General features: G+C 36.1%; 2 protein-coding genes, 1 long non-coding RNA gene and 1 pseudogene across 4 annotated transcripts; 3 read left to right on the forward strand and 1 right to left on the reverse strand.

Annotated features, from left to right (window-relative positions):
- The first annotated feature begins 1803 nt into the window (after positions 1 to 1803).
- On the forward strand, positions 1804 to 33626 carry LOC129283202 (uncharacterized). 2 transcript variants are annotated; one of them, XM_064114028.1, is made up of 21 exons: positions 1807 to 1888; positions 10516 to 10653; positions 11823 to 11914; positions 13200 to 13368; positions 14433 to 14563; positions 15260 to 15398; positions 16354 to 16485; positions 17876 to 18028; positions 18666 to 18768; positions 19267 to 19393; positions 20258 to 20378; positions 21426 to 21611; positions 22683 to 22863; positions 23550 to 23698; positions 24036 to 24115; positions 24436 to 24524; positions 25388 to 25417; positions 27099 to 27256; positions 28433 to 28592; positions 29199 to 29353; positions 30212 to 33626. In XM_064114028.1, the coding sequence occupies exons 2-21, from the start codon at positions 10540 to 10542 to the stop codon at positions 30398 to 30400; spliced, it is 2658 nt and encodes an 885-aa protein (XP_063970098.1). In that variant the 5' UTR covers positions 1807 to 1888; positions 10516 to 10539; the 3' UTR covers positions 30401 to 33626. The 2 variants fall into 2 exon arrangements, with proteins under 2 accessions (XP_063970099.1, XP_063970098.1); XM_064114029.1 differs by lacking the exon at positions 25388 to 25417 and having other exon boundaries at positions 1804 to 1888.
- Positions 33627 to 33773: 147 nt separating this feature from the next.
- On the reverse strand, positions 33774 to 62819 carry LOC129283135 (RNA-binding protein 28-like). The gene is made up of 16 exons (XM_054918976.2): positions 62659 to 62819; positions 57148 to 57196; positions 55778 to 55911; positions 53776 to 53957; positions 52187 to 52352; positions 50932 to 51015; positions 49888 to 49961; positions 49252 to 49520; positions 47233 to 47342; positions 46040 to 46095; positions 42966 to 43113; positions 41471 to 41691; positions 39669 to 39818; positions 38088 to 38162; positions 36787 to 37158; positions 33774 to 35703 (listed from the first exon to the last, which is right to left on the reverse strand). Exons 1-16 carry the CDS (start codon positions 62792 to 62794, stop codon positions 35566 to 35568), a joined length of 2364 nt encoding a protein of 787 aa, XP_054774951.2. The 5' UTR covers positions 62795 to 62819; the 3' UTR covers positions 33774 to 35565.
- A 12466-nt stretch (positions 62820 to 75285) lies between these two features.
- Positions 75286 to 92715, forward strand: LOC135157582 (aqualysin-1-like; annotated as a pseudogene).
- Positions 92716 to 100715: 8000 nt separating this feature from the next.
- On the forward strand, positions 100716 to 104208 carry LOC135157641 (uncharacterized). The gene is made up of 3 exons (XR_010296627.1): positions 100716 to 101011; positions 103349 to 103488; positions 104056 to 104208. It is a non-coding gene; the product is annotated as an uncharacterized LOC135157641 (long non-coding RNA).
- Positions 104209 to 116513: the final 12305 nt, after the last annotated feature.

The following is a 116513-nucleotide window of genomic DNA, read 5'->3' on the forward strand; positions in this document are numbered from 1 at the left end:
AAACCTAATTTTATATAATAAAATACCAAAGAACAAGTGGGGATGTGACATCATCAGCCCACCTAATGAATATTAATGACGACTGTTTTCACAAAATATTGCTAAACTTTAAAATTCAATAACTTTGTTATTTGTTATCCGATTTTTTGAAAATTTTCGGCATTTTGCTCAGTGAATTCTACTCTATTTATTAAGTTATAAATACTTTCAGCCCGGACTATCCCTTTAAGTCATTGATATTTTATCCTTATCATCCTCTGTTAATGCATTATATTTAAACAACTGAAGCAACTTTTTCAATGCATTTTTTCAATAATTACCGACCCCTTGAAAGAAAATGTTGGTCATCGTTCTGTTTTTCAACTATGGAAATTTTGCTCACTCGTTTCACTCGCTTTCATATTGATATTTTCTGTAATTAATTACTTTATATCCCTACAAATCATTTATCCATTGCAAAAAATCTTGATAAGACTTTTATGGTATTATTATGTACATATTTACAGCATATACCTATCCTGTCTTCCAACTTTCTAACTACTTAAATTATTTTTTTTAATTGATATCATCTTTAATTCATCATTTTTTATGTCACAACAAATCCATTGCAAATACAGCAAATAAACGATATCCATACTTTACAATCTGCCATTTTTATGTATAAATTCTCAACCAATGCTATACCTACATCCTATCAAAACATTTTTACTTACAATAGGGACATTCATTCATATCCTACACGTCACTCATCAGACTTTCATTTGACAAACCCGAAAATAATTTTAGCACAGAAAACAATTAGACACCATGGCCCAGATATATGGAACAACATACCCAATCATATTAAACTCACTGCATCTGTCTTTTCTTTTAAAGCTTCATAAAAAAAATACCTTTTATCCAGATATTCATAAATCTCTCACCTGCACTTGCACCCACAAGCACTCACTAGCACACACTTCATTTGTCAATTTCTACTTTTTCCCCCGTTATTTGATGATTCGTGACATTAATTTTTTTTTCTTACAGACACAATTAATTTCTTGGGTTTCCATGTAGCCCTTCCCTTTTTTGGCTGCTATGCTTTCAGCATATATTTGCTTATATAGTTTGCCTCTGCATTTTACTTATTATATATATTTTTTTATATATTGTATTTATGTCTTTCTCCAGTCACTACATATAAGATTGTCACTTGGTTATGTACTTTTTGCTATATTATGATTATGTCTCAAGCATTGTAAATTTGTTTTGTATATATTCCAATAAATGCAGAAAATCCTTCCAAAAAAAAAAAAAAAAAAAAAAAAAAAAAAAAAAAAAACGTTATAGACCTTTATTACGGACACTGTGATGTACCCCTGTTTCCCGTCAATATAATTTCTATCTACCCCCCCCCCCACTGCTCGGACCAGAATTACGCCAGTGACACACAGGGCCCCTTATTTCGCAAATGAGAATATATATCTTACGCTTGAAATATTTATTTGATTGTATTGTATTTATTTTCCGTCAATTAAAAATAATATGTATTTACAATAAAAAGACGGAGCGATTGCCTAGCTACTTGGCGTTGATAACCGTGATCAACGCTGTTTTACGGAGGGGTCCCTAGTTTTAGATAAAGTTCAGCATAGGCACAGCTTCACTTTCTAAAACAATATAAAACATAGGCTTATACTTCTATTTTGAAGTTGAAAATTTAATTATAAACAAATATTTACAAAGAAATATTATTGGTCTTATGGTTGTCGGAGTGGACAACTGCTGCCGAAACTAACTCTGGCCGAAAACAGAAAAGTTAGAGCGCCATCATCGATGGGTTGCTTGGAAACGTAACGCTGGCCCAATCAATTATCTCACTGGCAAACATTTTCCTGAACTGAAGGTAAGCTTTTACTTATGTTTTATCGAAATTATCTTTAGGTTTATTATGATGATGGTAAATAATACTCTATAATTTTATATTAATTGAATATTTTCTTATATTTATACTTGATATACTACCTTAAATAGGTTATAAATGTTACGTGTAGACTGCTGTAGATCTATATCTTGTCCCACGTGTTGACAATTATGTTAGCTAAGTTGTACTGTACTGTATGTAGCGTAATGTTTTATTTTTTTGAGAGAGTTGAATTGGGTTTGTTTGGTAAGCAATCACAATTTCATTATTTTCTACACACTGTACCTAAATTTACAGTGCTGCCAACTGTCATACACTGAGAGTGAGACTCACTCATTGTCATTTTGCCTTTTTTGGGACAACAAAATTCAGAATAAAGAAAGCTCTTGACTTCTTGTCTCTTGCACTCTAGGCGACACCGCAATACTTACCCGTGTTAATAAAGTGGGACTCCGCTCACGCGCGTTTGGGCCTCCCTAGCTTAGAACTAAGCACTAATATCACCTTAAAAACTAAATCTACAAGGTATGTATAATCTATTTAGTAATTTGATAATGTTTAAACGGTACTCACCAGTTCTTTTGATGTATTTTCTCCAGAATTCCCACGGATTTGTCCCAAATCTTGCGACAAACCACGTCGCGGTAGACAGCTGTACATTTTTTTTATTTATAAATAAAGCGCCCCTTACGATAGTTGTTAACAACGCGGCCAAATCGTTAGGTTTTTTGCACTGTGTCCAAGGCTTTTATATTTTGTTTTATTTTTTATTTTTTAATAAATATTTTGTTCAATAGCGATTTTTACGTCAAATATTAAATTTATATCACAAAATATTTTTTAATTGTAGAAATATACATAATATTATGCAATAATGTATTCTATATATATTTTATAATAAAATTTATAATTGTTGCGGTCTTTAAATAAGGATAGTCGATTGATCAGGTGATGACCACACGTATCACGTGATCTGAAAATCAGCTTCATACCGCTTTGATCGCACTCGACGGTGACCGGACTGACTGCCAAAAAAAGATCGAAAAATGACTCAAATGTAAGTTTCCCTTTATTTTATTAAATTCAAATTAGGAATAGGAATATATTTAATGGGCAATCTTTTAATAAATGATAAACAAACGAGGACAAAACTCATATTTTGGGAGTAATATCATACTCACTCTGGGGCTACACCGCTATTCCAACGCGTGTTGGAAAAGTCGACGCCAGACGGGTACGTTTTGGCCTTGAATTTCCAGCAAATTAATCAAAATTACGGCCTAAATTTAGGTCTATGTTATCAATTATATACTAATTTCATAATTATAATGTAAAACGGGTACTCACGGGTTCTTTTCTTTCCAAATTTTGTGTTTTCATCGCCTCTTCTGGCCAACTCTTGCGATGGATTTTGTCGCCATAGGATCCTGTACGTGCAAATCCAGGGCGAGTTGTCACATGACGCTCGCGAGTCTCTAGGGGTAATGGCCTTTAATCAAGGCGTTCTTTTTGCTATAATTTTATAATGACGCTTAAATATCGAAATCAATGTAGACGAGTCTGTGCAAAGGCATAACAGGGGTATATAAGAGGGGGCATAGTACATGTCGCATGTGGAAGATACAAGTTACGTAATGTAAGTCCCGAGCACTAGCGTACCTAGGGGGGGGGGGCAGTCTGCCCCCCCCCCGATGAGTCACAAACCCATGCAAATTACATATCTCTGCCCCCCGGCCCCCCTGACGAGCTTGAAAACCTATTTTGCCCCCCTCCCCCGACGAGCTTGAATACCTATTTTGCCCCCCCTGGCGAGCTTGAAGACTTTTTTTTTGCTTGTCAAATTTTTTCTGGTACGATTGAAGACCTTTTTCATTGAAGAGCCTTTTTTTCCTTTTTTTTTGGCGGCCGATTTTGCCCCCCTGTGGAAAATCCTAGGTACGCCATGCACTGCCCGCGCTACATGTATGTTGGTAGCCCTGGGACCTCTGGATATTAACTAATCCAATTTAATTACAGATGGCAGATTTTTTTATTATCTGAGTAGCCCCCCCCCCCCGGATTATTTGTTCTCACATTACTTTCCTTTTTAAATTTCCTTTCGTTCTTTCTTTCATTTTTCTTTCTTTCTTCCTTCCGTTGCTCCTATGTTTTTTTTTCAGGTGAAATCCACTCGGGGGATGGCCAGCCATGCCCCCATCTGTTTATGCCTCTGAGATGTAGGCTATACTCATGATCTTAATCTTCGATTTTCCAAAGTAGGGGGGGTGCAATTTCTCAAGTAAAATTTGACAACCCCCCCAAAAAGGTTATCACAGAAAAATTGTCATTTTGTCTCGCGTAAGATTTGACAAGTAAAAAGAAAAGATGGTTACTAAAAATAAAAGACTCATTTTGTCCGTGTAATATTTGGCAAGCCTCCCCCCCCCAAGTTTAACATATCGGAGGCGCGATGGCTCAGTCGGTAGAGCAGGGGTTTCGGATTCCGGTGACCCGGGTTCGATTCCCAAGTGGTGCGCTAGTGCCCTTAAGGCTTATCCTCATTACCAGGTCCCTCGGAGAGGACCTTAAGCCGTTGGTCCCCTGGTTGCTTGCTCACAGGCATTCGTGCTTTTTTAGCAGTCAGGTAAAAAATCTCGATATAACATAACATTAAAAAAAAGTGAAGGTCATTTTGTCCTGCGTGAAATTTTAAAAGTAATAAAAAGATGGTCACTAAAATTGAAGTTCATTTTGTTTGTGAAATATTTGGCAAGCCCCCCTCCCAAAAAAAGGTTTTAACTAAAAATGATTGAAGGCCATTTTGTTCCTCTTAAAATTTGTCAAGTATAAAAAAAAAAATCACTAAAAAATGAAGGTCATTTGTCCCACGTAAAATTTGACAAGCCCCCCCCCCTAAAAAAAAATGAAAGGTAGCTGATAATGATTGAAGATCATTTTTTCTTGCATAACATTTTACAAAAAAAAGTGTGTCACTATTTGGCGAGCCCCCTACCCTCCAAAAAAAAGGTTTAATTAATAATGATCGAAGGTCATTTTGTCTCTCGTAAAATTTGACAAATAAAAAAAAAGTTGTCACTAAAAAAAGAAGGTCATCTTGTCGCGCGTTATATTTGGCAAGCCCCCACCCCCCTAAAAAAGTTTGTCATTAAATATAGAAAGTCATATGTTCAAAATAAAATAAATTTGGGAAGCAAAAAAGAAAAGGACAAAAAAGAGCAAAGAATATGAACAAAATATCCCCATTACAAATATTGCTGTGATTCTCATAAGGAGGTGGGGGGGGGGGGGAATTAACTTTGTACGAACGACATTTTTTTTTTACATCCAAAATATTGACTATGAATCTCAAAAGGTGGAACGGGCCAGAAATGCTCAACCCCCCCCCCCCCCCCCCCCCGATCTGCCATTGATTCCAATCGATAATGACTTTTCCCTGCAATACTGATGCTTGAAATCAAGATACTGAAGATTGATATATTGTAATATAAATTATGAACGTCTGACAAAAAGATAACCAACCGATCACCTGACCGATCAGCTGACCAGTACGTGAATCACATCGTAGTTGATCAGTCCCCACAGCGTTTGGAACGCTCACCAAGAATTCAAGAAAAAAGACTGAAAATGTAAGTTTAACCTCAATCCATTAAATTTCAAATGTCGTAGAAGTTTCCTTATCGTGTTTAAAACTAATTAATACCTAAATTGTTACCATCCACTATGTATTAAGGCGTACATTTGCCAAAGTTCTTGGGTGCAAATAGAAACGGCAATGTCTAACCGGTTTTATCACTGATGTCGCCTATGAGGTCCATACATGTAATGTTTGGACCTCATTGGTACTAGGAGTGATCATACTTGGGTGCAGGAAACAGTACGGTTAGAAGTTCTAACCTGTTTTTAACGCATTGTCGCCTATGAGGTCCATACATGCTAATGTTTGGACCTCATTGGTACTAGGAGTGGTCTCTTGCACTCTAACTTAGCCTCTAGGCACCATGCCTATCAATTCCTGTGTTAAAAAAGTGAGTGCACGCAAATCAGAAGTTGGACTTAAGTTACTAGATATTACCATGGAGCTCCATGACGAAATCTATTTTTAAATTAGACCCTAGATACTACTTATGGAAAATAATGTATAAATAGTACTCGCCTGGTCTTTTCTTGGGGTACTGAAAGCCTTTTTGTCCAGAACTTGCTCAACTTTTGCGGCTAACCTTGTCGCCATAGGGTTGTGTACATTCTCGTTTAATACTAGTTGTCACGTGACACAGCAATGTCGTTAGGCTGTTTGGTCTGTATTCAAGGCGTTCTTTCCGTTATGATTTTATATTGAAGCAAATTACATCAGGTATAGGCAGGCCCCTATCAAGTCAAAATCGAAAGCAGGGATCGAGAGGGGGGGGGGGGGGGTGGAGCCAAAAATTTCCCAGTCACATGGTATGAAAATGATATCTTTTATGATTGTCCACGATCATTAGGGCAAAACCCCTGTGTGGCAGTATAGCGTGATGAGTAAAAGAAAGAAAGAGGGCCAATGTAGGCCTACATGGCGGGTGGGAATAAAGTTGCTTTATATGTTCCAAGCGAGTGAAGCAAGCGAGAAAAAACATTTTCGTGCAAATCTAAATTTGAGATAGATATCTTACCTTACACTTTTCCTTTTCTTTCCATTAATTCCCTTCATTTATCTTTTATCTTGGTTGGAGAACATTCGGGGGCCATCACTGGGCCTAACCCTTCCATCGTGTACCCCCAGTGCAATATCAGCAGGTGGGTCTCGATACCTCTGGATATTTAGCAATTAGACCTAATTATAGAAAAACATTTTGTTAAGGTTAATTGTTTTGACCCCCCCCCCAAAAAAAAAAGGAAAAGCACATCATAGTTATACACCCCCCTTTTCTCATTTCACTTTTTCTTTTATCTTTTCCCTCCTTCTTCTTTTTTTTGGGGGATGGACCTTTTCGGGGGGCACCGCCCCTAGCTACGCGCCTACCAGATAAAGAGGCGAGCGAGCAAAGCTTTTGTCACTTTTATTACAAATATCAATTTTGCGATCATAGATTTTAACATAAAATTCTTGCATGCATTTTTCTTTCCTTTTGCTTTTTATGACCTTTTATTTCTCTTCCCTTTCCCTTTTTCTCTCTATTTCTTTCTTTCTGTCTTTCTTTCTTTCTGTCTGTCTTTCTTTCTTTTCCTTCCTTCATTCCTTTACTCTTATCCCGTTTTTTTTCTGGTGAAATCCACTGGGGATCAAGGGCCAGCCTGCATGCCCCCGGCGGCTTACGCCTCTATCTGCCGTGGATGTAGGCCTAAGCTATACGCATGATCTTAATCTTCATTATGATTCAAACTAGAGGCGCATCCAAGATTTTCCAAAGTGGGGGGGGGGGGGGGGGGGGGCTCGGGGTGAATTTTCTCAAGTAAAATTTGACAATTCTAAAAAAAGGTTCTTACCAAAAAAACCCGGTCATTTTGTCTCGCGTAAAGTTTGACAAGTTAAAAAAAAAATGGTCACTCAAAATGAAAGTCATTTTGTCCGCGTGATATTTGGCACCCCCCGCCCCCCCCCAAAAAAAAGGTTTTAACTATTGTACCGGGCTAAAGTAATGATCGAAGGTAATTTTGTCTCGTGTAGAATTTGACAAATGAAAAAAAGGTTGTCACTAAAAAAATGAATTTCATTTTGTCCCGCGTAAAATTTGGCAAGCCCCCCAAAATTAAAAAAAAAAAGTTTCTATTATAAGGCTCGCAGGTCATTTTGTCTAGCATAAAATTTGGCAAATAAAAAAAGGTTGTCACTGAAAAATAATAATAATAATAACAAATAGAGGTATATTTATTACCCAGAGTAACCACTTCAGTTCCGAAAACTGTTCTCCCAGCGGGCCCTGCTATTATTACCCGAGCTTTAGCTGGGCTAAAAATGAAGGTCATTTTGTCCCACGTAGAATTTGGCAAGCCCCCCCCCAAAAAAAAAAAAAAAAAAAAAATGGAAAATGGTTTTTAACTAATAGTGATCGAAGGTCATTTTGTCTCGCGTAAAATTTGACAATTTTTTTAAAAAGTTGTCACTAAAAAAGAAGGTCACTTTTTCCACCGTTATATTTTGCAAGCCCCCACCCCCATAAAAAGTTTGTCCCTAAAAGTGATGTATAGAAAGTCATATTGTTAATTTGTTCCCAGTAAAATTTGACAAGCAAAAAAAAGGCAAAAAAGAGAAAAGAATATGAACGAAATATCCCCATTACAAATAATGCTGTGATTCTCATAAGGGAGGGGGGGGGGGCACATAAGTAGTATTAACAAAATATTTAATTCCAAAATGTTTACTATAAATCTCAAAAGGGGAACGGGCAGAAATGCTCACCCCCAACCCCTCCCCCCCCCGATCCGCCACTGATTCCAATCAATAATGACTTTTCTCTGCAATACTGATGCTTTGAAATCAAGATACTGAAGATTGATACGCTTAACATAAATTATGAACGTCTGACAAAAAGATAACCAACTGATCACCTGACCGATCAGCTGACCAGTACGCGTATCACTTCGGAGTTGATCACTCGTCGCAGCTGTGTGGAACGCTCACCATAAATCAACAAAAAGGGCCTAAAATGTAAGTTTAACAATAATCGATTTTAATTTCAACTATTTTTACAACTAAATAAATGTTTACCGACCGAATGAAAGGTATATCGGATAACTCTAACTTGTATTAAGGTGTACATTTACCAAAGTCTTGGGTTGGAAATCAGAACAGCATTGTCCAACCCATAATTTGGGTAATGTCGCCTATGAGGTCCATACATGTTAATGTTTGGACCTCATTGGTACTAGGAGTGGTCTCTTGAGCCTTACTCCTTAGCCCTTATTTATTATCAATCTTATTTTAATTTTTTTTAATTTGTAATTTAGAAATAGAGTCTAACTTTACATTAAAAGACCAAAAAAAGCTTCGGTCTCTGTTATATTGGTTGTTTCGCTGAACTCCGTTGGCTCTACTCACCAATTACAGAGACCGAAGTTGTAACTTGATTAGACAGCTGGCAGCCGTCTGCTTCAAGTTCAAATTTTTAAACATTTAATTTCAACTATTTTTACAACTAAATAAATGTTTACCGACCGAATGAAAGGTATATCGGATAACTCTAACAGACGGCTCGCGATCATGCAGCCGCCATTAGAGGGTTAAAAATCCAAAATCCCCCCGATGAGGCTCATTGATTTTTGTCTTTATTTCATAAAAATATATGAAAAGAACTGGACCAAAATAAAGATTATTATTCCGTTTTGGCCTAAAAAGCACCACAATGGGAAAAAATTAACTTATAAAGGAAAAAAAACAGTGACTTACTTCGGCTGTTGCGCAACTTCACTTCCCTGGTCTATCCGAACTTAATACATAAACATATGGCCATTGAGTCCATGTACAGATTGAGTGAGAACTTTGGTCTCTGTAATTATTGAATGGAGCCAACGGAGTTCAGCAGAACAACCATAAAACAGAGTCTGAAGCTTTTGATCTATGATTTGATCTGTACAGGGACTCAATGGCCGTTACGTTAGTTCCGAATAAACCAGGGAAGTGGGAGTTGCGGAACAGCCAAAGTCACTGTTTTTGTCCTTTTAAGTTTGTTTTTCCCCGTTTTGGTGCATTTCATGTAAATGTAAAATGAGCTATCGGATTCTATGAATCATCAATAGATTGGAGCTTATTTTGAGTGGAGTACGTTGGATTTCAAAGCTAAATTTGCTATCAAAATCAAGCTTAAATCCAGCCCATTATAATGTCGCCGTTCAGGGGTACAATCACAGAGGGGGAAATGGAGTAGCTACTTTTCTGCCCTGCCATAGGCAGTTTAGCGATACGCTGCTTTCGCAGCACTAACGCATTGACAAACGAACTAACGCAACTTTACAAATTTTGTGCACATCCGCGAGAGCATGCTAGTGCGCTTTGGCTGTGCCTAATTGAGAGTGAGACTCATTCATTTTGTTTAGATCTAATTCTAAATCTAAAAAGTTAAAACTCTGTTTCGTTTGCATGCACTATCTCACTCATTTTGACCCATATCATTGGCGTGTGGGAGTCTTGCTCTCAACTAGTTTTCCAATTTTGGAAGCCTGTATTTAGGGAAGAGTTATTGCACCTTTCACTTAAGTATGGCTGCAGCCTGTCAAGCACTCAAGAAATCCAGTAAGCTGTGCAAAAAAAAAGAAAGTTTGCAAACTTGGAACCAAATCATAGCTTTATTCAATGGACTATGTTGAATGATGGGCGGGGGACGTCAAATCACAGACGTTACATGTAGATATGGTGATACATTTAAAGATTTTAATATTCAGATTTAAGTTTAAAGATGGCCTGAGCATTGCAATTCAAAATAGGCAAATGTAGATATATAACATTAAATCTATTTGAACCATTATCGGTGCATATTTCATTTTGTGAAAAGGTTAGAACAAAGAATATGACAGAAAAGTTCGAGATATAAATGACAAATTATTTTGTGAAATGAGATGCTGTGTAATCTTGGTTTCTGTAGAGCTATCTCAACGTTCTTCCAATTTGTGTTTTTATTTTATTCCCCGCTACTCAGTTATTCAATAGATGTGGGTAAAAAATGGATGAGGAAGTGGATATCAAGACAGCCCCGCAGCAGGATAGTAACAAGTTTGACATGCTCTGTGATGGCGTCCTCAACTCTATAGCATTAGTACAGGCAACTCTTGCTGAGGTAAAAACAAACACAAATTGCAACCTGGGGGGTGTTTCACAAAGATTTAAGTATGACTTAGAGTCGCACTGAAATGCGTAGTTGCGTGCGTCATAAAAGGCATAAACCGCATTGGTCAGTTTATGCACTACTGCGTACTGATCAATTAGATTGTGCATTGTATTTCAGATACGCATCAACATTTAAGTGCGATTTAAGTCATATTTAAATCTTTGTGAAACCCCCCCTCATTTTATTTATTTCTTCAAGTGTCTACTAAGGAGACTACTAGTTCGTAAAACAAGCCCAAAACGAACAACAACAACAACACATCTTCAATGATATAAAACTTTGTTTAATTGCTCATGAATGGAAAATGTTAAGACATTATTCAGATTATTTTGAATCAATGAAAATAATCTTTATCACCAAAGCTGTGGAAGTCAGCCATTTGATATTTAAGTTTCACTGTTTACTTAATTAATTTAATTTTCTTTCTTTCTTGTAACTTATGTACCTTATGTTGCATAATTTCGGTACCGCAAACCCAAGCATCACCAATTGGATCTGAAAGGTTGCACAAGACTTGAAAGAAATATTCCCTGAAACAATGCACCACAAATCTTTTACAATGAAGATGGCTGGAGAAAAATGTGAAGGGGAGGGGTTCCCCAGTTTTTTTAAGATAAATGCTCCTATCGCTGGCCTTGAATATCTCTTGAGTCCTTGCAATATTTTATTGCATTTGTACTGTTAAATAGGTGAGCCCTATAGAAAAGTGGCCTTTCCCTAGAAATAATGATATATAAGGCTGGAATTTCTTCACGTTGTGCTACACTCAACCCAGGTGAGGTGAATACATGTAGGTACACCTAGCAAGATTAATTCATTGAATGCACTGAGCACTGCTGAAGAAGTGGCAGCACAAACTTAAGCTGGGGTACTGACAGTTACACTTTGTATTCTCTGAAAACTTTAATAGATTGTATATAAGTGAAATTTCAATTGACTTCTCCGTGGAACCTCGCACTGCTACACAAATGTTTTCATCTCGGGAATAGCTCTGGGACTGCTGAAAAGGATTATTCTGCAAAATTCTAGGTTGAAAAAATGTAAGCCCAATTTATTTCATTCTTTATCAGTATTAAGAAAACAACCTCATGTTCTGGATCTTTAAATTCTCTTGTCAGTTCCTGTCATTAAAAGATGAACTCCTGATCCATGCTCTACCTCCGACTCTGATGGCCAGACTTATCATGGTCTCCGGTAGGATATTCAGAAGGTAAGAATTCAATGATAAAGACTTGCAACTAAATACTGATTGCTACAATAGTGTGAACCTCATCTGCACATTTTTTTTGTCCACTGAAACTTCATTCAGCAAGTACGCCAGCCTGAAAATAATTATATCTAAAATACAAGAATTCAAAGGTAAAGGCTACATCTAAATACTGGTACTGATCGCTGCATTGGTGAGAACCTCATCTGTACATTTTAACTGAAACCTCATTCATGGGTAATCCAGACTGAAAATAATTATATCTAAAATACAAGAACTCAAAGATAAAGGTTACATTTAAATACGGGTACTGATCGCTGCAATGGTGTGAATCTCATCTGTACATATTTTTTCCACTAAATCCTCATTCATGGGTACTCCAGCCTGAAAATAATGATATCTCAAATAGGGGAGATCGGGGTTAGTTGGAACGCGGGGTAAGTTGAAACATTGTCTAATTTTCTTTAATGCCTGTAAAATAAATTGATGCAATACTGCCCTCAATTTATTGCTATTAATAATACAACATTATTGTATTATTAATAGCAATAAATTGAGAGCAGTATTGCATAAGTTTATTTTACAGGCGTTAAAGAAAATTACATTGTTTCAACTTACCCTGTGTAACAACTAACCCCGATCTCCCCTAAATGGTACAATGTTAGTAAAATGCTGAAAATTTCATCAATATTTGATAACAAATAACAAAGTTTATTGAATGTTAAAGTTCTGCTATATTGTGTGAAAACACACCCTAATGAATAGCTGTGCTGATGATGTCATGTCTGCAATTTCTGCTTTCTTATGTCATTACAAGAAATTATAATTATATGATATGTTTCCCTTGTAACAGAAAAGTTGCAGAAATGAATATCTTATGTATTATATCAGTTGTCAATCTGTTTCGTTTTTTTCATTCTTTGTGGACAAAATTGAATATATATAATTTCAGATAATAAATTACAAAAGAACAAAAGTGGTATGGCATCATCAGCTTGCTAATTTCATACTCATAAAAGCATGCATAGAACTGTTTGAAATAATGGAAAATCTAAAAATGTCACAACTTTTTTTTTCCTTGTCCAATTTTGATGAAATTTTGAGTGTTTTGTGTGTTTGAATTAACCTTTTCTGTTCAAATCATATAATTTTCAGCCTCGAGTACCCCTTGAAATAAACTATTAATAACATTACTGAATAAAATCTGAAAGATCCATGCTTCAAGCATAATTTCAGATTGTCATATAGTCCTGACTTTGACTTAATCGATGCCTATCTCTAATTTCAGCACGAATGATCTTGAGACCCCAGTCAATGAGTTGGTTAGACTGGTCCGAGTTTTCTCTGTATCCTGGGAAGAGAAGAGTGCTGCTCTGAAAAAACTTCACAATGATTACGAGAGCAAACACAAGCAGCTCAATATTGCTGTGAGAAGACTGCAACTTCTTGATTCACAGGTAAAGATATTACTACTATCATTTTCATATTATCATTATTAAGCCTTGGCCCCGTCTTAAAAAGAGTTTTATGCGATCGATCCAATCAAAGTAAACTATATGGAAATCCATCAATGTTATAATTTCTTAATCATATATTTTGCACAATGTACTATGTGGATAAAGAGAAGCATACTGAATTGTCAAGGAAATGAATGCTTTAATAAACATATCTAGAAAATAATTTGAATAAACATGCATTTTTGATGCTGATTTTGCTTGCTTTCCAAAATTGTGGTTAATCGGATCAATCGTAACTCTTTGTAAGACGGGGCCTAGACAGTACATATCCAACAATTGATGCATTTTTTATCAGTTTTACCAACAATTGGCAACTGAATACGTTTTAAACTAATCAAATGTTCGCTGAATTTTTATTACCGATTTGAGACATTCTATTATCAAAAGTACATGTCTATGAGCTTTGATATTTGAAAAAAAGTGCAAGATAAACAAATGAAATTGCTGAAATTTAACGAATTCCAAACACTGCAACTCTTTCAATACACGGCAATGATGGCTGCTCCGTCGACCATGCATCATTCAGCTTTGTTGAGGTGCATGTTGTATGTGCTGTACTGGGACACTTGACAGGGTCAGCTCGCTCGTTATGTCAGACCTCTCGTAGGTCATTATCATATTATTATTCTAAGGTAAAGTTCAGAGATTTGGTTGAAAATTATCTGAGGGATTTTCAGTTATTCCCAGATATGAAATGATTTTTTTAAAAGTTGAATGAAGGGGATAGGAATTGTACACTAAATTGTGTTCTTATACAATTAAGCAAAATATTTGAGTTGGTTAAAGCAAGCTTTACAAGATTTAGAGTTTTGAATCAGCATATTTACTTTGCAACACATTGAATGAACTACAATGTGATCAGTAAGAATGCAATTCTGATTGAATTGATATTCAAGAAGTACTTTTGAATGTGTATGGCTTCATGCATATATGCATGCAAGTATTTCTAGAGTGCCCTTTGTAAATTGTAGATATCTCAATATTTTTATATGTTTTTTTCACAGGCTAAGAGAATGGCGAAGGAGAAACGCATTATGATGTGGGAGAAACTCTTCTCAAAGGTCACTAGTTGTAGAGGACATGGAAGAAGATGGAAATTCCTCATTGATAACTTCAAGCAGAAGTCTAAGTTGGGGTTGGTTCCATGAGAAATCATCATAACTAAGATCAAGCGCAAGTCTAGTTAGGATTGATTTTGTGAAAAATCCCCTTTGTTTCAGACAGTAGTCTATACTTCAAAACATGAAAGCAAGATATATGTTTAATAATAGTGATATCTTAGTGTACCGAGACCAAGATACATTGTAGTAGCATCCGTCTAGAGACTGGCAAAGTACTGTACAACTTTGATTGCTATAAACGAACCAACCCAAGTAAAACCTGCCGACTTTATTTTTTTTCAAACTTGACCCAACCCCAAATGCACCAACCGACCCTACTTTTAATTAATTTTCTACATTATTTGAAAAAATGAAATAATCCATATTGTGAGCACAGGACACTTATGCCTGACTGACCCTCGATCTCTAGTAAAAATAGATCTGACAACTTTCATATCATACAGTGTATGGTAACTTCAGTTAAAAAAAAAACTGACTGACCGACTGTCCATAATATTTTTCCTCTTACAAAAAACAAACATTTTTGTGTCGGCCTTAATGGATTATTTTTATTTTTAGAAAATACCCACAAAAGCAGATTTGTTTGTTAATGATTGTGATGATAGTACAGAATAGTTTTGGATATATATATATATATTTTTGAGTTTATGGTTGTAATGATAATCAAGGAAACTATGGGATAAATGCATACTTTTCATTTACATCAATAGGATGGAACATCTGCAAGCATACATTGAGTCACTGGATAAAGAACCTGATTCTGACGGAGAAGGTGGTGATAAGGACGAAAGCAATGAATTTGATGGGCGGAGCCAGTCATCAGTGAATGAACTACAATTACTCAGCTCAGTATGTATTACATCTGATTGTAATAATATAAATATTTGTACCTGTCATATGTCCTATGTAACACCCTGTTCTCATATACATCCATAAACTAGTTTAATGTAAACCAATTAAGTAGAAACCAGTTTTAGTGGAAAAGAGACGCTCGAAGCAGTCTCGATCTCAGGTGGTCTTGCAAACCAGTTTGGAAAACCACCTCGCGAAGTGGTTTTCAAGACAACTCAAACTAGTTTAAGCGTATGTGAGGACACAACCGTTTTTCGGGAAACCATCTTAGCACATGTTTTGCATGCTTCTCTGTACACACACAAATTTTGCTCAAAACATGGGACTCCAGCTCCCTTAGCAACAAGAACACTCCAAATGAAGTGGTTCTGGAAACAAGTTCAGGAGATGGTGATGAGGATGCTAGCAAAGCAATCTTATTAATTTGTTTCCTAAACCGGTTTAAGGAAAACCAGTTCAAGAAAGTAGATGAAAATAGGGTCTCAGTAAGTTAGTACAAGAAATAAATGATGATCTATTCGATGTTTTCTACATAATATTGTTTACATGACTTTATATCTAACCATCATCGCAATTGACGTATTGCGTTGTCAACAAGACTGTATGATTCTTGTATACATGACTTTATCTTGTCTACATTGCTGTTTATCTGACCCTTGTGTATATATGGATTGTATCTTGTTGTGTGGCTGGATATCTTACTATTGTCTACATTATGATGTCTGTATAAAGTACAGACTCAAATTTGACACTTTAACCAAAACCATGTCTAGAGTGAAGACTAGACGCCAAACGCTGTCATGTGTCAAATCCCCAGCCACAGTACATAGTGAATGTAGTCTCACTACTTCAGACTCTGCATTATGCACTATGGGAATTGCGGAAATCAAGGGTCTGTGCCTGCAGACTATCATTATGATGCATTGTTTACTCTATTGCTTTTGTCTTGTAGTCTGATGAACTTGATTTCACCGAGGAGTCTGATGAAGATGATGAGGTCAAAGGTCACGAGAGTACAGCTAGGGCGACCGTACAGACGCAGAGAGATGAATTAGATAGTGATATAGTCACTCCAGCGAGCAAGGTAGGAAACTTTCATTTTTGTCTCACCTGCATAGCAGAGTGAGACTATAGGCGCCGCTTTTCCGACGGCGACGGCGGCGGCGACGGCGGCGGCGGCGTCAACACCAAATCTTAACCTGAGGTTAAGTTTTTGAAATGACAGCATAACTTAGAAAGTATATGGACCTAGTTCATGAAACTTGGCCATAAGGTTAATCAAGTATTACTGAACATCCTGCCTGAGTTTCATGTCACATGACCAAGGTCAAAGGTCATTTAGGGTCAATGAACTTAGACCATGTTGGGGGAATCAACATCAAAATCTTAACCTAAGGTTAAGTTTTAGAAATGTCATCATAACTTAGAAAATATATGGACCTAGTTCATGAAACTTATACATAAGGTTAATCAAGTATCACTGAACATCCTGCATGAGTTTCACATCACATGACCAAGGTCAAAGGTCATTTAGGGTCAATGAACTTTGGCCGAATTGGGGGTATCTGTTGAATTACCATCATAACTTTGAAAGTTTATGGATCTGATTCATGAAACTTGGACATAATAGTAATCAAGTATTACTAAACATCCTGTGCAAGTTTCAGGTCACATGATCAAGGTCAAAGGTCATTTAGGGTCAATGAACTTTGGCCAAATTGGGGTATTTGTTGAATTACAGCCATAAATTTGAAAGTGTGTTGGTCTAGTTCATAAAACTTGGACATAATAGTAATCAAGTATCACTGAACATCCTGTGCGAGTTTCAGGTCACATGATCAAGGTCAAAGGTCGTGTAAGGTCAAAGAACTTTGGCCACGTTGGGGGTATTTGTTGAATTGCCATCATATCTCTATAAGTGTATTGGTCTAGTTCATAAAACGTGGAAATAAGAGTAACCAAGTATCACTGAACATCTTGTGCGAGTTATAGTAGTTTTCAAAATCAGCACTGCTGCTATATTGAATCGCGTGATGCAGGTGAGACGGCCAGAGGCATTCCGCTTGTTTGTGATTTAGTTTCATATAATTGTAAGAGAAATTGCATCAAAACTCATGCCAAAATAAAAAATAATGAAGTATTTTGCACAGAGAGATGCATGAGATGGTGATATAGTCACTCCAGCTAGCAAGGTTTATGATTTGATTTCTTAGGATTGTTATGTTAATGCTGAAATAACAAAAAATTATGAAGACAAAAATTGGAAAACAGTATTCAATTGAAAAACCTAAATAGGTACATGTTTGTGATTTAACAATCAATATCAATATGAAGGTGAAAGGGAAACATCAATAAAGTTTGCAAGAATACCAACTTACAACTATTGATTTGATTTAATTTGATGGTAATATAATTTTTATCAAATTGTTATTGTAATTTGTTAATCATTATTATGAATATAATTTTTTCCATAGCGAGTGACCTTCATTGACCCTAAGAAAGGCTTAGGAGGTCCAGAGGTCATCCCAGAGACTGTCATTGTTGAGGTCCCTGCTCCAAAGCCCCCTTCAGCTGATAAGACTGTATGGACGCATGAACCGGAATATGACTGGTTCTTTAATATCAAGGTAAGCACATGGTTCCTAGGAAAGTAAGTTTAGATGTAGGTCCTCTTGTCGCCTCTTAGCAATCAGGGGCTGTATTGTGAACATTGTCTTTTTAAAATATTTAATAATTTCTCAGAGATATGACAGAATCGGTATAATGGTGGATGTCATAACTTATTCCAATACCATGGCGACTCTTATGTCAAGCATACAGTGGTATTTAAATTAGATTGTTGTATTGATTTCACTCATCATCCGTGACTATTTTCACTATTTTTCCATGCTACAAGTACATATCAATTCCTTTTTTCCCTTGTTTTTCCTTTTTTCAATCTCTCTTCTAAAAATCCTTCTCAGCTCCCTGTCTCTTTCAGTAATTAAGAGCATCAATAAGTACGCGCATTTCTTCCTGATAATCAGTTGGTTTTAATGAAAGTAGAAAAAATAGAGAATATTGGTGAAGGTTTGATGAAAATCTGTCAAAGAATGACTAGTTATGAACTAATAAACATTGATATTGTGACGTTACAGACAAGCAGCTTCTCTGTATATCATGTCATGCCATATAAAGTCCCCCAAAATGCTATTTTCTCAGAAACTTGAAAGTGATTTTAGTTTAGTATTCTTCATTTATCTCCCTCTTCTAATCTGATCTTAGGTCTTCCATCCGGTTGGTATTACAGGACCAGACATCAAATGCAGTATTAACTTCAAGAAAGATTTCAAGAAGACTGAGTTTTATGCCAGACCCTTGTCTAGGGGTAACAAAATTTCCTTTAATTTATTATGAAGCCTTACAACATTGCTTGTAGTAATTGATGTGAATCGGGGGGGGGGGGGGGGGGAGGGATACAAATGCTTATTAATGGGAAAATTCCCATTCACTATCATATTTATATATGGCCTTGAGGGGAACATCAAATATTTTGCCAGCAAAAGAATCATATTGGCCCAAGTCTTTAGACGAGGGCAATATGGGTCTTTTAAGGGCAATATATTTGATGTTCCCTGAAAGAAGGGCCAGTCAATATTTTTTTTATCATCTAAACCAGATATCTAGAGCAAAAATAATGATAATGGTGATATTTCTTTTAAGAATAGAGTTCTATCGTGTCATGTGAAAGGATTCATCAAATATAACAATAACATTATAAACCAAAATATAACAAAAATCCATTGAAATAATGATGTGAAGAATGTTTGCCCATGGAATCCACATCCTTGTCAACTGACATCACATGATTGATTGAACCTCTCAGGTCTGAGTGGAAGACGTTCGCAGGTGCGATCCGGGCGAGGCATGATCGGATCCAAGATAGGAAAGAACAACCAACCGTCAAAGTCGGTCACTCTTAAGTTACCAGATGAGAGAAATATTGATGATAGGTGAGATGTTGTGACTTACGTACCCATTGGCCGGAATTCACAAAGGTGGTTTTGAAAACCCACGGTTGAATCCATGGTTTATGCGGATTTCCTGTAAAAATTACGCTTAATTCAGCGCATATCAGGCGCGTGTATAAACAATTTTCAATGCTGATGCACGGTTTGTCACAGTGCGCCAAATTGACGCTATTTTATTCATGAGTCCACTGTTTTAAGAGTGGACTCATTCATTAAAAACAGTGGACTCGTGAATAAAATAGCGAGGATAACCATGGCAACAGGCGTCAATTTGGTGCATTGTGACAAAAGCTCACATCAGCATTGGACATTTAATAATATACGGGGTAAAATAAGCATAATTTTTACAGGAAATCTGCATAAACCATAGATTCAACCGTGGGTTTTCAAAACCACCTTTGTGAATTCGGGCCTATGATTCTCAAACATAAGACGTTTACATCGCTTACATTTGTAAGAGCACAGGGTTTAAACTGATTCAAGACCACCAAGGCCGTGGCGGTGGATGCCCTGTTAACTTGCCTCGATGCCCCTTTCATCGGCCTTGTAGATTTGTTCTACGCTTTGTGTAGAAATGTAGAAATATGGCCTCTAGACAAGTGGCCTTTAGAAATGTTGCCTTGCCCTAGAATATCTAATTATGTACATTGTATAAAATAGATAGAAAAAAAAAATTGGGGAAAAATAGGAAATGATACTATATTTATGTTTTATCTGATTGCTCTGCTTTTATTAAAACGGTCTTATTATCATCCTGTTTAACAACAACCAAAGCAAATGTTCCTCCCAAGATCGGTCTACTTTTTGCTCTACATGTATAATTCATTTGTCTTTTGCATGTACCAGGTGGCAGAACCTTGTCTTCCCTATTGGTGATAGTCCTCTCTTCAACATGGAAGATGAGCTCACAAAGAAAGATGAGGAAGCAGATCAAGCGAAAGAAGGAGAGAAAGACAAAAAGAAAGAGGTAAGTTTAATAATACATATAAGTGGTGATATATCAAGGCCCGGATGGGTGTTTCATAAAGCTGTCTGTAAGTAACGAGTGACTTTTCGAACAACTTGTGATCCTTTCTCAGGAACTAAATCCACACTAATGAAAATTTGGTGCGCATAATTTTTCCCAAGAAAGGATCACCAGTCATTCATGAAGTCCCTTGTAACTTACGAACAGCTTTATGAAACACCCACCTGGTTGGTTGGTTTTTATTCAGGATTAAAAATGCATAAATATAAACAAAATAAACATAACATGATCAAATAATTAAAAAAATATAACAATGTAACAATAATCAAACTTAACAATGCATGTAATACAAAATCGCAGGGATAGACCCGTTTCAGATTGGCTATTAATAGCCAACATGTTCTTCCCCGGGGTCCCTAACCTGGACTCCTGAAACACAGAGCTTAACTTCTGATCATATGGCTGATCTTTACAATTGGTTTGCAGTGGTCATTTCGTATGGTCCTTCTCTAAGCTTTATGGTGCCACAACCATATGGAAATCCATCTTTGTCATAATTTTTCCTACAGGAAATTTGCCCATTGTCCTTTGTAAACAAAGTGGAAATGTTAAGAGAATGATGAATATACATCATATTTGGAAAACATTTTGAACAAACCTGCATTTTAGATGTTGGCGTTGCTGGCTCTCCATAGCAGCGGTTTATCAGATCAATCGCAACTCTTTATAAGACGGGGCCCAGTTGTTGTGTTTCCATTGAATAACGTTCCCTTTGTGAAACATGTATTACATGGATCTCTCCTGGGTCCTGTAACCCAAAGGTTAGCGATTAATCATACGCTTGATTTTCACGATTGATTGTGTATTGAAGTCAATGCAATCAATCGTAGAAAATTTTCTATGATCATTGCTAAGCTTTGTGTTTCTGGCCCCAGAAACACCACAGGATCATAAAGACCCCTTTCTGTGACATTCTTGGGTGATCGTCATAATTATGCAGGTTCTCTGTATTAGAAAAATAATATCCTTCTTTAAATTTTTCTGAAGCCTGAGGAGGAAGATGCGGAGGAAGATGGAGGGGATGATGGGAAGGATCCGTCTAGGGTCCAGTCCGGTCATTCTACGGTATCATCACTAGGAGGAGAGATGCCTCTTAAACTAGGTGTCCACCAAGGGCACCTGGATGAACTCATCGCGATGGGGAACATAGACCTTGCTGACTTACGCGGAGAGGTAAGGATAGTATTGTTGGTAGTGATGATGACGATGATGTTTGTCCTGGGGTGACCTGACTTCACAAATTCTTGTGGGTTCGAAATGCTGAATAGACCAATCTTCACCTGAAAATATCTGTTGCAGTGTGGACAAGCAAAAGCCGGCAGTGGGGCAGGCACAGTGATGGCATTTGCTCTGTCTTTTCGACGCTGGCGTTTTTGTTCTTGCTTGTCCACACGTCTTGACTTGTAGCCTGACACACCAGCCCTAACCATGGTGCGCCAGGCAGAACGGTCCTCAGCTGCATTATTGCATAACACAACCTCATCGTAGTCAAAGTTTTTTTTTTAGATCGGGATATGAAAAACATGATTATTATTTGCATTTTTTAAGTTGAACACATTTCTTTGGTCTCCAGAGATTTGACTGAGGGAGACTTATCATACGGGGTTCAAGCCTTATTCACCCCCCCCAATATACCCCCAAGATCCCTTGAACACCACAGGTGCCAAGTTCATACAAAGAGCAGCTACATGTATGCGTGAGATTTTGTGTGACTTGGCAAGAGATTGCAGGCATTGTGTATAATATGTATGGGGATAGGCTGTGATACATGTAGGCATGAGAAGGATATTTTGGGGGATAAGCTAGAGTCCTAAAGGCGGGGTCTGACGCCTAAGGTGTGAGACTCCTGTATTCTTGAAAGAGATTCAATTGTGCCATGGTACAAAACTATGGACTGTGCAGATTTTGTACATAATTACTCTTATTTCATCACATACATTAAGAAAAATCCAGTTAAATGTGCACTCTTCGCAAAGGTCGCAAAAAATGAAGTGCAATGACACAAGAAATCTGCATGAACCATGGCACAATTGAAACCTCTTTTGAGAATACGGGCCAGTATGTCTAGAACACTAAAGACGAGGCCCTGCAAAGTTCATAAGGCTCAATGTAACCTGTGGTACAATGTAGCATATTTTGGATGGTGAGCTTAAAAACTAACCTTATAATGTTTTTTGTAATTTTTTTAAACTGAAGCAGTGCAATAACTACCTTTGTGCTTTGTATTTTTTTTTCCCCCTCCAGGACATCCCTATATTTGAGAGTGCAGAAGAGACAGGCGAGACCCTCCCTCACACATTCCCTATCTATCCCATCAAGCCTAGCAGGAAGCTCAAAGCTAGCCCAGAGGCTCCGGTCGGATCTCTTCCTATCATTTTCTTCTACACCAGAATTCACAAGCCCTTCACGTTTGAGAAAGAATCAGGTATGGTGTATGAATGATGCAAGTATGGATACTATCTTTAGGGTGCCAGCTAACATGGTAGCTGAGACAACTCGGCCCCGCTGAAAGATTAGGTGCCGAGTTGTCCAAAATAGGGATGTATTACAACTCTTTGTATTGAATTCAAATTAATTGCAATGTCTTTTACCATGATTTAATTGATTTGTGTATTTTAGTTTCAATCTTACCTTAGGGTTATGGTTAGGTTTAGGGTTAAAGTTATGGTTAAGGTAGTTAAGATTGATGATGGACAACTTGTCACCTAGCTTTTCAGCACGGCCGAGTTTTCTCAAGGTCTGAGTTGAACTGGAACTTAGCTCTATTAGCAGATCATTGTTTTGGCGTAGTTAAGAATTTATTGGATTACTGTAACTGCCTTTTAACATCTATTCCCAAGTGTATTTGAAGTCACTACGAAGCTTCCAAAACTCGTAACCCACATTATCTTGCACAAGTAGACTTACATCATGATTTTGGTCTTTTACTAAAAGACCAAAATCTAAACCACATAAACCACTTAACCTCTTTTACTTAAAAAAACAAAAATAAAGACTTGGCTGGAGGCTGGAACCCCCAACACGCCCCTCTCAGCCTAGTTGTGGTAAATGGAAGTTAATGAAATCAAGTGCTTGTGGCTATAACCCCTAATACTTTGTTCACATTTACAGAGACTGCTAGTATTACTGAGATTGTAGAAGATTTGACTGGAGTTGATCTCAACAAGATGAAGAAAGAAGATCTTAGTATCAACAAAGAATATGATGAAAGATGCCTCTCAGCCATGACTATTAGGTCAGCCACCCCTTCAGAAAAACCAGTAAGTTCCTTCGCTCATTACTGGCAATTCTATACAAATGTACATCTGACCCCATTTTAATTTATTTATTTACGCTTTTTGCTTACTTCATGAGTGTTTCATAAAGATTTATGTGTGATGACTAAAAGTCACACATAAATTTCAGTTGCGTGTAATATATAAGGCATCACTGCTTTGGTCAGATCATAAGCAGTCTGGATATAGACTACTGGTTTCCATCAGTCAATGTAATTGTGGGTAGTATATTAAGTGAGGGGTTCGGTGGAGGGGGATGTACCTATATTAGTCTTTTTTATGTTTTATCTATTCATTCATTTTCCATTTGTTTTTAAACCAGGAAATGGTCCCCAAGGCTGAACTTGATATAGTCATTGAACAACATAATCAGGAGCTGACAGTCCTAACAGAAGACTTTGAGTAAGTTTAAAAGAAATTTAAATTTCAGTGATGAAATACATGCAAGAGGAACAACCAGTTCTGTCAAATATCTGTCTACAAATATACATACATTTTTGTTATTCCATTTATTTAATTTATTTATTTATTTCCACCAACTTCCAGTAAGTGATAGCCCAACCTTAACCTGGGGGTAATATTAGTTGTGCTTTATATCCCCTAGAAAAAAGTATTCAATAGATCCAGCTATCATTATTATCATTATTATTATCAATGTTTTGTCAAATTTTCCCCTATTGAACAGAGTGTAAAATGATATGATTTGATTGTTTTATGTTTAGATCTCGGATTCGTGATTTGGCTGCAGCGCTTGAAGCAGTGCAGACTGAACAACTTAACTTACTGAGTGGAGCACCACCGGGTCAAGGAGGTAAGATATAAACAATGCATCCCAGAAAAAACGAAAAACCTAGAGTAATAATAATAATAATAATAATGGTGGCTACTTATATAGCGCACAGGTCCACCTTTCGGTGCTCATGGCGCTTCAAGGAAAATAAACACAAAACACAACAACTATAGAAAACAACAAGAATGGAATTTGAATTCTCCTGAATAAACACAATATTAAAGTAGTGATATTTTATCATAACTTGAGAAGATAAGATTAGATAAGATAGGATCTTATTGAACTCTACCAACCCTCTATCAGGAGTATGAGAGTCGCAACAAGAACTAATTGACAAAACAGAATTTGTGTAGAAAAAAATTGAACATAATACATTAATGAATATGTGAATAAAAAATTGAACATTTTTACAGTAATGAATTTGTGTATGAAAAAATTGAACATATTTACAATAATGAATTTGTGTAAAAAGGAATGAATATATTTACAATAATGAGTTTGTTTGTATAAAATTGAACATATTTATCTTAATGAATACACATGTTTGATTGTGAAAGTACATGTTGCAAAAGGCGAATATAACGTCATGAACGATAACAAAACCTACTTCCTATTATTGTGTTTGCACAATTACATTGTAAAACACACTGATTGTCTAACCACCCTGGCACTTCAATTAAATTTACTCTGGTAACAGTATTATCATCAAGAAAGCTTTCATCAATAAATTATTTAGAGAAGTACAACATGAGAAATACTTATAAATTTTTCTTTTTTTTCAAATGAAAAAATATCATTGGTAAATGACACAATCTCTTCTTGTGTCTGAGTCAATAATCATTTGAATATTTATGCATGTTTTATTAAAAAAACTGAATAATTAGACGAGTCAGAAGAAAGAGTTATGGAGATGGGTAAGAGAGTGATGGTTAGGGGTTTAGGGTCTCTCTGGTTTTCAATGTTTGGGGTTCAGTGTCTCTTTGGTGTTCAGTGTTTAAGGTTCAGTGTCTCTATGGTGTTTAGTGGTTGGTGATTTCATGTTTAGTGTTGTTTCTGGTGTTGGTGTTTGAAGCAGCATTTTCATTGCTTCCATACCTCCAACACCTAATCTGAGTTAAAAAAAAAGTTGCAAATCACATTATTAGATAGTTTTCAGACTGCAATGCAAAACGAATTCAAGAACATAGTAAATGTATTGCAAATGCATGTCAAATGACGATGAACAGCTGGGAGGTCTTTGTTGAGATTTGGTGAACCAGAACAGCAGTTTCATCCTACGTTTCGGAGCTGACAAAAAATTACAAATATGTCGTTTGTGTAGAGTCCAGGACGAAACTGCCAGTTTGACTCTCCAATTTTCAACAAAGACTTCTTGGTCGTGCTTTGTCATGAAGTGCATTTGACCGTACATTTTCATGATCTTGTATCCGTATTGGCTCAACACCAACAGTTCAGCACTAAACCTGAAATCACCCAGCTTCTCTTTGGTGTTAGGAGGGTGTTTCATAGGGTTATCATTTTTTTTGTTTATCAAATCGAATTACAGTATTTTACAGTTGTTTTTAAACTTGATAATGAGTCTCTGATATCAGGAGCATGAAGTGCTTGAATATATACCCTTCAAACCGAATGAACAAACTATGTGAAAGGCTAAATAATAAAGTGGATATGATTTAAGTAATATCTTTGTCAAGCACAATAGTTGGTAAAAGTTTTCCTTAATCCAAACTTGAATTGATAACTTTAAGCCTGGATCTTACTGTTGGTGTGTGTGTGTGTGGAGGGGTATTGAGCGAAACACATTTATTATACTTGTTTAATGTTTATTTGCAATTATCTTCACCTAACTGTATTGTTACATTAGAGGTAGGTATTTTCCTTTAATAGCACAAGGCTTTATTAGATAGGTACCTATCACACATCATTGGTTAGTTCAACCTTGAGGGATACTAATAGACAATCTTTCCAAAGAGATATTTTCGTAAAGAGATTCTGATAGAGTGCATTTTTCGTTCCACAATCTCACAATCTCTTTTAATTATAGGGTTGAGGTTTTAGTCTCTTTTTTTTGTTGCTTGACATTTCTTTGCACAAATAGTTCAGAAGATTTCCATGAGATGATTCACGATCCTGTTTGAAGCTGTAGTTCAAAGCAATTAGCAAACTTTATGAAATACTTCAAAAGTGTATTGATTGTTTTAAGTAACCAATGGTGTTGATTTTAATTTTATGTATTATTATTATTATTGTTGTTATTATTACAATATTTAATTATAGTAATAATATATATCATTTATGAGGTGCTGATTTATCTAATTTCCTATTCAATGGCACACTATATATTACCCCGGCTGTAGCTCCAGCTGCTAAATGCGCTTGGTGCATTCAAGGAATTAATCCTGCCGGGTACCCATTAACCTCACCTGGGTTGAGTGCAGCACAATGTGGATAAATTTCTTGCTGAAGGAAAACACGCCGTGGCTGAGATTATAAAAATGCATAAAACAACTATTTTTGACGCGCTGTGGAGGCACCACAGGGAAAATCATCTATCATCATATATCATCATCTTCATTATTATTATTTTGTTTGCAGTTGCTACTTCAAGATCACCCTTCAGAGGTTGGACACCTGGTAAGGACAGTCAGCTAGTGGTCCCTCAACCTCCGGACAAGGATCGGTCAAGCAGTAAGAAGAAGGGCAAGAAAACTGGGTCCAAGTTACCGGAATGGGGGAGTGACTTGCCTAAGGATGTGAGTTGGATTACTCTTTAATTTCAATATATACTCATATTTTATTTGAAGATAAATGAAATTAGATGCATTAAACACTGATTTCATGAGAAAATCTGTAAAACCAAGGTAAACTGTTACCATATCATCCTAGATCTAGATCTGGGCCCCGTCTTACAAAGAGTTACGATTGATATGATCAATCGTAACTCTATGGAAATCCATAAGGGTCATAATTTGTTCTCCAGGATTCTTGCACAATGTCCTTTGTAAACAAAGAGAAGCACAGTGAATTTTCAAGAAAACAATGAATGCATGAAATATGCATCATAGTTAGAAAATATTTTGAATAAACATGCATAATAGATGTTGACGTTGCTGGCCGTCCATAGTCGTGATTGATTGGATCAATCGTAACTCTTTGTAAGATGGGGCCCTGGTGCAGTTACATAAAGTGAACTTTTGGAAATCATGAATTCTAAAGCTGAAAAAAGACCATACTAAAGATTGCCAACACAGCTGAGCACATGTGGGTCAATGTATTTTATTACTTGGAAAAATACCTAATTTTTAAAAATTGAATGGCATGCTTATTTTTCTAATATCTCAGCAATACACAATTTCTTTCAGAATACTTATATACATGTTTTGTTTTTTATACAAACTGACACGTAGGTGGTCATTTTATTGTATTCTGTAAGAAATCATTTTGAAATCATTACCACAACTGGCATTAATTGTTATATTACTTTCCTCTTTGAGATAATAATGAAAAAAATCCTAAATACATATAATTGAAAAACCAACAAACAAGGTCCCATACCGTAATTCAAATAATGTTCAACCCAAACTGTTTACTATTTTTCTCAAATATATCATGCATAGAGCCCTCATGGCGTTATGTGTTAACTAAGAATTGTATTATAATTGTGTTTATTATTATTATGTACTTGAAAAGAAAACTTGAGTATGTATATATGTAAAATGTTACAAATGAGTTCAGTAATCATGAAATTGCTAATTTCGCTACAACACCAATTGTATAGTGATATGACTGGATATATATTGATATTCAGTATTGCTTAATTTGTATACCATGTATTTGCATTGGTCTTGATCATCAGCGAGCATTGACTTCCCTTTCATTGGACAATAAATCAAATCTAATCTATAATATTATGAAATATTTTTGTGCAGTTCTTGGAGCGTTTGCAGATGTTCAACGAGGAAAGCGAGAAGAGACGACAGGAGCTTGAGAAGAAAACCAAGAATGAAGTTAGCAGCCATATTGAGAAGCAGTTAGCTGGGACGTATAAACTTAGCTTACAAGACACACAGAGTCCCGATGCTACCAAAGGTAAAGAGATTTGAAATTTTATTGTAGAAATCGTAAAGGCCTGAATTCACAACGGTAGTTTTCATTATACCTTGGCAAAAACCATGAACTACATGTATGCTGATTTTGAGTACATATACATGTATCATTTCATCGTGTACACTAAGAAAAGTCCAATTATAGAATGCACGCTTTGGGCAAAGGATGCTTAATCATGCTTAAATGAAAAGCAGTAAACAAGAAATCTACATGTCAACTATAATCCATGGTTTTGTACCATGGTACATTTGAAACTGCCTTTGTGAATTCAGGTCAAAGGGTGACGACATCGGCATAGCTTATGGAAGTAATGCCAAAGAATAAGAAACAGTTGCCCAGGCTATGTATAACCTCATTCTTGTCATAGCCAAATTCTTGTAAGATTTTGATTTTTAGAATGGAAAATTTAGCCATTTCAAGCTCTTTCACTGCATTTAAAGATGAATTCACCATTAACAGTGTTAATTATTCGATGATTAAAAAAACATTGTTTCCGTCTTGAAAACTGGGGGTCATTGCCCTCTTCTCCGGGACCCCAGTTCCGCCACCGAAGCCGGTCAGCTATATATCTCTTTCTATTTTTTGTAGATATCAGCTTGCCAGCAGTCTTCATGCCTACTCGGACCGGTCAGCTATACAATCCAAGAGCTCATCATTACTTCCATCCGTCTGGTTCGCTCGGTCATCTCAGACTCACTCAACCGCCTTCAATCTTTCAACTGCCTCCGTTACCAGCAAAACATGTATCCTTAATATGACTTCCTTTTTTTTTTTTTTTTAACTTGATCTCACTGAAAGATAAACCCTGATACTGATAAGAAGTTTACAAAATTGAACAAAACTTACACATGATTCTAAAACTATAAATAAAGGATATCTGTCAACCAATTTCCAAGAAAATGTATTGATACAGAGTATTGATACTCTGTATCAATACAGAGTACCGGTATTGAGCAAATGGAAATCAGAAAAATTACTGAGAAATCCTGCCCGTTTATAGTGTGGTCCCATGTGGTCTTTCCCGTGTCAGCTACTACACTAGTAATGAAATGAATATGATTTCAAGCGCGCTTGAATTATTTCAATTAGACCTTTTAGTTCTTAGTAAGCATTCTGGTGTATTATTAACACTTTAGGATATAGCTTCTATTAATTTCCTATCGAAATTAGATTTCTAAATCAGAGCTTGATCTTAGCTTTAACGTTTCCCACCATGTTATAAAATAAACTCACGAAGATAGAGACCACATCACGTTATGTACTTGGTTTTCTGAAATGCCAATCCTCTGGCCTTCAGTGCTGTAAACATAACATTTTGTGTTCTTTGGCGACATTTTTTTAACGTATGACAAAGCAGTTGTAAATAATAGAAATCTTTAATAAAAAAACGAGGTTTCCATAGAGATAAAGCTTGAAAAACACATGAGAAACCCTTCAACCAATGTTTAAATGGCAGATTTCAACCATACACAGGTTTTTCTGGTGGATTTTACTTTGATTTTCACGAATTCAAAATCTTTGACCATATTGTGTTTTCTGTGAAATTTTGAGAATTCTGTGTCCTCGCTCTTGTTTTCCTTAACACTGATATTTATTTTCAGAAAATGTCTGTGATCAACCTGTTTGACATCAGAAAGAGCATGAACTGGGCGATGACAGAGGATTGGACGAATCGCATCCCGCAAACTCCTGCAGAACTCCTAGAGAGTACCCTTCACCCTGGAACACCTATGACTAATAATACTGAACCTCGAGCAAACATCGCTGCCACCGATGATACAAGACAGTAGGACTAGACAAACCATAATCCACAAACTCCTGCAGAGCTCCTGGAGAATACCCTTCACCCGGGAACACCTATGGCTAATAATACTGAACCCAGAGCTAATATTACTGCTACTGATGACACGACAGTAGGGACTGGAAGAACTGCATTCCACAAACTCCTGCAGAACTCCTGGAGAGTACCCTACATCCTGGCACTCCTCTGACCAATAATACCGAGCCTAGAGCGAACATCGCTGCTAATGATGATACAAGACAGTAGGGACCAGACGGCTCGGATCCCATTAATTCCTGCAGAACTCCTGGAGAATACATGTACCCTACACCCGGTATGCCTACGACTGATGATACTGAACCCAGAGCTAACATTGCTGCTAATGACATAAGACAGTATGGACCAGATGACTCCGATCCCACAAACACTTGCAGAACTCCTGGAGAATACCCTACACCCTGGCACACGTATACCCAATAATTCTGAGCCTAGAGCTAATATTGCTGCTAATGATGACACAAGACAGTAGGGACTGGACGAACTGCAACATTGCTTCCAATGATGGTGCAAGGCAGTTGTATTTGTAACGTACCACATTCTACAAAATCTTGCAGATCTCCTGGAGAACATCCTCTACCCGAAACCAATGACCAATAATACAGATGAATCTGCATAAGTCGTATTTATTGGGACCAGAGAAATCAATTTGACTTGGACGAAATTTTGGACCCAGGATTTATATCATCAGGACAATGAAAAAAAAAAGAACCATATACCAAATATGATATTGTGCATTGGCATAGTGTTGCTGGGTTTGTTAAATTGTTTGGGGACAGTTCAGAACATGCTTGATTTTAGAGTTTTAGAAAGATTTATCTACAGGAATTAGTACTCTGATTTCTGACAATGAGGTTGTTTCCATTGCCATGTTTTGAAATACAGCCTTTTCTGAACTACTCTCGAAATTTTGAGATACCCAAGGTTTTAAAGAGCCCACCACCGACTTTTTGTGGAGGAAGTTGATATTACATTTACAGAGGCATAATTCATACATGTACATGGTGAGGGGGCTTGACTGTATAGTCTTCCCTTGTATATACCTCCTTTTCATTCGATCATATTTCTATTTGATCATTTTTCCAACAGCAATACAATACTGTCATGCATTGCATCTAGTCTGCTGTGCAAACCCTTCACTCGAGTAAAGGGTCTGAATTGCAGCCTACTCATGCCTTGTGTACTGAAGTCTCTCTCGCTCAGGATTGAAACAGCAAGTTTTGTATGTGCTAGTCTTTGCGTGGAGACACACTTGTTGATCGAAGTTTCAATCAGGGTCTGTGCCTGCAGACTACATTGCATCTTCAGAGAAATATTTAAAAACAGAAATGTTGAACAAAAATTCTAATCACTAATTTGAACTGGTTTACATTAAGAAGGTATATGTGAATCATCTTGTGTAAATATCTATTCAGAATAGTTTTTGAAATTTGTAACACTTTATTTCATCAGGCCAATTCCGTTATGTACATCAGACCCCCTATATGGATGACCCAGTAAAGCTTCTAGGAAGCTGCTTGTTTTTACAGAATTACTGCAATAATAAACTTTTTTTAGTGATTTCATCTCTGCTCTGTGCTTTATATGAAAATGTTTAATGCTCTCAAATTATCATGCTTTGAGAAATACATGAAGTGAAGTAAGAATTAGGTCATTCCCAAATCTACACACTTTTTTATTCCCTTTCCCCTTCTTTCTCAACCTAACAAATATCTTCTATCTCTCTTTTGCTCTCTGTAAAGAAACTGACAATATTTTAATGAGCTTTAAAATTCAACCTTGCCCCACTCATGGTACTATTGATTTCCCCTGTGGTGCCTCCACAGCGAGTAAAAAACGGTCGATTTATGTATTTTTATACGACTACCCAACATGTAGCTGGTAGAAAAATAATTAAATCTGTTGTCTGTGACTCGCTGTAAGGCCACTGTAGGGAAATATATTTGAAAATATTTGAAAATCACAAATATCCCTACCTTTACAGTACATATGTTATAATAGAGTTTTTGTTCATTTTGTGTATTGTGGAGTGTTGTCTGTTTGAGCTGGTCATTTATTGACAATTTTGGATGACTTCATATTGTAATCTGATATTTAAGGGCTCCAAGATTTTTTTTCTGAATATGTAAATGATTTGAATGGAGTTTACATACATGTTCTCATACCTAATTAAGGTGATTCCATGTATATTTCAAAGTTTTCTATTTATTATTCCGTTTTCCATTTTATCACCGTCCAAATGTAACTTTCAAGCAGTACTTTTTTAATACCTACCATACCTACACACTTATTTATTCCCTTTCCCCTTCTTTCTCAACCTAACAAATATCTTCTATCTCTCCTTCTATCTTTCTTTTGCTCTCTGTAAAGAAACTGACAATATTTTAATGAGCTTTAAAATTCAACCTTGCCCCACTCATCGTACTATTGATTTCCCCTGTGGTGCCTCCACAGCGAGTAAAAAACGGTCGATTTATGTATTTTTATACGACTACCCAACATGTAGCTGGTAGAAAAATAATTAAATCTGTTGTCTGTGACTCGCTGTAAGGCCACTGTAGGGAAATATATTTGAAAATATTTGAAAATCACAAATATCCCTACCTTTACAGTACATATGTTATAATAGAGTTTTTGTTCATGTTGTGTATTGTGGAGTGTTGTCTGTTTGAGCTGGTCATTTATTGACAATTTTGGATGACTTCATATTGTAATCTGATATTTAAGGGCTCCAAGATTTTTTTTCTGAATATGTAAATGATTTGAATGGAGTTTACATACATGTTCTCATACCTAATTAAGGTGATTCCATGTATATTTCAAAGTTTTCTATTTATTATTCCGTTTTCCATTTTATCACCGTCCAAATGTAACTTTCAAGCAGTACTTTTTTAATACCTACCAGTGATGAAAAAGGGGAAAAAAATTTAAATATAAATATTCATCTATATTTATGCCTATTCATATCTATGTATATACATGTATTCATTGAAATGTATCAAAACATTCTGTCCAAAATATTTATAAGAATTGAACTTGATTTTCTATGCAGTTTTATATATTTATAATATTACAATCATGTGTGCCAGGCCATGGATCAAATACTTCCTTCATGTTGTATATATTTTATATCAAAATGTAAATAATGAAATAAACGAAATCTGTATAATTATATTGTATGTGTGGAACTTTCAATGACCGAATAAAAAAATGGCTTTAGCAAGGAATCTGCCAAGGTGCTGGAGAGATAGAGAGAGACAGGGGGGGGGGGGGCAAAATGTGAAAGATACATAGGTACAGATACAATATACATTGAAGACAAAGAATTATAATGAATTTTGTATAAAATTTATTTAAAATTATACAATCATTTTACACATACTATCAAATCTCAGAAACATTCGGGAAGATGATTCTATCACTGCTTTGGGCAACAAAATGTATCTAAATCGAGCGAGATGTTCAAGAGAGTAAAAAAAAGGTTGTTACAAATTGACAAAGCACGGTTGCATTATGCTTTTTTTTCTTTAAAAAAAGGTGAAACATGGGTCTCTGATTCATAAAGACATGTTATAATCATAAAATGCACAATTTCTATAAGATTACTATCAAATCAAATGATTTCAGTAGTTCAAAACTGATATTGCAAATTTGTTATGTGTTAACTTTTGTCAAGGATTTAATATCAATCAATAATTCAACCTGCTATTAAATTAAAGAAGAAATTCACTCTGATGCTTATGTAATATCTTGCTTTGAAATCTGCCTATCATAATGAAAGAAATCAAACGTCATTTGACGAAATTTGCCCATGAAGTAACTACGAACTGGTCTATTCAAAACCATCATCTGGGCCTCATTAAACAAAGGCTAGCAATTAATCGCCAAATGAAATGGCCTATCAAGATCAACGATCGGTAGACTGACCAGGAACCAATCGGAATTGCTCTTTCATATTAGCGATTAACCGCTTACCTTTGTGTTAGATGGCTGCAGGAGTGTGAAGATAGAGGCACTGATTAGACTTTAAACAAGGTTTTTGAAAAGGAGTCAGAATAGTCCTGCTGAAATACATAGGATTCTAGGATTCAGTGTATTAGTAGTGGGGTTCACATTAAATTAAACAAGATATTTGTAATGTGTTGATTGGAGCTCGTTCAATTTTACTTCCCTTTAAACTAAAACTGAATGGGGGGGGGGGGGGGGACAGTTCCCGTCGATATTTTACGAAACCATTCCACTAAGCGAAATTTTTCGACCACACCACTCGGGGACTTTTTAGTTTGAAATCTTGCACATCTTTTGAGAACAAATTTATGATGCCCGGGTATGCAGTTGAAAAATTTCACAACATTACCTAAGTGCACATCAGACCCCAAATTGCTCCAAAACGTGTTTTTCTTATCTTATTATTTTGGAAAAATGTACCATAGAGCCTTATAGATCACATCCCACCCTATTATCATTCCAAATTTCACAGTTCGTGTGATCGGTGGCCAAGATCTCAACGGGGAGGGGGGGTTGATTCAACTTCCCCCGATCATATAACACCCAAAAAAGCCCGGCCTGGTTAGGGTTAAGATCTGTTGTATCCATGCTGAGAAGAAATTGCTGCCAGTCTTTCTGCTCATGAGGCATGTCGTACGCCCCCCACAGAATGACAGGCATAAAAAGGACACCTTAAAACAGGTCATCATTAAGATCCCAATGATATCTCTCCTTCCAAGTCCTTTCAATGTGCAGTTGCAGTGCTTGGATAGTATATAGCCATGGGAAGTGTAATACCATCTGATAAACAGGTTGTCCGATTCCTTGTCATCGATTCTCGAACCATTCGGATCCCTATGGTATCTTTAAGAAACTTCCCTACCACAAGTCCTTCCAATGGGTGGTTGGAGTTCTTGGACAGTATCATTTACAGGGGAAGAGTTATACCATCTGATAAACAGTTTTTCTGATTGGTTGTCGCCATTTCTCAAAACATTTGGATCCCAATGGTATCCTGAAGACACTTCCCAATAGCTAGTCCTTTTAATGTGCAGTCAGAGTTCTTGGATAGTATCATTCACAGGGGAAGAGTTATACCACCTGATAATCAGTTTCTCCGATTGGCTATCGTCATGTCTCAAACCATTTGGAGGATCCTTTTAACTTCTTATCACCGCCATGCGTAATCTTCTGCTTGTACTTGCTTACCATAGCATTGAACTGTTTCTCTTCTCGAACGGCATGGCCCTGCTTCCTCTTCTGGTTCTTCTGCAAGATTGTAAGACAATGAGATATTGATTAAAGATCATATTTGACTACCGTACTAAGCTGTTTTATGAGATGTACACTGGGGCAATAGTCACTTGGGTCTATTTCTAGTTTTAAAAACAATTTCTAAAACAAAGAATGCTTAACCCTAAATCTCCCGGGGTATTTTGATTCTTGTCATTACCGGGGGGGGGGGGCCATTATGGCCCCCCCCTAAGATCTCGGCCGCCGATCGCGCGAGCGACGCAAAAATTTGCATGCTGGTAGTGTACGATGTAATCTACAAGGCTGTATGGTAAAATTTTCCAAAATATTGAGATTTTATTTTATATGAATTAATTATGCTAATTTATGCATAAATCATTCTTTTTGCTTTAATTCACTAAATAAAGCTCCTAGAATGCTAATTTTTGGTAAAAATATTCTTTGTAGTATTGTTAACAATCACAATAAAAAAAATTCGGTTTGGAAATCAATTTCTTATGTATTTTATTGTTTTATGAATTTCTTATGTATTTCTTTGTTTTTTATTGTTTTTTCAATGGAAATTGTTCCAGACTTAATTCTGATCATAAACAAGACAAAATTAATTAAGTTTAATCAGTAAAAGTAGAAATAATGATATATTTATAAATTTTGGCTAAATACACAATTTGTATTGGATTTGTACATGAAATCACGTTTATGAGCAATTTTGGGTCTGACATGCACTTACATAATGTTGCGTAATGTCGGAACCGCGTACCAGGGCGTCATAAATTTGGTCTCAAAATTTGCGCGAGACTTGAAAGTAAAAAGTCAGTAAGCGGCGAGGTCAAAAAAATTTGCGCAGCGGATATATCGCGAAAATTGTCGAGGGGGGGGCCATTATGGCCCCCCCCCCGGGAGAATTAGGGTTAAAAGTCGGGTTCAGCCTTGAAAGAAGTGGTTCTGATCAGCTCTGAGAAGAATAATCATAAAAAATATATGTTATTGTAGCGATTATTACCCTTATCGCTGCTATCTCTGGGATCGCTATCATCATTTTTATCATCATCATCGTTGTCATGATCATAATGATCATCATCATCAATGACAAATCACCTGTTTTTCTTTCCGGAGTGTTTTCTTGTCCACCTTCAGTCCAGCGGGCTCCGGTGTCTTCATGCTATTCCAGACCTGCTTCTGTAACACCATCCTCTTTTCCTTCCGTCTGTGTCTCTTCTCATCCGCCACCTTCCCCCTATCCCTCCATCGGTTCTTGGCCCCAAAGTGGCGTGGTAACCCTTTCTTCTTGCCATCCTGTGGCATGACCATGTTCCTGTTAGCTGGGAGATGTGGTTCACCACCAGTCTTCTGCTGTGCTTGGAGTCTCTGCTCTGAGTAGGGTTTCCTCGTTTTTGTTTCTTCCTTCGTCTTTTCATCATAACCTCCTTCTTCCTCTTCAGGTTTTCCACCAAATGCTTGTCTCTTCATCTGTTAAAGAATGCAATGTTGAAGGTTTTTGGTTTTTCATGTAGAGCAAAACTATTTCCATCTTAGACCAGACCCAAAACTGCAGTGATTATTTCACATATCAATAGAGAGTTAACCCTATTCTAACTGGGAAAACTCAGACCAAGTTTTTTACTAGGATGGGTCAATTGATTTGACTTTGTACATGAAATTACATTTTTGAGCAATTTTGCATCTGACATGCACATAGATTGTTGCGTAATTTAGGAACCTCGTATCTGGGCGTTGCAAATTTGGTTGCAAAAGATGTGAAGACTTGTAAATAAAATGTCAATGAGTGACGCAGTCAACACAATTTGTGCAGCGGCGAAGTAAAAAAATTGTCAAGAAGGAGGGGGAGGAGGGCCATTTGATCTTTGAAAGAACAGGGTTAAGTGAGTAACTCGAAGCCTTCTCTCCATATATATCGCCGTTTTGTCGCCCTTTTTTAAAACCGCTACAGAATGGCAATTTTTGTCCATTTGCCCAGATTTGCTCACTGCAGTAGATTCTATATGGTTCTATCAGATACATCGCGTAATGAGATCAAAGATTCTTCAATATCAACAGAACCAAACTTTGTTCATGCTTACAATGATGAAAATATCTGGTTTTACTGTAATCTTGCACAGATAATTAATCACTTCCATATATTTGGAGCACTTTCCGATCCCATTTCATACCATAGATGTATTTGACTGGGCGGTTGTGTGTGCTTGTTGTACTGCACAGGTTAACTTGCCTGCTGGCAATGACTAGCCAGCCATGCCAAACATCTGAAGATTATCTCATTTGTTTGTTATGCAATATTTTGAACTGCATAACAACAAATAACTCTTGCAATGTAAACTAGGGCCATGCAGAGCAGACGTTGAAAGGGATGAAAATCAAGATATCCCAAAACTACTTACTAATGCTTTTTCTCTTCTCCTCTGCTTAATTTCCAAAGCACGTCTGTTTTCAAGTGAAAAACCAACAATTAGCCTCTGGGAAATCCAAATTGTGAAAAATAAAATGGAAGAGATAGCAGCAAAATTAATTCATTTAAAAATGATTAATATTAGCAATGAACTTTATAGTCGAAAGCTGATTAAAAGTACAAGGGTAAAGCTGCATTCTACAAAGTAATTGAATAAAACAATTATGAAGACTTCCCAAACTTTCTCAGTGAAATAAAAATAATTCTATGAAAAATAAGCATGTCACACCATAGTGTAAAGCAAAAAGTGAACAAAATTAAAACAGGAATATCATTATTTGAACAAGAGCTCAAATGGTAAAAAATTTAAACTATTTTGTCCACAATTAGTAGTGTTGAGAACTCTAACAGCCCGCCAATTTTTCATCAAACAGAGAAAATATCAGTAACACAATAATCCCCCAACAATAAAAACAAAGAATCCTACGTAGACTATAGGCCAATGATATACAAGTCTGTTCTGGAAGTGCATAGAGACGTTAGGTGATTCCCTTGACTCCCCCCTCCATCTTTTGGTCGTTTTCCAATTTCATTTTATCTTACTATTGTTATTCTTTTTCTACTTCATCATTTTCTGGTTACTTGATGCCTTTCGATATATTTTGTGTAAAACATTCAATGTAATAAATATGTATCCCGTTTCCACATTTGTTCGCCAAAGTAACAACTTATATTTTCTCCCAATGGGAGCCTAATTTTCTACACGCTCTGCTTTTTATTTAGGCTCCTCACTTTTTTACATTTTGTAGTGTACCTTATGTTTAAATACTTATGTTAGATATTTAATTTGATCTTTGATACACTATGTTTACGAATACATTTGTTATGTATATAATGTTATTTGTTTTAAAAGTGGAATCAATAAATGAAAAAAATAATAATGTGAAATGAGGCTTCCAGAAACATTACGACTGGTCCACGATCCAAATTTAGGAGAAAAATGCATTCTGCTTATTTTCTGAATATGTGAATCAAAAGTATATTTTATTTGAGGTCTAAATCATCTGTGCGATTACATATGTAGCAATTATGGATGACTGCAAGCCTTTATTTTTATGTGCTGCACTCGACCCAGGTGAGCTGAATGGGTACCCGGTAGGATTTATTCCTTGAATGCTTTAGCGCCTATATGGCCGCTCAGCTACAGCCGGGGTAATAATGATATACCAAGTATATTTCAGCGCCTTGAGCACATAATCAATGTGGATTTGGCGCTTTAGAAATACTCTATATTATTATTATTATTATTATTTTGGAGTAAAGACCGAATTGGATTCAAACCGTAGCCAATCATATGACTGATATGACGTCGATACGAATACATATTCAATTCACTTTTGTTCTTATAATGACGGTAGCATTGTCATGGACTTGGAACTTTACATAGTAGATACCAATGTCTCAATATTTAAATCAAATTTTACTCCAAAATTTATTCCAATATTGGGTCGCAGACCAATCATAAGTTGTGCAGTGGCCTTTATACAGGAACTGAATTTATCATGAAAATTACCTTTTCTGGACCAAATAACTGAGCATTGTTGTTGAGGTGTAAGAGGGTAGCCAAGGCATGTTCATATTGACTAAATTCAACAAAACCAAATCCTAAAGATTTAGAGACTCCTTGGGCATTTGGGTTGTTCATATCTCGCATTATCCTAGCCTGAAATACAAAACACAAACAATGTACAGTGTGTTAACAAAATATAATTCTGGAAAGTTGTCCAAAATCAAATTCAAATAGGGAATCACCCACAAGCTAATATGTTTAAAACTCATCTTAAGACATTTCTTCTTTACGCTTTGAAATGTACAATTTATTTTGTTATATGCAGTAGAATATAGAATATAGAATAAACGCTCCTTTATTGTTATCATTTTCAACTGTGTCATGATAAGGAAACCAATAAACAAAACATGTTAAAAACATATTAACAGTGAGTACACAATGAACTGTGAAAATTTATTTGTTACATTATTTTTGCCATGAATATGGAAGAAATAAGATCAAACCAAGTTTGGTCTAAAATTCATGTTTTGTCAGGGGAAATGAAACCAAGTTTGGGCTAAAATTCTGGTTGTGTCAGGGGAAATGAAACCAAGTTTGGTCTAAAATTCTGGTTGTGTCAGGGGAAATGAAACCAAGTTTGGGCTAAAATTCTGGTTGTGTCAGGGGAAATGAAACCAAGTTTGGGCTAAAATTCTGGTTGTGTCAGGGGAAATGAAACCAAGTTTGGGCTAAAATTCTGGTTGTGTCAGGGGAAATGAAACCAAGTTTGGGCTAAAATTCTGGTTGTGTCAGGGGAAATGAAACCAAGTTTGGGCTAAAATTCTGGTTGTGTCAGGGGAAATGAAACCAAGTTTGGGCTAAAATTCTGGTTGTGTCAGGGGAAATGAAACCAAGTTTGGGCTAAAATTCTGGTTGTGTCAGGGGAAATGAAACCAAGTTTGGGCTAAAATTCTGGTTGTGTCAGGGGAAATGAAACCAAGTTTGGGCTAAAATTCTGGTTGTGTCAGGGGAAATGAAACCAAGTTTGGGCTAAAATTCTGGTTGTGTCAGGGGAAATGAAACCAAGTTTGGGCTAAAATTCTGGTTGTGTCAGGGGAAATGAAACCAAGTTTGGGCTAAAATTCTGGTTGTGTCAGGGGTTAAACCTAACTTTAATTATGAATACTAGGGCCAAGGGATTAACAAATCAATGAAACAAGGTGGTTCATTAAGCATGAGTCTTGTCTGGTTACGCGATCAATAACTTATGCAATATGACCTTTATGGCCAGTGATTTATATTTCCCTTTATTGAATTATGGATCTTCTAGAAATTCTGTAAAATATGCTGGAGTTATTTTATAGAACAAAATACCTAAACAAATAAAAAGATGCCAATCTCTTGCCTCTTTCAAAAACAGCTATAAAAAATTCCTTAGTGATGCCTATAAATAAATCTGAAAATACATGTAAGTAGTAATTGCCTTATTACCAACCCATACACTTAGATGTTTACAGTACATTCTCTCTCTCTCTCTCTTCTATGATTATTATGATTATATTATGGTCTCAGGAGCCCAGCCTTAGAAAGGCCATTGGCCTATGCTGGCTCCCTCATATTCTAATTTATTTTCTTGTTAAATGTATTTCTATTTTTGTATCTTTATTTGTATACATGTATAATGTATTCTTTGATTTGTATGTTGTATGTCTTTAATGAGAAATTGGAATAAATAAATGAAAAAAAAAAAAGACTCCTAGATGACCTTTGACCTTATCATCCTCATGAACACAAGTCAATGAAAAGAGTTAACAGCCCGTTATTACCTCAATGACCTTAGCCTTCTTATCTCCTGCAGCCTCCCTTGCAATCTCCCTCAGTTTCTTATCATCGACAGCCTTTGGGAGGTTGTGAATGGCAAGCCGAGTGGGCGAAACAAAGATATTCAGGTTCTTTAATTTCTCCTTCTTGACGTTTTCTATCTTGAGTCTCTTGTTCATGTACTGCTCCGAGAGGCCCTCCGCTGCCTTGGTCCCCGGCCGTATCACTGAATATGTGGAACAATGAGAATGAAAAGGCAAGATTTACAAGGTTTGTGCCAGATCAGCGATGGTATATGGCTCAGAAAAGTGGAATGTGAAGAAAATAGAAGATATCTTGGAGAACAGAGAGAGAGCCATGATAAGAAAAATGTGTGGTGTTATATATCTTGACTAAAGAAAACAAGTGAACTCATGGAAGTGTTTGGCTTGCGCAAGAAACTGCTGTGGAAGTTGTAAAGAGGAGTGGACTGAGATGGATTGGCCGTGTGCTTAGGAGGTGATATGCTGAACCTGTGAAAAGAGCACACAATCCGGAAAGTAGATGGCAAAAGAGCAGACCTGCCTACCTCTGGGAATGAAAAATTGTATTCTGTGAAAACCCCCCCCCCCCGTATTTTCCCCCCAGAAAACTGTATTTCATAATAAAATGCGTGGCAAATGCAAGGCACGTGCGCTCATCGCGGCACTCAAGCTGCATGCCAGCTAAAATGCGCACTGCTCTTGCAGATGAACAAAAAACATTGAAACATGTGTATATCTCACCCTGGTTTTAACAAAATGATTGAAAAAAAAACAAGTTACCTGAAATTAGATTAATCCAATAACTTTGTGAAAGTTTTATGAAATAGAGACATATAGAGATGATTTTTTTTTTAATTGTATATTCTAAAGAAAAAAAACGTACTGTTGTATTTGGTTGCAAGAACGTACTAAATACACCAAAAACGTACTGGTTGGCAGCTCTGCAAGAGTAAGGGGAAGATCATACATTACATATACATGGAAAGGTATGGTGAAGGAAAGCAGTATTAAAGGTTAGTCTGAATGAGGAGAATACTCCAGACAGAAAGGACTGAAATTAGGGATAAGATGATGATATGGATGTTTAATTCTCATTCTCTTTTCTTTAATTGTGAATGGTAATTATCATGACTCTTTTCTTCTACCTCTTCCATCTACACTGTCTCCCCTCTCTTTCTGTTTCTCTCTCTCTAATTTATGTGTATACATATGTGGGTGTGTGTTTATTCTTACATGTACATATGTATATTTAATGTATAATTTGTATTATAATGTTAACCTCAAATGTATAGTGTATGTTGGAACCCTGCTTGCAAGCACTGCTTATTTAGGGCATCCCTCCATTTTCAAACAATACATATTTGTATTTCATGTCAGATTTTCATGCATACTTATTTCTAAAGATGGTAAATAAATTGAAATTGAAAATTGAAGTCATAAATCGTTAAGCTAGACATGGCCCTTTAGATTTACTTACGTCCTTCTCGCAGTAAATGGAGATTTCTTTTGTCCTTCTGTTCCTCCTTTGCTTTGTCTTTCTCTGCTGTTCTTAATTTAATTGCCTCTGATCTGCTGATAGCTGGACTCAACGCCAACAATCGTCCATTCAACCTCACGGCATCACCCTAACATAAATAAAAATAAAATGATTATTTCTTATATTTCAGTTGTTTGGTTTGGATAGTAATGACGAAAATTTAACTGATATATCTCTGACAATCAGGGTTGTAATAAAAAACGTTTTTTATAAAAAAAAACAAATAAAACGTTTTTTATTGTTTTAAAACGTTTTTTTTCCAACGAACGATGTAATTTTCCTGTAAATAAATTAAATTATACACTTAATACAATATGATTTAAGCTCTTGATGTTTTAATTACATTTTTGGAGTATTAAGAGATGACTACAATTTTTGTTTCTGAATTTTCAACAGAAAAGTTCATATTTTTCCCAAAATTACTAAATCAAGGAAATTGAATGCCAAATAATTAAGTTGACATTTTATAAGTTTATTCCTCATACATGTAGTCTCAGGTTTTTTTTAGTCTTATCAATCTAAAGGGGTGAGAAGAAGTTGCACTATGTAAGAAAACAACATAATCTATAGACTATAGGCTTTCAAAGCTTAATTTCATTTATTCAATATGCTTTATTTCATTTGTATCAATTATACAAATTTTAAGTAATAATAATGATAATAATAGTCCGCTTTTATATAGTGCTTAATACATTGGAACGACGTGTCTAAGCGCTTTACAGATATATTATTAACCCAGTCATCGGATTCAATCAGTCATTCCCGCACACAATGTATGCACATCCTCCACTCCCTGGGTAGTATTCCAGTCAGTCGCTAGTGAGGCGCACACAGTACTGGACAAGCTACAATGACTTTCACATCCTACCGGGTACCCACAAGTGCATGAAATATAAGTTTGGGTTTAAATCTATAAATATTAGGCCCTTGAACTGCTTATTTCTTTAATTGAGGAATTTTAATCAAATTGTTTTTTTCAATGTTTGTTTTAACTGTTTTTTTTATAAATTTCTTATGTACAGTTTTGTGGTTACTTTTGGGTTTTTTTATCGTTTTTTAATGGAAATTATTGGCAATTATTTTCCAATCATTAACAAAAAGTACAAATATTGATACAGATAAAATGTTGGCGAAAAATTTGCATTGGCTTTACTTGTGTAATATCATGGAGCTATCAATGTGTTGATAGCTCCATGGTAATATCATAACCGCATATCCATGCATGTATCCCAAAAATAGTCTTGAACAATATGGCGTGGCCCTGCTGTTCTTATGGATTTATCATAGAAATTTTTAAGGGGGCCATTACAGTCCCCTGGGATTGTTAGGGTTAAAGGTCAAATCCACCCCAGAAAAATGCTGATTTGAATCAGTAAAGAAAATTCAAACAAGCATAATGCTGAAAATTTCATCGAAATCGGATGTAAAATAAGAAAGTTATGACATTTTAAAGTTTCGCTTATTTTTCACAAAACATTTATAACAACTCAGTGATGTGCAAATGAGGGAGTTGATGATGTCCCTCACTCACTATTTCTTTTGTTTTTTTAATTGTTTGAACAATAAAATATTTCAATTTATACAGATTTGATAATAATGACCAACTTAACTGAACCAAAAAATGTTAAAACAATGGTAGTTCCACTCATGTTCAGGGAGGAAAAAAAATATATATCACATGACAATGAGAAAATAACGACATACAAAATAAATAGTGAGTGATGTCATCAGTCCCCTCATTTGCATACCAACCAGGATGCGCATATAACTGTTTTGCGAAATTAAGCGAAACTTTAAAATGTCATAACTTTCTTATTTTACATCCGATTTCGATGAAATTTTCAGCATAATACCTTTTTCTTGGGGTGGACTTGTCCTTTAAGCCTAAGGTTTGCTAGCTGATTATCTTATTCTGAATTAAACTACTTTTCTTCATCTTTACAAAGCGCAAAGTTTCACCTACTTTCGTGTGTACCTCAAGGTTACAATGTCAGTTATACTGTCTATTTGCAAAATATTATTGTGCTTGTGCAACACTTCCATTTCATTCAAGTACTACTATTACATATTTGAGCTTATTCTAAATAGTGTTTCTTTCCCTGTCTAAAAGTGAGCACAACACTCAAATGCTTGTTAAAATGAGAATATATAGATTGATCTACATAATTGAACAGGAGGAAAGGAACATGACAAAGCAATGGAAAAGGGGAGAATAAGGGGGGAAAGAGAGAGGAGAAAAAGAGTGGTGGTGAGAAAGAGATTTAGTTAGAAGAAAATAATAAAAAAAATATATTCATGTAAAATCACATCCATGCATATTTATAACACACAAGTCTATGAGGTGTTTTAAAACACGTTTTTTTTGTAAAAAAAACGGGTGTTTTAAAACGCGTTTTAAAACATGTTTTAAAACACACCGTTTAAAACGTGCCAACCCTGCTGACAATCAAATGAAAAGATTACTTCTATACTTGTATTCTTTGGTTTGGATAGTAGAGATAAAAAATTAACTAATTTAGTTGTGGCAATGAAAGATAAAAATTGTTTTCAGATGATCTCACACTTGGTCAACAGCATGAAAGTCTACATGTGGGACCACAATAATAATGCCAATATTGTAGACCCATATGTAGCCTTTCATGATGTTGACAAAGTGTAATAATAAAAATGATCTTTCTGAGTCATGACATAAGAAAATATTCTTCACTATCTTGACAGTTTCCAACTAAAACCTAAAAAACAATTTCAAGGAAATATGGAGAATAGATAGTAATTTCATGGATGCAGATGCAAAATATGAAATTTTAGCAATTATCAGTGAAACCCCCTTTTTTTTACCCCCGTTAACACTAAACACCTGTTTATAAATATTGTTTATAACACTAAACACCTGTTTATAAATATTGTTTAAACATATTTAGAAATAAATGTAATGAATCATGCCTATAAATACAGGGTAATAGTTTTTACCATATGCCCTTTTGGCAGTGCAATACAGAATACTATTTACTTACCTCATGAAGACAATTTGCAGCATCTTCCTTTGTCTTGAATTTAACAAATGCAGTACCTATAAAAAGACAAGAAAATAAACAAAAGATACACTTACAAAGTAAAATCAATGAAGAAAAAAAAATATTATCACCTGTAACTATAAATGTACGATGGTGTCAATACTAATAACAACAACAACAATTCTGCAAGAATCTTTAGGACAGAAGAAAGCAGACTAAACAGAAGAAAAACAAAAGCAAAATGCATGGCAAGGCATAATGGTATTGTATTCATGTCAGTGTATAATACAGATCAACATTTCCTATCTTACAAGAAATACATGTACATGTATTGCTTTTGTAAATATCCAGAAATTACTACAAAAGTAAACCTTACATAAAATTTGAATAATCGCCTAATCAGACTTTTTTCAAAGAATTTCAACCGAGTTGTACAGATTTTGGTGGTCAACAGAGATTGGACATTTACACATTCTATTGCACTTTCTTATTTTAATGATCAATTTCTCTTGGGTATGCACGTTTCAACAAGCCTTTTTTAATGCCTTTTTAGTGCATGCCCCATTTTCATTCATTTGTTTCAACTCTATAGTATTGTCATAACTATGTGCCGATTCTTATTTTATTACTACCTCGTGTTTGTTTTTCTGATTTCTGTTGAATATCTTTGTTTTTTAATGTTTTATTTGTCTGGATATCATTTTGTTTTTCTCTTTGGTATACTGATTGCCATGGTCTAGTTAAACCTTGGTTTTTAACTTACATGTAGATAACACTTTTTATGGAGTGCCAGTTGTCAACTCATTCACCAATTAAAAATTCTTATCCTGCTGCAAAAAATTGTCAAAAATTAATTTAGTCCAAATACAAAAAAATGAGTTTTAATGAATGTATTAATATATTATAATTGCCACAAATATGTAAGAAATATTATGAAGCCCAGTATTCTATAGAAGAGTGGTACACAATTCTTGTTTAGACAAGTCTAGTTTAAGCCAGGTAATAATAACATTATCAAGTTAAGCAGGGCCTGCTGAGAGAACAGACTTCAGAACTGAAGTGGATACCCTGGGTAAAATATAATATTATTATTATTATTAGGGCTAAATATGGGTCTAATTATCAGAATAACACGCATTGTGTTCTTTTTAATGACTGGAAATAAATATTTGAATTGGAAAGAATATATTTACCCCTGGAATGTTCAGTCATTGGATCAACAACCACTCTTGCGAATTCCAGCTCTCCAAAAGGTGCGAAGAGCGCACTCACATCATCATCTGTTGAGTCGTATGGAACATTTCTGTGTTATAAAAAATGAAAAGAAAACCAGCATTGGGATTTAGGCAGAGTATTCTTACCTCAAATACCTCGCCCAATTTTCTATTTTTCTATTCTTCAATCGTATTTTACTAGATTCCAACAAACCTCTTGAATCTTAATTTCATAAATGTATCTTAGTTTGTGTAAATGTTCTAGTTGTATACATATGTTTTCTTACCTAATTTTGTTGATCATGTTGTAAAACACTTTTAAAAATTCAAATAATAAAAACCATTACAAATACACATGTATAAAGTCATCTGATCTGTTCACTGGCAAAACAGTCAATATTTTCAGGAACATTGGGAAAAATGGGTATACTATTTGCATTTCGCTTAGTCTCTCTGCGCATACTGATCAAGGGGGTCTTTTATACCACGCACAACTACATGTAGGCATTTAAGTGCGACTCTAAGTCATACTTAAATCTTTGTGAAACACCCTCCAGGTATGGAGAGATGATGCAAAATATACCCTCGTATTTCCCACGGTCTCCCACGGTAGAAAGAGATATGCGTCATACTGAGACAGTGTTTACGGAGCAACACATGCCATAATGTCATTGAAACTATTGGATATGTGTCCCCAAGGGTAATTAAATCACAATGGTATGGCTTAAGGACGTTCCACAGTTATGTTTGTGCGCATTATGATCTGCGCATAGTTTACACTCTGCGCGCTGACGTCACAATGGATGAACAGGTGATTAATTAGCTGCGGGTATGAGCAGATTTTTCTCATCTTCTGCACTTTAACTGCAGATCCGATGCGTTATTTCATGAAGCTAAATAAGGGAATTATTTCATGGTCCATTAAAAAAAAATTCTCTACAATTTCAAAATACTTTACTCTGCACTGCTACATGTACCAAGAATCACGAATATTACCCCGAGTTTAAATAAAATGGTAGAGTGGTTTTGATTTTTTCTTCACATAGATACAAAGCATTCGGCGCATTTTTTGTGTTTTAAAAAGCACATTTGCTCTAATAAAAATGCTGATAGTTAAAAAACAAGCACATGAACCCCCATGTTTTAATGTTTGTACCTCTTAGGTATACCTTCCTCTACAACTCTGCAAATTTTGGTGAAAATGACATGGATTTTGAATAAAGTGCAGCATTTATTGTACGTTTGTAGTTTGTTACTGAAAGTTTATATTTTTTAGATTGGGATTTTGTTATCTTTTACGCCATTTTTAAGAACTGACAGTGCTGTTAAACTTACAATTGCAAACAAATAGCACTATAAATAGATTCTCCATTCTAACGATACAATTATTAACTCTCTTGCAAAATTTGATGACTTTTTCATGTATTTTGACTGAGTAATAGAGGTTTCAACTCATTGTAGTAATCTTGGGCGGTCTAAAAATGCTAAATTCTTTTAAATGCGCAATTCTTAAGAACATAAATTTGGGTGAACTTTGAAGCTCTATAGCAAAAAATCAAGCACATGGACCTATGTTAATTTTTGCATATTTCGAATATTAAGGTTCTACAGTATCTATGTGCAAAGTTTGGTGAAAATGACATGGATTTCACTTTAACTGTGGAACGTCCTTAAAGCTCTGGATGTATACATGAATTAAGGAAACCCTCATTATATGAACACAGAGTAAATTTATCTTCATTTTCATGAGTTTGCACTTAATGTCTGATTTGTACAATATTAAAAATATTGTCTGGCTCTACTTTGTGCAGAAACATAAAAAAGAACCATATTGTCCCCATCTAAAGACTACTCGGGGACAGTATGATTCTTTTGCATGCAACATATTGCCCTCAAGACCAGTCAATATTATTCTTATTACACACTAGAAAATGGAGAGTCTTTCCTTCATATTTGATATTGCCCTCAAGACCAGTCAATATTATTCTTATTACACACCTGATAAAGAGAGTCTTTCCTTCTTGAACATCTTCAATAGGTTTCTTGAAGGGATGACCTTTGACCCTATCTTTAGTAAGGTTTTCATCTTCTACCTCTTCATCTTCCTCCTCATCGTCTTCCTCTTCATCCTCCTCATCGTCATCGTCACTGTTCATGTCATCATCTTCATCGTCAATATCTTCGTCTTTGTTTTCCATGTCACTATCATCATCAACATCACTGTCTTGACTTGAGCCTTCATCGCTGTCCTCTTCCTCATCTACAACCTGAGGCAAACAAAATGATTTCTATTACTAATTCAACTATAAAGATACCATCATCTACTCCTTAGGAATATTGAAAAGAGTAGAATAGAATTTCTTCATTAAAAACACACACCAAACAATAATGCTGCACATAACTGTGATATAATATTTTAACATACAGTACATGTATATTGCACGTGAAGTATTAACAAAATTAGTCAGCTTTGAATATTTTACTGGAAATCGTTAAGTAGAAACTCAAAATTCTCTGTGGTCCAGTAAAAGAACTGACTAAACAACTGACTTATATTTCAAGATTTCTGGATATTCATGGATTTATAGCATAAGATCTGTTAAAAAGATGTGTGCACAAATCATCGTAACCTACCATATCTTTGCGATTACTATCATGTTCTTCCTCCATCTCTTCTTCTTCTTCATCCGATACTCCATCATCATTATCTACAAAGGGATAATAAAAAAACATAGTGGATACAAGTGCACAGCTGCCAACCTTAAATATGAAAAATGTCCTAGTCCATATTCGTTGAAATCCTATTTTCAAGTTTAAAATTCTATTTTCTTTCAAATTTTGAAAACATACCAAAACTCAATACAAGTTTCAAAAATCCTATTTCTCAGGACAAACAATCCTTTCAAGTGTCACTTTCTCTTAAAGAATCCTACTATATATGATAAATCCTAATAATTGGGAGCCCTGCAATTGATGCAATCAGTCAACATTTTGAAGGGACACAAAGTGGAGTATGGGGTAACCAGTGAGCACGAATTTTGGCCTTTCTAAAATGAAAGTAGGATTTTGACCTAATAATGATAAAAAAAAGAAGATTTCTTTCCCTTTCTTCTTCTCCCTTTTTTTTTGGGGGGGGGGTGGGAGTGGGGGCAGGACGTCCGATGTATCCGCCAGTGGTGAATACTGCTTTACATCATCTGATAATATATCATCATCTAAAAAGAACAAAAAATCATGGTCGATATTTGAGTTTGGCATGGAGGATCCAATGTGGGGGGGGGGGGGGGGAGGGCTGACATCTTAGATCTATGTACAATGAAATCATGTATTCAATGATTGACCCTGCACAATATTTCAGTCTCAAAATACCGTCTTGATATTTAGCAGTTGACTATTGTATACTTGATTGTTCTATTAATTCAAAATTGTACCATTGTAAAATTGTATGGACTACATGTATATATGCAGATTTTGTGCATCCAATTATGAAAAGTCCAATTATAAATGCAGCTTTTAGCAAGGGCGCCATTTTCAATGAAGCCGTGGTGATATGAAAAAAATCTACATGGTGCATGGTCTTACATGTATATACAATGGTACAACTGAGACCTACATGTACTTTGCGAATATTGGCCAATGGACGACTCTACCAGTAAATGATTTGACTATTACACTAACCTTTAGGAGTAGAGTCTTTGGTCTTCTGAAGAGCTTGGAGATACTCCGTCCTCGGAACAGTCCAGTCTACAGCCACTGTACGATCTTAATAACAATCAATGAATACAAATGACCGTACAAACTTAAAATTCATGATTAAAACCTAAAAATCAATTTCCAAAAGTAATCGAATGCTTCTTCCAGGCCTTGAAATAAGAGGGCGCGGGCGCAAATTCACGCTCCAAAAGCCATCAATTGTGCCAGTAAAGCCACAAATTCATTAAAATCCAGATGGCTAAGTGCTAATATTTCCCAGGTAATTGCGCCCGCCATGAGTGAGCAGTGAAGTCATATACATGTAAGTGTATTCATCACAAATGATTCACAATTTAGAATATCTAAAAAAGAATATCAAGTCCAATTAAGTAACTTTGAAGTCCAAGCCACATCTTTTTAATAGTCTGTACCATTTTGTGTGCATCCACTCCGTCTTTTTTCTGTAATACATGTACTCCCGGTATTGCATACACATGGTATAGGAAAAAAAAATTGATGCACGCTACCACAGGAAAACAGTTGCATGTACATGTACAGGGGTCTGTTATCATTACCACCATGTGCAAGTTCTAATGCAAAAAAAGTTTCATGGTGTTGCTTAATTAAAGGTAAATGCTAGTTTTGGTAACGATATCAAAATGAGTTCGTACAGAATCCAATGAAATGACCACCAAAGTATCTGTTTGTATAAATAAAACGCATGTGCCAATGGATTCTGGAAGAAATTGTGTAATTGCTGAGAAATCAGCAAATAAGCACAGGATTCGGGTAGAGCGTCGGGCCCGACGCTCAAAGCAATAATTATACACTGTCCCACGTGCGCTTATCTGTGTTGGGGAAGTTCAGTCTGAACATTTTTCAGCGTAGATTTCAAGATTTCACAAAGTTCAGTTTATGTAACTGTACCAGATCTAGATCCTCGATGATATACTGACAATTAAGCCTGGTTTTAAAGACTTTCTCATGAAATCAGTGTTTACTGCAACTACTGGAATTTCTCTTTAAGTGAAAACGATCTCAAATCTTCACCAATATTTTAATCATTTTTTTCCTAGTATTTTAACAACAAACTTTTAGTCAGGGTGAACTTCACCTTTAACAATTTCCTTTAATAAAATATTGCAATCGATTGCATATCATTTCTTTCAACACCCCTAAGTTTTATGAAACAGGCCCTTACGATTTCTTCATTCAACAAACCAAGACGAAATGAACTTACTCATGATTTGTTTTCCATTCATCTGCTTGAGGGCTTTGGCTGCTCTGCTGAGGTGATCAAACTGCACAAAGCCAAATCCCATGCTTTTATTCTCCTTCATAGGAATAGAGATCTCTGTTACGGTCCCAAAAGCCTCAAAGACCGACTTGAGTTTGTCCTCTGTGCACTGATAAAACAGGATGTTATTATCATAATTATTAATCCAGCATATGAAGATAATACAAAGAATACATAAGATTTCAGAGAACAAAGAATTATATGTTTTAAAAATTAACCACTGGAATGCCATGGGCAGAAATACATCTAGTTATTAAGTGAAAATAAGCCTTCTGCCCCAATTTCAGTGTTTATAAACATAGAATAATATAAAGTACTTGAACAATCTGCAGAAGGATTAAAGGTAAATGCTAGTTTTGGTAACGATATCAAAATGAGTTCGTACAGAATCCAATGAAATGACCACCAGAGTGTCTGTTTGTATAAATAAAACGCATGTGCCAAAGGAATCTGGAAGAAATTGTGTAATTGCTGAGAAATCAGCAAATAAGCACAGGATTCGGGTAGAGCGTCGGGCCCGACGCTCAAAGCAATAATTATACATTGTCCCACGTGCGCGTATCTGTGTTGGGGAAGTTCAGTCTGAACATTTTTCAGCGTAGATTTCAAGATTTCACAAAGTTCAATTATGTAACTGTACCAGATCTAGATCCTCGATGATATACTGACAATTAAGCCTGGTTTTACAGACTTTCTCATGAAATCAGTGTTTACTGCAACTACTGGAATTTCTCTTTAATATAACTCTGCTCGTTATAATAACAATACTAAATTACAGCATAGATCCATACAATTCATCACAATTTAAATAAAAAGTGAAAATAAACATAGATTATCTATAAAGGAAATAATGCAATGAATATAAATTAAATTAATCAATTGCAAAACAGCTGTCATGAGAAATCTGCCTCTTCAAAATTAATGCACTCTTAGATTTTTCCAATGGTTGATTCTACATGTATGAGAAAAGTTGAAATTTGATTAATTACGACTCTAGCGCCCCATTTCAGTAATAGTATTATTTTGTTAAAACTTACCATTTCAGCACTTATCAAGCAAATTTAGTGATTGGATATCAGAAAGCTGTTAAATAAGGATTATTTCCTTAAATTTTCAGCCCATTCCATGACTGAAAGTGATTTTATATTAAAAAAACATAAAAATAACCAGGGTCCTGTAACACAAAGGTTAGCGATTAATTATCGTACGCTTGATTTTCATGATTGATTGTACATTGTAGTTAATGCAATCAATTGCAGAAAAAATGTTCTAAGATCATTGCTAAGCTTTGTGTTACGGGCCCCCAGCTATTTTATTTCGATCGGACACCTCATTAAAATACATCATCATGCAAAATCTAAAAATGTATCTCATAATAAAACACATTTTTTCACTTAAAACCTTTCCCCATTATAACTGTTGTATGACATGCACATCTGTATAAACCTAGAAATGAATCAGATAACGACATGCGCTTTTAGGGGTATTTACCAGATTCACCAAAAAAGTTCTAAAAATAGGTTTTAACTCACCTTGAATGGTAAATTTCTGACGATAAGTCGACTCTTCCTCTTCTCCCTTTCTGAGATATTCTCTGTCCCTTCAACCTTTTTCCTTTTCTTCTTCTTTTTGGTCTTCTTTCCTTCCATATTGTGTTTAGCTGTTGTCATGGCAACAGCCTCTACTTGTTTCGGTGTCGACTGTTGACTTTCATCTAAAATGGAAAATAAAAAATAGATTATCAATAACCAGCCTTTGTGTTGATCAATGCTTATACAGCCGAGCCTACATTTAAGAAATTGCCACTTACTACTACCACATTTAAGGTCTACATTTACATGGGATCTTCATATGCATGTATATATATATATCAAAACTTTCACATCAGACCACACGTATATTTCAAACCTTCAATCAACCAAGCAGAGCTATTTAAATAAAAATCCGAAGCATAATTTCTCAATTTTCTTGTTTGAATTTATTGGCCTGTAATGTCATAGTCCCGGTGCATGGGCTTGGCCATGTTGTTTTGTCTGTTTGGGACTACTCCACTGCAGAACTGCAGCTGAGTAAAAAAGTTTCAAACAGAACAAAATGTACTAAATACATGTAGGTTCATTATTGCGGACTGAAATAATCGCTAGAGGGTATTCATTTGTATTGCAATCTACTATGGTCAACAAGGAAATTCGTGATCACTCTCGCAAAAAGTGTTCACTAGCTTTCGAGTGCCGCTGCAACTCTTTTTCAAGTGACGAAAATTATCTGATAACGTAGTCTATGTATACCAATCCCCAGGACCGTATGCACGAACGCGGGAACAATAGGTGGGCACTGATCCGTTGTGTGATTGGTCGGGCTTTTCACCAATCAGTGTGTCGATGTACGGTGCGGCCGGTGATCCGTATATGCAAATAAGCCTGAGGTATATGCAAATATGCCGCGGGTCGGCAATATGCAAATGAGACAAAATTGGCGGGCTCGCTTGGAATAAATAGACTACGTTATCAGATAATTTTCGTCACTTGATAAAGAGTTGCAGCGGCTTGTAAAACTTGTAAGCTAGTGAACACTTTTGCGAGAGTGATCACAAATTTCCTAGAAAGCTAGTGAACACTTTTTGCGAGAGTGATCACGAATTTCCTTGTTGACCATAGTAGATTGCGAGACAAATGAATACCCTCTAGCGATTAGAACAAAATGTGTTCCTTTATTTTAGTGATCCACTGGTCGAGAAGAAATTGCACAAGTGAGCTGCAGCATCAGAGTGTCACCGATCGACCGCCAACTTTGAGCCTCGTTAGAAGGTAGAAGATGGACTATCGAGGAAAACTGACTTGCCTGAGTTACTATACACCTGAACCAAATCAGCTGAGAATCCATCGAAATACACATATTCTGAAAGGTTCGGGAGTATTCTTTTCTCCCTCCCCAAATGCTAGAAAATTCGGGAGGGATTCGGAAACATTCATGGAGGGGTTTGACTTGTTTTGAAATGATCACAACCAGCCGAATACCCACCTCAATACTACCGTACATGTATATGACCACGACAAATTTCATTCGGGCCACATTCGGGATGTATTCAGATGGAATTCGGTTGGATTCTGGGAGATATTCAGGGTATTCCGGGCAGTCAATTCTTGGCGATTATGATCTGATTCAGGACCTATTCATCTCCATTTGGGGAATTCCCGGAATCAGAGATACATACGAATGAACAGGATCCACCCGAATCAGGTAATATTCGGGCAGCACTGATCCCGAGTTACTCGGGAGAATTCGGTTTCGATGTAACCCTGGCTATACACCACCATCCAATGAAAACCACATGAAAGGTTTATCACATACAAGCTCAAATTAGCAAAATATTACAGAAATTTCATTGAAAATTGTGATACTGGGGAAAATTATAATTATATTTTTCCAAAAATACAAAATTTCTGTTCATTTTTCAGGCAAGCCTAATCCCCCTCCTTTAGTATGCCAATGGATACAACTGTAAATCAAAATAATAAAGCATAAATATCAAACCTTTTCCGGCAGACAATGTCTCCGCCTTTTTCTCTTTTGGAGTGCCTTTCCTTGGTTTTCTGTCGGCATAATCTACCCGAAGTTTTCTTCCTTCCACAGAATGAGAGGCTTTTAAGGCCTTTTCAGCATCATCCCTGTATAAAAAAAAGGACATCATTATCATAATGAACAGCACTGATCTAAATTGAAAAGTTTGGTCGAAGAATCCCGATTAGTTAGATTTGTTCTCTTTTCCATAATGCAACTTGCTACATGGTGATAAAACAGTGTACGTCATGACTGTGTCTGGTAAAGTTACAATCTGCATGTTGTTTATAGTTTGGTACAAAGTCTCAAAAGCAAATTATGCAAGTATGCATATTGCATGGAGTTTGTTTTCATCGGTGGTCAACCTTCAATGAAGTTTGTGACTACACCTCTTGCTTATTTTAAGTAATTACTCACGTATAATGGCAATACGGGTATGTGCACCTTCCCCTCCCCTTTCCACGTCTTGCCAGCGGTTCCCAGGGATACCAATTTCACCATTTTGCATTGACGAACACATTATTAACACCAGCTCCCAAGCCATTCATTTCCGGCGTCGGTTTTCGAAGACCCCCCCATTTCATGTTAATTTCCAATTCCCAAGCACCCCCATTCTGAAGCCCCTCATTCATAACAAATTCAGTTTTAAAGGTCAAGTCCACCCGAGAAAAATGTGGATTTGAATCAATAGAGAAAAATCAAGCAAGCATAATGCTGAAAATTTCATCAAAATCAGATGTAACATAAGATATAAAATGCCATTTTAAAGTCTCGCTTATTTTCACTTAACAGTTTAATGCACGACTCGGTGATATGCAAATGAGAGATTCGATGATATCCCTCGCTCACTATTTCTTTTGTTTTTTATTGTTTGACTTTATATGATATTTCATTTTTTTACAAATTTGACCAGAAGACCAACTTGACTGAACCATAAAATGTTAAAATAATGTTACTTCCAACTGTTCAAGGAGGAATAAATCTTTGTTTCATATGACAATATGGAGAAAATAAGAATATCATATTTCATATAATAAAATACAAAAGAAATAGTGAGTGACGTCATGAGTCCCCCATTTGATACCAACCAGGATGTGTATAACTGTTTTGTGAAATTAAACGAAACTTTAAAATGTCATAACTTCCTTATTTGACATCCAATTTTGATGAAATTTTCAGTGTTATGCCTCTTGGATTTTCTCTTTTTATTCAAATAAACGTTATTTTGGGGTGGACTTGTCCTTTAAGGACCCTTCAGATATTGGGACCACACCTCCCACCCTTTCCAAATGTGAATGCCCCCCCCCCCCAAGATTGTATTATGACATACATGTAATACTTGCCTCAATGCAAAAGTGACATATCCAAACCCTCTGCACTTGTCCTTTACTCCTGAAACGAACAAAGTAATGGCAAATTTATTCAAGAATTAAAAACTATTAAATAAAACAGGTTGGCAGGACCAATGAGCTTAATGTAAAATATCATTAACTTTCAATAACTTCATAAATCAGTCTCTGCAAATGAAGTATAGAGAATTTTTTATTTTGTTCACTATATAGTGGTACCTCGCGTGATTCTGTATAAAGGTTTGAAAAGATACACATAATTATTTGGAAGCGCCGTGGTGTAGCAGTTCTGACTCTTGCCTTGTAATCAGAGGGTCGTGTGTTCAAATCCCACCATGGCCTAGCGTCCTTTGGCAAGGCGTCAATCCTTGCCACTCTCCATCCAGGTGTTAAATGGGTACCCGGTAGGATGCGAAAGCCTATGTAGTATGCCTAGCAATTGAGTCTTGGAACTCTTGTTGAAATGTTCCCCAGGGAGTGGAGAAGGTGCATACATTGTATGCAGGCATGTAAGGATCCGAAGACCGGGGTAATAACATATCTGTGAAGCGCTTAGAGACGTCGTTCCGATGTGTTAAGCGCTATATAAAAGTGGAACATTATTATTATTTGGGATGTGAGGGATTATTTGGTAAAATTAATTAATTCTGAGTTTCAACTGTTTAGAAGATTGATCGATGCAACTGTGCAACTGTTTTCTAAAACAATATGGTGACCAGTGATTTTTTTTTTTCTTGCTACAATGTAATTTGTGATTGGTCTAAAACTTGCAATATTACTTAACCCTATATAGACTGGGCTATTTTGATACCTAAGAAGACTGGGGGGTCTGATTTTTATGTGAAAGCAGCAATTTAAAATAGACTAGGAATTACATGTAAATCTGGATATTTTTCTCTGGTATTCAATTGTACTTAACTATCTTTTGACTACTTAATGATTTAGTGACAATCTGCAGTTGCAACATGATTCAATTCACCAGAATGTTGAAAATATGAGGGGGTTGAATAATTTTGCTGCCAACTGTATATACCTCGCACTACAAACGTGATGGCACAATGGGTTTTTGAGTAGTCGGATAATATCGCTTCATATAAACGGGAATAATGTTGGTCGAAACTCATTCCGCTACTCACCAGTGCTCTTTCCGGTGAGTGGCTATCCATTTTTAAATTTTTAATTGTATTTTTATATAAAAAGCACATAAAAACAAGCAAAATTGCTTTATCTCGGGCTTAAAAGTGGCTTCGCATGTCTCTGCCGTGGAAAGAGAAGGAAGCTCGATGGTTGATGTTGTTTCAGCTTATATGGCGCGTATCATTCTGCAGAGAATATTTGCACCAGCATAATTTGCGGTAAATTTCATATATAACTTTTTCTGTATCAATTCAATAAATGCAAGGTATAGCGCTGCATTATTCTTGCAATTTTGGGAGAATCACAACAGACTGTCATCACTGATCTCTTAATACAATTCACAACCTTAGTTCAGCTCGTCGGTAAGTATGTCTAAATTATTCATTGTATGCGCAGTGGAAAACTCCCCAGAGTTGTACATTCTGGTTCCCATTTCAGTGAGTAGAGTGAACTATGAAAAGCTACTCGCTAAAATAGGAACCAGCGTGGAAAACTCCCCATAGAGTTGTACACGCTGGTTCCCATTTTGAGGAGAAGATAAAGACAGATTACTAATGAGATTTATTTCGTCAGTGATGAATCTGACCAAATAAACATGTACAAAATGGGGTCGGAATAACACTTCAAATAAAAGGGAAAGAAATTAATTATGCACCTTCCTTGATTATATGGATGAAGGTCTATCGTGACATAGCCTTTTGTCAAGGCCCTCGCGACTTGGCTCTATCCTCGTCAGGTAGTGGCTGATACGAGACTAGCGGCCTGGCGATACCAGAGTGAACGCGCGAGCCGAACGACTTGTCGTGAGGGCCTTTTGGAACCTGACATGGATTTCTTACGTTAACCATTGTTTCCGAGTCGGAATTGCTATCTGAGAGGTAGCGGCCAATCAGCAAACGTTTCTCGCATGACGTCAGCATATATTTAATATGCAAATATCGACTCTCGCAATTCATCATGGCTGCCTCCGAATCCGAAGAATTATTGCTAAAAAGTACAGAAATTGCATCGCAAATGCTGAAAATATCAGCGTTCAAGGACCTACAACTGAGGGCGATTCTATCAGTCCTTCGAGGACACGATACGTTCGTAAGTCTCCACACTTGATATTGCAAAAGTGCCGTTTACCAGGCCATCTCGATGTGCAAGGATTATCTTCGAAATCAGGTCGCAGGCACCAGAACCACCATAGACTGCACACCTCCGACCCCGTCAGCGTCGGGTATAATGAACGAACCACGATGGCAGGCAGTGTGAAGCTGCTGTTCTGATTGGTCAATATTCGGAGGGAGACTAATTAGCATGCTCATGAATAATTCATAGCAAGCGGTGAAACCCAGGTTCCAAAAGGCCCTCACGACGAGTCGTTCGGCTCGCACGTTCACTCGGGTATCGCCAGTTACTGTATCTTCGTAGGCCACTAGTCTCGTTTCAGCCACTACATGACTAGGATAGAGCCAAGTCGCGAGGGCCTTGATAAAAGGCTAATCGTGAAACAGCTATCCTGACATCGAGGCACAAACTGGACCCTCCAAAAAAGGAAAAGTTCTGTCTCGTTCGTTTTCCTTCTGTCAAAATTAAAAACAAAATGGCCGATCGATACCAAAACAAACACGACATAGACATCTAACTTTTTCTTTTTTTGAGGGTCCAGTTTGTGCCTCGATGTTCGGATAGCTGAGCCTGTGCACTTGTTCACTGCAACCATCCTGCCTGTGGGGAATCTACAGGTACATGTAGGACTATGGTATGCCAATGCTGTACATAGCACACACTTTAAAAAATCATTAAAATATCACTTTTTTGACCAAAATTACTAATTTCCATACAGTTGCAATTTATTTTTCATTAGTAACTTGGGAATATTTTTTATATTCACCAGAGCGCTCAAAAACTTGAATTTTGGGCATATTTTTATGTACGCCCTCTATTGATGGAAAGTAATATGGCAAGAAAATTTTCATTTTTCAATCTCTAATTTTGATTAAAAAAAAATAATTTAAAGAATCAAATTTACATAAGAGCCAAGTTATATGATGAATAGCTGTATTGGAAACTGACAGTGTAAGAAAATCAAGCATTTGTCCCATAGAAAAAGAGAAAATAAGCCAAAATTGCCACCCTTATTGTGCCACACATGGAGATGTAACTGAGAACAAAGTTATATCATAACCTTGTTCATTGAATGAGTGAGCCTGTGTCACGATAGACCTTCATCCATATAATCGAGGTAAGTGCATAATTTATTTTTTCCCCTTTTATTTGAAGTGCTATTCCGACCCCATTCTACCCCATTTTGGAGAGTATATAGATTTATGTTTGACTAGTATTACACGGATGACTCCTGGGTTTATAGACTATAGACTATAGTATGATATAACCTTGTTCTCTGTTAGTGTTACTGTTAGTACTCCATGTGTGGCAAAATAAGGTTGGCAATGTTTGGCTTATTTTCTCTTTTGCTTTGGAGCAAATGCTTGATATTGATACTGTCAGACACTCAGATTCCCATTACAGCTAATCATCATATAATTTGGCTTTTAATTAAATTTGATTCTTTTTTTTTTCTAAATTAAAAAAAGAAATTTAAAAATGAACATTTTCTTGCCATATTTATTACTTTCCACCAATTTTTTCTAAATAAAAAAAAAATAGAGATTGAAAAATGAAAATTTTCTTCCCATATTATTTACTTTCCAGTCCACCAAAATATGCCCAAAATTCAAGTTTTTGAAGTTTGAGCGCTCTGGTCTGCTGAATACAATTACATAAATGATTCTCATGTCATTGTTTCTAAAAATAAAATTGCAACTGTATGGAAATTCGTATTTTGGGTCACAAAAATGTTATATTTTAAAGTGTGTTGTACACTGCAAGCGTCCGTATCGTGGGTGAAGAACAATAGAAAACAAGATGGCGGCGTAAACATAGGGCAAGTCTCTTCCGTCTTTTCATGATATTTTCCTCATATTTTTGATGAATTCTTGTCTAGAAATAAAATCCATGGCGTAGAAATGTCGGAAATGAAGTTGTATCTCATGTACATGATTTAGGGCTAGATCTTTTAGAAAGAAAGTTGAAATCTCGGGGGGCGAAAGTTTCACTAAACTTTCAGGTTTTTTGGTGGTAGGCTACACGCAAAAGTATAGGAAGGAAGACCTGGCTTCGTATATGAGAATTGAGAGTAACCTTATGTTACTCGTTAGTAAATGTTTTTACTCTCTAGAAGCCTCCTGGCTAATCCTACATAGATTCCCCCACAGGCAGGATGGTTGCAGTGAGCAAACTGTGCCGCGCACACGCTTGCCTTCGCCGGCCTGCCCAGCCCCAGGCGGCGCGGTGCGGCTCCGCTCCTGCCAGTAGAGGCGCCGGTCAGAAAATTGGGATCGTCCCAGAATACAGGGACTGTCTCAGTTTATAAGGATTTCTTCACACTAGAAATCTAGGAAAGTTCATTCACCTGTCAAGTGCCGACACCAATCAAGTGTGCTAGTCAATGTAAACATATCAGGTTTCATAACAAGATTATTGGAAGACGGTAAGTCATGAAAAATAGACGGCGAACTGGGGGGAATTGAGGTCACTGAATCTATTTTTAGCACTCTCAATTTCCGTAATTGCTGTCTTTGTCCCGTAGGGAGAAGTGAAAAAAAAACGTCCCCATAAACAAGGACAGTCTCAATTTATCAAGACATGATTTGTCTTGGTTTATGAGGATATCCTTGTTTTCTGGGACAATCCCAGTTTTTGGACCAGCGCCTCTACTGCCTGCACTCGTCTCTTGTTCATTGAATGAGCGATGAGTGCCTGCACTCAACTTGTCTCAACTCAAAGCCAAAGGCAAAGCCAAACTAGACAGCTGGCAGCCGTCTGTTTCGAGGAGTTTTTTAACTTTTTTTATTTTTTTTATTTCTCCTCGTACACAGACGGCTCGCTAGCGTGCAGCCACCATTAGGGGACTTGCAATGCAAAATCCCCCCGTCGGGGCTCTTCAATTTTTGTCTTTAATGAATAAAAATTTTGAAAATTAACGCGACCAAAATGCAAATTAATATTCCCTCTTGGCATTAATTGCCAAAAAACTGAGAAAAATCAAGTTAAAAGGAACAAAAACAGTGACTTACCTTGACTGTCGCGCAAATTCACTTCCCCGTTTTATCCGATCTTAAGTACATAAACATATGGCCGTTGAGTCCCCTGTACAGATCGCGCTAGAACTTCGGTCTCTGTATTTGGTGAGTGAAGCCAACGGAGTTCAGCTGAACAACCAACATAACAGAGACCGAAGCTTTTGGTCTAAGCCAAACACAAACTATGACGATGTCTGGCGATGAAAATGCCAATTAAAAAAAGGAGTTACACACTTACCTCTATCAGTCACAACAAAGCACTGCTTAATAGGACCAATTTCTCCGAATTGTGACTCCAAATCTTTAGTCGTAGCCGAATATGGCAAGTTCCTTATAAAAAGTGTTGAGCTCACATGTGCTGTGGACGCCGCCATCTTTAAATGTCAATTCTGTACGCGCACGCGCAATAAAGTGCCTCCTTGTACGAAGCGACCATTAGGTAAAAGTGTTTCTTCCTCTTGGTTTCTTTCCACACAGATCAACGCTTTAGCAAGCGACCATTAAGGATGAGATGACAAACTCTCGGCCGCTCTCGGCGGTCCAATAATCGATGAAAGATTGATGACAACAGGCCAGGGTATGCAAAACAAGTACTTCTTAGGAAGTTTCCGAAAGCAGATATGTAGTTCTAGGTTTTCCTCCTATGTGGTCAATTTCACCCAAGATAAATGTTGATTTGAATAAATAGGGGGGAAAAGGTACAAAGCTGAAAATTTCATCAAAATCGGGTGTAAAATAAGAAAGTTATGAAATTTTAAAGTTTCGCTTATATTTCACAAAACAGACAGACGATGATGTCCCTCAATCACTATTTTTTATTTTTATTGTTTGAATCATACAATAGTTCATTTTTTAAGATTTTGACAATTAAAGCCCAACTTGACTAAACCGTATACAATGCTGATACCACAGTCGGGATTCCATTGTCAGTGAGGAATTAATTTATGTTTCACTTGGCAATGAGGAGAAAATTAGAATATTTCATATATGATATAATAAAATACACACGAAAGAGTGAGTGGATGATGTCATCAGTCTCCCCATTTGCATACCAACCAGGAAAAGCATAACTGTTTTGTGTAATTAAGCGACCTTATAATGTCAGAACTTTCTTATTTTACATCCCATTTTGTTGGAATTTTTAGCGTTATGCTTGTTGGATTTTCGTATTTTTATTCAAATCAATTTTTTGTTGGGGTGGACTTGTCAGCCCGGAGGGGGGGGGGGGCAGTCAAATATATTGCTGTAAACATGCGTGACCCCCCCCCCCCAATAAAAATAAAATAAATAAATAAAATAAAAAATAATAATAAATAAACGCACAAAGGCGTGCTTTTTTCGTTTTTGGACGCGGGCCGCGCGTGCACTCGTAAAGGGTATCAAAATCACCGATTTTCCCAAAAAAGTTGCTTTAAAAAACTGGTCAATAGTCAATCGCGGGGTTAAACGTGTTTAAAGTATTTTTTTCCAAAGTTTTTTAAGACTAGCCAAACGTGTTTAGGGTACGTTCCCCCCAAGCTTTTCCCCGGGCTTATTAGATTAGATGACACTTATTCACAGTGTTAACATGTATTCCTTTGTGGAATTTTAATCCTAACTGCACTGGGGGATGCTATACCAATGAATATAGTGTTGCCTATTTAAGCTTATTGTTAGCAATTAGACTAAACTTGTTCAGGGGTAAATTCTGGCGACAACTTGTTTAGGGGCCAAAACGTGTAAATGAAGCCCACGAAAAACATGTTCAGGGGGTTATTCTGCACACAGAGAAAAACTCGTCTAGGGGGTGTTTGGAAATAATTTGGCCACGCGTGTGCACAGCAATACATTTGACTACCACCCCCTCGGTGGACCTTTAAGATGGCTGGCTATTTGCAGAAACTGGACTTCACCTGTAGTCAAATTTCATTGGTTCGTTTTACATCATCAATTTAGGCTTCTTGGATTTGCTTTAATTAATGATAATTGTTTGTAGAATGATCAGGATCAGTGCCTATTTATCATACAAACTTGAGTACGAAACTCGGGCTGATTGTTATTGTTGTTGAATTCCAAACTCATTCAAGGACATTTTATATTACACATTATATGCGAATAATGCGATGACTTGAAAAGGGACGCTTCAAGGATTGTTGGCAAAAATTCATGAAACGAAAAGGCCTGCTAAAATATATCAAACCAAATATTGCGAGTACGAAGTCTGGACGGATTATTATTTTTTTAGACCTGGTAGGTCTATTGTTCCAGTGTAAGCTCAACGTATCTCAGTCGCAATTTATTGAGCGCAAAGAGTAGGTTTTATTATTATTAATATTCAGACCTGAAAACAATAGGACATGTAGGATGCGTATCTCAAAAAAATATATATTATTAAGCCTATTAAAAGCGTGAGCGTCATTAGTTTTTGGTACCTTTTCAAGAATACGGAATATTTTTCCGTTTAATGTTCCTCAGTGTTCTTTAATTCATTTCCCATCCCCGTCCTTTGTGGTCACTAAGTTCCATGGTTTCAGTCATGTTCTCAGCAAAACTTTCAATTCAACGTGAAAGGTTAACAGAAAAAAATGTTTTGTCGCAGTGACTTCAAGTCAGGCGCGTAGCCAGGGGGGGGGGGGGGCGGTGGGGGCGGTCGCCCCCCCCCCCCAAAACGTCCCCCCCCCAAAAAAAAAAAAGAAGGGAAAAAGAGAGGAGAAAAGGAAAAGCGAAGGGAGGAAAGGGAAGAAAGGTAGCTTTGTGGGTTTTTCTTTTTCTTTTTAATTTTTTCTCAAAAGAGAAACTATTCACTCTTGCTCTAAAATGTATATGAATTTTACTTCCGCGCTGCGCGCGGTTAAATGACAATATTGCAGTTCTCCTTTGTATCCCCTCACTCTTTCTCTAACCCTGTTTTTCCACCTCAGCTATATGTGTTTCTTGCCAGTTAAAGTTCAAATGTATACATTAGGGAATGGAATTAGAGTAAGGTTAGTCCGAAGTATATGAAGTTATCTTTTTTTTTTCAAATTGATCGCACAACTTCTGGTCGGGTCGATTCCGGGCGGGTAAAATCTTTATATCAATTTCTGCCGTCACCTCCATATAGGCAACTTCTCCCGCTTTTCAGCTCATTACTAAACAACCATAATTTGGGGGCAAACAGGTACCTATTATAAAAGAGGAAGGTATACAATTCGTGTCGTATTAAATAAAAAAAGTACAATATTTTTTTATCAAATTCTATTAAACTTCATGTCCCTGCACGATCATCTCCTATCCTGTTTTGCGCCCTCATTTTGAAATTTCGAATGACATCTAAGTTTCTTTATCATTCAAAATTAAGCGCTTCAGGATATTAGTCAAAGAAATCATTTTTTTTTATATAATTTAAATAAATCACAGAAGTTTCAACTTTTTGTGCACTATTTTCCTTGTAATGAAGTTCAATAATCTTAGAAAATCAATTGAATTATAGCCGATGGGGTATTAGAGATATCTGCATTTGATGAAACGTCCGCCCTTTGAAATTTCAGAGTTTAATTGCTCAGGGCGGGGAGGAATATCTTCCTCCCGGCATATACCCTAGCTTCTTCTCCTCTGTTTTGCGAGTTAAAGATATAATTGTTTGTAATCAAATCTGATCTTTCCAAGGGACGCATTTATTTTAACCTAGAGAACCTTTATCTCGAGACCCTTTTCTTTGGAAAAAAAAAATTGATAAAACGCTTTAGCTTCCGCGCCTTGCGCGGAGTAATTATTATTTTATCCCTTTTTTGTGCGTTCACAATCACTTTTGAAAACAAGGTTCAAAATCACAATATATTCAACTGAATTGGAGCTGATATAGAGACAAGAGAGACGGCTCCTTTTCATTTTAATTTATGAAACACCGAAAGCTTCGCGCTTCGCGAGGGAGGGGGAAACTCCCCCTCCCTGCACCCACCCCCTAGGGAGCGCGCTTCGCGCGCTCTGTAAGTGTTGGCACCGTTGGCACGCTTCGCGTGCATTTACCGCCCCCTCCAAAATAAAATCCTGGCTACGCGGATGCTTCAAGTTCGTTCCTTTAGTCTGTTTTTATTATTAGTATTACCTGTATCCGGGACCTGTATACAATGCACATTATCAGGAGAATTGAAGCCCCCGAAATCCGAGAAACCGAATTCAAAAACTTCAAAACGGTTTCTACGGACGGGGTTGATGGGTACTTTGGCGGGGTTCAGAAACTCAGGCGGAAACCCGGGAGAAATTTTCGGAATCCAAACATCTCCCAAGAAGATTGGTGATAGAAATATTAGCAACTTGAGACGCAGTCAGGGTCAAAGGTCGCATCTTGCAGGCAACCGATTTGTGACGTCACGAACATGATAACCATAATAGGGCATATGGCTTTATAAGCCTAACCCCGGGGGCCTAACATCAATTTTCAGAAAAGAAGTTCAACTATAAGATGACATAAGTTGTTTTCAGAATCTGGATCATTTTTTTTTATTTGCTTGAAGCCAATTTTAAACTTTCGCAAAATCATATATCTATCTATATGATTGAATTCTCATCTCAATCACCCCTGACTGTGAAAAACCAAGGAACGTAGAGGGCAGCAACACTTTTCACATTAAAAAAAAATATATATTTTCGGGTTAAAACTTAATGTTTTGAAGAAATTGTACAGTTATATTGATTTGAGATAATTTTGATATGAATTTATATGCTCTTATTTTTTTTTATATGAGATACTTAGTTTGTGAATAACTTGTTTCGCGATATTTGGAATTGTAAAATCATATTACGAGGAAGAAATAAAATATCATTTAAAACAAAAAATTAATTAATAACCTTCCTATAATTAACCTTTAAAATAATCTTTTATCCTTTTTTATTCTTGTACAATTAATATGTGCAAAAGAGATTATTTCTATTCAGGGAAAAAAGGTCATTTTTTACAAAGTATGTTTTTTTTTATTTTGTCGATTGATATGGGTTTTTCCCCTCTGCTTTCACATTGTTATAAAATATAAATTTGGCAGTTTAATTTCATATGTAATCATTTTAAAAATATTTGTAATCTCATTGATATTGATATATTTATTTGTTTGATTGTTTATTGATTGTATAGATGCAAAAAATCTTTATTTGTATGAATTGTGATTGTAAACTTATTGATTTGAAAGAGGAAGAAAATAAAATATTATTCAAAACAAAAAAAAGTAACTGTATCGACAACTCCTATGTTTTTTAATGCTTTTTAGCCTTTATTTAGATGATAATATTACATTTTCTCATACATAGTAAATAATGCACTTACAAAAAATGGAGTATACAGCAATATAACAAAGGAAAATAATAGATAAATAAAAACATCATGATATAAATCTTTGGAACAAAAATTATAACCAAAAATACAAACAGAAAGCAATTAATTTTACTCGTATTTGCCGTATGATGAAAACTTTAAGACTTCTTTCAAGTTCTGAGCAGATAACAATTATCGATAGGCCTATATGATTTTTTTTTTAATAGAGAGAAGGAAATCACATCAAACAGTAGACTTCAAAGTACTGGCGCACTCTGCGTTCGTTGAACATAATTCATTTATACGGATGAGAAATATGGAAATCATGGGGACCGTAAACATGGTAAAACAAAGATTAGCGATCAATCGCTTGATGACACGACCAATCAAGATCGTTGTTACGCGCGCATTTGGCTCGAAATACTGACCAGTAACCAATCAGAAGTGTTCTTTCATTGTGTTACGGGGCATTAAGGGCAGTGGCAACTGCCCCTCTCCTGTGATGCGCTCTAAAAACTGAAATGTTCAATCAGAAAGGTTGGAGGAGTGATAAACTGTTCTAAATGTTGCATTTTCTACTTTAAATGATTTTGACCCAACACTTAAATGGTTGGATTCAGCTTTATGCAAGGTTGGATATAACACTTGAAATAGGTTGTCACTTTTCCAACCTGTACATTTCACTATTTCGTGTGAGGAAATAGAAGAGAAGAAATGTAATGGGGAAACAAGAAGAAGAGAGAAGAGAGTACAACCAATTGAGTATAAATTATGACGTCACCTTTAAGTCGTGTATCCTAAAAGCGAGCCCCTGACTTTATACTCCTTTATGAAGATATGGGGGGGGGGGGGGTAAAGTTTTAAAGACTAAATTTTAATTCGTTCTAGTGTATGAAATATTTAAGTTTGTATGATATACAATCTTTTTTTTGCTCTCCCTCTCTCTATATACAGTGCGTATCAGAAAACACGAGACAGTTTTGAAAAGTCAATCCAAAATTTGTTTCAAATTATGATGTCTATATTTTGATGTCAATAGATGCTCTGGAGTCTATCTTTCAAATGTCTTTAAAAAAAGTTTCGTTAATGCTTGAGCGATCACGGAACATTTTTGTCAGGGGTTAAAAAAAGACTTGCGCCAAATGGCAGAAAATGAGAAAATATTGACAAACAGACTTCCTCTTAACCTTTTCATTTTCTGTGCCATAATTTATGTATTATTATGCTTTCAAAATCAATTTACTTGATTGGTTTTGTATTTTCATTTAAATATGATATCTTTCAGCATCATTAGCGTACCTACGGGGGGGGGGGGGCAGAGGGCGGGGCAGACTGCCCCCCTGACGAGTCACAACCCATGCAAGGGACGTATCCCTGCCCCCCTGACGAGTCACAACTGATCCCTGACGAGCCACAAGTGGCCCGCTCCTTTGAACTTGAAAACTTGAAGACTTTTTTTTTTTTTTTTTGCTTGTCAAATTTTTTTCTGGTACGAAATCCTTTATTTGTGGTTGAAGACTTTTTATTTTTATTTTTGCTTGTCAAATTTTTGGGCGGACGAATTTGCCCCCCCCCCCTTTAGAAAATCCTAGGTACGCCATTGTTCAGCATTGAATATTCCTTTATAAAGGAAGAAAAAACTTTGTTGTCAACTCAAGCAAGGAGATATGCATTATGAGTGGGAGAGCTTGTAACTTATTCAATGACGAACGTCGTTACGTGCAAGTTTGCACTGCTCTCTGTATAATTATCTTACGATCCTCGAGAAAGTTCCATCTGTTTTTCTTGCTATCATCTAGTGGGGAAAAAGAATAAACAGAAATTGAACTATTATTTCGTTCCTTTATTTATTCTACTTAGATACTGATCAATTTTCAAATATCAAGCATTATGAAAAAGGCAACGAACTCTTCCATTTCACTGGATTGTTGGAGTAATGAGAGCATGTAGTAGATGTAGTAATATTTTTAGTAGTAGAAGAAGTAATAAAAAGAGTAGTAGTAGTAGTAGTAGTGGTGGTGGTGGTGGTGGTAGTTGTAGTAGTAGTAGTAGTAGTAGTAGTAGTAGTAGTATCATTATTATTATTATAATCATGATCATTATTATTATTATTATTAGTAGTTGTAGTAGTAGTAATAGTAGTAGTATTGTTATTATCATTATTATTATTATAATCATGATCATTATTATTATTATTATTATTATTATTAGTAGTAGTAGTAGTAGTAAGATACCTCCCCATTATTTTCCACTCCAAACTTTGGATATGTTTCATGGAAAATTGTTTGATAAATGTCTGAAATGTACAAGGAGTGTTTATATATGGCGGAGGGGGGGAGGGGGTGGGTGTAAGCTCTAGACATCATCATGCCAAAGGTGATTCATTTTCAATTGGTCTAATGCCAGTTCATCCAATTTTCATCTCGTCTACTATCATTTTATCTACCATCAGTTCGTCCACTATGCACATGGTCTAATTTGGCATTTCGTTCGCTCACCATTCCTCTAAGAACCAATTGGTCTAATAGCCATTTAGTCCATATACCATATGGTCTAATTGGCCTAAATGTTAACTGGGCAAAATGAATGAAAATGAAATGGATAGTAGACCAACTGGTTACGAGACAAATGGTCAGAGACGAACTGGTGATCAGACCAATTGATAATTGGACCATTATGGTTATTGGACCTAATGGTTGTTAAACAAAGTGTTGATGGATGGGTTGACATTAGACTAAATAAAGGTAGACCATCTGATGAGTGGACGAATTGAAAATAGACGAATATACAATTTTCCGATATGACTAAGGTCTTGAACAAGTGACCGCGGAACCATTCTGCTGTTATTTCCAAAATGCATCCGGGTAAGAGGCCCATGCCAAAGCGGTTATAGAGAAATGAGTTGCGATTATCGCTAAGACTGATAGATGTATTGCTCAAGGGCATAAAGTGCCGTGCCGGGAATCGAACCCGGGACTTATGAGTGCAGACAGGAGCCTTAAGCTTAGACCACTCGGCCACGGCAAGTTCAAAATACTTTTGTGAATGATAAATTGAAGAAAGATATAATTGTTTGCATAACGTACGTCGGTACGTGTAAATTTGCCATGCATACTGCATAACCCGTATATCTTACGATCCTCGAGAAAGTTCCATCTGTTTCTCTTGCTATCGTCTATTTGGGAAAAGATAAACAAAGTATGAACTATTATTCCGTTCGTTTATGTGTTGTAGTAATGGTAGCAGTAGTAGAAGTAGTAATATTATCATAAGCAGAAGTAGTAGTATTAGTATTATCATTATTATTATCATTATTATTAATATAAGTTGTAGTAGTAGTAGTAGTAGTAGTAGTAGTAGTAGTAATAGAAGCAGCAGCAGCAGCAGTAGTAGTAGTAGTAGTATTATCATTATTATTATCATTATTATTAATATAAGTTGTAGTAGTAGTAGTAGTAGTAATAGAAGCAGCAGCAGCAGCAGCAGCAGTAGTAGTAGTATTAGTAGCAGTAGAAGTAGTAGTAATAGTAGAAGTAATAGGAGGAGTAATAGTAGGGGTAGCAGTGGTATAATAGTAGTGGGAGAAACATAAAAAGAAATAGTGTAGTACTACTATAGTAGTGATAGCAGTAGTAGTAGTAGTAGTAGTAGAAGTAGATGAAGAAGTAGTAGTAGAAGTATAGAAGAAGAAGAAGTAGAAGTAGTAGTAGTAGTAGTATTAGTAGTAGTAGTAGAAGTAGTAGTAGTAGTAGTTTCCATTACTGTTTCCTTTACTACCACCATCCAGTAGGGAAAAGATAAACAAAGAGCGAACTATTACTTCGTTCGTATACTGCGTAGATACTGATCGATTAACTAATATTACGCATTATGATAAAGTTATATCAATTAACTGGCGTGATGAAAGTGGTAGTAGCAGCAGCATCAGCAGCAGCAGTAGTAGTTGCAGTAGTAGTAGTAGTAGTAGTAGTAGTAGTAGTAGTATCTAGTAGTAGTAGAAGTAGTAGTAGAAGAAGAAGAAGAAGTAGTAGCAGCAGTAGTAGCAGCAGCAGCAGTAGTAGTATCTAGTAGTAGTAGAAGTAGCAGTAGAAAAAGAAGTAGTAGTAGTAGTAGTAGCAGTAGTAGTAGTACATGTAGTAGTAGTAGTAGTAGTAGTTAAAGCTTCATCTGTTTCCTTTACTACCATCTAGTGGGGAAAAGATAAATAAAGAGCGAACTATAATTTCGTTCGTATACTTCGTAGATACCGATCTATGAACTAATATCACACATGAAAAAGGCAACGCACTTTTTGTTATATCATTTAACTGAAGTGATGTAAGTGGAAGTAGAAGCAGCAGCAGCAGCAGCAGCAGCAGCAGCAGTAGTAGTAGTAGTAGAAGAAGAAAAAGTAGTAGCAGTAGTAGCACCAATGGTATTATTAATATTATTGTCATTAATATCATTATTATTATCATTATTAATATCATTATTATTAGTAGTAGTAGTACTCGTAGTAATAGTAGTACATGTAGTACTACTACTACTAGGAATAGTAGTGGTAGTAGTAGTAGTAGCAGTAATAGTAGAAGTAGTAGTAGTAGTAGTAGTAGTAGTAGTAGTAGTAGTAGTAGTAGCAGCAGCAACAGCAGCAGTAGTAGTGGTAGTAGTAGAAGTAGTAGTATAGTAGAAGAAGAAAAAGTAGTAGCAGTAGTAGCACCAATGGTATTATTAATATTATTGTCATTAATATCATTATTATTATCATTATTAGTAGTAGTATTACTCGTAGTAGTAGTAGTAGTAGTAGTAGAAGAAGAAGAAGTAGTATGTCAGTGGTATCCATATACCTCCCCATTATTTACCATTCTAAACTTTGGTATGTTTCATCTAAAATTATTTGGTTAATGTCTAAACTGTACACGAAGTGCTGATTGTACCATATGGTTATTGGACCAAATGGTTGTTAGAAAAAAATTAATGTTGATGGATGGAATGACATTATACTAAATGAAGGCAGACCATCTGATGAGTGGACGAGTTTGAAATAAACGAATACATAATTTTCCGATGTGACTAAGGTCTTGAACCAGTTGCGATTATCGTTTAGACTGATAGATGTATTGATCAAGGGCATAAAGTGCCGGGAATCGAACCCCGGACTTATAGTAGTCAGGCGCCTTAGACCGCTCGGCCACGGCAAGTTCAAAATACTATTGTGAATGATAAATTTAAGAAAGATATCATTGTTTGCATGACGTACGTCAGTACGTGTAATTTCGCCATGTACTCTGCAAAACCCGTATATCTTACGATCCTCGAGAAAGTTCCATCTGTTTTTCTTGCTATCGGCTAGTGGGGGTAAAGATAAACAAAAATGAACTATTTTTACGTTCCTTAATCTGTTGTAATACTGATAGCATTTGTAGAAGTAGTTATATCATTATTATTATCATTATTATTATTATCATCATTATTATCATTATTAAAGCATCGTGAATAAGTCAAATCAAATTTCATACCATTTTACTGGAGTATTGTAACAGTGATGATAGCAGTAGTATAAGTAGTAATATTATCATTAGTAGAAATAATAAGAATCGTAGCAGTAGTAGAAGTAATAGTAGTAGTGGTGGTAGTAGTAGTAGTAGTAGTAGTAGTGGTGGTGGTATAGAAGTAACATTGGTAGTAATAGTTTTTGTATCAGGAGTAGCAGTGGTAAATGAAGTAGTAGTAGCATCAGCAATAATACCAGTAGTACCGCTATCCGTTTCTCTTGCTTTAATCTAGTGGGTTAAAGATAAACAAAGAGTGAATTATTATTCGTTCCTTTATCTATACTACTTAGATACTAATCAATTTTCAAATATCAAGCATCATGAAAGAGGCAACGCACTTTGTTCTACCATTTTACTGGAGTGATGTTGCAGTTTATTTGTTGTAGTAATGATAGCATGTAATAGATGTACATGTAGTAATATTATTAGTAGTAGATGTCGTAAAAAAGAGTAAGAAAAGTAAAAGTAGTAATAGTGATAATAGTAGAAATAGAAGTAGCAGAAGTAGTAGTAGTTGTAGTAGTAGTAGTAGTGGTGGTAATAGTAGTAGTAGTAGTAATAGGAGTAGGAGTAGTCGTTTAGTAGTAGTAGTAGAAGTAGTAGTAGTAGTAGTAGTAGTACTAGTAGTAAAAGTAGTAGTAGTAGCAGCAGCAGTAGTAGGAGTAGTATTAAATCATCTGTTTCACTTGCTATCATCTAGTGGGGAAAAGATAAACAAAGAGTGACCTATTATTTCGTTTCTTTATCTATACTCTTCAGATAATGATCAATGAACTCATATCAGGAATCGCTGGACCGATGTAAGTAGTATTAGTATAGTAGTAGTAGTAGAAGTGGTAGTAGTAGAAGTGGTAGTGGTAGAAGTGGTAGTAGTAGTAGTAGTAGTAGCAGCAGTAGTAGTAGAAGTGGTATAGTAGTATATAGTAGTAGTAGCAGCAGCAGCAGCAGAAGTGTAGTAGTAGGCCAGTGGCAGCAAGATACCTCCCCAATATTTTTACCATTCCAAACTTGGGTATGTTTCATAGAAAAAAAATAGGTAAATGTCTAAAATGTACAAGGAATATTTGTTGCGGGGTGGGTGAGTGTAAGGTCTAGATATCAACATTCAATTGGTCTAATGCCATTTTATCCAATTAACAACTCGTTGATATCATTAGATCTACTATCAGTTCAATAGCCATTTATTCCATATACCATTGGTCTAATTGGACTAAGTGTTAAGTATGCGAAATTAATAAAAATAAAATAGGTATTAGACCAACTGGCTATCAGACGAAATGATCAGAGACGAACTGGTTATTGGACGAAGTGATAACTAGACTATTATTGTTATTGGACCAAGTGGTTGTTAGACGAAATGTTAATTGATTGAATGACATTAGACTATTGAAGGTAGACCATCTGATGAGCGGACGAGTTGGAAATAGACGAATATACAATTTTCCGATATGACTAAGGTCTTGAACCAGTGACCGAGGAACTATTCTAATATTATTTCCAAAATGCAACCGGGTAAGAAGCCCATGCCAAATCTGTTATAATAATGAGTAGCGATTATTGTTTACATAGAATGATAGACGTATTGCATAAAGTGCCGTGCCGGAATCAAACCCCGGACTTATGTGTGCAGTCAGGATTCTTAGACTACTCGGCCACGACATCCCCGCAAGATAACAAGTTTTACCTTTGACGCAGTTTGTGGAACGATAATACAAAAGTAAAATTTGGTTACCATGTTGCTGATGTTGGTTGCATTTTGAACCATCTTTACTAGAATAATAATTACAATAGAAATGGAGTTTTTGGCTTCCAGTGGATATTAACTTTTTATTAAAAAAAAAAAAGAAAAGATAAAAAGAACAAAGGTTAATGCCGGTGTTGCATCATAAAAAATTAAGTTAAAAAGGAAAGACAAGAGAAATAATGCATCTTGCTCGTTTTGCAACTTGGTCACGAGTGTTTACTCAAATGTGACCTATTCGAACTTTCGAAGCATCACGCGATCCTTGAGAAAGCTACACCTGTTGCTTCATGAAGACTTAAATACAGCTCATCCAGCCTAGCCCATCACCAGATCTCAACTAGATCATCACTCTGAAGAGTTACAGAAGCTTTCTTCTAGATCAACACTTGAAGCCAGAGAAACTCTCCGGTAAGTTGATTTAATGGTTTTTTTTTCTAAAGCCTTGGTTACACAGGAACCGAATCAGCTGCGAATCCTTCCGAATAGACGTATTCGGGAGGATTTGTGAGCATTCCTTTCCCCCTCCCCGAATGCGAGAAAATCCGCAAGGGATTAAGGAGGGATCGGCTCGTTTTTAAATGTTTAAAACCAGTCGAATACACCCTCAAAATACTCCCGAATATGGCCACAACAAATTTCATTAGGGCCATATTTGGGATACTTTTTCGGATGGAATTCGGTTGGATTCTGGGAGGCATCCGGGTATTCAATTCGAGGTGATCCTACTCTGATTCGAAACCTATATTGGACATATTCGCCTCTGATTCGGAAAACTCCCCAATTCAGAGATAAATGCAATTTGAAGAGCTAATTTTTTTTTAAAAAGGGTTACATCCATTTCTCATCAAATTCGATTTTTATTGTTTCAATGTATAGATTTTTTACTAGCTCTATAAGATACTACCAAAGAATAGTTGAAATTCACATTAAAAAGTGAACAAAAATGGCAAAGAAAATCCCTTTTTTTCATAGGTGTTGGATCTATTTCAGTTTGTTTGCAAAAGGGGCTAGATTCACAATGGTAATTGTTTGGAAAAAATATTTTAAAATATATGAAGACAGGCAGATTGATCATGACATTTTCGCATTAGAATGTTGCAATATGGGAGAATGAAAAAAAAAAGATTTTCTCGGAATGGTCTAAAGTAGATTTAACCACTTTTGCAAACAAACTCTTTAAAAGAGCACATTTGCAAAAGGGGTTAAATCAATTTTTTTTCATAAAATTTGATATTTTTTGTCCAAGATACTACCAAAGAATAGTTGAAATTCACATTAAAAAGTGAACAAAAATGGCAAAGAAAATCACTTTTTTCATAGGTGTTGGATCTATTTCAGTTTGTTTGCAAAAGGGGCTAGATTCACAATGGAAATTGTTTGGAAAAAATAGTTTAAAATATATGTAGACAGGCAGATTGATCATGACATTTTCGCATTAGAATGTTGCAATATGGGAGAATGAAAAAAAAAAATTCTCGGAATGGTCTAAAGTAGATTTAACCACTTTTGCAAACAAACTCTTTAAAAGAGCACATTTGCAAAAGGGGTTAGATCCATTTTTTTCATAAAATTTGATATTTTTTGTCCAAGATACTCCCAAGGAATAGTTGAAATTCCCATTAAAACGTGAATAAAAGGGCAAAGAAACATAACTTGTTTATTCAAAAGGGATTAGATCCATTTCACTTTGTTCGCAAAATGGGCTAGATCCATAGTGATAATTCTTTAATTAAAATATTTTAAAATGAAGACAGGTAGATTTCTTTTATATCAAAATATTATGTTCACATTGTAGGGTAGTATTTCATTACAATTTAGTTTCGCATAAGATTATTGCAATATGGGAGAGTGAAAAAAAAAAACATGGTTTTCTCGGAAATGTCTAAAGTGGATATAATTATTTTGCAAACAATCTCTTCACATGTACGAATAAGCCATATTCGGGCAGAATGTTCCCGAATCCCTCCTGACTTTTCTTGCATTCGGGGAGAGAGAGCAGAATACTCTCGAATCCTCCCGAAAACGTATACTAGTATTCGGATGGATTCGCAGCTGAAGTTCGGGTCCCGGGGTAACGCAGGCTTTGTTGAAAACTTCCTGTTGAGAGGGCAACGCTATCCTCTTCTATCTTGTCTTATCTTATTTGTATGACTAGTATTAGTAATATTTATAATTATTGCGAAGACCCTTATAGAAAGGCATAAAAATAGTTTTCGGTATTTTTTTATGCAAAAGCAGAAACGAACCAGTAGCCTGAATAGCGACCTCAAGTCCTTATATACTCACATCTGGCCAACACAATGCAGTTGTATTGGAGAGTTTTAGGAGCAGTGAACGAGAACGACGTAGCAGTCGTCTGATCGTTTGAGTCAACGTCGTCGTCTGCCCTTGTTCACTACAATTGCGAATACTTTGATTTCACTCGACTTGTACGTGTACGTACGTCCACGTGAAACAGCGCGATAACCAGCGGGTCATGACACGCTGCCCGTCCCGGAGGATCTGGCGTACCATCGCCTGGCGACCCGGTCGGGTGATGCGAAAGTGCAACTTGTGCACACGTGCCCTTTCACTTGCTTTGATTCCTTTTTACTCGAGTTAGGATATATATCGATATAAATTTTGGAGGTCAGAAAGCAATTCCAAATATGATAAACATAATGCATCGTACAACTTACATTAATTTTGTGAAAAGTCACTGAAAACTGTGTTTTAAAAGGGAAAGGTTGGTCTTCATGCTGGGCTTGAACGGTCAAAATGACGTCACTCACGTACACGTCCACTATGATTTAGGAGAACCGCAAAATGGATGTGGCGAGGTTCTCGATTCTGATAGTGGACGTGTGTGAGGACCTGAGGCATATAGAACGCCAAAAATGACGTCATCTCGTACCAGTCCACTATGTGGACGTACATTTCTAAAAGTGCTCATTATAAGCTGTGTATTCTTGTAATATAGGCCCACTTGAATGATAGCACAATAGTTATCCAAGCCAGGGATACACCAAAACCGAATTCTCCCGAATAAATTCAGACCGATTCTGCCCGAATATGACCTCATTCAGAACTTATTCGTCTCTGATTCGCGGAACTCCCCGAATCAGAGACGAAAAGATCCGGAATATATCCCGAATCAGAGCAGAATCGCAAAGGATTGATTAGCCAGAAAACATAGAATGTCTCCCAGAATCCATCCGAATGATTCGAATATATCCCGAACAAAATTTGTCGGGGCCATATTCGGGAGTATTTTGAAGGGTTTTCGGCAGGTTTTCAACTTTTAAATACGAGACGAATGTTCCCGATTCCCTCCCGATTTTTTTTTGCATTCGGGGGGGGGGGGGGGGGGGGAGAACAGAATACTCCCAAATCCTCCAGAATACGTGTATTCGGATGGATTCGCGGCTGATTCGGTTCCGGTGTAACCTACGCTTGAATGACTAAAAATGATTCTTTTCAAGACTGAAAAACAAAACGTTTCATACCTTTATTCTTTCGTCAGACAATGCGTGGATTGATTGTATTTACAGCCCTCTTGGCTGTTGCCTATGGCATCGCTCCTCTTCATCGTGCTCAGGAAAGGATCAAGGACAAGTACCTTATCATGGTGGCCGTAAGTTGGCTCACATTCATTTATTTATATTGTCAAGGTTTTCAACTTTACTTTAAATATTTAAAGTGCTTCTTTTTCTATGCGTATTTATTCAGAAAGAAAACTGAAAACTTCTGTGTCGCCTCCAATCATTATCTTTTGGAGATGATGAAACGACAGTATACCGATATTTAAAAGAAAAAGGTTACTACATGTACTAGGCAGCAATTTGTTTTAGTTTCTGAGATATGAGGGAGTTTTCACGGCGATGCCATACAATTTGTAATGAAAAGCGCAAATCCCATTGGAAACGTGTACTGTAGCAGAGCGATACGACGTTTTGACTACATGACCGCGATTTCAATGCGCGCGGTAAGCCAAACTGTCGTATCGGCCATCGGCACTGCATTGAATTTATTTGCACATGAAAAGCGATACGACGTTTTGACCGACCGCGCGCATTGAACTCGGGGCCAGGTTGTTGTATCCCCTATGGCTTTTTTTTGTACAGGGGAAATCGGAACCCGATTTTCCCCGATCCTTGGTTTTGTGTAAAAATAAGGATACCATTAATGTCAGGCAACTATCTTGGTCTTTCCAATCATGTATTTTTCTTGCAATAAATATGTTGTAAGGCTCGGGAACTCAGTGTGAAAATTATAGTAAACTTTGAAGTCGATTTTCTCTGAAATAAGTTTGCACCTGTCGTATGTGTGATACGTCGCGACGGTTCGGACGACCAAGAAATATATATATATATATGTACTTCACACTTAACTTTACTGTCAACAATACACTATAGGCCTACTTACGGACCTTGCGATCATGATGAAGGGCATGTGCCCGAAAGCTTGATGAAGACTGGTATTGACCTTGCTACGGCCCTCTCCGTACTCTTGATCTCAAATATAGTTATGAAGGAGACCCGTACACGTACATCGCCAAGATTGATCACACTTATATATAAATAAATTATTTAAATTGTACGAGTCTTGACTTTTCAAAGACAACTTTCTCCCATTCCGTTGCAGTCCTACTTTGTAATAGCTCAGTCACATTTCCTCTACGGCGGCCGTACGGCTAGTCAAAAACAGCCGTTTTATTTATTTTTTCAAACCACCAATATTATGTAGCTAGTACAATAAATTTTAAAACTGCTGTTTTCGACTCGCCGTACGGCCGTCGCGGCGCGCCGTAGAGCAATTGTGATTGAGGTATTATTTAGCCTACACTTTTGTATCAGAAACACTCTTCCAGAGGCCATGAAAGGAAGCAAACACAATTGCAGAAAACCCTTTTAATTTCAAAATATGTTTATCCCAACTATACATACATGTATGTTTTCTTTATATTTTAACAATTTTCTAACATGAATGTATTCAAATTATTTCAGGACAATGTCGACTTGAGGGATTTCAATGTCCGCCTTTTCTCAGCCTTCGCTTCCCACGATTTCAGGCTTGCCAAGATCCTCAAAACTTTCAAGAACTTGAAGACCCTCTCACTTGAGCTCAGCGAAGATGCCGTCGAATTCGTAAGTATATAGCTTCGAAATAATACAATAAAAAATATGATAAATGAATGATATTTATCCTAATAAATACAAGTTCACAAGGTTGACTGGAGGTTCATCAAATTTAATTGCCACAAGGTTGACTGGAGGTCCATCAAATTTAATTGCTCACAAGGTTTACTGGATATTTATCCTATATATTTTGATGAGGTTTGATGTGCAAACGTTTACTTGAAATGTACAAAAACGCCCATAGACCATGCTCGGTCGATTCGCTCCCTCGCTTTCGAGTTTCTTCAATTTTTGTTATACGTACGGCCAGGGTGCAGTATAGAGTTTTAGAAGCCCAAATCATGGTGGACCACTGTCACCGCGTTCCATCTTCACTGAGCAAACTATGAACAAATAGTTCCATTCTGCTTTATAAATGTATTAATCAATCTAATGAGTTCGAATCTGGGGTAATTTGTTTTCAAGCAATCTGCTTTATAAGATGGCGCTCCTTTTCCTGCAAATCGTAGACGTAATGATAATTTAATAGAAGATCAGCTTTTATTTGGATCTTGGAATGATATATTTTTAAGTACGGTTGTTCTATGTCTCATGCCTACAAAACTAATTAAAAAATGTATGACATTACTGCAGAAGAAAACAATAAATCATTTCAAATCAAATGATAATGATGATGAAAATCTGTAAATTGTGTTACAGGTCCGCATGTTTGATGGAGTTACACTTGTTGAGGAAGATGGTGTTGCTCGAGCTCAAGCTGTAAAATCCTGGGGTCTTGACCGTATTGATCAAACGGACCTTCCTCTTGATGACAGCTACAGCCCATGCTAATGAAGAGTAGACAGCATCTGCGCGAGAGAATCGCCCTGAGAAAAGCACCCTAATCGACGATTCAAGGGCAGGCCACTATAAATATATACTGCTAAACGCTGCGGATGCTCCCCCAAGCAGTTTAAACAGGGATGTTATCCTCCTAAAAATGAGCTTAGAATTACAGCTGGTATTAAGAAAATGACGTCGAAAAGGCAAAGGAAAAAAAAGGATAAGCCATGTATTCATTTCGTTTTCTTGATCTGCAGATACTGGCGAAGGTGCGAATGTGTACGTGGTCGACACAGGTGTCTTAGCCTCTCACAATGATTTCGGAGGTCGTGCTCAGTTGGTTTATGATCCTAAGGGCGGACTTGTAAGTTGAACTGAATTGAATGTATTACCTAATTTCACTATCCAGTACAGTTACATAAACAGTACATCACATATGAACGAAACATTTGTTAAAGGTCAAGTCCACCCCAGAAATTGTTGATTAGATTCGATAGAGAAAAATCAAACAAACATAACGCTACAAATTTCATCGAAATCGGATGTAAAATAAGAAAGTTATGACATTTTAAAGTTTCTTATTTTTCACAAAACAGTTGAATGCACAACTCAGCGATATGCAAATGAGAGAGTCGATGATGTCCATCACTCACTATTTCTTTTTTTTATTGTTTGAATAATACAATATTTCAATTTTTACAGATTTGACAATGAGGACCAACTTAACTTAACCATAAACTGTTAGAATAATGGTAATTCCACATGTTCAGGGAGAAATAAAAATTTGTTTCACTTGACAAGTAGGAGAAAATTGGAATATTTCATATTTCATATAATAAAATACAAAAGAAATAGTGAGTGGGTGATGTCATCAGTCTGCCAATTTGCATACCGACCAGGATGTGCATATAACTGTTTTTTTTTAATTAAGCGAAACTTTAAAATGTCATAACTTTTTTATTTTATATCCGATTTTGATGAAATTTTCAGTGTTTTGCTAGTTGGATTTTTCTCCTTTTTTAAAATCAACTTTTTGTTGGGGTGGACTTGTCCTTTAATTAGAGCTAACATATAGCAAGATGCTAATCGAGGTTAGCCCCAAAATGTCATTGCCATAGTTTAAACAATAATTCTATCTAAATCACATTACTAATATGGGCAATTTTGATAATCTTCAGTGAACATATTTAAACTTTTTACGGAAAAAATATCTTCATTATTCACAAAAACCTTTATTCAAAAATTATTGTTTTAGGCAGTATGTACAGTACCTATTTTCTTCCATCAGCATTATTTTTAACGATTTGCTAAATATCTTGCCATTTGGGTGTTTCTAATATAACCAGACAGATGATTCCATAAAGTAGGGCAAGAATGATGAAATTTATTTTTTCCCAAATCTGTGTTATTTTTGTCGAAATTCACATTTCGCTTTAATCCATCTCTTGTGCTGTAAGTTCATTATAAAAAAGATTCCCTCACATAAACGAAACAGATCCCCCGATAGTTATCACGAAAACATCCCGCTTGTTAGACTATAAATTGGCTATATTGTGGCAATTCCCACAAGTTCCTCTGAAATAACGGTAAGTTCGCCGGGGGGGGGGGGGGGGGGGTTGTCGGGTGCACCCAATTCACACTGTACTATACCCAAGCACAAAATGGATCGCGTATTACGCGAAGTAGAATTTTCACCCCAGATCGAAAATCTGCCCTAAACTGATAATTGCTTAACCGCCTTGATATCAGACCAGCCAGCCAGTCTAGGACAGAAAAGGTTAAAAAACTTTAACCGTCGAAGATGAATTGCATTTAACTACTTGAAAATGTCGGAAACGGCACTAAAAAGGGGGAGCTTTGGGGGGACTGAAGCCCTTCAAAAAGTCGCTCAAGCCCCCCCCCCCCACCAAAAAAAAAATCTACCGCAAAAGAAAGAATAGATATGTACACAATTATGTAGGACCTCTATGCGTGTAATATTTACTGAATAATGCAGCATATAATTCCATTCAGGTCGTCTGGATGTGTACACTGCTGGGGGGGGGGGGTATTCTGAAAAGTCTCGTAAGTTTCCACTTAACTTTCCTCATAAGTTACCCATTTAATGGAGCGGTAATGTACCTCCGAATTCGTATTCTGAAAACTCTATTAGCGCTCAATTATCTCCCTTTAGGCCACTCCCCTACTGAGCCGAATCAGAGATTTTGCTATTTTTTTATTTATTAATTTAATTAATTAATTAATCTATTTAATTATTTATTTATTGAGGCGGGGGGGGGGGGACGAGTACATGACTTGTATGCCTATATTTACACAAGATTCAAACCTATGCCTTTTTTCATCATGCAGGGAGCCGGAACGGACTGCAATGGTCACGGTACACACTGTGCAGGAACCGTTGGTGGTACCGATTACGGTGTCGCCAAGAATGCAAACATCTACGGAATCCGTGTTCTCGGATGTGCGGGATCCGGGTCATATGCAAATATCCTCGATGGTAATTTCATTACAAAGCTGGAATGTGGAATTAACATTATTTGACTGTAGGGATAATCTTTTTGTTATTCGTGTTGATAATTTCACGACCATCTTACACTCACCGAACTTGACACATACTTACCTTATCACTAATAAACTGATATAGGGACCTCCAAGCTGAAATTAGGTGATTAGAATGAATTATACCAATAAAGTAAAATAACACAAACCAAACATACATAAAAATCATTAAAGCTGAGGTATTGAGATTCGAGATTTTAATCATTTTCCCTCACAAAATACAATTAAATTAACAATGCGTACTAAAGTATTCTAAAGTAGAATGTAAATTGGGATAATACTTAAAAATGTTAATAAAATATAAATTATGATAAAGAGGAACTGACTTCGGACATTGGCTGAGTAAATGATAGAGAACGGAGTGGTTTGCCAAGCAAAATCCATGCTTATATGGGAGACAAGCCAATGAGACTTAGTTTCGATACGTATAGGCAATTTGCAAAACGATTTGCTAAGCTGATGACATAGTTGATTTCAAATTATAATAGAGATGAGGTTTCACCATTGCCGTGAGTATCAAATTTAATTGTAAAAGCGTAATTAGTAATTGTGAAATCTGTCTCTGACAACGGGTTTTCCTTTTTTGTGGGACGCACTGTATAATTCATGTTTTCTTTTTAGTATTCGTTAGAATATGTTTGCTTGGTTTGTTGGTGTAGTGTAATATGAAATCAGATTTAAAACAAAATTGTTTGAAAATATTGATGCTTGAAGATTCCATAAAATCGTTGGACAAGGAATTAAAAGTTATGACATTTCGCATCATTGACTTCTATACATGTGCTTATGAATAAGCAATGAGCTAGCTAATGATATCTTATTCCCACTTATTTTGTTATTTGTAATTTATAATACGAAATTATATTCATTCCACTTTTTCCTCCAAGAATGTAAGAATAGGATTGACTACTGATGTAAAAACAAATACTTGTTGAAACTTTTTTTATATACAAGTAGGAGTGGGCTATAAGTGGCTGATTTTTGGATTTACTTTGGCAACAGTTTTTGTGTGTGTTCCTTTTACTTTATGTCAACATGAAATGACAATATTTTTTGTCTCGGGTCCGAGAAAAAAGTGTGCCGGGCCAAAATCCAAAATGGCAGCCGAAACCCCTCAAAATCACATTTTTGGCCACAACTTTTTTATTTGGTGGTCTTTTTTTCTGGTTTTGTTGTCTATTCATATGTTTTGGGGGGCAGGTAATTTGTTTTTCCTAAAATAAGTACTTTTAAATCATTATTTGTAGAGTTATTAGGTAATTTTACTTAAATTCACCAATCTTTAAAGCCATTTTTTTCCAGCCAGAAAGTAGGTTTCGATGTCTTGTAGTTCTTGGATATTAGACGATACCAGTTTAACAGTAGCAAGCAGCTTTTATTCCTCTAAATTGGAATTTACGAAATATATCTTATCAAATAAAAGAAAATGTCATTTATCCATAGGGGCTATGCGGTATACAATGTACTGTACGTGCACCGTGATTGTGAATTTGATTGCTTGTCAGCTGATGTACACGATGAAACCAGATGTAACGTAAATTGCACATAAATATCACATGTATATTATATACCTACATCACATTTTTATATAGCCCTATCTTCTTCATTTTGAGTTTTTTTTTAAACCTGGTTGTGGTGTCTAATTGGCCTATGTTTATGGGGTTAGGTAACTATCATGGTAACGCTGATCAACAGCCAATCAGAATGAATGATTCCATTCAAATTACCATTGGATGGCAAAGTTAACATAATGGCAAAATAATGGTAAATTTTCGTGCAACGGGGCCCAGAATAGCTAGTGTAAATGCCATAATGTGGGGTTGACTATAATCAATTTCAGAGACAAAACATATCTTCAATTTCTGAAGCATCTAATTTTAAACCTAAGAGCTAATTTCTATGACACTACAGTTTATATACAGGCCTTGTTATTTTATGTCATGGTGGTCAATGCATGGACATATTATATACATGCAGTGCAGTGCAGTATATACAGTACATTGTATACTGTATAGCCCCAATTGATAATTGATATTTTTTTTATTTAATAAGATATATTTCGCAAATATCCGTAAAACCCAAAGTAGAAGAAATAAAAGCAATATAGCTACATGAAGTTGTTGAACTCTTATCATGTAATATCCAAGAACCCCAGGACAATGAATGCTACTTTTTGGCTGTGAAACTTGGTAAATTTAGGTAAAATTACCTTTTAACTCTACAAATAATGGTTTAAAAGTACTAATTATAGGAAAAACAATTTGCCTGCCCCCAAAAAACATATGAATAGACACCAAATCCAGAGAAAAAGACCACCAAATAAAGAAGTTGTGGCCAAAACTGTGATTTTGGGGGGTTTTGGCGGCCATTTTGGGTTTTGGCCCGGCACACTTTTTTCTCGGACCCGAGACAATAAATATTATCATTTCATGTTGAGATACATTACAAGGAATAAAAAAAAAACTGTTGCCATATTGAACTCTTAGTTTTTTCGACAAAGATGCTTATATTGTTTACTTGTTGTCTTTAATAATTAATATTTTTTGTTACTTTCAGGGGCAATGAATGGGGGGGGGGGGGGAGGGTCGTTTTGGAGATTTTACCGAGTTAAATCTATTTTTGCACCCCTCAAGTGTTGTGATCCACTACGCCACTAATTGTTTTCAACACAGGAATGAACTGGATTGTATCAAATGGGAATTTACCAGGAGTTGTCTCCATGTCTCTGGGAGGTGGTGGCTCCGACGCCCTTGATAATGCTGTCACAAGCTTGTATAATGCTGGCTATACTGTCTCCGTCGCCGCTGGTAACAGCAATGATAATGCTTGCAATTACTCCCCAGCTAGGGCTGAAAATGTAAGTATTTATCAAGTCATTACCTTCATTCAATCAATTGATTGTTTGGTATTTATCACGTACCCGCAATCGGTCTCGTTATAAACATCCTGTATAGAAAATGGTATTTGACTGGAATGGGTAGTTGGAGTGGCATACATTTAGGGAACAATGAAGCAGCGGCGTATCTAGGGAAAACGGCTCCCGGGGCAAGTTCTAAAATCGCCTCACCTTCAACTTATTTATTATATACATGGTATATTTTGAGGCAGCTGCCTATTATACTGACGTTGCAACATTATATTGTTTATTTATCTTTACATATGTAATCTGCAATTCATGTGCTGCATGTGGGTGCAAATTTTACGAGATATGGTCCAAAAGTCACAAATATATGAGTATTTGGAGAGGTTTCGTGATCACACAGTATAAGGAAACCTCTTCAAGTTTTGTTCTACATGACTGAGTTGCATAGTATATTTAATCGGGACAAAAACATGTCTTCCGATGTCCTCCACATGGTGAACGTGCGCAGACATGCCTGTGCCTTGACGGGCCAAGCAGAGACTCCAACCCCAAGCTCATCCTGATCTGTAGATTCTCCCGCCTGGATCCCCAAGCAAACTGGAGATTCCAACTTGATTTGCGCGAAGCGCACATCACGAGCGCGAAGTTCCTTGCGGCCGGGTGACACCCCGGGGTGTAGGGCCCGCTTAACATGCTTAAGGGCCCTGGAAGCTCTAGGGTCCTAGATGCTCTCCGTGCTATCATGGGCTATTTTTTGTAATATATGATGGCTCTAAGAAAATAACAGTTCAATTAATCAAATTATACATTTTGGTTTTATAAAACTTCTTTTCATATATCATTATTCATGCATGCATATGAAATTTATAAGCATCTACAAAACCATACATTTTTGCGATATCTTTATTCGTATCAACCAGTAAAGACATATTAACCCTAAAATGGCCGGGGGGGGGGGGTTGAATCAACCCCCTCAACATTTTCTGCGATCATTCCGCCGCGTGAATTTTTTTGACCGCGCCACTCGCAGAGTTTATACTTTTAAGTCTCGCGCATCTTTTGAGACCAAATTTACGACGCCTGGGTACGCGGTTTTAAAATTACGCAACATTTTGTAAGTGCATGTCAGACCAAAAATTGTTCCAAAACGTGATTTTGTGTACAAAGTCAATGCAAATTGAGTTTTCTCATCTTATTCATAAAGATATTATGATTATTTTTACTTTAAACAGCTGAAAGCAATTGATTTTAGCATAATTATGCTTCAAAAAGGTTGTGCAATAAATCTGGTGAAAAAAACTAAGAAAAACAAAAGGTTGAAAAACAAAGAAATACATAAGAAATTCACAAAACAATAAAATACATAAGAAATTGATTTCCAAACCGAAGTTTTTTTAAATTGCCATTGTTAAGAATGCTACAAAGAATATTTTAACCAAAAATTAGCATTCTAGGAGCTTTATTTAGTGAATTAGAGCAAAAAGTATGATTTATACATAAATTAGCATAATTAATTCATGTAAAATAAAATCTCATTATTTTGGAATATTTTACCATACAGCCTTGTAGATTACATCGCACACTACCAGTGTGCACATTTTTGCGGCGCTCGCGCGATCGGCGGCCGATATCTCAGGGGGGGGGGGGGGTTGAATCAACCCCCCCCCCCCAGCCACAGAACAGCCAAAAAAGCCCGGCCTAGTTAGGGTTAAATACTACCTCACCATAAATTGACATTTCCATATCCATCCTGTCTCATCTGGCATGTCCGGGGCCTGTTTTGTAAGGACTTACATTTGCCACAATGGCAACTACCTACCATGGTAACAGGGCTCAGCAGCCAATCATAATCAAGGTTTCCATGGTAGTGGCCATAATCATGACAATGGCAAAGTTACGACAGTTGCTAGTCCTTTATGAAACGGGTCCCTGATGATGATCTCTGGAGTAAGATTGCTATAAGTTGGTTTTCAGGAATTTAACTGCTTTCTCTTATTTCACACGGTATTCCTAGAAACCAAAAATTCATGTCATGTTATATTATCAATTATTTTGTATATGCAACGTAGGAGGGCCTAGGAGGGATGATGCTATCTAGATAGCTCGCGCCCGCTGAATTAACGAGATTGCGCACAGCTTTGACGCTCTACTTACCTTGAAATCGGCTTGGATATGAAAATCTAATTTTACTTTTTAAAAAAGGTATTTGGGCGGGAGAAAGATCATTTTAAGGGAAAGAAAAACATCTTAAGCGGGAGACACAGAGGCTTGTCGGGAGATATTAAATCTCAAGCGGGAGAACGGGGGATTTTGGGAAAATGGGCTTTCGGCGGGAGATCTTCCGCCGAAAGTGGGAGAGTTGGAGTCTCTGGCCAAGTTGAAGGCAGATCAGCTAGGCCATAATTTACAATGGCCTACAGAAAAAAAAATCCTTCAGATGTATTCCCCAGTCATGGAAAAAAATAATTTAGTGCACGGATCAAGTCTTCTCTTTAACACATAATTAATTTTTGGTTGTGTAAAGGATAAACACAATTACGTAACAAACTAGAATTTCATTTTCGATTTTGTCAAGATGAGATATCGTGGATTGAAAAATAAAATAATGTTTTTGTAATTATTATCTTATTTGTCTAACATAATTTTTTTAATGTGTAATTAAAGATATCATGCCAATTCCAAGTTGTGGGGGAAAAAATCTGAAAAAGGGAAATGAAATGATGATGAATAAAGACGTAATTGGGGTACGCAATTTATTCAACATAATAACGAACTTGTATCGAGGGGTTTTCTGCCCAGTGCTGAATGAAGGTTTATATATTTGTGTGCAATTTATAATAGAACACATTGCGGCCAGTTGTACATGAACTGAGTACCCCAAATCGACTTTCTTGTTCATTATATTTTTCTGATATGAATCATTGATATTCCTATACCTAGGCCTACACCGTTGGTGCCACCGATAGTACCGACACACGTGCCTCTTTCTCTAGCTATGGCTCCTGTGTTGACATCTTCGCACCTGGAGTTAGCATCACATCGGCATGGATAGATTCGAACGCTGACACACACACCATTAGCGGTACTTCCATGGCCTGCCCACACGTCTCAGGTAACAGCAGCTGCGTAACAGGGGTCGGTGGCCGGGTGGGGGGGGGGGGGGCAAGAGCAAAACATTTCCCGGTCATATCATGGTCTGAACATGACTTTTTTATGATTGCGCCCGAGCAATAGGACGAAGCTCAATGTGTAATAAGTAAAAAAAGGAGGGCACAGCAAGGCACTCGCTGCAAAAAAACTGCTTAATACAAGTCCCGAGCGAGCGAGACAAAAATCACCCTTTCATGATAATCTATGAGATTGATTTTGACATGGTATTCAGAAAATAACATACTTACATCTTCCTTTCCTTTTATCTTTTCTTTTTTCTCGGTTGAAGAACTTTCAGGGGCCAGTGCTATATGTGGATCGGGTCGGGGGCAGTGGCGTCACCGGGATTTTTAACCTAGAGGGAGGCAAGAGAACATGGGGGGGGGGGGCAACACACGATTTTTTGGGCCTTTTTCACAAAATCGAGCGAGAAGTGTGAAATATATATTTTTTTCAATATAGGCCCTACTGACTTGAAAAGGGACCTGTTAATGACTAGCTGTTTGCATATGGTAATGAAGATGATATCACACCAAATGAATAATGCAAGCGCAAAGCGCGAGCTGCAAATTTTTGATATCCTGAGATGATAACTAGACATTTTAAGCACTTTTTGTTATCATGAAGTGCATGGCTTTCTAACTAAATAATTGATGCGAGCGCGAAGCGCAAGCTGAAATTTTTTGATTTATGATAATTATGAATACGCAGGATGTGTATCTCGCTAACACGAATGATGAAAACTCTAATCGCGAGAAGCATATTGACTTGAACACTGGACTTTTAAGCCCCATATGAAAAGATAATTTACCCATATCAGTCAACAGTTACTGCGAGCGAAATTTTGAATTTTATATTATGAACTGATTTATGTTGACAAAATTGTTGGGAGCTTACAATGAATGGATGAGAAAGTTTTCAAAATTTAAAGAACGAAAAAGCTGTTTTGATCGAGCACTTTGCAGATTTAGTAGGATGCTTTATGACAACATTTATCATATTTTTTTCCTTCAAAATTACAGGGGGTAGTGGGGCCAACTCACTGGAAGCAAATGCCCCCCCCCCCGTGCCCCCATCTTGGTGCCGTCACTGGTCCGGGCGGAGCCCACGGAACCTCGTGATATTTTTTAAACATTCCAGATGGCCTTTTTGTTTCAAACCGCGGGTATATATATACACAACACATAACTTCAACGAAGTTGCGGATAATAAACGACATATATTTTGAGGCAACACAACATAGCAAATGTGGCAATATTTGTAAAAAGTCGCCAGCGAGCGAAGCGAGCCAGAAAAATTTGGCCTTTCAAATTACTTTCTACTTATGTGATAGTAGCTTTTAATTTATAGTAATCAAACATCTGAACATTATGAAGCTTTTTACTGTAACTCTATCCCCTCTATCCAGCATGTCCAGCGTAAAGCTTTACTTAGGTTAGGACACAGGGTGATATAACTTGCCTTGTTTGTACTGATTGCGACCATTATTGCATAAAATTAAGCAAGTTTATAATAGACGCCACCCACTTTTCCTCCCGTTCTATATACTTTTCAATCCTCGGCAGCCCGGTCGTGCTATTAAGTAATTTTTTTTTCTTGTCCAATTTAGCTTGTGGGTCTACCTTCATTTTTCGTTTCTTTATGCCTCTTTCTCCCATTTTCCCGCCATTGAGTCATATCTTTTAATTTAATATCCCTCCCTTGCCAATCATACTAATATATTTGTATTTCAGGACATTTTGTACTTTCTCACATGTTCTTCTTTCCTTCCTTTTCCCGCTTTCCTTCCATTTTCCCTATTTACGTTTTTTTCTTTCTGTCCCTTTTCACTTTTTTTCCTTTTCCCTATTTTCTTTCTTTCCCTTTCCTTTCTTTCTTTCTTTCTTTATATCTTTCTCCCTTTTCTCTTATTCCCGTTTTTTTCCGGTGAAATCCGCCAAGGGGGGTGGGGGCAGCTTGCCCCCCGCCTGTTACGGCACAGGGTAATAGTCAACTATCATACAAGTTCAGGCTCCTTTATTCCTGTATTTCACATCTCTTAAAAACAAACAAGATACAATACATCGAGATGAAATCAATAAAATGATTCCACAATAAAGTAAGCAATTGTAAAAAATTATAATTTTGAAAAGAATCAACAAAATAACAAAATGCATAAAGGTAATGGATGGAATGTGAGGGAGTACATGAAGCCATGTTATTGAAGTAAAGATTACACTGTAAAAAATGTGGTGTTAAAACTGACACCAGTTGGTGTTTATAGAGGACCACACCCCGGGGTGTTAAAATTACACCCTAGAGATTGAACAGAACACCAAAGAGTGTAAATGTAACAACCAAAGGTGCTGTAATAACACCTATAGGTGTTAAACTAACACCATCAATTTAACACCGGAGTAAAATAACTGGTGTGGTCCTCTATGTACACCGGTTAACACCACAGTTTTTGCTGTGTAGGATGTCGCTGTCATTTGTGTAGTCGCTCTGCCCCGAAATGATACAGGGACGTCGTATGATACTGCCATCTGACTGAAATTAAGACAAGATTGTCAATTTGTCCTGTTTTAGAACTGAACATCTATTAAGAAAAAAAATATGATACGAAAAACACGCAGGCAGCACCTGGACTAGCTTGGCTCAGAACAGAAAGTTGTGGAAAGATCATCAGCAGGGCAACAATCCAGCTGTAAATGAACTCGGCATGAGGCCATGGATACAAATCGCGGATAACGAATAAAAATAAAAATGAAAGAAATAATGGCAAATGGAAGAACATGACAAAATAATAGGGAAAAGAGGAGAGATGAGAACGCGCTAATAAAATGTAATTTCAAGATAATATCCTATGTTTTAATATGTTTGGTGAACTGCAATGTCAGATTTAAACTTATCATATTTCTTAGAATGCATCGTTTATTGAATACCATATCCTCACGAGTGTCGTTTTCAACGAGACTTTGTTTGAATTGTTTTCAGGAGTTGCTGCTCTTATCCTTGGGGCCGACCAAAACAAGACCCCAGCTCAAGTCTATGATACCCTCACAAGCAGCGCCACCAGCGGTAAGGTGACAGACAAGGGCTTTGGTTCACCAAACCTTCTTCTCTACACCAACTAAACGCGGTTGGCAGGTGGCTTGAATTCATGGCACAGAAGATGAATTATCGAGAGACGTTGAAAAAAATATTATGACGGTATTAATCAATAAGAACGAATAAAGAGTAAAATTCAATAATGAATTCACTTGTTTCTTTGATTATTGCTCTGAGATTCAGTGATGTGGGTAACTATTGCAGAGCGTGTGGGCTAGCGGTATCGTTGTGTGTGTTATCTTCACAGAAGAGTGGAAACTGAGTGTATGTTGGTAATTTGTCAACGAAGCGGGCGTTTAATGTGTGCATGTGTGTGTTTGGGGGTGTTTGTGAGATTGGGGATGTGTGTGGGGGTGAGGGTGCGTATGTGAGTGTCGGTGTATGAATGTGCCAGATGGCGAGGGTGTGTGTTAGTGCGTGTATGATACTGTGTGTTGCGTAAGGGTATGGTGCGCGGTGTATGTGGGGGTGCTGAATAAGGTCTAAATTCAGGGGCGGATTGTTGCACCCACAAATGTAATAACGCCCACAAATGTAATAACACTTTACCCACAAATGTAATAACGCCCACAAATGTAATAACACTTTACCCACAAATGTAATAATTTCACCCACAAATGTAATAATGCACTTTACCCACAAATGTAATAATTTTTGATCGCCCACAAATGTAATAATGACTTTACCCACAAATGTAATAAATTTGAAGGGATTTTTGGCGAATCCGTTCTAAACTAAAATCCTATAGTAATACGTTCATATAGCACAAAAGTGCAAAGTCTTTTTTCCAGACCCGGTTAATTCCAAAATTGTAATATAAGTCCAAAGTCTTTTTTCCAGACCCTGTTGTTTCAAAAATTATAATATTAGTCCAAAGTCTTTTTTTCCAGACCCGGTTGTTTCAAAAATTATAATATAAGTCCAAAGTCTTTTTTTCCAGACCCGGTTATTAAAAAAATTATAATATAAGTCCAAACTAAGATACGATAATGATATTCCAGTGGAATAAAAATGAAAATCAAGTTTAGTCTTTTCTTCAGACCCAGTAAATTAAAACTGGTGGAATTGATGTCTTTGTTGTTCTTTTAACTTATACGGCGCAAATTGAGAATATATGCTTTAAGAGTAAATTGGGAATCAAGCGTAGTCTTTTCTCCAGACCCAGTTATTTAAAACTAAAAACTAAAACCCTATAGTAATGCATTCATATAGCACAAAAGTGCAAAGTCTTTTTTCCAGACCCGGTTAATTCAAATTCTATAATATAAGTCCAAAGTCTTTTTTTCCAGACCTGGTAGTTTCAAAAATCATAATATAAGCCTTAAGACTTTTTCCAGACCCGGTTATTAAAAAAATTATAATATAAGTCCAAACTAAGATACGATAATGATATTCCAGTGGAATAAAAATGAAAATCGAGCTTAGTCTTTTTACCAGACCCAGTTAATTAAAACTGTTGGAATTGATGTCTTTGTTGTTGTTTTAACTTATACGGCGCGTATTGAGAATATATGCTTTAAGAGTAAATTGAGAATCTAGTCTTTTCTCCAGACCCAGTTACTTAAAACTAAAAACTAAAACCCTATAGTAATGCATTCATATAGCACAAAAGTGCAAAGTCTTTTTTCCAGACCCGGTTAATTCCAATATTATAATATAAGTCCAAAGTCTTTTTCCAGACCCGGTTGTTTCAAAAATCATAATATAAGCCTAAAGACATTTTTCCAGACCCTGGTTATTTCAAAAATTATAATATAATTAAAAAAGCTTTTTTCAAGACCCGGTTATTTAGTCCAAAATAAAATACCATAATGATATTCCAGTGGAATAAAAATGAATATCGAGCTTAGTCTTTTCTCCAAACCCTGTTATTCCAAAATTATAAATAACAATACAACAAAAACAGTATAAAGACCCCATTAGCGTAGTCTTTCAGCCAGACCCAGTATTTTTTTTCTTCAAAATAACGCTAATAATATTAATTAAAAAAACTCAAAATCTAAGACCAAACAATCCTTCAACCTAAGAACCTGTTTTAGAAAGAGGTTTCGAGCGTTGTCTTTATTCCAGACTTAATCATTAAAAAAATTACGAAAACAAATCTTCTAATGTAAGACCCTATCATATTCTTATTCTTGTGAAATAACACAAGTTTTAAAACGTACTCTTTCCTCCAGACCCGGTTATTTAAAAAATGTAATAAAAAAACTTCAAAGCTAAGACCAATCTTCAAAAGTTAACCCAGTAAAAAAATATGTCTTTATAATACTAAGACCCCTACAAAACATTGTAATAATGCATGGGTAAAGCAAACATCCTTTCTCCAGACTTGGTTATTATTTGAAAAAATAAAATAGTTTTTACAAATATTCTAAAACGAATACCCAATAATCTAATAACTGTTTGAATAACATGAAGATCGATTGTAGACTTTTCTCCAGACACACTTATTTCAAGAATAACAAAGCAATAAAACCCAACCCCCAACAACGAATCTAAGAACCAACAATCCTCCAAATTAAGACCATGTGGAAAAGCACATGTTTAGAGCGTTGTCTTTATTCCAGAACCAGTCATTTATAAAATAATTTAAACAATCTTAAAAACATAATACTTTGTCATATCCTTATTCTTGTGGAATAACACGAGTATTATGCTTAGTCTTCCATCTAGACCCGGTTATTTAAACGATAAACAAATATTGAAAAAAAAAATCAAAGCTAAGACCAATCTTCAAAATTAAACCCAGTTAAAATGTTTGGGTTTAGAGTGTTGTCTTTACCCCACACCCAGTTGTCTTAAAAATACAAATTAAGCGAAATATTAATCTTAAAACTTAGACCCCAGCATCTTCCAAACTATAAAAAACCCTGTGATAACGCATACCACAAAAAAGACAAATTAATCATAGGCGTAAATATTCATATCTGAATGATACGCGCCTTAAAACCCAAGATAACATCAACAACAACAACCACAACGTTATTCTACATCAATGATATTGTGAGGTCTTTGTTTAATAATAATATTGTTTGTTTTTATTGTTTCTTATAATTTCCTATTTTGAAATAACTGGGTCTAGAGCAAAGACTACACCATATTTCCATGCTATTCAATGTTGATAAGATTGCAGGGTCTTTGTTTTGTTGTTGTGTTTTTAATAAATTTTATAACTGGGTCTGGAGGAAAGACTACGCTATATTTTCATGTTATTCAACATAAATAGGATCGTGGGCCTAATTCGTTTGTTTTTTTATTATTATTAATCTATTATTATTATTCATCATTTTTTATTTGAAAGATATGGGTCTGGATGAAAGACTACGCTATATTTCCATGTTATTTAAAATTCATAAGGTATTGGGGGTTTTTGTTACTTGTTGACTCTTTAAAAATGATTTGTAATTTTGAAATAAGTGGGTCTGGAGGGAAGACTACGCTATGTTTCCATGTTATTCAACATCAATAAAATTGTGGGGCCTTTGTTTTATTATCATTATATATCTTTTTATGATTTGATATTTTAAAATAACTGGGTCATGAAGAAAGACTAGGTTATATTTTAAAGTTATTCAACATCAATGAGATTGTGGGGTCTTTGTTAATATTGTTCTATGATTTGTTATTTTGAAATAACCGGGGTTGGAACAAAGACTACACCATATTTCGATGCTATTCAATGTTGAAAAGATTGTGGCGTCTGTTTTCGGTTGTTGTGGTTTTGTTTTTGAATGATTATTTTATAACTGGGTGTGGAGGAAAGACTATGCTATATTTACATTTTGTTCAACATTAACAAGATCGTGGGGTCTTTGTTTTTTTTTATAATTATTATTTATTATTTTTTATTTGCTATTTGAAATATTTGGGTCTGGAGGAAAGACTACGCTAAACTTCTATGTTATTCAACATTAAGAAGAATTGATTTTGGGATCTTTATTTGGAAGATTGTTAAAATGTTTTATATAACCAGGTCTGGGGAAAAAAGACTGACTTTGCGCTATATGAACGCATTACTATAGGGTTTCAGTTTAAAACAGATTCGCCAAAAATCCCTTCAAATTTATAACATTTGTGGGTAAAGTCATTACATTTGTGGGCGATCAAAAATTATTACATTTGTGGGTAGAGTGCATTATTACATTTGTGGGTGAAATTATTACATTTGTGCGTAAAGGGTTTTAGTTTTTAGTTTTAAGGACGTTCCACAGTTATGTTTGTGCGCATTATGATCTGCGCATAGTTTACACTCCGCGCACTGACGTCACAATGGATGAACATGTGATTAATTAGCTGCGGGTATGAGCTGATTTTTCTCATCTTCTGCACTTTAACTGCAGATCCGATGCGTTATTTCATGAAGCTAACAAATTGAATAGTTCCATGGACCATTCAAAAAAAATTCTCTACAATTTCAAAATACTTTACTCTGCAGTGCTGCCAAGAATCACGAATATTATCCCAAGTTTGAATAAATGGTAGAGTGGTTTTGACTTTTTCTTCACATAGATACAAAGTGTTCGGCGCATTTTTGGTGTTTTAAAAGGCACATTTGCTCTAATAAAAATGCTAATAATTAAAAAACAAGCACATGAACCCCTATTTTTTAATGCTTGTACCTCTTAGGTATACCTTCCTCTACAACATTGCAAATTTTGGTGAAAATGACATGGATTTTGAATAAAGTGCAGCAGTTATTGTACTTTTGTAGTTTGTTACTGAAATTTCACATTTCTTAGTTTGGGATTTGGTTATCTTTTACACCATTTTTAAAATTGACAGTGCTGTTAAACTTAAAATTTCAAACAAATAGCACTATAAATAGATTCTCCATTCTAACAATACAATTATTAACTCACTTGCGAAATTTGATGACTTTTTCATGTAGTTTGACCGAGTAATAAAGGTTTAAACTCATTGTAGTAATCCTGGGTTGTCTAAAAATGCCAAATTCTTTTGAATGCGCAATTCTTAAGAACATTAATTTGGCTGAACTTTGAAGCTCTGTAGCAAAAAACCAAGCACATGGACCTGTGTTAATTTTTGCATATTTCGAATTTTAAGGTTCTAAAGTATCTATGTGCAAAGTTTGGTGAAAATGACATGGATTTCACTTTAACTGTGGAACGTCCTTAAGTAACCGGGTCTGGAGAAAAGACTATGCTTGATTCTCAATTTACTCTTAGCGCATATATTCAAAATACGCGCCGTATAAGTTAAAACAACAACAAAGACATTTATTCCACCAGTATTAATTAACTGGGTCTGGAGAAAATACTAAGCTCGATTCTTAATTTTATTCCACTGGAATATCATTATCGAATCTTAGTTTGGACTTATATTATAATTTTTTAAACAACCGGGTCTGGAAAAAAGACTTTGGACTTATATAATGATTTTTTTAAACAACCGGGTCTGGAAAAAAGACTTTGGACTTAAATTATAATTTTTGAATTAACCGGGTCTGGAAAAAAGACTGCACTTTTGTGCTATATGAACGCATTACTATAGGGATTTAGTTTCTAGCTACCGGGTCTGGAGAAAAGACTATGCTTGATTCTCACTTTACTCTTAGCGCATATGTTTACAATACGCGCCGTATAAGTTAAAATAACAACAAAGACATTTATACCACCAGTTTTAATTAACTGGGTCTGGAGAAAAGACTAAATTCGATTCTCATTTTTATTCCACTGGAATATCATTATCGTATCTAAGTTTGGACTTATATTATAACTTTTTTAATAACCGGGTCTGGTAAAAAGACTTTGGACTTCTTTTATTATAATTTTTGAAACAACCGGGTCTGGAAAAAAGACTTTGGACTTTATTATAATTTTTTTAAACAACCGGGTCTGGAAAAAGACTTTGGACTTATATTATAATTTTGGAATTAACCGGGTCTGGAAAAAAGACTTTGCACTTTTGTGCTATATGAACGTATTACTATAGGATTTTAGTTTAGAACGGATTCGCCAAAAATCCCTTCAAATTTATTACATTTGTGGGTAAAGTCATTATTACATTTGTGGGCGATCAAAAATTATTACATTTGTGGGTAAAGCACATTATTACATTTGTGGGTGAAATTATTACATTTGTGGGTAAAGTGTTATTACATTTGTGGGCGTTATTACATTTGTGGGTAAAGTGTTATTACATTTGTGGGCGTTATTACATTTGTGGGCGATTATTACATTTGTGGGTGTAACACGGATCCATCTTTCACAAATGGGGGGGGGGGGGGCGAAAAAAAATTTCACCCATATTTTCCCCAATCAGCCACTAAAAGATGATTTTTGTTTGTTTCTTCGTAATAGTCACTTATTTTCTTTATTCTTATAAAACATAGTAATCTCATAAGCCATATTTAAAAAGTGCGAGCGCGAAGCGCGAGCTACTTGTTAAGAAATTTCATGTATCTTGTCCTGAAAATCGAACATTCTGTGCAATGTTTGTGATCCTGAACAAAATGCGTATATAACTAATCGAAAAGGGACCTGTTGAAGACTGTTTTTAGTTAGCCATAAAGCGATACGTATTCAATAATCAAATAAGGCGAGGGGACGCGCGAGCTGAAAATGTTTTACATTCCAACCTAAAAAATTGATATTCTAAGCATATTTTTTAATCATGGGCAGGATAGGCATATAACTAAACAATGCGAGCGCGAAGCGTGAGCGGAAAAAAAGATATAGACCTAAAAAAACGGGTCACTCTATTCATGTTTTGTAAATCATAAAAAATGGGTAATTGGGTATCCTAAATCAATAATGTGAGCGCGAAGTGCGAGCAGAAAATTTAGTCTGAAACTGGATAATTTAAGCATGTTTTAAAAAAAGAACAAGCTGTGTATCTCATGTGATCATGCATGCATGTGTTTAGGATTCAGACCTAGTATTTGGGCATTCTAAATATATTTTTATCATGAAAATCAATGTGATCGTGGAGCGCGAGCTGAAAATATTTGATATTCCTATCTGGAAAAGGGGTCAATTTAAGCACTAATTTAAGCAATGTGTAGGAAAATTGTGAAGTGGATATTATGGATCGCTCTTAATAAATGACGTGAGCGCGAAGCGCAAGCTGATATTTTTATTATTTTCATTTTGACCTAGGACCTGGAAATTCTAAGGACATTTTGTCATATGAAAATGATGACTTTCTTCTATATCTCTTCTTAAGCGCGAGATATTCCATTCTGAAAAAAGGGACAATATGATTATTAGGAATTTATGAAAATGTTATTTTTTTATTTATTAATCTAATAATCCTAATGACAGCCCGACATTTGTTGATATCAATTCCTGAAAACTGGATAGTTTAAGCACTTTTGTAATTATGAATAGGACGCATGGGTTAATATATTTTTAACAAATTAATGAGAGCGCAAATCGCGATGTCATGAAAAGGGGATTTTAAGTAGTTTGTTAGAGAGTTGCTTATTATTATAGAGGAAATAAATGAGGTATACATCACTCACCAATCAAAATGCGAGCGCGCAGCGCTGGCGGATAGGTTTTGACAATCAAACCTGAAAAGGGAAATTTTGATAACTTTATGGAATACACAAAGAGAATAGGTACCTGACAAATCAAATGACGCAAGCACGCAGCGAGCTGAAAATATTGATACTGAGACAATAAAACGGACATTTTACATAACACTTTTTGTAAATCAATTTATAAATCAAGCAAAATAATGAAAGCTCGATGTAGGAGCTGAAATATATTTTTTTATATTGACTTCAAAACTTGATATTTTAAGCTCCATATCAGCCTATTGAGGAAGAATCTCATGTAGCCCTATTTCATGAAACATGCAATACAAACGTGAAGCGCGAGCGAAAATTTCATATAGTGACATGAAATGTTTTTTATTTTATTTTCCAAGTCGTCCCCTTACCTTATCTTATTCATTCTTCTTCATCCTCTTATTTTCTCCTCTCTTTTCTTCTTAAAAAAAAAAATGCCTTCCCCCTTTTTTTGCTCCGCCAATAGGGAGTCCCAGGCACCTTGGGCCCTCTGGATCCGCCTAAGTAAAGGCCCGTTTACACCGCATCCGGCACGGCGACCGTGCACGGCACCACGGCACTCCGGCACGGCAAAAAAAAATCGATCCCCACTAAATCCTATGAAACTGTTTCCACTTCAACGGTGCCGTGCCGTATTGTACAACACGGCGTAATTTGCCGGATTTGCAGATCGATCAGCAAGCCATTTTCAGAGCACGGCACACGGTTTTTTCACTTCTGGCCAATCACAGTCCAGATAAATTACGTCATTGCCCACATATTTTCTGATCAAGCGACAAATCGCCTGCGGTGATAGTCTATGGGAGTTTACGTGTTAAATGCAAAATCGCACATACACGTAGGTCTACGTGTATTACCTGCTGAAGAGAGGTGACTGAAGGAGGACTTGATCTTGCAATTCTTGGTCTGGTAAGCAACTAATTAAGAACAAGTGTCATTTCGCATACTGTAGAACCGAGCCCCAGAAAGTAGAGCACAAGAAAATAAGGCCAAATAATATAAGGCCGGAAATAATAATCTGGGATAGGGCCTAGCCCTAGGCTAGGGCCTAACGTTACAAAAAAATTATGATCTAACGAAGATCTAACGTAAGTTAGCTTAGACTCGGTCTAACAAGATAGGCCTATATATAATTTAGATAGGCTAGATGTTTATCCTAGCTTAAGTTACATCTAGATCTAACGTTAGACCTCATGTTAGACTCGATAATCAATTAGACTGGCCTAACGTAATTACTAAATAAAGAAAGTTAGACTTAAAGATAAATGAAAGTACTCAGTAGTTGCATGCAGGAAACACTGATTTCACGAGAAAGTGTGTAAAACCGAGCTTAATTAATAATTGTCACTATAATCTATATTATCGAGGATCTAGATCTGGTATAACGTTAGTGGTACAGTTACATGAACTGAACTTTGTGAAATCTTGAAATCTACGCTGAAAAATGTTCATAGTCATACTGAAGATCACCAACACAGATAAGCGCACGTGGGACAGTGTACTATTAAAAAGTATTGCTTTAAATGTCGGCCCGACGCTTGACCCAAATCCCGTGCTTATTTGCTAATTTCTCAGCAATTACACAATTTCTTCCGGAATCCTTTGGCACATATTTTTTATATATACAAACAGACACTTTGGTGGTCATTTCATTGGATTCTGTAGACTGTACGAACTCATTTTGAAATCGTTACCACAACTGGCATTTATCTTTAACTTAGAGTCTAACTAACAGTAACATTAGGCCTAGGCCTAACGTTACATATAGTTAGATCTAACGTTAGGTAGACCTATAAGTAACGTTAACAAAAGTTAGACTGGTTGTTGGTCTAACGTTAGGCCTCAGTAGTCTAGAGTCTACACATAGGTCTAACGTTAGTAACATAGTAGTACATGTAAGTTAGACCTCTGAACGAATATGATGAATTCCGGGATGAATTATTAAGATATAGACTAGCCTAGCCTAGTACTTAGTAGTAGTACTTTAGTTTTAGTAGTAGGGTCTATAATAGATGAGAGCTAGGCACTGAGTCGTTTTGTCAGCAGCAAGAGTGGCAGATAGGACTAGATGGTGACAAGGAATTAATAAGAGGGGATCTGGAGTGGTGAAACTTTGGTAGCCTGAACTGAAAGAAGTTAGACCGATTGCTCAGTTTGACCATATTTTTGTGGGACCCTCTGGTCGATCTGTTCTAGATCGAAACAAATGGTGGAAAGTAGATCTAGACCCTAGTAGGAATTTTGGAGTCCTAGGCTAAGGAGTAAGGCTAACTTAATTATTTCCCACAAACTCTCTGGAAAAGACTAGGCATACGAATAAATAATGTAAAAACCTAGACTCTAAATCCTCCCCATATGACGTCATAGGCTTAGCTAATTAACGTTAGACCTTGTTTTCATTGAAATATAGAGTCTAGGCCTAGTCACTAAATTTAGGCTACTATAATTTTGGAGAGAACTTGCATTAAAAAAATTTATCGTTTCTAGTTTGTCAAAAATTGTCAGTCTGTTATTATGTAAAGGATTTTTAAATGAGCGCACTTTCCTTTATCCAGGGGCAGCTCAATCGTGGGGTGATGGGAAGGGGTTTGGGTTGGCACTGGCTTGTCCGAAATAGAAATCCCCCAGAACAAAAGTGACCCTTTTTCAATATGAAATATGTCCTTTGTGTGCTGGCATAACTTTTAAATCTGCACATTTCTGTTCCAAAATTTGATTGCTTTATTTGTGTAATTTCATTCTTTTTTCATTGGTTTATTTTTTTTATTTAGTATTATTATTAATTTTTTTTTTGGGGGGTGAAGTGATTGGGTACGTATATTATACAGAGAAGACATAATTTGCTGACATTTTATTCAACAAACATTTCATCCCAAAAAAAACATTATATGGCTTAGCTTATAGGCTCTCATGGAGGCAAAAAATTGTGCCTCTATCTTTTTTTTTCTTAACATGACCCTATGTTTACATGTACTTTTCAAATGATAAAAAATTATTATTTCAAGCTCTTGAAGGAATTTCTAGACGATCACTTTTCTCTACAACTAAGCAAATCATTTCAATTAGGAGAATTTCTATTTGTGCATTATAAAAATAGGACCCTGATCAGCAAGCCTGCCAGTTACAATGTAAATGTAAGAAATTGCTGATTGGGCACTGGCCTTTCACTAATCGCTTTTGCAATTCTTTAAACCTTTATTATTATTATTTGCTAACAAAATTTATATGGAATGTGTTGCATGACAGATAACCAACATGGAGGAAGCCCTTATCCTAGAAGTGTAGGAAAATCCAATCCTGTATGACAAGATATTGGAGATGTTCAAGGATACAGAAGTAAAAAAATGATCTATGACATGACATTGGGCGTCAGCTTGTAATCTCAGGTTGGTATCATTTTACGTCATATTAATTTTTCTCAAACTTCACGATTTTTTCACTATCAATTTGAAGAAAAATATTGAACAATGTAAAAGAGTTATATTTGTATGTGGATGTTTGAAAGCAAATCAAGTTCACAATCTAACAACTGTAGCTAACTTCTGGTTGTTGTAATTCAATGAATACCAATGGTAAGTTTTGGTCATTATGGCCATTTTTAAAATTGTTTGCACATGTGTAAAATAGTCTAGTGTTTTAAAAAAAAAATGAAATGAGACACAAGAGCAAGGGTATGTAAATGCAGAAAGAGACCTTGCTTTGTGATGTGGACCAAAAACTATATACCAACCCCACCTCTCAAATACATAATATAAATATCACGTCACTTTTACAAGAAAAAAAAAATGGAGGCAAAGTTCTTTACTATCAAAAGCATGTTGTCCAATTTCACATTGAAATATTTCGGGGGGGGGGGGGGAGTGGGTAGGGCTTGAAATGAGTCATAAACAGAAATGAAAATTTTCAGAGGTTATAGGAATTAGATTTCGTGTTGTTTTTTTCATTATTTTAAGGTGACGTAGCGAGTTGAGGGACAACTTCCTAAAAAACGACAGAAATGGAGAGGAAGAGTGGTGACGGAACTCCCTCAAATGCAGCACGTAAATACAAGTACAGTGATCGAGGCAATGGAATTCCTACTTCGATCCCCACATACATTATCGAGAGTAAGATATTCAATATTTTGTTTTCTTATCCCAGGGAAGAGAGAATATGTGTATATCAATTTGAATTCATGCAAAGAAATTTATTTTATAAATATGAATTCTGATATTGTGCTGCACTTAACCCAGGTTTAGTTTCTGGGTTCTGACAGGAATTCCTTGCAACAGGAAACGGTCGGGCAACAGCTATGGTATTAATTTGCACTTTGTGCACTCTGCCGGGTGGATATGAGCGCTGTCATACAAACTATACAAATCATTTTGAATTATACATTGATGATTGGATCATTCTCTCATGTTTACATTAACCCGTTTCCTGTAATTATACATCCACATTTCCATTCAATATGATTTATCATATTTGTACTTGACTACCTGTGTAAAATAGTACAGGTTAATGGGTGTTGCATTTCCTTGAAGTGAGAGCCATTTGCCTTCAGAAAAGTACCCTTAAAAATATAATATAATAAAATAAAACTTAAGATGTTTCGAATATTAATGAAGTAAAGAACAGACAAACTGTATCGACTTGGTACATGAGAGGCGATTTTTTAGTATTCATTATTATGAGTAAAACATATGAAATAAATTTGAACATATGATTTTTCTGTCAACAGAACAAGTTCAATCTTGGATCTGTCCACAACGTGGGTCAGGCTTCATCGTCATCGTCCTCAGGCACGTCCGCAACATCAGTCCAGTCTTCAAGTCCCAAATTCACTTCAAATCGAGAAGACAATGTTGCAGTATTTTCAAAGCAGCGATAGTCATGGTGACAACATAACTGTAGATCCATTTTTTCCCAGCTTGTCCCCCATTGTCCCACACTGTAAAAGTTACCTCAATGCCAGCTCCATTGCAATGCGGTTAAATTTTGGTCTTCTGAACATTGAACATACTACTATAGGAATTAAAAGTTCTGTGTCTTCTAAATCTAAGTCGATTCCTATTGATGTGATAAACGTCTCACATGTTACAATTTAAGAATCCAAATAATTATGTTTCGTAGATTAAAAAAAAAAGTTAACAGAAAATGTTCTAACTTGCTATCTCCACTGCTAAAAAGAGAGCTGATATCTTATTCCCTCTGACATCACTCAATATTCATCTGATTGTTAGCTAACAAAGGTACAGTGGTTTGCAGTTTGCCAGAGCTAACAACCTGTTAATAGTCTCAACATAAAAGATGCAATGTCAGACATGCAGCATCACCAACAAATGGAAAGCGATGTATATATGATTACATCTGAATGACTTATGATAAATCCATATGAAATAAATCATAAAATGTGCTATTCTAATTTCCACTTGAATTTTTCACTTTAACGTCTCTCATTCTTACAGTTGCAAGTCAGTCTCAATTTGCAGAAATTACGATTGTAAAGGATTATGATCTTCCTCTTTTGTAGATCTGGGAAATATCGGCTGAACATGTTCACCATTTATCAAAAAATATATTTATTTATTAAATTATACTTGAATTTAAAATCAGAATTTGTTCACAGATAAGAGAAGATGAACATTTTGCACATCACAGAAATTTGGTTCATGCAAATATTAACATGATTACTAGTAATGCACTATCAAATATCAACACATGCAACCAGTTACTGTGAAAATAAAAATGATGGGTACTGGACGGAACGTGGTACAGGTAATTTCTGGACTAATGTTTTTTTTTTGGAAATAGATCTAGGATTGTTTGAAATATGACAAAATGTTACCAACTAAATTTTATCTCTAAACAGAATGGCAATGACACTCCTGGGGCCTGTTTCATAGAGAGGTACAACTATCACAACTTTGTCTTTAATATGGCAACTACCATTATAATATGGCGCAACATCCAATTATAATTGTGGTTTCCATGGTAGTTGCCATAATGTTAAAGCACTTTTGAAATGGGCCCCTGGACATGAAGAATACTGACAAAAGAAAGTTGATGGTGAAATAAAAAGAATACATTTATCTTCAAGAAAGTTTTTGCCGCCCCATGAATTTTTTTTGGTTTATATATATATATATATATATCGTTTTATTTTTTTCTGTAATAAATTCATGAGCATCACTTGTATTTTCAACAACAAATATAATGTAGAGTGCTGATTGTTCACAGATAGACCTCGAGCAATCAGTCATTAACAAGCAAACAGCTAGGAGAAGAAGAACCTTAAATTTAATTGGAGCTGAACTAAACTCAAAGTAAAGATGTCGACAAAATGAAGTCTAGTGTTGCTCTGATTTATTGGGCCAGACCTCACTTGGCATTGATTTTAAAGAACAAGTCCACCCCAACGAAAAAGTTGATTTAAATAAAAAAAGAAATATCCAACAAACATAACACTGAAAATATCAAAGTCCGATGTAAAATAAGAAAGTTATGATATTTTAAAGTTTCGCTTGATTAAAAAAAGAACAGTTATATACACATCCTGATCGGTATGCAAATTAGGAGACTGATGACGTCATCCCTTCACTATTTATTTTGTATTTTATTATATGAAATGTAATTTTCTTCTCATTGTCAAGAGAAACAACAATCAATTCCTCCCTGAACATATAGAATTAGCATTGGTTCAGTCAAGTTGGTCCTTGTCAAATAAATGAAAAATTGTATTTTTCAAACAATAAAAAAAAAGAAATAGTGAGGGACATCATGAACCGTCTATTTGCATGTCACTGAGGTGTGCATATCACTCTATTGTGAAAATAAGCGAACTTTAAAATGTCATAACTTTCTTATTTTACATCCGATTATGCATGAAATTTTTCAGTATTATGCTATAGTTTGACTTTTTTCTTCTATTTATTCAAATCAACAGTTTTCTTGGGTGGATTTGACATTTAAACAAATATTATACCGTATTCGAATATGTTCAGAAATAGTTTCGTATAATAAATTTGACTAATAGAAACGGTGAGAATAGAAGAATCCAGAAAAGTGGAAGAACTAAGGGTGAAAAGTGAACCAAATGAGCATGAGGTAGGATGATATGAATGAAGAAGAATGTTCTGAATATAAATGAGAAGACAATAGAAACATGTGGAGTTGGAATGGCAATAGAATGTGATGTATAAACTAAGGAATGAGATAACAGGTGACAATGGCAGAGAATGGAAAAAGAAGTATTAAAAAAAAGGGTAAGATAAAAAGATTAATCATGAGAAAATTCAACATTTGAATAAAACGATCCATTCCCGTGTCTGAATATTGTGTCTGTCCAATGAGCAGTCCGTCAGATTGATTGAGGCTTCTTGGTGGAATTCAAGACAAGATTAATTTATACATAGATACACGAAAACCCTTAAAATGACTTCTTGCCACGCCTGAAGCAGGCTTCTTTGCCTTGGGTTTTCCTGGGTACATCGGACGGTTTTTGCCTGCCGGACGGCATCCGAACACGGCTTTATTGCCGTGCCGTGGGGCAGTGGAAACTGGAAAACGGCACGACGTGCCGTATGCAGTGCCGGAATGCCGGGCACGGTCGCCGTGCCGGATGCGGTGTAAACGGGCCTTAAATTTGAGAAGTAAAAAATGTTTCACTACAAAATGAAGGTCGTTTTGACGCCAAAAAAATTGATAAGCCAAAAAAGGGTTTCAACACAAAATGTTGATCATTTTCCATACATTTCTCCTATGTGACGCATCAACCAGAATTCCACGGGGTGCTGCCTATGGAAAATAGTACACGCAGCACCCCCTGAGAAAATCTTGGGGGTACTTCCAGCACCCCCGCTTCCCAGGTCCATGGTGTGCGTGCGTAGTAGAACTTGGATATGATGGTGCTCTTCAATCTATCCAGATGTACGCGCCAGTAACTTTCGACTTAAGCTGTAGGAAAGCCCATGCAACGTCGAATAATTTATTGGTGACGATGCCTTCGCTAAATTCAAATTCAACTTACATAATTCATTGAATATCACGCGTAATACTGGCGATTCCCGGGAAAGGCAATTTAACCAAAGGAAATATTCTATCCTTCATCTATATATATATATATATATATATATATATATATATATATATACATATATATATATATATATATATATAAATGTGTAACATTATACATGTACAACAGCTTTTGGCAACTCTTTTATTTAAATATTTTGTGAAAGAAATGGATGAAGATAACAATGGTAGGCGTAGCATAAATCAAGGTTCCCCAGAGCTATCTACCCTTTGGAAAAATTGGTGATGCCGAAAAACGTCTCTGCCGGGAATCGAACCTGGGCCCCAAGCTTTGAACGCCGGTGCCTTAACCACTAGACCACAGAGACGGGTTAGTGGCTAGGGCGACCCCGATCCTATTGACCGTCAGATAGACAGATTTTCGACACTACCAATTATAATTTCCTTTGTCGGGTGTAGGTGGGTTGTGAACAATGACAAGCCGCCATGCCTCAGCTGGATTAAAGCTATTGCTTTGATACAGTAAATGTATGGGAGAAAGTATACAAATGTGTAACATTATACATGTACAACAGCTTTTGGCAACTCTTTTATTTAAATATTTTGTGAAAGAAATGGATGAAGAGAACAATGGTAGGCGTAGCTTAAATCAAGGTTCCCCAGAGCTATCTACCCTTTATATATCTATCTTTATATATCTATCTTGATATACCTATCTACCCTATATATATATATATATATATATATATATATATATATATATATATATATATATATATATATATATATACATAGAAAGAGAGAGAGAGAGAGAGAGAGAGAGAGAGAGAGCTCTGGGTTCCCCAGAGCTATCTACCCGCTCAACCCCTTCATCCGTAGATCCGCCACTGAGTGGTGAGTGAGTGATACCATTGACTCTGATTCTGTCATTAACACATCACTTACTTACATAGGCCTACAATCTATATATATATACATAGGGGAAGGCGGGGTAAGTTGTGACACTTTGCATTTTGCATGATAGAATTGATATGACTAATAATATTGTAGAAATAAGTACCTTGCCTTTAAATATGATTATTGGGAAATCTTTTTCACCTATATTCAACTTTCTACCCCCACACTGAAACTCGTTGTGACCTTTGAAAAAAACGATGTCAAGTGGCACAACTTGCCCCATCTGTGGGGTAAGTTGTGCCACCTTCGAGGGTAAGTTGAGCCACAAAAACTATGTACAAAATGTATGCGGGAAGAACCAACATGTCAATTTTTTATTTAAAGTCTTTTAATTTGCTAATTCTCTAAAAATACTAACATTCTCTAAAAGTAAAAGAACTGTCATGTAAATTTGCTCTTTTCTGCCTGCATATCGATGGCTTTTTAAGGTTTGATTGTGTTTTCATTTACATTACCATAAGAATTACCATGGCTCAACTTGCCCCATGTTTGCTGGCTCAACTTACCCCAGTCCGAACTTAATGCGATAATTTCGCATCCACACATTTCTTATGTATCCATCATGTAAAACACTGTGACAAGAATGAAGATCCACACCTGGACTGACAATGTTGTTTATATGCTTTATCATGTTTATTATATGTAAAGAAGTGTGTGTGTAAAAAACACTTATCTATTTCACACCCTTTTTTACTTTTTTGGCTGAAATTTGTATTTTTCCCTCTAAAAAAGTACTTTTTGTTTCAAAGTTGAAAACGATGTGGTGGGGTTAAGGGTTATGTAATGGGTCATCAATATATGACACCACCATAATGTCTAATTAATTCATTATTGGCCTGGGGGCGGTGGCTCAACTTGCCCCTATGCTCAACTTACCCCGCCTTCCCCTATATATTAACATAACGATAATGAGCCCTTACCACCCCACCCCGCATTTTATTTTCGTAATATATTTCTATATTTCTCTCTGCAACTACCTTTTGGCACACCTCATCATTTTGCTTATTCATAGAGTCGTATTATATCGACCGTAATATATCCAATTTATATTCATCGCCGTTTCCCCTTCTTTCAGCAATTTCTTTTTGATTCCACTTCATTTCCAAGATACACTTCGAGGGCTCGATTTACAGGGGAGCGAGGGCGGAAAATTACCTTAAGGTTTTGTATTTTTCATTTATAATGTTGTGTATTCGGGATCGGTAATTAGAACTAGGAAGCGCAATGAAGAAACTCCAGATAACGTAATTGCAGTTTAAATTTTAAGCATTTATTCAAAGTACGAGTATAGTTGAGTAGATATTAACGAAGAGTAAAAATACAGCAAGCGATGGAAACAAATATTCAGAAGTATAAAAGTTGATGTTCAACTTAAAATCCTGAAGTTCGTCAGTCTATCTGGATGAGTGTGGGTCTAGTATTTACAGGCTCTATCTAATAATCAAGAAGTCTTATCTATATCATTAGTTTGGGGTGTAACAATTTAAGATGGGAGGGATCTAAACTTCTTCCGATTGGTCTAAAAGTAACTGTCTATCAAACTTTCTCTGGTATAAGGGGTGTGGCGATGCTCTGTGCAGTGACTAGGGCTGGCCGTATGAGTCATACTTCTTAGGACTTTTGTTCCTTGAAGTTAGCTGCCGTCACTGAGGGAGTGAGGGTTGGTTTTTTATGGTCAGGGTTTAGGAATTAAATGGTATTGGGGGTTTAGGGAATCTAAAATGACATTGGGAGAGTTTGTAGACAAATGAAGGTGAATGACCGAAAGGATGACAGGAAGTTAACTACACTACATAACAATATAATAGATGTAGTAGACTTTAATTAAATACAATAAAATCATTTGCCAAAGAAAAGGATTTGCAATTAACTTAAGTGTGATAACTACACTCCCATTGTCTTTTATTTAGGATATTTGATGTTTTCTCCTCCAAGCATATTTTCATCTGGGGGTGGTAATCAAAATATCACACCGATACAGGCCTATATGTACACATAGGAGAATATATCAGTCTGATTCTTCTGTTTATGTGAGAAAGTGACATTTTAGAGTTTCTTGTGTATGGTACACAATGGCGGGGTAGTGCAGGGTCCGTCTCACAAAGAGTTACGATTGATCCGATCTATCTCAATTCTATTGAAATCCATCATTGTCATGATATTTTCGTCAAGAAATTTGAATGTCCTCTAAAAAAACAAGAAGCACACTTAAATTTCAAGAAAGCAATGAAAGTATGAATATACATCATTATCATAGTTAGACAGTCTTTAGTACAAAACATGCATATATATTGAAGTTACTGGCTTTCCAAAATTGTGGTTGATTGGATCAATCGCAACTCTTTCTCAGACGGGGCCTGTACAATAGGTTACGATTGATCGGATCATCTTAAACTAAATGGAAATCCAACAACGTCATAGTTTCTTCTCCAGGAAATTTTCATGATGCATTCACTCATTTCTTCACGATTCGATTTTGGTAATAGCCTCCTTTACAACTTACCAGATTCTCAACTTGGAAAATTGCAAAGGTTGCAAAATGCAGCTGCGCGTATTGTAACTCTATCTAACAAGCGCAGCCACATCACTCCTATATATTGAAGACTCTTCACTGGTTGCCCCTGAAGGAACGCATAGTCTTTAAAATCCTTCTTTTGATTTTTCATATAGTCAATGGAACTTCCCCCAGTTACAATAGGTCTTTGATGCATAATTACCAACCCTGAAGAAATTTACGATTCTCATCATCTAATCTCTTACAAATTCCAGTTGCTAAGAAATCATGCGGGGAGCGGGCCTTTGCTCATGCAGGGGCTATATAGCCTGTGGAATTCTCTCCCACACAGTTTGAAAACCCAGACTTCAGTGACCACCTTCAAGGGCAAACTGAAAACATAAGAGTGTTTTTTGATAGACATTGACTTATTGTTCAGACATGTATTATATGTAAATAGTTTTTGTTGTTCTGCTCTGAAGCGCATTGAGCATCTAATCAAGATGGAAAGTGCGCTATATAAATCTCATGCATTATTATTATTATCATTACCTGTATCCGGGACCTGTATACAATGCACATTATCAGGGGAATTTGTTTGAAAGGACAGGCATATTTATTTCTATATTGTGATGAGATTTTGACCCCCCCCCCCCGAAGTCCGAGAAACCGAATTCAAAAACTTCAAAACGGTTTCTACGGACGGGGTTGATGGGTTCTTTGGCGGGGTTCAGAAACTCAGGAGGAAATCCGGGAGAAATTTTCGGAATCCGAACATCTCCCAAGAAGATGGGTGATAGAAATATTAGCAACTTGAGACGCAGTCAGGGTCAAAGGTCGCATCTTGCAGGCAACCGATTTGTGACGTCACGAACATGATAACCATAATAGGGCATATGGCTTTATAGGCCTAACCCCGGGGGCCTAACATCAATTTTCAGAAAAGAAGTTCAACTATAAGATGACATAAACTGTTTTCAGAATCTGGATCATTTTTTTTTTTATTTGCTTGAAGCCAATTCTAAACTTTCGCAAAATCATATATCTATCTATATGATTGAATTCTCATCTCAATCACCCCTGACTGTGAAAAACCAAGGAACGTAGAGGGCAGCAACACTTTTCACATAAAAAAATATATATATTTTCGGGTTAAAACTTAATGTTTTGAAGAAATTGTACAGTTATATTGATTTGAGATAATTTTGATATGAATTTATATGCTCTTATTTTTTTTTATATGAGATACTTAGTTTGTGAATAACTTGTTTCGCGATATTTGGAATTGTAAAATCATATTACGAGGAAGAAATAAAATATCATTTAAAACAAAAAATTAATTAATAACCTTCCTCTAATTAACCTTTAAAATAATCTTTTATCCTTTTTTATTCTTGTACAATTAATATGTGCAAAAGAGATTATTTCTATTCAGGGAAAAAAGTCATTTTTTACAAAGTACGTTTTTTTTTTTTGTCGATTGATATGGGTTTTTCCCCTCTGCTTTCACATTGTTATAGAAGAGAAATTTGGCAGTTTAATTTCATATGTAATCATTTTAAAAATATTTGTAATCTCATTGAAATTGATATATTTATTTGTTTGATTGTTTATTGATTGTATACATGAAAAGAATCTTTATTTGTATGAATTGTGATTGTAAACTTATTGATTTGAAAGAGGAAGAAAATAAAATATTATTCAAAAAAAAAGTAACTGTATCGACAACTCCTATGTTTTTTTTAATGCTTTTTAGCCTTTATTTAGATGATAATATTACATTTTCTCATTCATAGTAAATAACGCATTTACAAAAAATGGAGTATACAGCAATATAACAAAGGAAAATAATAGATAAATAAAAAACATCATATGAATCTTTGGAACAAAAATTATAACCAAAAATACAAAACAGAAAGCAATTAATTTTACTCGTATTTGCCGTATGATGAAAACTTTAAGACTTCTTTCAAGTTCTGAGCAGATAACAATTATCGATAGGCCTATATGATTTTTTTAAATAGAGAGAGATGTAGAGAGAAGGAAATCCCATTAAACAGTAGACTTCAAAGTACTGGCGCTCTCTGCGTTCGTTGAACCATTGACCTATTTCGTAATATGTCCATGGTTAAACATAATTCATTTATACGGATGAGAAATATGGAAATCATGGAGACCGTAAACATGGTAAAACAAAGATTAGCAATCAATCGCTTGATGACACGACCAATCAAGATCGTTGTTACGCGCGCATTTGGCTCGAAATACTGACCAGTAACCAATCAGAAGTGTTCTTTCATTGTGTTACGGGGCATTAAGGGCAGTGGCAACTGCCCCTATCCTGTCATGCCTGTGATGCGCTCTAAAAACTGAAATGTTCAATCAGAAAGGTTGGAGGAGTGATAAACTGTTCTAAATGTTGCATTTTCCACTTTAAATGATTTTGACCCAACACTTAAATGGTTGGATTTAGCTTTATGCAAGGTTGGATATAACATTTGAAATAGGTTGTCACTTCTTCAACCTGTACATTTCACTATTTCGTGTGAGGAAGTAGAAGAGAAGAAATGGGGAAAGAAGAAGAAGAGAGAAGAGAGTACAACCAATTAAGTATAAATTATGACGTCACCTTTAAGTCGTGTATCCTAAAAGCGAGCCCCTGACTTTATGAAGATAGGGGGGGGGGGTAAAGTTTTAAAGAATACATTTTAATTCGTTCTAGTGTATGAAATATTTAAGTTTGTATTATATACAATCTTTTTTTTACTCTCCCTCTCTCTATATACAGTGCGTATCAGAAAACACGAGACAGTTTTGAAAAGTCAATCCAAAATTTGTTTGAAATTATGATGTCTATATTTTTATGTCAATAGATGCCCTGGAGTCTATCTTTCAAATGTCTTTAAAAAAAGTTTCGTTAATGCTTGAGCGATCACGGAACATTTTTGTCAGGGGTTAAAAAAAGGCTTGCGCCAAATGGCAGAAAATGAGAAAATATTGACAATCAGACTTCCTCTTAACCTTTTCATTTTCTGTGCCATAATTTGTGTATTATTATGCTTTCAAAATCAATTTACTTGATTGGTTTTGTTTTTTCATTTAAATATGATATCTTTCAGCATCATTAGCGTACCTACGGGGGGGGGGGGGGCAGAGGGCGGGGCAGACTGCCCCCCCCTGACGAGTCACAACCCTTGCAAGGGACGTATCCCTGCCCCCCTGACGAGTCACAACTGATCCCTGACGAGCCACAAGTGGCCCGCTCCTTTGAACTTGAAAACTTGAAGACCTTTTTTTTTTTGTGCTTGTCAAATTTTTTTCTGGTACGAAATCCTTTATTTGTGGTTGAAGACTTTTCTTTAAATTTTTGCTTGTCAAATTTTTGGGCGGACGAATTTGCCCCCCCCCCTTTAGAAAATCCTAGGTACGCCATTGTTCAGCATTGAATATTCCTTCATAAGGAAGAAAAAACTTTGTTGTCAACTCAAGCAAGGAGATATGCATTATGAGTGGGAGAGCTTGTAACTTATTCAATGACGAACGTCGTTACGTGCAAGTTTGCACTGCTCTTTGTATAATTATCTTACGATCCTCGAGAAAGTTCCATCTGTTTTTCTTGCTATCATCTAGTGGGGAAAAAGAATAAACAGAAATTGAACTATTATTTCGTTCCTTTATTTATTCTACTTAGATACTGATCAATTTTCAAATATCAAGCATTATGAAAAAGGCAACGAACTCTTCCATTTCACTGGATTGTTGGAGTAATGAGAGCATGTAGTAGATGTAGTAATATCTTTAGTAGTAGAAGAAGTAATAACAAGAGTAGCAGTAGTAGTAGTGGTGGTGGTGGTGGTGGTAGTTGTAGTAGTAGTAGTAGTAGTAGTATCATTATTATTATAATCATGATCATTATTATTATTATTATTAGTAGTAGTAGTAGTAGTAGTAGTAGTAGTAATAGTAGTATTATTATTATTATCATTATTATTATTATAATAATGATGATGATTATTATTATTATTAGTAGTAGTAGTAAGATACCTCCCCATTATTTTCCACTCCAAACTTTGGATATGTTTCATGGAAAATTGTTTGATAAATGTCTGAAATGTACAAGGAGTGTTTATTTATGGCGGAGGGGGGGGGGGGGGTGGGTGTAAGCTCTAGACATTATCATGCCAAAAGTGATACATTTTCAATTGGTCTAATGCCAGTTCATCCAATTATCATCTCGTCTACTATCATTTTATTTACCATCAGTTCGTCCACTATTCACATGGTCTAATTTGGTATTTCGTTCGCTCACCATTCCTCTAAGAACCAATTGGTCCAATAGCTATTTAGTCCATATATACCATATGGTCTAATTGGCCTAAATGTTAACTGGGCAAAATGAATGAAAATGCAATGGATAGTAGACCAACTGGTTACGAGACAAAATGGTCAGAGACGAACTGGTGATCAGACCAATTGATAATTGGACCATTATGGTTATTGGACCTAATGGTTGTTAGACAAAGTGTTGATGGATGGGTTGACATTAGACTAAATAAAGGTAGACCATCTGATGAGTGGACGAATTGAAAATAGACGAATATACAATTTTCCGATATGACTAAGGTCTTGAACAAGTGACCGCGGAACCATTCTGCTGTTATTTCCAAAATGCATCCGGGTAAGAGGCCCATGCCAATGCTGTTATAGAGAAATGAGTTGCGATTATCGTTAAGACTGATAGATGTATTGCTCAAGGGCATAAAGTGCCGTGCCGGGTATCGAACCCGGGACTTATGAGTGCAGACAGGAGCCTTAAGCTTAGACCACTCGGCCACGGCAAGTTCAAAATACTTTTGTGAATGATAAATTGAAGAAAGATATAATTGTTTGCATAACGTACGTCGGTACGTGTAAATTTGCCATGCATACTGCATAACCCGTATA

Source organism: Lytechinus pictus, chromosome 19, assembly GCF_037042905.1.
Source record: "Lytechinus pictus isolate F3 Inbred chromosome 19, Lp3.0, whole genome shotgun sequence".
Lineage (NCBI taxonomy): Eukaryota > Metazoa > Echinodermata > Echinoidea > Temnopleuroida > Toxopneustidae > Lytechinus > Lytechinus pictus.

Excerpts from the sequence above, each read along its gene's own strand:
- LOC129283202 (XM_064114028.1), top strand. The coding sequence starts at position 10,540 with ATGGATGAGGAAGTGGATATCAAGACAGCCCCGCAGCAGGATAGTAAC. Across the intron at positions 20,379-21,425 it reads AGAAAGACAAAAAGAAAGAG|CCTGAGGAGGAAGATGCGGA; the intron begins GTAAGTTTAATA and ends ATTTTTCTGAAG. Across the intron at positions 23,699-24,035 it reads CCACCCCTTCAGAAAAACCA|GAAATGGTCCCCAAGGCTGA; the intron begins GTAAGTTCCTTC and ends TTTTTAAACCAG.
- LOC129283135 (XM_054918976.2), bottom strand. The coding sequence starts at position 62,794 with ATGGCGGCGTCCACAGCACATGTGAGCTCAACACTTTTTATAAGGAAC. Across the intron at positions 49,962-50,931 it reads CAAAGACTCTACTCCTAAAG|ATAATGATGATGGAGTATCG; the intron begins GTTAGTGTAATA and ends ATCCCTTTGTAG. Across the intron at positions 35,704-36,786 it reads CACTCCGGAAAGAAAAACAG|AAGAACCAGAAGAGGAAGCA; the intron begins GTGATTTGTCAT and ends ACAATCTTGCAG.